Here is a 121,896-nt window from a genome sequence, read left to right on the forward strand (position 1 = left end):
ACAATTTCTCCACCACTACAGCAGTGATGTTTCCTCTACTCTCACATCAAACCGCTCCCACATCAGAGAAACCCAACGAACCCTCATCAGCGGATCCCACCAGCTCCAGGACAACACAAACTATAAGACTCTCTCCACTGCCACAGCATTGATTTTCCCTCTGCTCCCGCAGGAGCCAGCTTTTTACTAAAATCCACTGCCGCAGTAGTGGTGTTTTTACCATCTCCCGCAGGAGATCTGTTCTCCATTGCTGCAGCGGTGCCATTTTCTCTGCTCCGCAGGAGCCCTGCTTTTACTAATCCCCACTGCAATAGCAGTGATGTTTCCCCTGCTTCCGCAGAAGCCCTACTCTCCACTGCCGCAGCAGTGACTTTCCTCTTCTACCGCAGGAGCCCTGTTTCCACCGCCGCAGCGGTGTTGTTTCCTCTGCTCCCGCAGGAGCCCTGCTTTCACTAACCTCCACTGCCATCGCAGTGATGTTTTCCTCTGCTCCCGCAGGAGCCTGTTTCCACTGCCGCAGCAGTGATGTTTCCCCTGCCTCCTGCAGATGCCTGTCTCTCCACCGCCGCAGCAATGTTGTTTCCTCTGCTCCGCAGGAACACCGCTTTTACTAACCTCCACTGCCACAGCAGTGATGTTTCCTCTGCTCCCGCAGGAGCCCTGCTTTCCACAATTTTTCCTCTACTGCCGCAGCAGTGATGTTTCCCCTGCCCTCGCAGGAACCTGTTTTCACAGTGGTGCCATTTCCTCTGCTCCCGCAGGAGCCCTGCTTTCCACTAATCTCTACTACCATCGCAGTACTGTCTCCTCTGCTCCCGCAGGAGCCCTATATTTCACAATTCTCTACTGCCACAGCATTGATTTTTCCTCTGCTCCCGCAGGAGCCCTAATTTTCACAATTTCTCAACTGCCGCAGCAGTGATGTCTGTACTGCTCCCGCAGGAGCCCCACCTTTCACAATCTCCACTGCAACAGCAGTGTCACTTTCCCTGCTCCCGCAGGAGCCCTGCTTTTCACAATCTCTGCTCCCGCAGGAGCTCTGTTTTTCCCAACCGCCGCAGCGGTACTATTCCCTCTGCTCCCGCAAGAGCCATGCCTTCTCACAATCTCCACTGCCACAGCAGTGTCACTTTCCCTGCTCCCGCAGGAGCCCTCCCTTGCACAATTTCTCCACCGCCACAGCAGTGATGTTTTCCTCTGCTCTAACATCAAACCGCTCCCACATCAGAGAAACCCAACGAACCCTCATCAGCGGATCCCACCAGCTCCAAGACTGTATAAACTATTAGACTTTATCCACTGCCGCAGCAGTGTCATTTCTCTGCTCCCGCAGGAGCCCCCCCTTTTTTTTTTTTTTTTTTCCATGAACTCTACTAACCCCCACAGCCATGGAAGTGGTTTCCCTCTGCTCCCGCAGGAGCCCTCCCTTCCACAATTTCTCCACCACTACAGCAGTGATGTTTCCTCTACTCTCACATCAAACCGCTCCCACATCAGAGAAACCCAACGAACCCTCATCAGCGGATCCCACCAGCTCCAGGACAACACAAACTATAAGACTCTCTCCACTGCCACAGCATTGATTTTCCCTCTGCTCCCGCAGGAGCCAGCTTTTTACTAAAATCCACTGCCGCAGTAGTGGTGTTTTTACCATCTCCCGCAGGAGATCTGTTCTCCATTGCTGCAGCGGTGCCATTTTCTCTGCTCCGCAGGAGCCCTGCTTTTACTAATCCCCACTGCAATAGCAGTGATGTTTCCCCTGCTTCCGCAGAAGCCCTACTCTCCACTGCCGCAGCAGTGACTTTCCTCTGCTCCCGCAGGAGCCCTGTTTCCACCGCCGCAGCGGGGTTGTTTCCTCTGCTCCCGCAGGAGCCCTGCTTTCACTAACCTCCACTGCCATCGCAGTGATGTTTTCCTCTGCTCCCGCAGGAGCCATTTTCCACTGCCGCAGCAGTGATGTTTCCCCTGCCTCCTGCTGATGCCTGTCTCTCCAGCGCCGGAGGATTTGTTTTTCCTCTTCTCCGCAGGTACAACGCTTTTACTAACGTCCACTGCCACAGCAGTGATGTTTCCTCTGCTCCCGCAGGAGCCCTGCTTTCCACAATTTTTCCTCCACTGCCGCAGCAGTGATGTTTCCCCTGCCCTCGCAGGAACCTGTTTTCACAGTGGTGCCATTTCCTCTGCTCCCGCAGGAGCCCTGCTTTCCACTAATCTCTACTACCATCGCAGTACTGTCTCCTCTGCTCCCGCAGGAGCCCTATATTTCACAATTCTCTACTGCCACAGCAGTGATTTTTCCTCTGCTCCCGCAGGAGCCCTAATTTTCACAATTTCTCAACTGCCGCAGCAGTGATGTCTGTACTGCTCCCGCAGGAGCCCCACCTTTCACAATCTCCACTGCAACAGCAGTGTCACTTTCCCTGCTCCCGCAGGAGCCCTGCTTTTCACAATCTCTGCTCCCGCAGGAGCTCTGTTTTTCCCAACCGCCGCAGCGGTACTATTCCCTCTGCTCCCGCAAGAGCCATGCCTTCTCACAATCTCCACTGCCACAGCAGTGTCACTTTCCCTGCTCCCGCAGGAGCCCTGCTTTTCACAATCTCTGCTCCCGCAGGAGCTCTATTTTTCCACCGCCACAGCGGTGCTGTCTCCTTTGCTCCCACAGTTTTCCACTGCTCCCGCAGGAGCCCTGTTCTTACAATTTCCCCACTGCCGCAGCAGTGATGTCTCCTCTGCTCCCGCAGGAGCCCTGTTTCTCCACCGCCGCAGCGGTGCTGTTTTCTCTGCTCCCGCAGGAGCCCTGCTTTTCACAATTTCCAACTGTCACAGCAGTTATGTTTTCTACCATCCCGCAGGAGCCCCGTTACCTCCCACTTTACATTCAGCAATTTTTTGGGGGGACACACACAGTTCCCGGCTGCTGTCCGATGCTAGTTTGCGATCTTTTGGGGGATTGTTCTGGGTTCGGGCCTAAGGCTGAGCCCGGAACCCTCTCCCCGCCAGGAAGCGCTCCGGGCTCAGTCCATTACCGAGCTCGGAGCCCTCTCCTCGGACAGCACGCCAAATACGCATATTAATAACTCTGTTCTGAATTATTTGTAAGTGTGAACTCGTGAAATGATGTTTTTATTAACAAAGTTCGGGAGGAACACGTTCAAATAATCAACCTAATCACCTCAACTACGACCAGCTGTTGACAATCAGTAATCAGGTATCCACCTGATTGGCATCAACAGAAACCTATATAGACTGGAAACCAACTCACCCTCATTCCTTGATAGTTTCAGCATCCCTCCACCTCCCCTTCTCCGCACGATTGCCTAAGTCACCTTACTAACCAGAACAGGGGGGATTGTTCTGGGTTCGGGCCTAAGGCTGAGCCCGGAACCCTCTCCCCGCCAGGAAGCGCTCCGGGCTCAGTCCATTACCGAGCTCGGAGCCCTCTCCTCGGACAGCACGCCAAATACGCATATTAATAACTCTGTTCTGAATTATTTGTAAGTGTGAACTCGTGAAATGAAAAAAACTCAGCATAGGCCTATGTGCCTCATACAATAACATTAAATATATTTGCTGCATGGTTCTAGACAGGCCCGGCTGCAGGATGAAATGACTGAGGGGGCATGTGAAATTGTTGAGGGGGCTTAACTTTATACCATCAATGATACACTGAGATCTTGCTTTGAAAAGACATATTTTTAAATGCAGCAGTCAATAAAACACTCCATATGCAACTGCACCTCACAGGTAACCAGAAACTCACTAATGATGATAGACAGTGCTTTAAGTGGCCCAAAAGAGGTGCTGGTACTCTATTTTTTATTTTTATTTTTTGCTGACTCGACTCCTATATTGAAGGGGTTTTATATTCAGCAGTCAACAGACGACCTTGTAAAAAATAATAAATCCTTTTATAAGTTTGTGGATTTGTTTAAGCTAGAAATAGCTTCTGAACATAAATAAAATGTGCAAAAGTATTTTGAAAAAATACCATTAGAAAGAGCTATAGAACATAAATAAAATGTACAAAATGTAGATATGGGAGTCAAATTTTCAGCATTTAAATGCTAAAACTAGTTGTTCAGATAGAAAGAAAAACTTTAAAATGACACCAAGACCATGTCTATGGGTTCAAGAATAACAAAATACTGGCCATTTGAAACTCGAAAGTCATCACTTTATTTTCTCACATTGTTTTCCATTTTGCGGGTGGTAAAACTACTGTGCGCGTCATTCAGATATATTGAAATTTCGTTCACTTGTAGTTTAGCAATTAAACTAAATGTCTATTACAATTTCAAGAATGTTTTTACTCTGCACATCTCCTGAGGAAATCCGAAGTTGCGTTGAGGGGAACCAAGCTGACAGCCGCGACAGCGGAGATGTCACATACCTACAAAAGGGTATTGGAGAAAGCTTGCATCTGACCTGCAGCTATCATTCTGGCTTGTTGGAATGTCACTCAGCGAGTCCTCTGATTCTGAACTTGTTTTTTACTACTCAGAGTCTAAAACCAGGAGGGCATATTAAGTGTTCATTGTATTTTCATTTTAACCGAGCAGCTATGGTTGCGCGTTTCACACACAAACACACACCTCTCCAGACTGACAGCAGCGAAAGCGACGCATGCACTTTTAACTTGTAAACGCGGGGGTGTATGGCACTAGCGTAGCCAGGATTTACAATGTGGGTGGGCCCAGAAAAAATCAGGTGGGCATCAGGTCAGCCTAAAATGCATCTGTTATCAAAATATAACACATAACTACACCTGCTTGATTATATCACCGTTTATTAATACAACAAAAGCCTGTATGCCACCATAAGCACATTGGCACTGCGGCCACACCACACACAGGCGCGAGCACGCGCACAAACAACACCATCATCAAATCAGCATAGTACAGTAGTGAACAGTATGTAAAACAATACTTGGTCATAGTCTGGCTCAGCGACCACATAAACCACATTAAAAACAACTGTGGCTAGAAAACATAGCATGCAACTAAATACATAATGGGAAATTGTCTTACTTTTATAACAGGAGACGACGGGGCTTAGAGTTGAACACGGCAATAATCTCATTATAGTCCAACGATTCAGTCAACTTTCTTTCAAATGAAAGCAGGGACAAAGAGTTGAGTCTATGTGTTAACATTGTTGCTCTGATGCCAGTTTTGATTCGATTTACAGTCGAAAACAATCGTTCGACAGTACAGCTTGTTATGGGTGTTGTGATGAGAGTGCGCAGCAGACGGTTCATTTTAGGAAATATATCACTTGGACATGCATCGAGCACTTCCAAGAGTGATGGAAATACCCTGTCATTTAAAACTTTTCTTTGCAGCTGCTGAAAAAACACCTCACGTTCAGAATCCTCAACTGTGATTTTAAAGTGTGCAGCAGCAGGCTGTAATAAAGCCTTTTCACCGAAGGTGTTTGAATGAGGCAAGCAAGCAGCGGCAGCTCTCATTAGTCCGTACATGTTTGTCTAGTACAGTTGTGTTCAAAATTATTCAACCCCAACTGAAATTGATTGTTTTGGCCGGTTTGACATTGATTTTGATTAGTGATGCACCGATGTGAAAATTTTGGCCGATGCCGATAACCGATATGACCCTTGTCTGTTATGGCCGATACCGATATTTGCCGATGCCGATATCTCTGTATAAAAACACATTTTAATGATAATCAAATAAAGAGCTATTTTCCAAAAAAAAAATGTACTTTTGTAATTTATTCCCAGAAATGACTGATTGGGCACCTTTACCCATGTGCATAATGTCATCAATTAGCTGATTGATATGTAAGCTTATTCTTTGTAAGCTTCGGGATGCTTATTTTTTAAGTGGGTGATCAAAATTGGTTGTGTTGAACAATTTGTCCCGAACTCCCCCTCGTATCACCCGGCCCTCACTCTCATTGCATACAGCAGCAGGGGTGTCCAGACTTTTTTGTGTGGTGATCTACTTTTAAAATGATAAAGCCGACAAGATCTACATGCTAAAAAACACTTTAAATGCGTGGACTATACTGCATATATCTCTACATTAGATTTAGGGCTGTCACCATTACTCAATTTTTTTGAGAAGTTGAAAAAAATCCTGGAGTTCATGTACTGTATAAAATAGCAGAGACACGGTTTAGTAAAACAAACTAGAAAGAAAATGACAATAGTATCAGAAGCATATAAATCAGCACAATGCTGCAGCTCTCTCTCTCTCTCTCTTCCTCCCTCGTTCGCTCGGGCGCGCGTACACACACCGGGCGCGTGCATCAGCTGCATGAAGGAAAGAATGCGATTGCATCCTGGTAAATTTCGGAAGTTTACACTGCAGCGGGCAGGCATAAGATTTATAAAAACACATTTCAGAAGAAAAGCACAGCAACTCAAAAAGACTTTGTGTTTCACAATTACTCTAAGACAGTGGTGTCCAGACTTTTAGCCGACAAGTTCTACATGCTAAAAACTCTTTAAATGCGTGTACTATACTGCATATATCTCTACATTCGATTTAGGGCTGTCAACCATCAGAGCATGTGAGTGAAGCCGAGCGCTGTGACGCTCCGCTAAATATTCCGTTCTACTGTTAAAGCGCTCCACTCAGTCGCTCACCGCCCAAGCAAGCGCTCCGTTAACTTTCCGCTCACGCTCGCAAATAAACCAATTCCCGCTCAGATCGCGCTCCGATATAATTTTTTTAAGTAAGCCAAATTGTTTTCTTGGATAATTGCATTTAATTAAAGTATTAGCTGATAAATCGCAGTTATGTACAGTTGTGTGTTGGCTATTATAGTTTAACTGATACGGAGCTCCGGATATAATTACAAATTGTTTCCACGACATTCACATGTTTTACTAATTTTAAGTAATAATAAATGTAATAAGTAATTACGAAATATTATAATAATTCGTTCCTCTTATGAGAAAGATTAACAAACTATTCTGTTATATAAATATATTATTTGAAAAAACTAAAATAAATTGAAGAACAATTTCTTAACAAGAAGGTTTTTAAAGTGCAAATTTACAGTGCATCAGTAAATACAGAACACAGCTGTGTCTTAAAGAAATTAAAATTAGACAGTATTTATGAACCTGTAAATGTACAAAACGAATGCAATACAGAAGGCCATGAGTATTTATTTATGGCATTTTCAATAGTATATTGGTAGATAAATTAACGTGTATTTATATAGTATGAAAACGAATAAATCATTATTTTGGCTAAATTCATCTGGATATATCATTTTAGTCAGACTGATTTGTCATCATTTCAGAAGCTTAAATGCTATCTAAAACAACTTACATTTTATCCCGAGTGTTACTTGGTCAAAAATATTTTTAAATATAGCCGCGAGAGCAAATTATAGCACAAAAATGTTTAGCTCACACGGACCGAATGAAAAGCCGTTAATTAAGCGAACTCTCTGTAAAATAGAGGACGTGCTGAATCAGTCGAGTCGGCAGATTCTCATCAATGTTTATAATGTTCCACGCATGCTGTTGATGAAAAAAATAATATCTAAATGTCCAGGGAAGAGTCCAGTGTTCAGTCAGTTAATATTAAATGCGTTTTTGGCTGAAGCTTTCTCATCCACGGAGCGGAGAACTATAAAGATTCTTATTTTAAATGGTTTTAATGCTGGTAAGCAATCAGTTAGCCTATATTATGGCGCTTTGTATTTGTGTTGATCAGTTAGATTAAAGTAGCTATTCTCGAACTAGCAAATTACCAAAGGGCATTCTGGGATGAGCGAGCGGTGCTGAGGGTATTGAGCGAGCAGAGCGGAAATTACGGAAATGCGCTCTGATGGAAATATTACCGCACCGCTCACATGCTCTGGCGGGCAGGCATAAGATTTATAAAAACACATTTGAGAAGAAAGGCACAGCAACTCAAGACTTAAGTTACGTGTGTCACAATTACTCTTGGAGGCATTGAGCAGCATAAGGATACACAGTTAATTTATGTGCAATCTACCGGCATTGCCTTTGCGATCGCGATCGACGTATTGGACACCCCTGTCACACAGCATAGCGAGGATCTTCTTCAGACACTTTGAAGAACGACCAGGCAAACGACAATACCTGCTTCAGCACATGTGTAACTTATGCCCTTGTGCAAAAACAAACGTACTCGCCCCCACACTCACGTCTCCTACACACACACGTCAAATACACAGGAATGATTATCGGCCTGTTCACATCGGCCCTATTTTGACATCGGGCCGATGTGTAAAAAAATGACCATATCGGCCGATATTATATCGGCGGCCGATATATCGTGCACCACTAATTTTGATCATTCAGTCATCCTGCTTACAATTACATCAAAGAGGCATGTGTAGGTCAGACAAATATAACATAACATTTATAATGAAATAACCACAAATGTCTTTTCTGTGCTCACATCATTATCAGATTTATTCAACCCCCAAGTGACATTCAATCTTAGTACTTAGTACAACATCCTTTTACAGTTAAAACAGCTTTTAAACGTGAAGCATAGCTTGACACAAGTGTCTTGCAGCGATCTACGGGTATCTTCGCCCATTCATCATGGGCAAAAGCCTCCAGTTCAGTCACATTCTTAGGCTTGCGCACTGCAACTGCTTTCTTTAAGTCCCACCAGAGGTTCTCAATCGGATTTAAGTCTGGTGACTGCGATGGCCACTTCAAAATGTTCCAGCCTTTTTTCTGCAACCATGCTCTAGTGGATTTGGAGGTATGCTTGGGATCATTGTCCTGTTGAAAGGTCCAACGTCTCCCAAGCCTCAGGTTTGTGACGGACTGCAACACATTGTCATCCAATATCTCCTGGTACTGAAGAGAATTCATGGTACCTTGCACACGCTGAAGTTTCCCTGTACCTGCAGAAGCAAAACAGCCCCAAAGCATGATTGACCCCCCACCATGCTTCACAGTAGGCAAGGTGTTCTTTTCTTCATAGGCCTCCTCCAAACATAGCGTTGATCCATGGGCCCAAACAGTTCTAATTTTCCACAGAACACTATCCCAAAACTTCTGTGGTTTGTCCACATGACTTTTGGCATACTGCAGTCGACTCTTCTTATTCTTTGGAGACAGCAAGGGGGTGCGCCTGGGAGTTCTGGCATGGAGGCCTTCAGTACGCAGGGTGCGCCGTATTGTCTGAGCAGAAACTTCAGTACCCACATCTGACAAATCTTTTCTCAGTTCCTCAGCAGTCACACGGGGACTTTTTTCCACTCTACGCTTCAGATAGCGCACAGCAGTCGCAGTTAGCATCTTTTTTCTGCCACGACCAGGAAGCGTTTCAACAGTGCCCTTTGCCTTGAATTTGCGAATGATGCTTCCTATGGTGTCTCTTGGTATGTTTAACATCTTTGCAATCTTCTTATAGCCATTGCCCTTCCTGTGAAGATTAATCACCACTTCTCTTTTCTTCCTGGACCATTCTTTTGACTTTACCATGTTTGTAACCACACCAGTAAATGTTTAGAAGGAGTTGAGTTTCACAGTCATTTTAAAGCTGCCTAATTGGTGCTTATTAGGCTTTATTGCTGTTCCCTGACATCCATAGGTGTTTTCAATACCTGATTGAAAACACTTCAATGAACCTCTGTTCTTCAGAGTGGTAGTTCTTGAATAGTTGAATAATTGTGTCAATTAAGAATTCACAAAAGAAACATTTACTACTATATTACAAAACCAATTGATGTCATTTTAGTTGCATATGGTTCTTTAAGAAGTCATTGTAGGATTTAATTCTGAATACAATTACAAATGTACACTAAATTCCCTAAAACCCTTAACAGCATTGGGGGGTTGAATAATTTTGAACACAACTGTATATCATTCCACAATTGTTTCAGGTCTGAGTTGTCCTTGACAGGACGCTTTGCCCACGGTAGACTTGACCAGCGTATCACTCAACTTAGCTGGCAGCTTCCTCTTTCAGGCCCCAGTGACGTCCCAATTCATAATCTCGTGCCTTTTCATCAAATCATCCGTCAGTGCCATAACTTTATCAATGTCATTTTCTTCATTTCTGAATGTAGTGTAGCTCTTTTTAAGCCCTTTGATTAGATCAATGCAGTCTGTTACTGATACAGTGGCAGACTGCAAGCCCTTCGTGGCATAATCACTGGTTTCAAACAACTTGTTGAATGTTACAAGCAGAAAGATACATTTTTTCGTTTGCATTTGATGCAGTAGTGAGTCAGCCTCAAATTTTGTCTGACCTGAGCTTTCTGAAAATTCAGCAAGAGTCTCCAATATAGGACCAAAAAGTGTAAGCACTTTACTTACTGCACTTGACCACGAGCTCCATCGGACATCACATGACCTGTCGAGTTCTAAAGTCGTTTTCCCTGTCCGCAGCTGTTGCTGGATTTCCATAAATCTAGCATGTCTATGTGACCCCGTCATAAAACTGTGCAAGTTGTTAATGACATCGAAAAATGTTGATATGCTGGGGGACACCTTTGATGCTGTGCACAGGATGAGGTTAATAGTTCGCAGTTGATGTCCCTTTGGAAAACATAATTAAAAATCTAACAACCATCAATGTAATGATGTCTAATTATGTGAATGTTTTATTCTTTAAATATAAAAATATTTGCCTAATTAAACACGGAGTGTTTTTTTTACAAATATTTAGTTATATAGACTGCAATGTAAGCTTTTATGAAAGTGATGGCCCCTAGTGGAGTCATGTGGGATAAGGTATAGCTAAGAGCGCTCCAGACCAACCTTACGAACGTATGACTTACAGAAGTGATACGTAACTAAGAGCGTTTCGGAAAACACGTATTAGCGATAAGGTACAGCTTAAGGTACAACTTAAGAACGACATAGCGTTAAGGTAGTTTCGGAGAACGCAGCCCTGATCTATACTAATATACCTGGTATATACCAGCTAATAAATGTAGTCTTAATTTGGGTGGGCACACTGCATTTGAAATTCAATCTGCATCTAATATAGCTAAACCAAGTAAATTTGCTCGAATTAAAGTCATTTTATGATTAAGTCAAGTTTAATCATAAAAAATGTATTTTACCAGCAACAAAATTGTGGACAGTAAAAATGCTGAGTGGCTAGTAGCTTTGGAAAACAACTAGCCACTTTGGCTGGTGAGCAAAAAAGTTAATGTCAAGCCCCGCTTACTATCAAATAATATCTCATGCTCTATCATCAGTGCTTTAAGTGGGCCGGAACGCGCCGGTACTCAGTACCGCCACTTCCAAAAATAGCTCTTGAGGGTACCACCACCTTTCCGTGCGCCCAGAACGTGCTTTTAGCGTACAGGAACGCTCATTTGCACTGTTTAAAAATCAGAGGTTTAATTTAATCTTTTGGCTGCGCTGACGCTTTTCAGAGCGCCCTTCACAACGTACGCATACTAATTCGTCCCACCGAGAGCAGAGACTACATTACCCATACACCAGCCGCGTAGCTGTGGGTGGGCCTGGGTGGGCCTTGGCCTGCCCACTGGTCAGCAAGGCCCACCCACCTACGAGCTAGGTATCCTAATTAAGTAAATTATGTTGCAATTATCATACTTGATATATAAATAAATTGTATTTGTTTTTTAACACTTGTTTGCCATATTTTAATATAGAATAACTTAATTTTGTAAAAAATATTAGTGCCATATATAGCGCATTTTGAAAAGCTTATTGCCCATCCCCCACACGCACGCACCGCAAGCACATTTAACAGAGGGACACGACATTTAGCTAACATTCGGTATGTAAAACTTAAATGAAACAGAGTACTTTACTAAAGTTTGTATCCAAAATACGTCGGCCACAGGATGAAGAGAATGCAGATGTTCCAGAGACATCAATTTCGAGTAAGGATTTGATTAGCTCTTCTTTTGCCACTGCATCCATTTCTCCATTATCGGCAGCGTGCCATTCTCCAACATCTACCTCCCCTACACGTACACGCCAGTGTTCAGGTACAGTCTTGTTCAAAATAATAGCAGTACAATGTGACTAACCAGAATAATCAAGGTTTTTAGTATATTTTTTATTGCTACGTGGCAAACAAGTTACCAGTAGGTTCAGTAGATTCTCAGAAAACAAACAAGACCCAGCATTCATGATATGCACGCTCTTAAGGCTGTGCAATTGGGCAATTAGTTGAAAGGGGTGTGTTCAAAAAAATAGCAGTGTCTACCTTTGACTGTACAAACTCAAAACTATTTTGTACAAACATTTTTTTTTCTGGGATTTAGCAATCCTGTGAATCACTAAACTAATATTTAGTTGTATGACCACAGTTTTTTTAGAACTGCTTGACATCTGTGTGGCATGGAGTCAACAAACTTGTGTGGCACCTCTCAGCTGTTATTCCACTCCATGATTCTTTAACAACATTCCACAATTTATTCACATTTCTTGGTTTTGCTTCAGAAACAGCATTTTTGATATCACCCCACAAGTTCTCAATTGAATTAAGGTCTGGAGATTGGGCTGGCCACTCCATAACATTAATTTTGTTGGTTTGGAACCAAGACTTTGCCCGTTTACTAGTGTGTTTTGGGTCATTGTCTTGTTAAAACAACCATTTCAAGGGCATGTCCTCTTCAGCATAAGGCAACATGACCTCTTCAAGTACTTTAACATATGCAAACTGATCCATGATCCCTGGTATGCGATAAATAGGCCCAACACCATAGTAGGAGAAACATGCCCATATCATGATGCTTGCACCTCCATGCTTCACTGTCTTCACTGTGTACTGTGGCTTGAATTCAGAGTTTGGGGGTCGTCTCACAAACTGCCTGTGGCCCTTGGACCCAAAAAGAACAATTTTACACTCATCAGTCCACAAAATCTTCCTCCATTTCTCTTTAGGCCAGTTGATGTGCTCTTTGGCAAATTGTAACCTCTTCTGCACATGCCTTTTTTTAACAGAGGGACTTTGCGGGGGATTCTTGAAAATAGATTAGCTTCTCACAGACGTCTTCTAACTGTCACAGTAGGGCTGTGCAAATAATCGTTTTTCGATTTCAATTTCGATTTTTGCACATTTCGATTGCAAAAACAAGATAATCGAGGGAGATCGATTAGTGTGCCGCATTTCTGTTATTTCGTTTTGAGTCATTAATCCGACGCGCCATAAGCAGCTGCGCCTCGCACACAAAGTAGAAATCCTCATGTATTTGTTCAGTTTTATGCTTTTCAAGCGAGCGGAAACTATCCCTCACATTTAAAATATCAGCTGGATCGTGGCGCCGCTCTCCGTGCATAGAGCTGCGCGCTCAGTCATCTGTTTAAAACTTGTTAACACGCACCGGCCCGGCGGCGGGCCCTAGGGGGCGTTTTTACGTGTTTTTGTACTTTGTTTAACATCAAATATTCAATCAACAATCATAAACTTTGCATTATTTGAAAGTTTAAACACTCCAAATTCATGTTCTGAGCTTATTTTTGCAATCAATACACTGGTGTGGAAAAAATTTAATGAAATGCAGACGGAATGCATATAAAAAATTTTGTGGGTACTCACATGGCTTGCCATATGGTTCTGACAATTTCTGACAATTCCCAAAAACTTCAACGTACATTGCAAGGTAAGGGTCCACTCTTCAAAAAGCATCCCACGTTTTAATCCATAACAATGAAAAATAGTGAGAAATCCAGCAATATCCTCCTTTGTTTACATCCGCGCGTCCGCTAAGTATGATCGATCATGTTTATTTTCTATCAAATATCGATTTTTATCAGTGAAAATCCATCTCTTCCTGCTTCGTTAGACTGTTCAGATAAATATCCCGCCCTATTTTTCTGTTTTGTCCAATCAGAAAAGGTTTGACAACTCAAAATCTCATGCGATCAATGATTTGCCTAGATAGATGTCTTTCAGCTTGCCATAGGCTTTTGACTGGATTACACCAAAACAAAGCCAGCCAATGCATAGTGAGCAAAGCTTTGATTGACAGAGGAAGTAACCAATCATGAAACGATTACAAGGATTCAACTTACGTCAGTAAAGTGTACTTCTGCGCAAATCTACAGAAGCGCATGGAGAGAAATGCCCACGCCCCCTCCGTGCGCGTTTGTTTGGGTAGCATAGCAGCCGGCTAAGCTCTCCGGAGCCGCTGAGAAACCTCTTCAAAGGTTAGATATAACATCTCCATTGTGGATCGTGGACTACAGATGACTTTTTTGTGTTGAAAGTGTTTTGGAGAAGTTGATAAAGAGCATGATCGCGGATCAACAATGCAAGACTGGATGTAAACAAAGCGCGTCGTCGAGGAGAGATGGACCGGATTATGAGCTCAGCTGCGCTCGCTTGGATAAAGTAAGTGGATTCTTTTGTTGATTTACGTTACATTTCTTGTTTCATGTTAGCTGTTTTGATTATAAAGTAACACTGGAGATGACTAATATACGAGTTTTACATGGTTTCGTTTTTGTATGACATGTTATATAAATGCATCATATTTATAGCTATATGAATCAAATGCACAGAATATACAAACTAAAAACTAGAAAATAAGATATGTGGTGGAAAATATGAGTATTACCAGCTGAGAAATATAGGTTATTTGGCAAACATAAGACATTTGTAATTATAAATAAATATATTCATGTAATGTGTGTGTGTTTGTGTATATGTATTATGTTCATGTATATTACATCATAGTTTCTCATACAAATAGTTGTATGTCTCTAACTTTTGACTCAAACTAAAATCCTCTCTTGCTTTGTGTGTGTGTGTGTGTGTGTGTGTGTGTGTGTGTGTGTGTGTGTGTGTGTGTGTGTGTGTGTGTGTGTGTGTGTGTGTGTGTGTGTGTGTGATGTGATGTAAAACAGGACTTCAGCTGACACAGGAGGACTGGAATCTGGAGTGCATTCATGAGCGACCACATTCAAAATAGCAAGTATTTTGTTATAATGTGCAAATGTTTTTTTCTGAAATAGTTTTTTCTTTGTGCTTTGGTGGGCAGAGAAGTTCTGAATTGATATACATAATGTAATATGTAGTCCTGACTCATTTTCTTTTTATAATCATGTCATATTGTTATCATGTGTATATTTGGAGTTTCCAAGTGCACTTTTTCTGAAAGGACGCCTGGACTTTTTTGAAATAAAAGCTCACAGAAACAACATTTTTTGGAGTATCATTCTCAAATTTGAATCACAGCATGGTCAGACATTCAGTTCACCTATATGGTGTCCCCAGGTGTCTCACATGACCATTTCATACCTTTTTTGCTAAGTGAATGTTATTTAAAGAAAAACGGAAGTCATTTAATGTATATTTTACCTTGTTTTACTCTGTTTCTTTACTACTCTGAGTTGTTATGACTATTAGGCAACAATATGTCAAGTGTCTAGTTTCAAACAAGACCAGAATTATGAATATAGACCATAGGGTTTAAGAGCTGCAGATGTTTTAGTTTGGAGTTGTCGTTTTTCAGAAAATGCTCAAAAATATAAGTGCTAGCTAACAGGTTAAAGTCAGGTCACTAGGTAATAATCCTGTTTTTTGTTTGTAAAGTAATATGCATTTCAAGCGATCGTGTTTTAAATGTGAATCGCGTTCTGCTGGCACTTAAACACTACTGCTTTGACACGTGTAGCCTTCTGCAGCAACACTAAACAATGCGTTGAATGTATGCAGGGCTTGACATTAACACCAGCCAAATGCGGGTATATTTCGGCTGCGACCGTTTGTGGAGACGCGCGCGCGTTCAGCGGAGCGTTGCGGACCAAAGCGCCACCTCCCAGAGAGCGCACGAGAGGTGATGGATTTGCGAATGCACAAGAGGACGCAGTCTGAGCGCATACACACTTCGGGAAAGATATAACAATTGCATGGAAGTGATTGGAGAGATATATATTGCGTGCACATTCTCAGGGCAAGAGCAGAGAGAAATTCAGCGCATTCCTGAATGAACACGAAATCAAATGAAACCCGCCAGCTGAGAGGTTCGCGCATCATTTTAATGTAAGCTACTTTGGGCAACAATAATGCCCTCTCGACAGTTGTCATTAAAAGTCTTAAATCACTTTTAACAGAAAACATGATCAAGCATATAAAATACAATCTTTATAAACAAGTTGAAAGTAAAATTCATGTACATTTCTTGACTGCTGTTGTTAATAAATATTTAAAGTGGTTGTCGAGGGGTTTTGTGTATATCTTTTCAGTTAATCTTCTACACCCCTGCTCCACTTTTAATATATTCATTCAATGTAAATCTATTTATGCCTTACTAGACTGTTTTTATGCACCTAAATATATGATATGATCTATACTGATATACCTGGTATATACCAGCTAATGTTGTCCTAATTTGGGTGGTCAGACTGCATTTGAAATTCAATCTGCATCTAATTTAGCTAAACCAAGTAAATTTGCTCAAATTAAAGTCATTTTAGGATGCCAAAGTCAAGTTTAATCGTATAAAATTTATTTTACCAGCAACAAAATTGTGGCCTGTGAAAATGCTGAGTGGCTAGTAACTTTGGAAAACAACTAGCTACTTTGGCTGGTGAGCAAAAAAGTTAATGTCAAGCCCATGTATAAATGCATGTTTTTACAGTCATTTAAGTAATCGTGTTAAATAATCGAGATTAAGATTTTTATCAAAACAATCGGGATTATGATTTTTCCCATAATCGCGCAGCCCTATGTCACAGTACTTACAGGTAACTCCAGACTGTCTTTGATCATCCTGGAGGTGATCATTGGCTGAGCCTTTGCCATTCTGGTTATTCTTCTATCCATTTTGATGGTTGTCTTCCGTTTCCTTCCACGTCTCTCTGGTTTTGCTCTCCATTTTAAGGCATTGGAGATCATTTTAGCTGAACAGCCTATCCTTTTTTGCACCTCTTTATAGGTTTTCCCCTCTCCAATCAACTTTTTAAGTAAAGTACGCTGTTCTTCTGAACAATGTCTTGAACGACCCATTTTCCTCAGCTTTCAAATGCATGTTCAACAAGTGTTGGCTTCATCCTTAAATAGGGGCCACCTGATTCACACCTGTTCACAAAATTGATGACCTCAGTGATTGAATGCCACACTGCTATTTTTTTTAACACACCCCTTTCAACTAATTCAACTAATTGCCCAATTGCACAGCCTTAAGAGAGTGCATATCATGAATGCTGTGTCTCATTTGTTTTCTGAGAATCTACTGAACCTACTGGTAACTTGTTTGCCACGTAGCAATAAAAAATATACTAAAAACCTTGATTATTCTGGTTAGTCACATTGTACTGCTATTATTTTGAATAAGACTGTACATACAAATGTCAGGCTAATTATTTGATTAATACATAAAATATTATTCATAAAAATTTACTATAGCAGCGTTATGATTTCGGACGTTTATTGTTTCAGACTCGACTAAGCCTAAGGCGAGTACTGAGGACCTAACTGCCCCATCTGACTTATCCAGCATTGATGACCATGCTACCCAAACTCTGTTCATTTCCAGTCACCACTATAGCAAGCAAAGTTCACGTGGCTAGAGTACAGTATTTCGAAAGACGCTGTGTTTTGTAAACCATGTCGCAATTTCCCTAAAGCAGTCAGCGAGAGCCGATTTATAAAATCTGGCTTTAGAGACTGGATGCATCTTTCCCAGTGTTGTGTTAAACACGAGGCTAGCAGGGCACATACAACAGTGTTGGCCAGATCTGAAGGATACAGACAAAGTCATAAACCAGGACGGGGAAATATAATTAACCAGCTGCACAAAGATGATATCAACAGTTCGTTTGTCCAAAGGAATAGAGAACACATTAAAGTTGTAATAGACCTTGTTTTATTCTGCGCAAAACAAGACATTCCCTTGCGTGGGCATCGTGAAAACCAAGAGGCACTAAATAAAGGCAACTTCTTAGAATTACTTCAACTGATCTCCAGCTATGACCCAGAAATAAAAAGGCGACTGGACGAATTGCCTCGAAATGCAAAACTCACTAGCCCCGACATCCAAAATGAAATACTGGAAATCGCAGCATCATTAATTATATCCAAAATAAAAGGGGATTTACACAACGATGCAGATACATACTACGCAATTTTGGCAGACGAATGTAAAGACTTATCAAAAAAAGAGCTTGTGGCAGTTTGTATCCGATACATACACAAAGGCGTGTTGAAGGAAAGAGCTGTGGGGTTTGTGGAAACACAGGACATGAAGGCAGGTGCTATATCAGGAAAGATTTTGGAAGTATTGGAGCCTTTGCAACTGGATCCATCTTTGTGTGTTGGATTTGGGTTCGACGGAGCATCGGTTATGTCGGGCAGTAAAGGAGGGGTACATGTGATTTAAAAAAAAACATTTCCTCGCGCAGTATACAGTCTTGTTCAAAATAATAGCAGTACAATGTGACTAACCAGAATAATCAAGGTTTTTAGTATATTTTTTATTGCTACGTGGCAAACAAGTTACCAGTAGGTTCAGTAGATTCTCAGAAAACAAACAAGACCCAGCATTCCTGATATGCACGCTCTTAAGGCTGTGCAATTGGGCAATTATTTGAAAGGGGTGTGTTCAAAAAAATAGCAGTGTCTACCTTTGACTGTACAAACTCAAAACTATTTTGTACAAACATTTTTTTTTCTGGGATTTAGCAATCCTGTGAATCACTAAACTAGTATTTAGTTGTATGACCAAAGTTTTTTAAAACTGCTTGACATCTGTGTGGCATGGAGTCAACCAACTTGTGGCACCTCTCAGCTGTTATTCCACTCCATGATTCTTTAACAACATTCCACAATTCATTCACATTTCTTGGTTTTACAGCATTTTTGATATCACCCCACAAGTTCTCAATTGGATTAAGGTCTGGAGATTGGGCTGGCCACTCCATAACATTAATTTTGTTGGTTTGGAACCAAGACTTTGCCCGTTTACTAGTGTGTTTTGTCTTTGAAACGACCATTTCAAGGGCATGTCCTCTTCAGCATAGGGCAACATGACCTCTTCAAGTATTTTAACATATGCAAACTGATCCATGATCCCTGGTATGCGATAAATAGGCCCAACACCATATTAGGAGAAACATGCCCATATCATGATGCTTGCACCTCCATGCTTCACTGTCTTCACTGTGTACTGTGGCTTGAATTCATAGTTTGGGGGTCGTCTCACAAACTGCCTGTGGCCCTTGGACCCAAAAAGAAAAATTTTAATCTCATCAGTCCACAAAATGTTCTTCCATTTCTCTTTAGGCCAGTTGATGTGTTCTTTGGCAAATTGTAACCTCTTCTGCACATGCCTTTTTTTAACAGAGGGACTTTGCGGGGATTCTTGAAAATAGATTAGCTTCACACAGACGTCTTCTAACTCTCACAGTAATTAAAGGTAACTCCAGACTGTCTTTGATCATCCTGGAGTTGATCATTGGCTGAGCCTTTGCCATTCTGGTTATTCTTACATCCATTTTGATGGTTGTCTTCCGTTTTCTTCCACGTCTCTCTGGTTTTGCTCTCCATTTTAAGGCATTGTAGATCATTTTAGATTATCAGCATATGTTTTTTTTCAAGTATTTATAGGTTTTCCCCTCTCATATCAAATTTTTAATCAATGTTCTCTGTTATTATTAACAATTTCTTGAACGACCCATTTTCCTCAGCTTTCAAATGCATGTTCAACAAGTGTTGGCTTCATCCTTAAATAGGGGCCACCTGATTCACACCTGTTTCTTTACAAAATTGATGACCTCAGTGATTGAATGCCACACTGCTATTTTTTTGAACACACCCTTTTCAACTAATTGCCCAATTGCACAGCCTTAAGAGCGTGCATATCATGAATGCTGGGTCTTGTTTGTTTTCTGAGAATCTACTGAACCTACTGGTAACTTGTTTGCCACGTAGCAATAAAAAATATACTAAAAACCTTGATTATTCTGGTTAGTCACATTGTACTGCTATTATTTTGAACAAGACTGTATGTACATTGTAATTCCCACCGTCTTAAATGCTACAGGATTAAGAAACTATTTAAAAAATATATTTTGGGTGATGGAGTTGGTGAAACTGGCAGCTGTACAGCGAATCCTACGATTTCATTTGTGCATTTCATATCCGTTAAATCTTAGTCTACCGGCAAGTATTTTAGCTGCATAAATAAATCGGGTAAAATAAAAAATATAACACTAATTAGGATTGTTAATGTTAATTCGACTTTGCATCGAAGTTTTTTAATGTTTTATAACTTTGAGGCAACTGCATGCCATATTCTTTAAAAACATTCAAAACAAACTGCGCACTTGCTTATAGTCCCTAAGGTCAACACAATTTCCACATTAAAACTAATTAAAGCTAAAATCTATTTATTATTAGCAGTAAATACTGTCAAGAAATGTATATGATTTTTACTTTCAACTTGTTTATGCAGATTGTATTTTATATGCTTGATCATGGTTTCTGTTAAAAGTGATTTAAGACTTTTAATGACAAATGTTGAGAGTGAATTATTGTTGTCCAAAGTAGCCTACATTAAAATGATGCTCGAACCTCTTAGTGTCACAGGTCGGAGCGGACCACAGACTGTGTGCGTCTCGCTCCTTCCCAAGTTCCACCTCGAGTAGGTCCCAAAGCACCCCAATGACCAAACAACAAGAGATAAGTACTTTAAACAATAAGCTTTATTTAAATTATTTAAAAACTGTTTGGGAATAGGGAAAGGGAATCTAAAAAAAGTCTCGCTTCTCGCCCTCAGGGGGAGTACTACGGGGCCGGGGACGTTGGAGAGGAGAAGCCTCTTCTGCGGTGACCAGGGGACAACAGGGCAAGGGCCGGGCGGAGCTCCTTCGTCCACGGCCCACCTCCTGCGTATAAGGACTTTCCGTGGCGTGCCTCATTCCTCCTGAGGGCTGAATAAACAAAAGGTAAGTTCTTCGTTGGATCAACTCACACAATACCTTCCTTCGTCGTGCCTGTACCGGATGGAGTAGAGCTTCAACTCTAGCCTGTACACAAGTAAGTAGGATTTTCCCCATTAGGATTCTTCGTACAAGGTAAGGGTCGTTAATACATAAATGAAAATGAACTGGAGATAAGGTAAGTATCTTCCTTTATTTACATGTTTTTCTAGGGCTGTGGATCATTGCGTGGTAAATTAGCTTTAACTAGTGAGAAACAGTGTTGTTTTCGTAAACGATGACGATAACGAAATGATTTCGTTGACGCACCTATTTTTTATGACCCTAACGCGACGATGACTAGCTAAAAATGTCTCTAATGTGACGAAAACATGACGAGACGCTTTCGAGTTTTCGTTGACGAGACGGAACGAAAATTATTATAAGTTTGACGTTCACAATGCATGTCATTTCTGCCTATTTTGCATGAAATCTGTCTGTTTTTAGCTAAAAAGTATCAGCAATGCTGCCCCTTCCGATCCTTGTTTTGGGTCAACACAGTCTCATTTATGCTCACGCCCACCACACGGCTGCCGCCATGCCGCGCACGCGCACGCGCACCAGATTTCAAACAACAACAACAACACACTTGCGGCTGTGGCGAGTTCGAAGGGCCGTAGCGGTGACGGTGACGCCAATAAACGGAACCGACGAGATGATTTATGGACCTACTTTTAGTATAATCCATCAGACAGAAAAACGGAATGCATATTGGAAGACGACGGCAAATGTGGCCACAAACTAGGTGGGAAGAATACCACCAACCTCAAGCGGCACCTGAAGGCTCACGCTAATATTTTTTAAAGGTAACTAACAAGTCACGCTGTTAACATATCATATACATTTAATTTTACTCGACATTCGGCTTCTGACACATTTCATGGTAAGCTTAAGGTTTTACATGTATTTACTTGTCAAACCTAAGCCCATTTCCAATACTTTTTGTGGTGTATTTAAATAAGGCAAGGCACGCGTTTCTCAACTTTATAAGCGAGGTCTCAGCGTAACACACAAACTTAACATGAGGGTATATCAGGCTCATCTTTTTTTTTCATAACTTTTTGTTATGACATGTGCAGAAGGCACACCGACTAAAACAACGACAAGCCCTCAGGGACAACCTTAATGCACATGTTAATTGTATTAAATACACCACACTTTTTAACCTAAATTCATTGGTTAAAAAATACTTTTTTTAGTAAAATTGACTTAAACTTAACTAAAACCTTTTTGCGTTTTCGTCAACTAAAACTTGACTAAAACCTTTTTGTGTTTTCGTCGACTAAAACTTAACTAAAACTATAAATTTTATAAGTGACTAAAATGTGACTAAAACTAAAAGCATTTTCGTCCAAAAGACTAAGACTAAAACTAAAAGGGCTGCCAAAAACAAGGTGAGAAGGTAAGCATCTTCCTTTCTTTACAGGTTTTCTAGGGCTGTAGGTCGTTGCTTAGTAAGTTAGCTTTAGCTCGTGAGAAGGTAAGTATCTTCCTTGCTTTACATGTTTTCTAGGGCTGTGGGTCATTGCTGGGTAAGTTAGCTTTAGCTCGTGGGAAGGTAAGTATCTTCCTTGCTTTACAGGTTTTCTAGGGCTGTGGGTCGTTGCTGGGTAAGTTAGCTTTAGCTCGTGAGAAGGTAAGTATCTTCCTTGATTTACAGATTTTCTAGGGCTGTGGGTCGTTGCTGGGTAAATTAGCTTTAACTCGTGGGCGGGTAAGTATCTTCCTTTCTAGGCACGGGAGTAAGATCAGAACTGAAATCCATACATCACCGCAGTCGTCCAATGTAGCAAGAGGCGAGGGGCTTCGATGGACTCACGGCCGGGGCCGACACGTTACGTCCCGCTGAATAAACTCCAAACGGCCAGCGACTGCACGTCCTCTTCCCTAGGCAGGCGAAGATCTAGACGAAAGAGAGGAGTTATCACACATTAGCTTTCATACGTAACGTACGTAAGAACGCCCAGGTTCCCTTGGTCCCTCCTCAACTACCCCTCTGCTGCTTGGGCGGCTGATGTAGCTACCAAACTCCTCACCGTACCTCACTCAGTGTTTCCACTTAACTCCTGCTGGACACCGCTACAAAGCATAAATGAGTTGGTTGGGCACACACCGTCGTGGGGGCCCCCAATGGCATCCACAAGGGTTCAATCCCTCCTGAGGTGAGTACAAACAACAAGGACACAGCACAACACTTCAAAAGCTTTGTGTACTCACGTCAAATAAATCACTCACTCGTTGCACAGCACACACTCCAGTGGATAGGTTAATGTCCGTACTCCTCTCCTGGTGGGACTGTGCCTGAATAGCAGGGTAGAATTGTACTGGCCACGTAATACAGTGCCTCAACCGGATGGCAAAACTCTCGCTGTCCCGTATTACTCAATACACGTCCCTCGGCTCGCCCACCTACTACACACATCTAGTGGGGCCGTTTAGAAATGGATTACACTCTCCTTTAAAATGTAAGCATTCAATATTAGTTGCTCAATTGCTGTTACTCATGGTTTGGCGGGTTTCTAATCAATCTCTCTCCCTCTCCTTATTTCTCCTTCCTCAGGACGTTCCCGATATAAACCATGCCCTTGATGCAGAGTTCCCAATCCTTTGTGTAGACAACAACAACAAAAGGTGCCGATGGGTACGTTCCAAATACAAGATACTCTTACTTGACTTTGAAAGGTGTTTCTTCTCTCTTCACAGATCCCAGGCGTATCACAGCAACGTATTCCAGCACCAGAACGACTCACAGCCCAGCCGGTATCCACAGCATACATCCAACGCGATCAAACTTCACCAAGCAACTCCTACTTTCTCCGTTTATATCCCTCTCTTTAGCGTGGCTCGTCCAATCCTCATTCGCCACGTCGCTCACACAGCTGTGCCATATTATGGTGATTGCGGGGGATCCCCGGGAAACCCGGAAGTGCCGGTGTCTGTGCAAACCGGCCCGGGCGTAACCTCTTCACTCTACTTTTGGTTCCGCCCTGTCTAGTCACTCTGTGACATCCTCCCCCACCAATCGGTTCTAGTCCCTAGAACGTCCTTGGTCAGCCCATTCGCCGGAGGTCGTCCTGTTGTGACACAATCACATAGGAGGTGCTTTCCCAGCGATTACTAAGTTTACTTTTTCCCTGACGGCGGTTGTCCCGCACCAGGACCCTCTCTCCAGGAAGTAAAGGGGCCTCCCGGGCCGTGCGGTCATAAAGCCTTTTGTTCTTCTCAGCTGCTTTTTGCAGGTGCCTCGTGACCTGTTCATAGGCGAACCGTAGATGTCGGTGATGCCGATCTTCTCCCAGCGCTGGTGCTCCCATCCGTAGATCCACGGGTAATCGCACATGCCTGCCGAACATCAGAAATGTGGGGGCATACCCCGTGGTGCTGTTTACACTATTATTGTAAGCCTGAAGCAAGGCGGGTAAGGCACTCACCCAGTCCCCTTGGTGGTCATGATCCAAAGTTCCCAGGAGCCCCAGGAGGGTCTGATTAAATCTTTTGCACCCCCCGTTCCCCTGGGGGTGATAGGAGGTTGTATGGGTCTTGGTACATCCATAGAGCTGACACAATTCCTTCACCACTCGGGACTCGAAGTTTGCCCCCTGGTCGGAATGCAAAAACTCTAATCAAACAAACGGCTGGAAAATGGTCCTCCAGAGGGCCGTGGCCATCGTGTGGGCGGTCTGGTCCAGCGTCGGAATGGCCCAGGCATATTTTGTGAACAGGTCTGTTACTACTAAGATGTTCTGATAGCGATCTGCGGGTCTTCCTAAGGTCAGAAAGTCCATTGCCACAATATGCAACGGGGCCCGTGCCTTCACCGGGAACAGCAGGGCCTTCGGTTCCCATCTTGTCTTAAAGAGGGTGCAACGGGGACAAGCCTGAATGAAGGTACGGCGGCCTCCAGTCCTGGCCAGTAGAAGTAACGACGTACCAGTGAGGCCGTTTTCTCCTTTCCCTGGTGTCCCAGCTGGTCGTGATATGCTTTAAGCAAGGCCTGCACCTCTCCGGTGGGCACCACCACCTGATGGACCTCTTCTCCCGTCCCTTGTTCGGAGACCACTCTGCACACGACCCCGTCTTGTAGCTTCAGCCGGTCCCATTGCCCCAGCAACTTACGGACTCCTCCATCCTGGGTCCTCCTTTCCTCTGGCGTCTGCCCTTGGCCCCGTTCCGCACGGTCCGCACTCGCTCATCCCTTTGCTGTCGTTCTCTCCACCGGGCGGGGTCCCACCCCCAACTGGCCAGCACTGCCTCTCGGTGACTTCCCGGGGCCTCGATCACGCCCACCAAGTACCCATCCTCCGCTACCTGGGCCTCTCTCGTCGACCCCTTGACAGGGCTTTGTCCCTCGGGCAGTCAGGACAGCACATCCGCATTTACGTGTTCCTTCCGTGGATGATACTGGAGCTGATAATCATAATTGGCTAGCTGTGCCACCGACCGTTGTTCCACTGCTCCCAACTTAGCGGTTTGTAAATGGACCAGAGGGTTGTTGTCCATCACCACCTGAATCTTGGCGCCCCACAGATAATCTTTAAACTTTTCACTTAAGGCCCACTTTAGGGCCAACAGCTCCAGCTTAAACGAACTATAGTTGGCATCATTCCGCTCTGCGGGGTGGAGGCTCCGGCTGGCGTATGTGATCACCCTCTCGGCTCCATCCTGCCACTGGGCTAGCACAGCCCCCAGCCCCAGGTTACTGCCGTCTGTATATAGAATAAAGGGCAAGTTAAAATCCGCATAAGCCAGAATAGGGGCTTGTAACAATTCCATCTTTAATTGTTGGTACGCAGCCTCACATTCAGGGTCCCAGGTTATCGAGGGTGACCCCCGGCCTCGGGGTTGTCCTGTCCCTGCCAACAGCTGATTCAGAGGTTTAGCAATTTTAGAAAACCCCTTGATGAATCGTCAGTAGTAGCCCACAAACCCTAAGAAAGATCTAACATGCTTCACCGTCGCCGGGGCACTCCACTCTCGCACAGCTTCGACTTTCTCAGGGTCCACGGCCACTCCAGCGGCACTCACTACATGACCCAGGAAGTTTACTTTTCTCTGTAGTAAGTGGCACTTCTCTGGTTGCAGCTTGAGCCCATACCGTTCTACAACCTGGAAGACTTCCTCTAGATGTTAAAGATGGGTTTCAAAATCCGGTGAGTACACAATAACATCATCAAGGTATACCAAAGTCGACTCCATCAACCGCCCTCCCAGGCATCTCTGCATCAATCGTTGGAAAGTGGCGGGAGCGATACAAAGCTCGAAGGGCATCCTGTCCCACTCGAAAAGGCCGACAGGGGTGGTAAATGCGGTCTTCCCACGATCTTCTTCCTCCACTCGCACCTGCCAATATCCACTCGCCAAGTCCAGGGTTGAGTACCAAGCGGATTGGGTCAAGCTGGCTAGAGAATCCTCAATCCGTGGCAGGGGGAAGGCGTCCTTCTTCGTTACCTGGTTCAATTTTCTATAATCAATGCAGAACCGCCAGGCCCCGTTCTTTTTCTGTACAAGAATGATCGGTGCCGCCCAAGGACTGCTACTCTCCCTCACTATCCCGCGGTCCAGCAGGCCCTGCAACAACGTTCGTATCTCTGAGTACAAAGTGGGTGGGATGGGTCGATACCTTTCACGGCTGGGCCCGGCTTCCCCAGTAGGGATCTGGTGTCGTACGACATCAGTGCACCCATAGTCCTCGTCATGGGTGGTGAATACATGTTGCCAGCGAATCAGCAATTCTTCCCCACTCAACGCGGCATTCCTCAGGTGCCTAGGTATTCCCTCTCCTATTTCTCTCGGGGACATGTCTACCTGGGTTAGGGCAACTTCGACTACAGTGGGTTTAACCTGCCGAAAGCTCACTTCTCGCCCTTCCCGGACCTGGTGGGGGCCAACCCCGGTCACTCGGGCCAGTCGTTGGTGTCAATGTAACTGTACTGGATATAAACTTTAATTTCTTACTTTCACAGGGATTTTCCCTCGGCGGACCACAGCCAACCCTTGAGCCACTTCCACGTGTTGACAGTCTAGTTGGGGCTCGACTAACACCCAGCCATCAGGTCCAAAGTCTTGTCGGGGGACTCTCACCCATACCAGGGCTTCACTCCTTGCTGTGATCGACAGCGCAAACCGACAGGCCACTTGCCCTGTATCCTCGCGCTCCATCTTCACTTTAGCCGTCTGGATTCGCCGACAATCTGCGGCGACCCTCTCCCACTCTCGTTGCTCGGCCCTAGGGCCAGTCTTCGCAGGTCTAGCCCGAAATAGTTCCTCCCAACATTCGGCAATGACGTTCATCCCCAGCAAGGCCCGATGTGCTCCTAGGCAACAGTCCTGGACCACCACTATCCCCTTCTGGGGAACGAGGATCCCTCCTACCTCTATGTTGGTCACCACATAACCGATGTACTGGATGTCCAGCCCATTTGCACCATTTAGAGTCAGCTAAGATGAATCACTCTCTTCCTTACTTCTTCCCTTAAACACTTCTCGTGACAGGCTTTCGGAGAAGAGGGTGACTTGGGAGCCAGTGTCCACTAAACATGAAATATTCACACCACCAACCTTTGCCTCTATGGTGGGACTTCTTCCAATCAATGCTTCTGCCAATTCTTTCCTTCCAGGCGGGTCTCTTAAAGGGGATCCGACCACATGACCCACTGTGGCCGGTCGTCTTAAAAATCCCCCATCGAGCCTCTTCAAGGGCCACACTGTCGGCTGCAATGGCCAACCTCTCCACAACAGTTACATATAGGATGCCCCTGCTCGTCCCACTCGAAGCGTGGCCGCATCGGCTGACTCACTCCTTTCCGCAGGCCTCGTTCTCTGTCCGAATGAGCCCTCTCTCGGGGCACGGCCCACGCGGGGCCCCTGCTCGAAATTCTTCTATGAGCGTCCTAGACAACTCCTTCATCTGTTCCTGCACATCCTTCAGAACTTCGGCCTTAAAGGCTTGCTTCCAGTCTGCCTCTACAGAGGAGGCAGCACCACTCACCGCGGCACATACTGGGGGTTCCTTGGTCTCTTCCTGGTCATGTTCAAGGGCCATCGCCTCCTTCTTTAAATCCTTGAAGATGAGGTCTGGGTCCTGGCGGAACTGTACCCGTAGGCTCTGTCGCACGGGGCCCTCATGCAACCCCAGCAGAAACTGGTCTCTCAAGAGTGTCTCACCATCCTCCAGACCATGATCCGGGCATTTTTGTAGCCACGTCAGTTGCTCTCGTAGTCGTAATGCATACGCCCTGATGGGCTGCCGGGGCCCTCGTTTACACCCAAAGAACTGGGCCCTCAGGACTGCAGTAGGGGTGGTGTTGCCATACTGTTCGGACAGGAAATTGAACACGGTCTGTGCTGTGGCTCTCACGGCCTCAGGTGCAGCCTGTACCTCCCGACCCGCTTCTCCCTCTAAGGAACTGAGGACAAATTGTAACTGCTGGGCAGCGGTCAGGCCCTGAAGGCCGGCTAGGTATTCAATCTGGGCCCGCCACTCCGAGAGTTTAACTTCGGACTCGGCACCACCATACTTCTGGACCCAGGGATTCCTTAACAGCACGGGCATGATTAGGGGTGGGACTTCAGGCAACTCGTTGTCGGCCATTGGGGAACTTAGGTCGCTCCACTCGAGGTGGAAATCCTGCCGACTATGCCAAAAATCTGTCACAGGTCGGAGCGGACCACAGACTGTGTGCGTCTCGCTCCTTCCCAAGTTCCACCTCAAGGAGGTCCCAAAGCACCCCAATGACCAAACAACAAAAGATAAGTACTTTAAAACAATAAGCTTTATTTAAATTATTTAAAAACTGGTTGGGAATAGGGAAAGGGAATCTAAAAAAAGTCTCGCTTCTCGCCCTCAGGGGGAGTACTATGGGGCCGGGGACGTTGGAGTGGAGAAGCCTCCTCTGCGGGACCAGGGGACAACAGGGCAAGGGCCGGGCGGAGCTCCTTCGTCCACGGCCCACCTCCTGCGTATAAGGACTTTCCGTGGCGCGCCTCGTTCCTCCTGAGGGCAGAATAAACAAAAGGTAAGTTCTTTGTTGGATCAACTCACACAACACCTTCTGCGTGCCTGTACCGGATGGAGTAGAGCTTCAACTCTAGCCTGTAAACAAGTAGATTCTTCGGACAAGGGAAGGGTCGTTATTGGATAAATGAACTTGAACTGGCGATAAAGTAAGTATCTTCCTTTCTTTACAGGTTTTTCTAGGGCTGTGGATCGTTGCAGGGTAAATTAGCTTTAACTAGTGAGAAGGTAAGTATCTTCCTTGCTTTACAGGTTTTCTAGGGCTGTGGGTCGTTGCTGGGTAAGTTAGCTTTAGCTTGTGAGAAGGTAAGTATCTTCCTTGATTTACAGATTCTCTAGGGCTGTGGGTCGTTGCTGGGTAAATTAGCTTTAACTCGTGGGCGGGTAAGTATCTTCCTTTCTAGGCACGGGAGTAAGATCAGAACTGAAATCCATACATCACCGCAGCCGTCCAATGCAGCAAGAGGCGAGGGGCTTCGACAGACTCACGGCCGGGGCCGACACGTTACGTCCCGCTGAATAAACTCCAAACGGCCAGCAACTGCACGTCCTCTTCCCTAGGCAGGCAAAGATCTAGACAAAAGACAGGAGTTATCACACATTAGCTTTCGTACGTAACGTACGTAAGAACGCCCAGGTTCCCTTGGTCCCTCCTCAACTACCCCTCTGCTGCTTGGGCGGCTGATGTAGCTACCAAACTCCTCACCGTACCTCACTCAGTGTTTCCACTTAACTCCTGCTGGACACCGCTACAGAGCATAAATGAGTTGGTTGGGCACACACCGTCGTGGCGGCCCCCAATGGCATCCACAAGGGTTCAATCCCTCCTGAGGTGAGTACAAACAACAAGGACACAACACAACACTTCAAAAGCTTTGTGTACTCACATCAAATAAATCACTCACTCGTTGCACAGCACACACTCCAGTGGATAGGTTAAGGTCCGTACTCCTCTCCTGGTGGGACTGTGCCTGAATAGCAGGGTAGAATTGTACTGGCCACGTAATACAGTGCCTCAAGCTGATGGCAAAACTCTCGCTGTCCCGTATTACTCAATACACGTCCCTCGGCTCGCCCACCTACTACACACATCTAGTGGGGCCGTTTAGAAATGGATTACACTTTCCTTTAACATGTAAGCATTCAATATTAGTTGCTCAATTGCTGTTACTCACGGTTTGACGGGTCTCTAATCGATCTCTCTCCCTCTCCTTATTTCTCCTTCCTTAGGACGTTCCCGATATTAACAATGCCTTTGATGCAGAGTTCCCAATCCTTTGTGTAGACAACAACAACAAAAGGTGCCGATGGGTACGTTCCAAATACAAGATACTCTTACTTGACTTTGAACGGTGTTTCTTCTCTCTTCACAGATGCCAGACGTATCACAGCAATGTATTCCAGCACCAGAATGACTCACAACCCAGCCGGTATCCACAACATACATCCAACGTGATCAAACTTCACCAAGCAACTCCTACTCTCCGTTTATATCCCTCTCTTTAGCGTGGCTCGTCCAATCCTCATTCGCCACGTCGCTCACGCAGCTTTGCCATATTATGGTGATTGCGGGGGATCCCCGGGAAACCCGGAAGTGCCGGTGTCTGTGCAAACCGGCCCAGGCGGAACCTCTTCACTCTACTTTTGGTTCCGCCCTGTCTAGTCACTCCGTGACATCAGCTGGCGGGTTTCCTTTGATTTTGTGTGCATTCAGGTATGCGCTATGAATTTCTCTCCGCACGCAATTTATATCTCTTCAATCACTTCCATGCACTTGTTTTATCTTTCCCGAAGTGTTTATGCACTCAGACTGCCTCCTCTTGTGCATTTGCAAATCCATCAGCTCGTGTGTGCGCTCTGGAAGGTGGCGCTTGGTCCGCAACGCTCCGTTGATCGCGCGCGCGTCTCAACCAACGGTCTCTATTTTTTGCGCTGGGTGCAGAGTGCTCATGGGAGGTGTAGTTTCGGGTGTCGCATTGCGCATTGTTTATCATTTCGCATAACTTTTAAGAAAACTTCAATAAAAAGATTATATTCAACCTGCCAAAGTGCTAATGTGGGATTGGCTGTCTTACCCGCCACAGCCGAAATCTACCCGCATTTGGCGGGTGTTAATGGCAAGCCCTGCTAGTAAGTGTGGATTGAGAATGTTTAAAATCTCTAGCCTCAGCAGATTTGCAAAGGTTTATTTATCTTCACAAATAAATTAAAATTAGCAGGGTAACTGTGCAGTATACCACATTATATAGCCTATGTCCTATGTGATTTCCATATAGACAAGAGTATTCAACGGCAATAAACGTCTGCAATAAATATCCTTACTACATTATTTCTCAAAACTTTAAATATTCTGCATATGATTTGATTATTAGAGAATTTATATAACGGCAATGGACGTCTCATATAAATATCCACATAGGCTATAACTTAACATAACAGCATAATAAAATTAATAAACAGAAGGAAGCAGGATTGACATGTAAATTGTATTATTATTACCGGAAAAACAGCAATATTACTGAAATAAACTCTGAGGTATGCTAAATGCGCCAAACACACTGTTAACCGCAAGTTTAATAAAAGTGGATAAAACATTATTGTATTTTTGTCATATTAAGCTTTATATGACAAAAATGATATTTAAAGAAAATGTATTCTTACAGTTATTCAAAGATGCACAAATTATTCCATATAGCCTATTATTTCCTGCACGTTTGTCTCTGGCCTCGCTCTGTTATGTAATAGCTGCTTGACAGGTGCGCATCCTCGTCTTTCAAACAGGTATAATTAACCTTTATAATAATAGAGTAAACTTTATAGTTGCTTCCACTGTGTTTGTCTGATATGAATAACACGCGTCGGCAAAATATTATTATCTGAAAATGATTTTTATTTATTATTTGCAAATTATGATCTTATTTAAATAGATTTTTATTGCTGCTTCCACAGACATCAGGGTGTATTTTACAAACTATAGGCTATTGTTTTACCAGTGCTTATGTGTTTTTAAATATCTGAAATCTAAAATAAACATTATGAGGTTGAAAATACTAGTGTTAACAGCACTGAGCTCGTCCGTCTGGCTCAGCGTCAACCAACGCGAAAGACGTTTGAATCTGGCAGTAATGTCACGTCACTGAACATTCAAAATCCCAAATGGGGATAAGGTTAAATTTTTATTTAACTCAAAAGGATGAAAATTTTATTTGTAACCATAAATACAAAAATAAAACAGAGGGGGCACAAATCAGATCTGAGGGGGCAATGCCCCCTTTTGCCCCCTCGTGGCGCCGGGCCTGGTTCTAGAACAGACAAGGGCTTTCTCGCACACAGTTAGACCCGCCTTGGCCGGTGCGTCTCTGAAGGTGCCTGTTTTATCCATTGGTTTTATCATGTTGCAACATTCCGCATAAGATGGGCTTAGATTTGAAAATACATTACATCTACATTTTAGTGGTAACAGATAAGGTGAAGATGATCATCCTCTTTATTTATTATTATTAGCACTACCTCAAACTAAAGCGCAGTCTCTTCGGAGCTGTCATTTTCTTAAATGAGCCACTGCAATTTTCAAATGAGCTTCACAAACGTCTTTATCTTGTCTTTATCTCGATCACCTTGTACCTAAACCATTTTGAAACTAAGCAGCCTTTTGTCATCCGATTCGTGTGTGTGTGTATGTGTGTGTGTGTGTGTGTGTGTGTGTGTACCTGGTAATTATCACGTTGTGGGGACCAATTGTCCCCACAAGGATAGGAATACCAGTGTTTTTGTGACCTTGTGGGGACATTTTGATGTCCCCATGAGGAAACAAGCTTATAAATCAAACAAGATCATGTTTATTGAAAATCTAAGGCACAAGAAAGGCTTTTGTGATGGTTGGGGTTAGGGAATGGGGTAGGTAAGGGGAGTAGAATATACAGTTTGTATGGTATAAAATGCATTACGTCTATGGAATGTCCCCACAAAACATGGAAACCAGAATGTGTGTGTGTGTGTATTTATATTATATTGAAAAGTCAACCTTATCATGGTTTTACTACAGAGAAAGTTACATTCCTGTTGAACATCCCCACAAGGCTCATTATGTGGCTCATTATGCAACTCTTTTGTTCCTCAGCTTTCCCACCTCCACGCATACAGCCTTTCCCAGGATAAAGTGTCTTAGAAATTGTAAATCAACATATTGTTTTATGTGAACGAGTAGGCCGAATGATTTTCACATCATTTTGAAGAAAAAAACTCTTGAGAAAAGTCTTGGGAAAACATGTTTAGAATGAGTTTTGTGGACTTATATCTGTGACTTAAACATTTTGCTTTTTCAAAAACCATGCATAAACATTTTTCTCTCAAAAGTACAAACATGTACATACATGTTGATTATATAATATTGTAGCCCAGTTTGTGCTGAACACAGTGTTATGAGACTTTTTCCATTAATATGGTTTTAAGCAACTGAAAAAAGCACAAATGTCAGTGCATGTCAAAACTTCCCAGGGCCCTAAAAACCCCTTAGACCCCAGAGGGTCTGTTAAGTTTAAGACATTAAAATGTGTTTATGTATATTATAGCTCCATGCTAAATATTGTTTATTATTTCACATAACCTTTTACCGAAGCTAAAAGGGGACTTTTATTATGAAGCCCGGGCGGAAAGCCGGTTGTTGTTTTTGAGCTTGTGTTGGAGCGGATGTTATCGAGGCAAAATAAAGACAAAACGTTATAAATACTGAAGTTTATTTTTTGTCTAACATTGGTAGCAGAGGATGGCTAGCAACTATAGAGTACTGCCAACCTTTAATGAAGGAAAATCATATGAAAGTTGGAAGAATGAAGTCGCGATTTGGACCAGAGTTACAGAACTCGAAAAGAAAAAACAGGCGCTCGCTGTGGCTTTGGCGCTGTCGGGAAGAGCGAGAGAAACGGCGATGGAAATACCGGTAGACGATCTGAATGAGGACACTGGCATGAACACTTTACTTACGAAACTCGATGACTTGTTTCTCAAAGAAGAAAAGGACCAAGTTTACGAGGCGTACTCGAGCTTTGACCGGATTATCAAAGATAGCAGTGTTTCCATGACAGACTATATCATTGATTTTGAACAGCGGTACTCGCGGATGCGTAAATATAAGATGGAGCTTCCCGATGCAGTATTAGCATTCAAACTGCTGGACACTGCGTGCTTAGAAGTGAAAGATCGACAGTTGGCACTGACAGCATGTACAGATTTGAATTTTCCGTCAATGAAGTCAGCACTGAAGAGGATTTGTGGAGGAAAGTCTGCTTCTACAGTGGGGATTAATCAGGAAACAGCATATGTAACAGAACAAAGGCGACAAAGGAGCAAGCCATGGTCGCAAAATGTTCAGCAAAAGACACCACTGCCTGGCACTAACCCCCTGGAGAGGTATGGACGCAGATCAAAATGTGCTGTTTGTCAAAGCACTTTCCACTGGGCCAAAGACTGTCAACACAGAGGTGAGCAAGTCAAACTTACTGAAGATTGTGAAACAAATGATATGGAGGAGTGCAACATTACTCTGTATACAAAAGAGTCACCCACTGAAGCAGAAATATTTATGACAGAGTGTTTCGGCTCAGCAATAATAGACACTGCATGCACACGGACTGTGTGTGGACAGGAATGGATAAATAGCTACATCGCTGAACTAAGCCAAAATGAGATAAAAGACCTGAGGAAAACAGAAACTCACAGTCACAGACCCTTTAAGTTTGGTGATGGAAAAGTGGTTCAGTCCTCTGAAATAGTGAAACACTTTGTCCATGTCTGGATAAGTGTCCATGGTCCACCTCAGAAACTGTTTAGCGACAATGGGGGAGAATTTAATAATGATGAGGTTAGAGACATGGCAGAAAATTTCAATATAGAAATAAAGACAACAGCAGCATACAGCCCGTGGAGCAATGGACTTATAGAGCGACACAACCAAACACTTACAGAGATCATAATGAAAGTGAAGTCAAGTAACGGCTGTGACTGGGACACTGCATTGGACTGGGCACTTATGGCAAAGAACACCATGCAAAATGTCCATGGCTACAGTCCTCATCAGTTGGTGTTTGGACAGAATCCCAACCTGCCCTCCGTGTTAACCGACAAGCCCCAGCTTTAGAGGGCACAACGAAAAGTGAGTGGATGGCAAAACACATCTCTGCATTACATGCATCGAGGAAGGCGTTCACAGAAGCAGAATGCTCAGAAAGAATACGGAGAGCACTACGTAAACAACTGCGTCAGACAGATGAGACATATGAAAGAGGTGACAAAGTGTACTACAAAAGAGTTGAATGTCAAGAGTGGAAAGGACCAGGAGTTGTCATTGGCAAGGACGGTGCAGTGGTGTTTGTCAGACATGGAGGAACTTGCATTAGGGTACACTACCTCAGACTAAGAAAAGTAAACACAGACAGCGGAGATCAACATGTCACTAGTAATGATGCTGAAATTGACACAAACAATATGCAAAGACAGGAGATGACAGGATCTGCTGTCAACAACACAGAGGGAGCAGAAACTCTACCTGAAATACAGCAGAGTTCAATACAAACTGAGGACACAGGAGCATCAACTTTAGATCTGAATGTAGCAGCACAACACACTAGTGATGACATAGTGGCACAAAGTGATACGGAGCAGGGAACTGATGTTCGTTTAAAAACAGGGCAAGTTCTAAAATACAGAGACAGAGACAGTGGGGCCTTGCACACAGCAAAAGTACTAGGGTGTGCAGGCAAAGCCACAGGCAAATACAAAAGCTGGTACAACCTTCTGCTCATTGAACCAACTAATGTTGCAGGCAGTAAAGATTCAGTTGATGTATCATGTTTAGACGGTCTTCAAATTGAGCCCGCTGTTACTGATGTTAGTGCCACAAATGTCAGTGAGGATGTATTGGTAACAAAAGATCTATCCTTTGACCTAGCCAAACAAGAAGAGATGAAGAGCTGGAGAGATAACAGTGTGTTTGAGGAAGTTCAGGATGAGGGACAAAAGTGCATCTCTACCAGATGGGTGTGCACTCTTAAAGAAACCCTAACTGGAATAGTACAGAAAGCACGATTGGTGGCCAGAGGTTTTGAGGAGTTAAATGTGTCAGAGCTACAAAAAGATTCTCCCACATGTGCTTCTGAGTCTCTTCGACTGCTGGTTGCAGTTATTTGTCAAAAACAGTGGACACTTCATTCTATGGACATAAAATCAGCATTTCTGCAGGGAATAGAACTGTCACGTGACATCTACATCAGGCCTCCCCCTGAGGCTATCTGTGAGGGAATATTATGGAAGCTAAAAAAGTGTGTATATGGTCTGGCAGACGCTTCATTGTACTGGTACAATAAAGTAAAAGACATAGTGCTGAAAGCAGGAGGAAAAATGTCCAAGGTCGATCCAGCTGTTTTTTATTGGCTAGATCAGGACTGTATTGTAACTGGGGTGCTTGCCTGTCATGTGGATGACTTCTTATGGGGGGGTACACAAAGTTTCTCCACCACCGTAGTACCACATCTAAGATCTGTTTTTCAAGTTGGACGTGAGGAACATGATCACTTTTGTTATGTGGGAATAGATTTTGTGACTGTTGACAGAAAAGTACAAATACACCAGGAAAGCTACATTCAACACATGCAACCCATTCATATGGATCCTTCACGAGCTGTGGAACAGGACTCACCTCTCTGTGAGGAGGAAAAGGATCAGCTCAGGTCCAAAATAGGTCAAATTCTTTGGGTGGCAAGACAGAGCAGGCCAGATGTCAAATTTGATGCTAGCAATTTGACATCAAACATAAAAAATGCAACTGTGCAGACAATCCATGAAGCAAACCGAATAGTGTGCAAACTTAAGTCCAAGAAGGTAATTCTAAACTTCCAACACTTGGGCAGAGACAGTGCCCTTAAGATGATTGTGTTCAGCGACGCTTCGTTTGGAAATCTTTCAGATGGAGGCACCCAAGGAGGGCACCTGATTCTTTTAATGGGAGAGAACGGAAAATTCTCACCTCTTTCTTGGCAATCAAAGAGAGTCAAGAGGGTTGTGCGGAGCACACTTGCGGGTGAAACATTGGCAATGTCTGATGGAATTGACAATTCTATTTTTCTGTCCATACTGTTCTCAGAACTAACTACTGGTAATGCTGAACATGCTCCACCAATAATATGTGTCACTGACAATCATTCGCTTGCTGATGCAATTAAGTCCACAAAGTCAGTCTCAGAGAAAAGACTCCGCCTGGAGATAAGTAGTATCAAAGAACTTGTCCAAACACAGAGAGTTGAGCGAGTACTGTGGTACAACACAAAAGAACAACTTGCAGACTGCCTTACCAAACAGGGGGCATCAGCTTGTCAGTTACTCAAGGCACTAAGTGAAGGACAATGGAAACTGAATTAAAACAAAGTCTGTCTTTGAGTTAAACTTGAGAGCTTGTTGAAATATACTAGGTCGTATTTTTTGTTCAAGTATGTTGATGTTCAGTATGGCCTGTTAGTATGTTTGATTGAAAGTTATTTATTTCATTATAATTTTTTTTAAAGAGTGGGAGTTTGTTAAGTTTAAGACATTAAAATGTGTTTACGTATATTATAGCTCCATGCTAAATATTGTTTATTATTTTACATAACCTTTTACCGAAGCTAAAAGGGGACTTTTATTATAAAGCCCGGGCGGAAAGCCGGTTGTTGTTTTTGAGCTTGTGTTGGAGCGGATGTTATCGAGGGAAAATAAAGACAAAACGTTATAAATACTGAAGTTTATTTTTTGTCTAACAGGGTCAACAGAGACTGATTGTTTGTGCATGTTTAGTGTGCTGCACGTGCATTTATCTAATTTACCTCGGGATGAGTGATACGGCGTGGAGGCTACATTCTCTCTCGGTTTGTATGGTTGTTTTACTTGTGTTACGTCATTGTCTTTTTACTACTTTGTGCGTCTTATGTTGGCAGGTAACTGCACGTCTATGAGTCTCAGTAGTCAGCGATATGGGATGTGGAACGTAAACTCTCTGTGATGTGACTACATTGCTGCTTTGCCTGGGCTTTATTGTCCTATTTTAGGGGCTGTTTACACTTGGAATTAAGATGTGTTTTCGTCGATCGGATCACAAGTGGACGAGAGAGACACATTATGTTTACACCTGGTATTTAAATCCGTCTCTTTTGTCCACTTTCGACCGCTTCTGTGCTGAATACTATGAGGGGGTGGTCTGTGAGACGGTGGGCGAGTCTCTCTGCCTGTCATTCAAACCCGAGCGAGAGTAATTATGAGTTTATATGGACGCAAAGTAATATTATGTCGGAGTGCACTGCTTGTTTAGCAAGTAAACATGCTGCACAGTGTTTTGTAGATGAGTATGTAAGAGCTTTCTTTGAATTTTCAGCGCAATTGATGAAATAGGATCGCGCAACTTTCACACGCTTTCAAAACAAAACTACGGAGACCAGCCACTTAGTTTTATCAATGAAAGGCTAAAAATAGCGCTGTTCACCGAATTTTCACGCCAGAAGTCAAAAAAGACGTAAAACTTGTGTTTAATACCTCAGATTAGATAAATGGGCGGAGAGAAGGCGGTCGCGTGTGGCTGTTCGAACGCATTCAACCACATGTGCGTTCCGCAACTCCAAAGCGATCCGATCGAAAGTGATTTCGACCACCTCTGGATGTGGTTGAAAGTGGTCGAAAGTGGACGAGCTCAAAACGTTTTGAACACCGTTTACACCTGGCATTAACGTCATCCACTTGTGATCCGATCGACGAAAACACATGTTAATGCCAAGTGTAAACAGCCTCTTAGTTGTGTACCCATCAAACTGCGACACCATTAACACTCTGGGGTCGACTGTGGCGCGGGCGCCACAAGCTCTTTATTTTTCATTCACTCCGCAAAGAGACTTAGATAACTCTGCTGATTTTGGACATACAGATATGATTCATACATCATTTAAAATGTTAAAGTGTCTGTTTTTTTTCTGTCCACTCCCAATAAAAACAGAATGTTTTGCTTTTCGCAAAATTAAGAAAATAAACATGATGCGCGTTTTGTTCTCCCTCCCTCAGTGAAGTCCTTTCTCAAACGCGTCAGAAAAATAAACTGTAACTTAACGAATACATGACATAGAAACAAAAGATAAACGTCTACACAATGCTTGGAATGTCAGCTTTTAAATTATGTAAGTGAGTTCGAAAACACATATTGTCATTCGGTGTAAACTTTATGAGAAGGAGGAGAAGTACCGTCTATCTCTTGTTACCTGATTATCTATAATGAGATGAGATCGCCACACCCCCGGGCCATTGAAGTGAACGAGCAAATACATCCATATGCATAACTCGTGCCTCCTGCAGTCAATAGATACGTAATCCACAATCCAGTCTCTCCATTCCTTATTGTTTCATCCGAATGCACCAAACACGACATCTAAATCCTTATTTACTTGCGAGTGTTTTCTTTGTTCTTCCGTCAAACATTTCACGCGAGGGAACACACACAAACTAACACACGAGTCAGGAAACTCGACACGGTTTTTGGTATTCTTATAAAATACGTGATTGCAAACAATACAATCCTTATTTAGTTGCGTCTAAGCGCATATCTCCGCACAGCAAGTTTATTAAACACAGTATCACTCGCGTGTGCACACATACTGTTTCATGATCAACATGTGAGGTAATGGCGGCGGCTGTAAACAAACATTCGCTGCGTCCCAAACGCAGGGATTGATAAGTTTTTACACGCTTGTCCCTTTTTGAGTTTCTACTATAATGATTACAAAAACACAAATAAGAGTCCAGACAACGATAGGCAGTTTTTATTTTGAGCTGTTTACTGTACAAAAGTAAAACTCTCGTTTGCCAACCAAACACTACCCTGTGTTTATTTTTATAATGGCCAAAACAGTACCTTTACTACGATTACTATGGTTTTTAAAGATATACTTGTGAAATTAATAGAAAATATTTCTATATATACACACTAGGGTTGTGCCGATAGACGATATCATCGTCCATCGTGATGGTTGACTGACATCACGATGGAGAGTCACCATCGTGATGCCACGCCCCCTCCCCACTCCGCTGCGAGTCGACATACACTTACTCTCTTCTATATAGACTATAGTTAACCTAATATCTTTGCGTGAATTGCTCTATAAATTAAATAGAAAATATAACTATTGCATATATGCTATTTTAAATACTGTAGTTTATGCCTGAGACGTGACGTGTGTTAGTCTGTGAAAATATCCTGTCAGGCATTTGATCTTGACTAGGGATGGGCACGGATATTCGAATATTCGAATGGCAATAATAATTCGAATTTAAAAAATGCTATTCGAATGTTTGTTTGTTTTTAATGTGCCACCAAAGGGTAACAACTTATTTGATGCTTTTTCACTTCATCTATACTGTCTTTTACAGACTTAAATGTAAAATATACATGAACATTAATTTGTATGTATTTCTGATTGTTTGGCAATGCAGATTGCAGACGAATTTAAGTTTTTCCTTTTATCTCCGGGTTTGTCCGCGCCGTGCCGTATTTGGCCACTGGCTCAGTGAGGGCTCACGTGTTATTAAACGTGCTTCTCCGCCGCCCGAATCAACACATCATGAGAGATTTGTAAGCTTTCTGTTATAAAGTCTACTTTATTTTGTTAATAAGGAGACAGACATGGAGAACGAAATGAAACGGAGAACATTTATTATATGTGGTGCTCTTTTGAAAATGAACCGGATAACTGCACATGGCAGTTTAAAGCAAAGCATTATTGTATCTAGTCAGAAGAACGGGCTTTCACCGAAGCAGGTAGGATAAATACGGTTTTCTTTATTCACAAATACATGTCAAACTAAACTGAGAAGATATTTAAATGGCAACTGAGCAGTCGGTTATGTAGATGTGTTTTTTCATTTGCTCCGGGCTCTTGGTGTTTTGAGTCTGTTTAAATGATGATAGCCTACTTTGTCAAGTCCTCAAACTTTAAACTTCGCAAGTGCTCAAACTTCGCTTAGATTTGGGGTTAGTGTATAATATTTGGTATAATATAATGTATGTAAGATCAAACAGTAATGAATTAATACTAACGACCGACTTGAAACTAAGGATTTGACTAGACTTCGCTCCGCATTAAGTTTTAACGCATTTTTTTCTGTAGGATATTTTTTATGAAGAATTTAAAATATATATAAATAAAATATATTTTTTTACAATGTTTTCAACTTAAAAATACATACATATATATATATATATACACATACAGAATATAAGTTTAGCTTGTTGTGGATATTTCCTAATTAAGCCTTCTGTGAAATTATGACTAAATGAAAAATACAAAACACGCATGTCTTAATTAACATAATATAAATAAACGAATATTCGTTCTTTAAGAGCTTAAATATTCGAAAAATTAAATATTAAAAGTAATAGTAAATTACTGGTAATAGTAAGTTACTGGAAAATGCCCATCCCTAATCTTGACATTGCTAGAATCTTGTCTTTTTACATGTTGTACATTTATCTTAAAATAATTAATTTTGTACAAGAAAACAGCCCATATTAATCATTTATTAGTAGCCTATTGTAGTGTCTCGGGAGATCGTGCTCATTGTTACATTGAGGCTATAGCTACTGCACTGAAGCAGCAGATTAGGATATAAACCCAGAATTCAGCGAACGTCAAGAACAAGAAAACACTCCGACCGAAACGCGGGATTTACATACACAGACCATGTTTAAATTTCGATGTGTCTGGCCCTGTTCACTTTGTCTAGTTTTAATAAGCTGCGGATTGAAGTGCTGGCTGCTCCCCGCGGTGCTGAAGACCCGCTCTCTGACGGAGTACTGGTGGCACATATGCACAGATATTTACGTGCAAAATTTGGAAAGCGCAGAGGAGTCGTTGGGTAAGTAAAATAACGAAATTATAGCTTTTAAATAGAAAAAAATATTTATGTAAAGAGATTAAAAAGTGCTTAAAAGTGCACAACTCTTCTTCAGTGGATTAAAGCTACTTTTTCCCCTTATGTGCAACCTATAGTAGTTGGGATAGTAAAATAACAAAATAATAGATTTTAAGTACAGAATAGTATTTATGTAAAATATATATTAAAATAAAAAGTGCACAAGTCTTCTTAAGTGGAAGTAATAAAGTAAAATAACGAATAATAATTATATAATAACGAATAATAACGAAAAATTAAAATACCCCCCTCCCACCTAACGATATCATCGTCCATCGCGATGGTTTACGTAACCATCGTCAACTGCCAATTTATGGGGACATCGCCCAACCCTAATACACACATTATATGTATAATTTTTTTGTTATAAATTCCCAAGTAAACCTTATCATGGTTTTACTACAGAGAAAGTTACATTCCTGTTGAACATCCCCACAAGTTAATTACACAACATAAATCACAATATAAGTCAAACTAAACAGAAACAATAACTGAGCACTGATACAAATGAAAAAGAAACTAAATGGTCCCTGTTCAAAGGAGGCAGGAAACCTACTGCACAAATGGTCAGTACCTTTACGTGTGCTGTAAGTCAAACGCAACCGGCAGACTCGCTAGCACAAACCCCTGAGGTCAAAATGACAGTAAACTCACCTTTGGTATCACTTACAAAGTCATCAAATCCACTCTAATACACATGCGGAAATGATAGTTTATCAATGAAATAGACAAAAACCTTACAGGGTAATATATATAATAGTTAAAGCTCCAGTGTGTACTTTTTTTAGTTATTTCTTAGCAAAAACCCATGTTTTCTTCCAAAAGTATGTGCTCATTCATGTGTAATTACTTCCACCCCACTAATCAAAGTATTCTCGTAAGTGTAGAATCTGCTATTTAAAATACATACCGCCGTAGCGCTCTCTGGCTGAATCCATGTTGTGCCTCCATCTTTGAAATACATTCGCCGACGAGGGACATTCCTGAAATTCAAGCTCCGCCTTTCGCGCTTTCAGAGTACACTCAAGCTGGCCGCGAGCTGAAGCCTACGGAGGTTGCATGTGTAGGCGGTATACGTCATCAAGACAGTCTTATTTCAGAATATTAACAATTATAAAGCTGACATTTATTCTTAGTTAATTGTAAATTGATGTAATATGCTTATGACTTGCGAATGTAATGCTCAGTTAATTTAAATAAACCAGGCTTGATGACGTATGCAGCCCGGATATGCGACCTGCGTTAGACTGAATCCTTCGGCCGCACGCCGTGATAAACCTGCGATCTGCTTTGAAAGCCTGTTGAAGAACTATTCTCGAGGACATTAAAACAAGTCGCCAAGGAAGCGAAACAGGGATTTTAAACGACAACGCGACAGGAAAAACATCAAGACCAAAGTCAATATTGGAGTTAGTTTTCCAAGATGGGGCTCAATCAATGGACACTGAAGTTACTTTCTATCTTCACCACAGGTAATTCAGCATATTCGTTTACATCTATACAGTTTATGTTGTAAACTTGAAGTTTTATAGTTCCTTGGCTAACTATAGCATGGGTATGCGTAACACTTGTTAGTGTAAACATGCATGTGGTTTAATGTCTTGGAACAGCCACACGCCGTCTCTCCGCCCATTTATGTAATCTGAGGTACTGAGATAAATGTTTTTCATCTTTTCTGACCTCTAACACAAACACACGGTGTACAGCGCTATTTTTAGCCTTTCATTGATAAAAGCGTCTGATCTGCGCGTCTTTCGTTTCATTTTACAAGCGTGTGAAAGTTGAGCGATCTTATTTCACCAATATCAGAGAAAGCTCTTACATATACACGGACATGTAACGTTTACTTAAACATAAGCATTGGACTCTGACATATTAGTTCGCGTCCATTTAAACCCGTCATTACTCCAGCTCATGAGTAAATGACAGAGGGACTCGTCCACAGACCATCTCCTCAGTAATCTGAAGAGAAACGGTCGAAAATGGACAAAAAGAGACGGATTTAAACACCAAGTGTAAAAGTAATGTGTCTCTCTCGTCCACTTGTGATCTGATTGACGAAAACGCATCTAAATACCAAGTTTAACAGCCCCTGTGATATTTTTCCTCGCGTCGATGAAAAAAGAAGTGTCTAAGCTACGTTTATGGTTGCTTTTTGTATGTGATTTTAAGCGGACATATCATGACAATCAGACTTTTTCCATGTTAAACATAAATCTGTGTGCTTTGATGGATCACACGCAAATGACATTGCAAATTGTTCATTTTTTTCATTGCTTTTGCTTTGTAGCTACTGGAAGCCATGTTAACCTTGGCATGACACGGCCGGGCCACCGTACGAGTTAAAACGCGTTCCGAATGGGGGGGGCTAGAAAGTAATATTCAGTTGGTTGTCATATAGACTTTCACGGCTTGATGGGAGTAGATCCTACACAGTGGAGCTTTAAGCCTAATACACATGCAGCAATGATAATGTACAAAGGCAATGGGCAAAGACTAGGGCCCTATAATTTCCGCTATCACGGAATCGCGGACGGAATCGCGGAATTGCCTAATTAACACGGAATCTAGTATAAACGCGGAATTTCGCGGAATTTGACATATTTTGAATAAAATTATGTTTTTGTGTGGGAGACGAACGTATGTCTGTGGGAAATGCAGACCGGGGGAAGTAAATCTGGGCGACACGCCCCCTCCCGTCGTTTCAGACCTCCGCCAAAACACTGAAACCATGGCGAAGCGGCTCTCCACGACTCTGATTTCGTCAGCGAAAAAATGAAGAAATTCGACGCTAAGCACTTAGTTCCGAGCAGGTCTCACATGACTTTTATGTGACCGGAGAACTGTTAGTTTGGAAGTTTAGTCAACACTCTGTTCACGGTGAGCGCAAAGATACATGCACTCTCTCATCCATGTCTGTCTCACTGTACCTCTCACGGTCATGCGCTCACGCATCTGTCCGAAGTGCGAACACAAATCCTCATGTATTTGTTCAGTTTTATGCATTTCAAGCGAGCTGAGGCAAACTAACGATCCCTCGCATTTAAAATATAATCATCTGCATCATGGCGCCGCTCTCTGTCTCTCTTTCGCTCGCACGTGCAAAGAGCTGCGTGCTCATGCTGTCCTAAGTCAGATCACTATCCTGTGTATGTTTGTAAAGTTATATGCATTTCAAGCGATTGTGTATAAAATATGGATCGCGTTCCGCTGGATTGATGTGTTTAAGGCACTTCTGAAGGCACCACTGCTTTAACACCTTGTTGTAGCCTCCTGCAACAACACTAAAAAAAACAATGCATTGAATTGAGTTGTGTGTGCGCGCGGGTGTGTATGTGCTTGTGTAAATGCATCTTTTATAGTCATTAAGTAATCCTGTTATCCAGTTTTTCCCCCAAAACATTTACATTTTACTCTTTAACATTAAAAGGCACACTCTTTTTATGACTAAAATAAAAGTAAAGGGTAAAAAATATAATTGCCAAAAATTAAAACGGATAAAACGGACTTTGCAAAAATTAAAACGGAGAAAACGGAATTTGGGAAAAAATAAAACGGAATTTGGGAAAAAATAAAACAGATTTTATAGGGCCCTAAAAGACCTCACAAAGAATAATAGTTAAGCCCAGACCAATACACAGACAGGCATTGAAAGTTTACAGAGGAACTGGCCAATGACTTCACAGATTATAATAGTTAGGCCCAGACTAATACGCTTGCAGCAAAGGAGGTTTACAGAGGAACTGGGCAATGATCTCACAGATTAAAATAGTTATGCCCAGACTAATACACTTGCAGCAATGGAGGTTTACAGAAAGTTTACATTCCACGTCCCATAACTCTGACTACTGAGACTCATAGACGTGCAGTTACCTGCCAACATAAGATGCACAAATAATACAAAGACAATGACGTAACACAAGTAAAACAACCATACATACCGAGAGAGACCGTAGCCTTCACGCTGTATCACTCATCCCGAGGTAAATTAGATAAATGCACGTGCAGCACACTAAACATGCACAAACAATCAGTCTCTGTTAACATCAAAGGTTTCCGACGTCACCATAAACAATTCCACCTGCTGCAGCGGCGAACGCAGCAACACACAGCTGTCAGAAGCCATCGGAAAATCTGCTCATTCAAAAAGAGTGCTTTCATGGAGAGGGTGATAAATTAATGACGCTTCCCAAGCTCTACACCACTAGGACTTTTATGCCTTGTAAACCAGGCTCTGATTGGTTCACAGATTTAACTGAAACCAACCAATGAGCACTTGTGCTTTATGCCACTTCACTACATGTAGTTTGTCTTTTTTTCCTTTCGGCCCTTCTGCATATCTGTCTCAGGGATCGAGTAGTATTATTTACCCAGGACTCAGAAATGGATTTCAGGTGTTTTATTCTCAGTGGTGCTATATCATCTAAAATAGTATTGCAGGTAAAATCAAAATTATAAAGTAGTTCGTCCGGCTTCAATTCTGATAAAACAAATCCAGGATAATTAAAATGCTCCTCAAAAGCTTCAGCAAAGGCAGTGGAGGTAGCCTCAGTGATTCTATGTGTCTCCATCCCTGTTTTACAAAGATTTATCATGTTAAGTGCTAGAGGCATATTAAATGTGATGGGTTTATGATCAGAGAAACTATGATCGCATATCTCAATTTCACTCAGCAATATCCCATGGGACAGAATAAGATCGAGGGTGTGCCCCTTTATATGTGTAGGTCCAGTAACCAGTTGCACTAAGTCAAAATCTTCTGTGAAGTTTATAAAGTCTTTGATGAATGAATTTTGGGGGCAGCATATATGAATATTAAAATCCCCCAAAATTAAAAATCTCTCAAAGTCTGACATAAAATCTCCTAAAAAGTTAGCAAAATCACTCGGAAAGTCTTTATGTGGCTTTGGGGGACAGCAACACCAATAGGAGAATTTGAATTTGAAACCAAAAGCCGCGGAACTCGGGTCCCCGACGGACACGCTGTGCTGAATTTCGGGGCCCGATGGCCTCCTGAACCCTAGCCCTACCGTCGACGGCCTACTGTATACTGGTATAAGTTGGGCGCATCCGGGGGTTCTGTGCGAATGTCATTTTATTTCCAAGAGGCCAAAAATCAAACATAGGAATGACAGATAGGGCCAAAACTTTGAGCATCTGTTTGGGGGGCCCTTGTGGGTTGGGTGTGGCGAGTTTCGAGGCCCTGCGATGATATAAACAGCTTTCCTTCTGCCATGTAATGTTATGGTAGGGACATGCTGCTGCACAGGAAGCACCAGCTGCGACTTAATTGACTTCTTACAAGTTTGCTTCTTGTGTTTTTCGTTATTCGTTCTTACATCTCCGCACCACATGGTCTTCGTAGCACCATGTGCTCATGGAATGTTTTTTTTTTGCACAAGACGCACAAAGATTCCTTTGACCCCCGAGATATAGAGTTTCCGTCTGTCACATAATAAGTTACGGTTGAGACTTCCTGGTTTGCATGAAGGGCGCCAAGAGCCACGGAACTCTGTGACCCAACCCGGGGGCTCCAGCTGATGCGCTGTGCTGAATTTCAGGGCCTGGGGCCGAGGGCCTCCCTAGCTCTACCATTGACGACCTATCGTATAAGTTGGGTGCGTCTGGGGGTTTCATTCAGCACCCAAATGACCGAGGGGCCCTGAACTTTGCATCCTGGTTCGTCGGGGGTCCCCGCCCGTCATATCTGAGTGCCGGCTCCCTGGGAGCTAGGTAAAAATTTTTGACTGGTACAAAGAATTCTCTCATGCGGGGTTGCTCACTAGCACCCTTTTGAATAGCACATTTTCTCAAATTTGTATTTTTGCCTAAGAGGCAAAAAGTCATACTTAGGAACGACGCGGAAGGACGAAACTTTAGGGGTCCGTTCAGATGGCCCCTCAGGTGCCACCGACCTGAATTTCGAGGCTCCCTTCAACCTCTGTGTAACGCAGCGTCCAATAATGACCTAAGAAAATAGGCTGCTGCTGTCTTTTGGGGCTGATCGAGTGCTTACCCGGGCCACAGAACTTTCAATATTACTTTAACATACAGACATGTTGAATAACTTGCCTTTCCAGATTAAATGTCTGTTCTTCGGCTTGGATTTTGTGAAATAATTTTCTTAATAAACGCAACGTATAGTCCACTGTGACTTATATATGTTATTTTGTATTAATGATGCATTTTTGAATGATGCAGCTTATACTCCGGTGCGGCTTATAGTCCGGAAAGTACGGTTATCAAAATTTTCGTTACTATAACATGACTTGCCTTGAGACTGGGTTGAAAGGTCTGCACCAAGGGGGGAAACAAACTTAAGTTCGATAAAATTGAACCAAACAAGGCATAAAACCCACTCACATACTTAAAGTATCTATTTAGCTAAGAACCATTTGCACCAGTGGTCTCAAACTCCCGGCCTCCCCCTCTCTGCGGCCCGCATCGTCTTTCAACAATATAAGATAATCTGGCCCGCAGAAAGATTTTTATTCACATTGTTTCAAATTCGTTTGATTTTTGATTTAAACATTTAAGGGTTCGTTCACATGTCACGTCTAACAACACATGTTAAAATGAGTCAAGGCGTTTCTTATTTTCCAAAGTGCTCGGGAGTGGAGATTGCGCTCCGTGGCATTGCATCGCGTCACCCATTGCTATGCAGCCATAAACCGTGTGCTCCGTGATGCGAGGATAACGGAATACGTGATCGAATTTTAATTCTTTATCTGAACCTCGCATCAATCATATCATCGTCACCATGCAATTATTTAAGCTGGTCGGGACTTTGTAGTGTTTGTCCAGAGAAGATTTGTTACTTCCGGGTGGATATCAGCTGTTACTCAGAGAAGAGGTGCTGTGGGTTTTAGCTTCTAATGGAGACATCACATTGGGAGGCAGAGCGGTAGATGTAATGCAACACATATTAAATATAAAGATAAAGAAAAGGGCCATCAAGACCCCAGGTTAAGAAAAGAGGAAAGATGAGGAGAAATATAGGCCTACAGAGGATAAAAGTATGCATACTGCTATATATAATGAAGTATTTATTGTTATGTAGCTTGCTATGCAATTACACATAGAGCAGTATCATTATTTTCTTCTGTGCAACTAGCTTATGTAACATTCAAAAGTTTTAGGATCACTTTCACTTATTAATATTTTTCCACATTTAACGGCAAATTCATTAAAACTGTCAAATAAGGAAGATGAAACACTCAATACTATGACTGAAAACAGTCCAAAATAAATAAAAACAAACACTTATTGGTGGTAAATTTTTTAAATAGTTTATAAATGTATACAGGAACTAAATTTGTTAGTTTAGTGCAGGGTCTCACAGTGAAAAATGAGGAATGAAAAAAATGAGAGGCAGAGATCACAGGGATAACAGCTTTTATTGAGAGTAAATAACAAAGGCAGTCTGTTGTTAGAGCACACAGTACTGGGTAAAAACTGAAAGACTTGACTCCCGTTCTGGGAAAAAACAATCAGAAGCTCCCTGGAAGCTGGTTTGAAGCACAAGACTGGACAAGACAAGACAAGATGGTGAGTAGTTCTCTGACTAGACATGTTTGTAGCTGTAGAATACACAGGAGACATTAGCAATGCAATAATCCGACAAAGAGACTGCCAGAACAGCCACCAGATAAACGCTAAGGGCAGAGTGGAAACAGGTGTCAAAGCAAATCAGCGTGAGCATGACAAACAGGTGAGAGAGAGGGAGAGAGAGAATAATTCTCTAACAAGCAATGAGGGGTGTGTCTCAGTGTGTGTGTGTGTGTGTGTTTGTGTGTGTGTGTGTGTGTGTGTGTGTGTGTGTGTGTGTACCTGGTAATTATCACGTTGTGGGGACCAATTGTCCCCACAAAGATAGAAATACCAGTATTTTTGTGACCTTGTGGGGACATATTGATGTCCCCATGAGGAAACAAGCTTATAAATCAAACAGAAGGATGTTTCTTGAAAATGTGAAGTAGGAGAGGGGTTTCTGTGATGGTTGGGTTAGGGAATGGGGTAGGTTAGGGGAATAGAATATACAGTTTGTACAATATAAAATGCATTACGTCTATGGAATGTCCCCACAAAACATGGAAACCAGAATGTGTGTGTGTGTGTGTGTGTGTGTGTGTGTGTGAGAGAAACAGAAAAAAACAGACTCATAACAGTACCCAGGCGGCTACCTTACTAAAGCCTTGAATAAAGCGCTGGTAGAAATTTGCAAATCCCAGAAATCTCTGAAGCGTGACTCGAGACTCAGGAACCAACCAATTTAGAACCGCCTGGACCTTGTCAGGATCCATTCGAATCCCCTCCGCAGAAACGACCGAACCGAGAAAGTAACCGATCGAGCATAAAAGACACACTTCTCAACCTTAACAAAAAGGCGATTCTCTAGTAAGCGCTGCAAGACCCAGGGAACGTGTTGTACGTGTACCTGAGGAGACGGTGAGAAATTAGAATGTCATTTATATACACAAATACAAAGATGTTCAGCATGTGTCTCAAGACATCGTTAACTTAAGCCTGAAAGATAGAGGGGGCGTTGACTAGCCCGAACGGTAAACCCGTTATTCAAAGTGCGGTCTTCCACTCGTCCCCCTTCTTAATGCGCACTAGGTGGTAGGCGTTTCTCAAGTCCAATTTAGTAAAGATCTTTGCGCCCTGTATGATCCCAAAAGCAGACGACATAAGAGGCAAAGGATAGCGATTCTTAACTGTTATGTAGTTCAGCCCCCTGACAATCGATACACGGACGCAAAGACCCGTCCTTCTTCTTGACGAAAAAGAAACCAGCACCGGCAGGAGACGAAGAGGAAACAATAACCCCCGCGTCAAGAGACTCTGTGAGATATTTCTCCAGAGCCTCTCGCTCGGGCACAGAGAGTAAAGTCTGCCGCGGGGGCGTGGTGTTGGGGAGGAGCTCAATAGGGCAATCGTAGGGACAGTACAGCGGTAGAGAAACCGCCCGGGAACGGCTGAAGACCGATCGCAAATCATGGTACTCCTCCGGGACACCAGACAAATCACCTGACTCATCCTGGAAAAAAGAAACAAAGGGAACGGGAGACACAGCAAATACCAAACAATTAGTATGACAAGACAATTTCCATGAATGAACAGCCCCCTTGACCCAGTCTATCTGAGGATTATGAAGAGCAAGCCAGGGATGTCCTAACACAATGGGGGTATAGTGAGATTGAAAAACTAAAAAGATGATGATTACCGGAAACAGTAAGACTAACCGGACAGGTGGCGCCGCAAACTGTAAGCTCTCTGCCATCCAGGGCAAAAACAGATGCAGCATCCGCCAAATCGACCAATGAGATCTTGTGCTGGTGGGCCCACCCCTCATTGATGAAATTGCCCTCGGCTCCCGAGTCAATGAGAGCAAGGCCAGAGGCGGAGTGCCCAACCCAGTGGAGAAAAGCAGAGATCATGGTTCGGGACCAGGGGGAGAGGAGATGACAGACATGCTCACCAGTACTCCTCCGTCTGCTGGCGAGCCTTGGCTTTTAAACTGCAGTTAGAGGCGAAATTGCCAGCGGTACCACAGTAGAGACAGACGCGGTTGATGATACAGTGCTCCGGAGAGATGCGCACGCTACCCAACTGCATGGGCTCAGCGTCAGCCGGGTGACGGGCAGGGGCAGCAGTCGAAAGGGAGTCATAAGCAGTGGAGGAAGTGCGAGCTCGTCTTCTCTGCTCGAAGCACCTGTCCAGACGATCAGCGGGTCGAGCTCTGCAGGTGTGCCTCGGACATAAATCTCCTCCCTCAGCTCCAAACTCAGACCCTCCAGGAAGTGAGCGACCAGGCAGAATCGTTCCACCCACCAGTAGAGGTGAGAGTACGAAACTCTTTCGCAAATTCGGCCACGGATCTCTTTCCCTGTCGAAGAGTGGCGAGGAGACAAGAAGCTTCAGTGGGCGACAGTGGCTCAGTGGTTCATGTAGGTTGTCTACAAACCGGAAGGTTGGTGGTTCAATCCCCGGCTCCACCGGACCAAGTGTCGAGGTGTCCTTGAGCAAGACACCTAACCCCAGCTGCTCCCGACGAGCTGGATGGCGCCTTGCATGGCTGACACCGCTGTCGGTGTATGAATGTGTGCGTGAATGGGTGAATGTGAGGCAAACTTGTAAAGCGCTTTGGATGGCCATAGGTCTGTTAAAAGCGCTATATAAATGCAGTCCATTTACCATTTACCAAGCTTCACTGCCAAAAACTGATCTATCCAAGACCTTGGTCATCTCCTCCTTAAAAAGACTGTACTTGCTGCAGCATGCGGTGTTCACCTCCCACACAGACGTTCCCTATTCGCGTGTTCAACCCGTAAGAAGGGAGAGAACAAATGGACGCGAGCCCAATCCTCCGCATACGTCTGGGTCTGAAGAGAAAAGACAACCTCACATTGGATGAGAAAAGCTCTGCACTCAATGGGCTCACCGGCATAACAAGAGGAGTTGTTGACCCTTGGCACGGCCGCATCCTGATGGAGGTGGAGTAAATGGGCAGACAGATCGGCCACCTAGGCAGAAAGACTCCCTACAGCCTGATGTATCTCGACTGCTGATAGGACAGACTTCTCCTCTGCCGGATCCATATCCTGGTCGGATTATTCTGTCACAGTGAAAAATATGGAATCCAAGAGGCAGAGATCACAGGGATAACAGCTTTTAATGAGAGTTAATAACAAAGGCAGTCTGTCGTTAGAGCACACAGTACTGGGTAAAAACTGAAAGGCTTGACTCCCGTTCTGGGAAAAACCAAACAGAAGCTGGCTTGAAGCACAGAGGAAGATAACTCAGGAAAGCAGGGTAACCCTCAGCATCAAATGCAGCGGGACATGACAATTACAGTTAGGAGGCAAGACTGGACAGGACAAGACAAAACAAGATGGTGAATACTTCTCTGACTAGACACGTTTGTAGCTGTAGAATACACAGGAGACATTAGCAATGTAATAATCCGACAAAGAGACTGCCAGAACAGCCACCAGATAAACGCTAAGGGCAGAGTGGAAACAGGTGTCAAACCAAATCAGCGCAACCGCAGATTGCAATGACAAACAGGTGAGAGGGGAGAGAGAGGGAGATTAATTCTCTAACAAGCAATGAGGGGTGTGTGTGTGTGTGTGTGTGTGTGTGTGTGTGTGTGTGTGTGTGTGTGTGTGTGTGTGTGTGTCTGTGCTTGTGAGAGAGAGTGAGACAGAGAAAACCAGACTCATGACACATGGTCTTAATAGGCTTAAAGGTTAAAATAATAACTTACTTTGTATATTTAAAACATAAAACCCACTACTTATATATTTTTAAGTGTTATTATACATTAAATAATAGAATTTAAAGACTTTTTGAACATCAAAATAGCTCTGTGGCCCTCCGATGAAGTGTCAGTCTCAGAAATGGCCCCAAGCCAATTTGAGTTTGAGACCCCTGCTTTGCACCCTTTTTCATGAATAAAATGTACATTTGCTTTTATTTCATCATCATCCTTGTATCCTTGAGGTTTAGTTAAAACACTGTTATTTTGATGCTAGACGAGCATCCTTCTTTAAATATTTTTAGAAACCGTTTGGAGTCTTATTTGAAAGAATCATGTTCTTGTTTTACTTAAGATTTATATATTTTATTAATAAGAATTGTAGTTCTGAGTGCTGGACAAGACTTTTTTATATTGTTTGTCTTGAAATATTTTTTTGTGTGAAACTTTTTGGCCACGACTCCTGGTATAATTAAATGATTGCTGGTAAAATAAAGGATAAATTAAAAAAAAAAATCTGCTAGTTGTTGACATGTTTCAAAATGTTGCTACACATAACAAGTCTGTGATTAAAAATAAGGTTGGATTTTAACACATAAAAAACACAGGATGATGAAATTTACTTTTATGCCTGCAAAACACTCTTTGATAAGGTAAGACATTTAAACAATTTAAATTTAATCAATTTAAAGTTTAAAATTAAAATAAGATATTTTCTTTACATTGGGGGTAATTTGCCCACTCTCAATTAGTGAGTCCCATGTCAGTTTTTGGCAGTTCCTGACAATTATCTGTGCTGCCTGCACATTCCCATGAACAGTCGTTTACATGAAACTTCTGTGGCAATTTATAGTGCTATTAACTGATAAAAATCACACTTTTCATGCAGTGTAGATGATTACATAGGTGTTTAAAAATGGTTAAATATGATAGTTGCTAAAATAATTGGTTACATGGGTGAAAAAAAGGTTACTTGATGATTACAAATCAGATGATTACATTTAGGATAGACAGTAACACAGAACATTGATATGACTTTATATTTTATCCAGCCAGTCGAGAAAATGTATGCAAGACATCATGTTTTGGTCCAGTGTGTAGTCGCCAGAGTTTCAACTATTTTTCTAATCTCGTGTTTCTCATCTTTTGAAATCAACGCCAGACAGACCTCTGATACATATGTACACATACACATGATCTCATCTCTATATTTAGACACAACATCCAAAACTTGTCACGATACGTAGGAGAGAACCCAAGTGCAAGACACAGATGTACAAAAAATTGGAATTGTGACACAAAAACAGAAATCAACAACCCACGAGGGGGCAAAACAACATGACCAGGAATACAGAATATGATGGACTACACTAAACTGGGTATCACTAAACAATAAACTGACAGAACAAAATACACAGGATTAACCTAGACTAGACTAACAAAGTACTTACACGGATGTAACGAAGCATAGTAAAACACATGGAACAACAATGAACAGGCACTGACTAACAAACACAAGGACTAATAAATAGGGGAGAAATAATGAAGACAACAGGTGACATGAATAAACCAATGAGGGTGAAAAGGGAGCGAGGTAAAAGTGACAAGACACCGGGAACATGTGGTCTAGTAAAACCAATACTCAGACCACGTGATCCCACACAGAACATGGGAATGTCATCATTCTGCCACAAGACTAGATTAAACACAGGATTAACTGGCAGAACCATGACAAAACTTTTCTCAGGCTGGCACAGACACTTGGTCATTAATGCAGAAGCTACTCATATTGTCCCATGAATTTGACAGTCCTCTCACGGCAGACATTTTTTCCTTGAAATTTGAAAGACAAATGCTAGATTGTCTTATGCATCAAGTTCGCCAGTTGCCTTTTGTAATACCTTTTAAACATAGAGGGTATGATGATTCGCAGTCTGCAGAAGTTCCCCATCTTGTGTTGGTTACACTTTATCCACATTTGTTTTTCAGAAATCAACGATGTCAAAAATAAGGGTGGCGCTTTTGTCACCCTGCAGGTTTTCTGAGATTTCTTCTAGTTTTGAGATGATGCTCGATTCATCTTTTAACTTGTGGAAAATGGCTCCTGCAGCTCCTTGTTTTGCTCGAGGATCAGCCTTTAACCTGCTGCATTGTAGAGCATAGTTGAAGGATGGGTTGAAACAGCTTGCCTATAAACTCTCCAAAGTGTAAGTCAAAAACGTATGTTGTACTGTACTGTACTGTACTGTAAGGTGTAGGGCTCTATCTTACACCAGGCGCAATGCAGCGCAATGCAGCGCAATGCGCGACGCAAGTGTCATTTGCTATTTTCCACCCTGTGCAATTATAATTTTCACATTTAGCGCCGCGTTGTTTAAATAGCAAATGCATTTGCGCCCCCTTTTGCGCCCATGGGCATTCTGGTCTGAAAACGAGGTGTGTTCAGGCGCATTGTTGGCGCGTTGCTGTTTTGAGGCAACTAAAATAGACTACGCCATTGACCAACAAAAACCTGGTCTAAAGTTAATTACGCAATATATTTTTTTGTTATTTAAAGAGCGCATTAGTAATATGCGCCTAAACGGGAAGACAACGCGGGTTTGCTTAACACATACATGAATGCGCAGGAGCACAAAAATGCTTTTAAATATGAAAGATTATTATTGAGTCTCTTGGACATAAATGAGGACTAATTATGAGACGTTAGAAGGCGCAAAGAGCTGCTTCACCTGCAGCCTGGTAAGTAAATATATGCTTTGCTTTAAACAAATGCATCTGTTTTTAAATGTTTTTTTAAATGCTACCACACTGATTTATTGTATTTGATGACTCTGTACCTGTGGATATGGTAAGATGAGAAACATTTTTAAGTAATGCTTAAAAAATCTTGTGACACTGTCCAAGTGCTGAAAGGAGAGCCGTTTGTAAATTCTATATCTCCTGTTTGTTACAAATAAAGTTTTTTTAGAGTAAAAACCTTTTCTTACATACTTGTAAATAATTTTTTGATGATATTGGATAGCCATACATGTAAAGCATCTAAAGCCTGCTTTTTACTTCCATGACTAAAAGAAAACGGGTTTTAAAGGTTTTAATAAAAAAATATATAAATTTCAATACAAGTGAAAAACAACACAATTATTTAACATTAATCTTAAACTGGGGATCTTCTTCCTCCGCTTAGTTTTTCAGTTTACAAAGTCCGTCATCTAAATAGGGATTAGACATAGCGCCAGCGCAACAGGCTTTTAAAGGGGATGAGAGCTGAGACTCTCATTGGTTTATTGCACGTTACGCCCGAAATACTCCCATTTCTCATTAAAAAAATTGTACCAATCCTTTTCGACCATGCGCTCGGCGCACAAACCATTTTTCCCGTCGTTAAATTAGCAAAAGTGGATTCGGACACGCCCATTTAGACATTGTGCTGTGCGCTTTAGACAATGCGTTTAGATCGTTGAAATAGGGCCTGTAGCGTCCGAGTACCACTTATAATATATAAGCTGTTTGTCTTTCGGGGCCAATTGAGTGCTTAACGGGGCGGAGGGGAGGCGGAGTCGGGGCTAAAGATCGAAAGACATGTACAGCTTATATTTTTAAGTGGCAGATGGGAAATGGTCAGAAACAATTATAATGTTCTCATGACAGCCAATTTCAAAACCAACCACATAACAGTTTAATGTAATGTTAACCCATTAAGCTAGGTAGTTTCTTAATTAATCTGCTATGTCATGTTTATGACAGATTTATGACAAGTTATGTTGTCTTGGTAATTTAAAATTGTCCTGACAAGTTATGATGTATTGGTTTATGCCAAGTTGTCATAGCAAAGATATCTCAAACAATGTCATCATTGCATTAAAAATGACGTAATTGAGTGAATGCCACTTAATGGCAGTTAAGCGTTCATAAAATCGTTCATAACGTTCATTTTATCAATGAAATCCTAAAGACCGTGCTGAACACAGTGGGTTCATGCTACAAGTCAAGTCTGATGAAAAAACATTGTGCCTGGTAGGCTACATCACATTTGACCAATAGGCAGAGAGTAGGCGGTTTTATTAAATGCATTTTCAACTACCTCTGGATGTGGTCAAAAGTGAACAAGCTCAAAATGTTTACCCCGTTTACCTATGTCTTTGTTACCTGGCAAAACACACAGTAATACCAGCCTCTATGATCGGTACCTGTGAAGTGGAGATCCCTCACGTCCTTCACCGCTGCAAGCGCCAGCACTGGCACACACACACACACACACACACACACGTACATACAGCCACACACACACATACCCTTACTTACCCGTAGATGCCGCTCTTGGAGTTGCGAGTGCCCCGCATTTTCTGGTAGCATTAGGTTATACTCATCCACCATTCGTACTTCCCTTTTGTCATTCATACTGGATAAATCACACACACCCAATCGTCTCTTAGTCTTATTTTATTGTGAATTATTGTTTTGTTTGTTGGTGTAATCGGGTTGCTGGCAGCTATACGGGCGAACCCGAGCTGTGGAATGGCGATCGCTTATGACTAGGGTTGCCACCTGTCCCGGTTTTACCGGATTGTCCTTTTTAATAACCTGTCCCGGGAAATTTATCAACTCTCCCGGGACACTGAATGTCCCGGTTTTCGAAAAGCTATGTTAACCCCCAGGGGTCCAAAAACGCGGGGACGCGTTTTGACGTGTTTTCTCCTTATCATAGCAGAATCAACTTAAAATACTCCATCATTAATAATCAAACACTTACGTGTTTGACATCATTTGAAACTCTGAAGGTTCCTCTTTAATTAGTGTACATTCACAATAACAAGAGATCTTTGTGTTTTTGTCAAATAAAGAAAATAAACAGGGTGCTCATTCAGACATTTCTGTCTCCGCCAGCTGTCTCTCAAATCACGTTACAAAAATTAGTTGAAACTCCGCGAATACTTGTCACACAAACATAATACACATATCCAAAGAAAGCCTGAAATGTCTACTTTTAAACAAGCTAATTATTATCAAAAACAAATATTTCCTGTTTATATAATCTGCATTGAAGTAAAGAGAGTACCGTTTTTCCTGGCTGAGCTCATTATCTCTAATGCGGTCACGCCCACACGCTGTTGACATGGTAATGAAGAGAAGAGCTGTTCAAACCAGCAAAGCGTAATGTTTGATAAGATTTAAAGACTTTAGCGCATGTTTGGATTATAAACTTTATACACACACGTGAGGAATATCTTCATTTATGTCTGGACATTGAGGAAGAGAAGCGTTTATCTTTAACGTTACCTAAGAAGAAGAACAATGGAAGGCGCAATGGAGGCGGATATATTCCTGAAGAAACTGTAAGTCATTTGTCTTCATTTATATTTACTATCATGTAATATGTTATGGCTTGTGCAGTTCAGCCTACATAAGCCACCTCAGCAGACTACACGCTTCGGATTGAAAAACGTTCGCATTGTTTACAAACGAGTAACTTACGCGTGATCACGTAATGGCGGATTTCATTGTTTGCTGTACAGTGTTAGACACAGTTATTCACTTTCGTATCCTTCATGGCAACTTTGAGTAATGCTGCACTGCTGTGTCTTTTAAGTGTGTGCTGTAAGATTCCATGTTTACATGCTTATTTACAAACGAGTACGCGTGATCACGTAATGGCGGATTTCATTGTTACATGCTGTACAGTAGACACTTTCGTATCCTTCATGGCAACTTTGAGTAATGCTGCACTGGGGGATCTGCTGTAATATGATATTGTTTACATGCAACGCATTCCATACATTGTGCTTTACACGCGACACAGTTTTATTATGAGCTCCGCGTTGTTTACACGGAGACTCGCCTTTTTTTTTATTATAAATTTACCTTGGCCAGTCTACCTAGGTGTGTGAAAGACATCAATCACATGACCAAATGGTTGCGCAGTGGTAGTGCGTTAGGCCGCCACGTGGTAGACCCGGGTTTGAGACCCGCCTAGGCCAAGTTTTTTTATACAGTATATTGAGTATATTGAGTTTAGGCGACCACCGTTACAAGTGCTATCATTTACCCATCAGTTATGTATGTAAGGGTATTTCTGTGGACAATTTATGCTAACAGCTGTTCATAACTCTCTTACAGGTCTGCATCCCTCTCATCAGTAAACTATGAAGTGGAAAAACATATTCACACTCTTTGGACATAAAGTTCAAATCATTATGCAGCTCATTATGCGAGCCTTTGTTTGCTAGCTGTCAATCAATCCTTCTCGCATACGGCCCCTCTAAACAAAAAGTGTCTTACAATTTCTAAATCAATATACTGGTTTATGTGAATGAGTAGGCAGGATGATTTTCACATCATTTTAAAGAAAAAACTCTAGACTACTAGATTCTGTTTAGGAAAGTCTTGTTAAAACATGTTTAGTATGGGTTTTGTGGACTTATATCAGTGACTTAAAATTTTAGCTTTTTTAAAAACCACGCATAAACCTTTTTCTCTCAAAAATACAAACATGTACATACATGTAGCTCATATAATATTTTAGCCCAGTTTGTGCTGAACACAGTGGTATGAGACACTTACCATTATTATGTTATAAAGCAACTGAAAAAAGACCAAATGTAAGAGCATGTCAGAACCTCTGACAGTGTCCCAAAATGGTCGGACCCCAGAGGGTTAATATGAAATTTAGCGCGCGCACGGCAGAGAGGGAGACCTTGCGTCTGTGTGTGTGTTTGCCTCATTTAGTGCATGTAAGACAGAGAGCATCCTAATTGGCCTGTTTCAGGACATCAACCAATCAATTGTCAGTGTGGGCGGGCTTTTATCTCTTCTCCCGAAACAAATTAATCATTGTATCTAGAAGCAGGAGTGCCATGGCAGAGGGAGAGTGCCCCAAAAATAAAAATAAAATATAAGACACATTTTATGCCAGACTACACGAAAGTGTATCCCTGAGTTAAAATCTTGCATGGTGTAGAGTTTGTAACAGTGACTTCAGCTTTTCCCATGGCGGGTTAAATGATTGTAAAATACATGTTGAGGTGAGTTCAACAAGTTTAATTTTTATGTGCATATTTGCTAGTTGCTATTTAGACCTGTTTAAAGTTGCAATGGAATATAAATAAAAAAAAGTTTACATAAATAGTATAAGCAACTTTAATAAATTGTAAACCTGATTTACATATTTTAACATAATGAACAAATAATTGGGTAACACTTTACAATAAGGTTCATTAGTTAACACATGAACTAATAATAAACTGCACTTATAGCATAAAGCAATTTTTTATCTTTGTTAATGTTAATAATACATTTATTTAAATCTTGTTAACATTAGTTAATGCACTGTGAACTAACATGAATAAACCATGAACAGCTGTATTTTTATTTACTAACGTTATCAAAGATTAACAAATACAGTAACAAATGTACTGCTGACGGTTAGTTCATGTTAGTTAATACATTAACTAATGTTAACAAATAAGAATTGAAAAAAAAGAGAATCGTAAAGTGTTGCCAATAATTGCATAGGCCTCATGTCCAGGTTTTTTATCAGACATGGGTGGCAACCCTACTTATGACGTCATCGGTCAGCGCCGTGCCGGCGCAATGAACCAGAACCCGTTGAAACCATTTGTGGTTTTTTTGTGTAGGGGAACCCATAAAATGAGATCTGTAAAAGATAACAATAATTTTTAAATTATTTTGTTATTTGTTTTTAATATGTTATTATTCTGTTGATATTATGTTATTATTAAATGATCATAAAGGGGATGATTAAGGAAATGTAATACCTACCTGGGCAATAATGAAAGGGGCAGAGCCTGGCCTTTATAAGCCAGCCTCCAGTTTAGGGCTTGTTTACCAAGTTGAGCGAGCAAAAACCTGGTGCCTTGAGCAAAAACCTACCTGTATATTGTGGATACTGAGAGTGAGTGTAAATATATTTGTACAGTGATTTGCGTTTTTACATTTGTTTCTTTTTTTGTTTCATCGTTGTTTTGGTACTTTGGGTTATTTCTTTTGTTCACTGTATGTATGTATATATATATATATATATATATATATATATATATATATATATATATATATATATATATATATATATACTCACTGCTGGATTACTTTGGTGTACATGTAAATAAACACCACTTTACTCTGAAGAGTAGCCTACTTACAGGTTGAGCCATCATTTACTATCATTTTTTTAATTATTACACGTCCAATTTATCTCAGTACCAAACACTGAGAATGTAAAAAAAATCAGGTTTGTATGATTTGTATCTTAGTAATTGTTAGTTGTGTTAGCAGGTACAATTATAAAACTTTCTCCCCCAAAAAAATCTGGAAAATGTCACTTGCATCAGATGCCATTACAGTAACAACAGCATATTAGGGAATCCTGGATATAGAACTTGCCTACAGTAAAACAGTATTAAGAGAAGCAAACTTAGAAGTTTATAACATATACAACCTATTTGTGAAATTATTTACTGCAAATTCAAGAATAAAAATCAGTCTGTTTTGACAGAGTATTGTTTTCTGGTTTGGATCAAGGCCATCATAACTCTTTTTTAGGACATATGATGAATGTTTTATATATTTTATGAAGACAAATTTCTGATCGTCTTGTCACTGAACTGGTATGCACTATTGCCAAGGAACACACAAAGCAATAAAATGTACCCATGAATGCCCTGTAAGCTTGATTAAATAAAAACAGGCAAAATGAATAAATGTTAATATCAAAGAGTCAAACGTTACCCTAATTTAAGTGCATATTATTTAAATGTTTGTTAGCATAAAATATAATTTATATCTAGTCATTAATTTATGTTTGTTCAGTTTGCACACCCACTAATTAAATCTAATATTGTTTAAATTACCATAGTAATATTAAGGTGTACCATTATATTAAGGCGTACCTGTCCAAAAGGTGTAGTCTGTTGTTTAAAGAACATTTTTTATAAACGCACATTTCATACGTATCAGTTTACTTTACAATATTAAACAGGAAATGACACATCAAATATCATATTTTAGGATGCTTATTTCATGTACACAGAAAACTGGATGGAACATGTTTAAACAATCAAAAGCTTGCCACAGATGTTTGCTGTCTTATCAAGAAAGATCTACAACTACAATGAACTCAGGGATATCAAACACTGCATAACCCATCATGTTAAGTTTACTCAACTGAAGAAACCAATTGCATTACATTCTATACCTTTAAAAACTAAGTTGCTGTTATTAATTGTATTTTTAACATCCACTTGTACATCTACACATTTAATAAACCCCCAGAATCTGTTAACTAAACTCAGCTAGTTTCTTTAATAATGTTTGATACAGATCACTTAAATGTGTGATGTTTATAATCCTCAAAATAGGATGAGCAAGTATGAAGAGACTGATCTCCGTCTCTTTGTACTAGCGAAATCTCCAACAAATCAACATGAAACCTTTTTTGCTGAAAAACATAAAACAGCACTTACACTCTAAAATGCTGGGTTATTTTCAACCCATGAAAAAGGAACAAACCCAACCAATGAGGTTGTAATTTAACCCAGTGGTTCTCAAACTGGGGGCCATGAGATGGTGCCAGAGGGGGCATCAGTTTTATGGCATTTTATAAAATACATTAATTTATCATAAATTCTATGTAATTAAACCTCAGAAAAAGAATTCCTTCTGGAATCCATGATATCCTTTACCAAGTAAGCTGGAGCTCCATCAACATCCAGTGGTGGGGGGTCCCTCTTCTCAGTGGTAGAACCAGGAGCGGGGTGAGCAGGTTTAAACAGTGATGTATGAAAGGAAGGAGAAATGTGATAATGAGCAGGCAACTCCAACCTGTATGTTACTGGATTTATTTGTTGCAATATACGAAAGGGGCCTACATAACGTGGACTGAGTTTTCTACTGGGTAGCCGCAACCATAGATCTCTGGGGGATACCCATACTTTTTTCCCAGTTGATAGTTGGGGTGGGGACCCTCCTGCGATCGGCTTTAATCTTCTGGGCTCTGATTGCTCTCTGTAACCTCACATGGGCGCTATCCCACACCCTCTTACTTCTTCTGACCCAATCGTCCACTACAGGAACTTCAGATGGTTCACCGGACCAAGGGAACATGGGAGGTTGGTATTCTAGAACACACTTGAAGGGGATGAGACCTGTAGATGAGTGAGTTAATGAGTTTCTGGCATATTCTGCCCAAGGAAGAAATTCAACCCAACGTTCTTGTTCCTGGCTACAGTATGATCTCAGGTAGCGTCCTAATTCCTGGTTAACTCTCTCCACTTGACCTTTAGCTTGGGGGTGATAGCCTGATGTTAAGCTTACATTTATGTCCAACTGTTTGCAAAAAGCTCGCCATACTCGAGGCGTGAATTGTGGACCTCTGTCTGAGACTATATCTTCTGATATACCATAAGTTCGAAATACATGATGAAACAATGCTTGTGCATTCTCCAAAGCTGTGGTAGTCCCTTTAATGGTACAAACTGACATGCTTTAGAAAATCGGTCACAAATTACAAGAATCGTAGTATACCCCTCAGAACTGGGAAGATCCGTGACAAAATCCACCACCAGATGTGGAACCAGGGTCGCTGAGGGATGGGTAGAGGTTCCAGGAGACCAGCTGGAAGTTTTGTGTTTTTTTTAGAAATGTCATTAGAAAAACTTGGCCACCAAAATGAGTTACGCACCAGATCCTCTGAGTTCTCTGAGTACCAGGGTGTCCAGAACTCAGGGGTGTGTGTATCCACTGCATGATGCGTTGGCGAAGGGCTTCAGGAACATATTGACGTGTTGGGGAGCATTCTGGTGGTGCTGGTTCATTTTGTTGTTCTCTTTTAATCTCTTCCATGCCGTCCCACCGGATCAGTGCCACAATCACTGATGATGGTAAAATTTGCCCTTGACAGTTAACATTTTCCTCAGATTCATATCTTTGGCCTGTAGTGGTGACACCGCCACTGGATTCTGGTCAGGCGTAGTATTCTGTAATGGAGACTGACTTGGAGAAGTAGTAGAATCCATATGCAGAGATTTATAAGACAACAACAGTACAGACAAGGGCAAGGCAGTGAATCGTGGTGCAAGATACAGGCAGTGGTTCGGTAAACAAACAGGAAATGCGTATAGGAAACAAGTCCAAAACACAATTTAAGAATACAAGGTCAGAAACAGGCTGTAAATCATGCATGTGGCAAACAATGAAGGGAATAAGAAAACGCTTGGAGACAGTGGTGAGCTGGCAATGTTGGTCTCAATATATAGAGCTTTTAACAGACCTATGGCCATCCAAAGCGCTTTACAATTTTTGCCTCACATTCACTCATTCACTCACTCATTCATACACCGACAACTGTGTCAGCCATGCAAGGCGCCATCCAGCTCGTCGGGAGCAGCTGGGGTTAGGTGTCTTGCTCATGGACACCCCAACACTTGGTCAGGTTAAACAGGATATTGAACCACCAACCTTCCGATTTGTAGACAACCTACATGAACAACTGAGCCACTGCCGGAAGTAGAGAGAGAAAGAGCATAGTCAATACGCGGCTGATGGCGCCCTGAGTGTTGTATGAATGGATGGCAGGTGTTACAAACTGATTCTGCTAACATTATATTTAATATAATTTTGTGCTGTTGCTTTATAGTATTTGTTTGGATTATGGATCAGTTCAATCTCCAAATACGATCTTGCCAGATGTGTCCACTTTGCCACAGGTTTCATCAAAAAACAATTCTAATCTTCTGTAACTTACATCTCATTGAATATGATTTGTTGGCATTTTAAGTATGATTTTCTGTCGATAAAAAACAAGACTGATCATGCTTGCTAAGAAATAGCAACAGCATGTTTAGGATGCTATATTTGGGTGGCCTGTGAAAAAATTATGTCTTGTTGATTAAGAGTCACATCCTTGTTTAAACAAATAACAAATGTATTGTTTGACAGAATGTGTTACTCATAGTTTAAATAGATTGTTTAATCTCAAACACCAACAAAGAGTAAATATTTATTGTGTTCCCAAGATCTACTTGACCCTAGGCAAAATTTAAGTACCACCCTCTGATCACAAAGTAAAAGTCACTGGAAACAGGTGAGCTGGAGCAGAACGGATCTCTATGGGGTCAGTGAAGATGTTCCAGATGAAGATGCTGGAATGGGCTATAGTGCTACTCGGCCTGCAGTCTGCATATGCAGGTGAGTAGACTACAATAACGGATTTCAACTAAATTAATAAATAGCTCAACTGTTCTAAAAAATACTGTAAATTTATCTCTGTGTCAAGGATATTTGAAAAATGTTGGGCACACAGGGTCAGAAGAATTGGATGTTTTTTTGGCAACAACGGGTAACTATTAGGGGTGTGCAGTAGACCTGTTTGAGTCGCGACTCACTCGGATCTTTAACCCGGATCTTTAAATTAACTCATGAGTCGCGAGTCTCTAGTGTCATTTACCTGGATCAGTTGAGTCCTTCTACAATTCAATGTAAAACCATAAACAGCACCACACACACAAACCTCTTTCAACATTATTGATGAGACTTCGCTCGCACTACAGATCCACTCGTAACCGGCTGATCTGTGCGAGAACTGACCCGAGATTCTCACTCAGAGCGGGAAACATTGCAAACTTGAGAGACCCGCGGATCCGCGTGAGCCGCGAATTGCCCCGAGATTCTCACTCAGAGCCGGAGCCGCGAACTGACCCGAGATTCTCACTCAGAGCCGGAAACATTGCAAACTCGAGAGATCTGCAAATCTGCTCTGACTCGAGAATCTTTCAACTCGTAACCGGCTGATCCGTAACTGGCTGTTCAGCGCGAACTGTCTCTCCGCCTCTGGGGGCTGCATAAGCAGGACACAGGTTTTTTTCTATATTATTATGCTATTATTATTAGGCCTATTTTTTTAAATGGTCGACCATACACACCAAACCTAAAACCTACAAGCATGTTATCTCAGAAGTGAAAGGCTTTTGTTGTGGATTTGCTTTTGAGGAGACTTCAGTCGCTCTATAGATCCACTAACAGGCTCCGCCTGATCCACGCGAATCAGCCGGTTAGTGGATCTGTAGAGCGAGTCCCATGGTCTGCTAGTCTGCAATGTTTCCGGCTCTGAGAATCTCGAGTCGCGTGGATCAGCCGGTTACAAGTGGGTCTGTACTGAGTTTCCTTGGCGATTTAGCAATACTGACTCAAGTGATTCAAGTGACTCACACAACCCGGATCACTTTAGTGAGTGACTCACAATAACCCGGATCCTTAAAAAGAGTCGAGTTTGCCAGGCCTAGTGTGCAGCGGAGTCAGTATCTGTATTTGAAACAATCAAAACATAATTTGTATTTGTATTCAAATCGAACTGAAAGTGTGTTGGTCTTAAACCAGAAGTTTGTCAAATTACATAAAAATGGCATTTTAAACGCATTCTTACTTTTTATTATAATTATAACTTAAATAACTAAATATCTTTTAAAATTCTATTAAAAACAATAATACAAAATGATAATAGGAAAGACAAATAACTTGATTCTTGTTACTAATAAGCATGGAAAACAAACTTCTCATTTTCAAAGCCCCATACAGCTTGTGCCTATGTGCTATGCATCACTGTATTGTAGTGTGAAAATAACAAACTTGAAAGCGCGGACAAAACTGTACATCACCTTTAAACGTGTATTGGGTCTGTCAGCACAGTTCCGTATGTGACCCATGCCTTCTAAATGAGGTTTTCATAAAAAATAAGTAGCCTACATTAATACCTTGTTTAGCGATCCCAATACTATAGTATTTAAACATCTAAAATTATCTTTATTGTATGTTTTCTGAGAGGTGCACCGTCCTAAATGATTAATCTAATACTACAAATATGCGTCTCCATCCACATTTTGGTTTCGGTTGAAAACATGCAGGAATTTGAAAATAAAATACAGGACTTGCTTGATGTTTAACCCTCTGGGGTCCGACCATTTTAGGAGACTGGCAGAGGTTCTGACATGCTCTTGCATATAGGCTGAATCCCAAACCGCCTACTTCCATACTATAAAGTATGTAAAAAGCGCTACTTTGCATACTATATAGTATGGAAGTAGGCGGTTTGGGATTCAGCTTTGGTCTTTTTTCAGTTGCTTTAAAACATAATAATGGCAAGTGTCTCATAACACTGTGTTCACCACAAACTGGGCTACACTATTATATGAGCTAGATGTACATGTTTGTATTTTTGAGAAAAATGTTTATGCGTAGTTTTTGAAAAAGCAAAATTTTTAAGTCACTGATATAAGTCCACAAAACCCATAATAAACATGTTTTAACAAAACTTTTCTAAACATAATCTAGTAGTCTATAGTTTTTTCTTTAAAATGATGTGGAAAAACATTTTGCTTACTCATTCACATAAAACAATATATTGGTTTAGAAATTGTAAGACACTTTTTGTTTAGAGGGGCCGTACGCGAGAAGGATTGATTGACAGCTGAGCAACAAAAGACTCGCATAATGACCTGCATAATGAGCCTTTATGCAGGAATGTGAGAGGAAACTACAGTAAAGAATGTTCGGACAAATGTATACATGTTTGTTTGAGGTTTATTAAGAAGTTAACAATATAATCGAAATAGAAATGAAATCAGTAGGACATTTTCAGTTTATTTGGAAACAAACCCTATTCAAAAAAATAACTTGTATTAACTGATACACAACACAGCTGCTCATGTGGCTCATGTTACCATATAACTTTATGTCCAAAGAGTGTGAATATGTTTTTTCACTTCATAGTTTTGTACTGAGGAGAGGGATGCAGACCTGTAAGAGAGTTATAAACAGCTGTTAGCATAAATTGTCCACAGAAATAAGCTTACATACATAACTGATGGGTAAATATCACTGATAGCACTACATTCAGATAAACTATCATGTACATAAACGAAATTCAGAACATCTCAGATAAACATCTGCAGTGATTCGTTTTATAAAAAGCTGTTTTCAGATTGATCGTCTAGCTTCTGTTTATAACGCGTTTCTGTAAGCACGTATGAACGTATGAAAACACATCCCATATGGCGACCATGTGCGCGAGTACTCGCGTCTCCGCGTAAACAATGCGGCCCTCATAAAAAAACGGTGACGCGTGTAAAGCGCAATGTATGGAATTTCAGGTTCGTTCTACGGAAGTCGTGTTGGTCGACCGCATATGTCATCAAGGTTTAATATTTCGGGTTTAATTTCAGAAAACCAACGGTTACATTTCAAGGAATAATGAAACTACAATGATTGTATGTCTTAAAAGAAATAAATCTTAATTTTCTAATGTATTTTAACTGAAATGTGAGAACCTCGATGACGTATCCGGTCAAGCAACGCGACTTCCGGAGAACGCACCCAAAAACATGTTCTGGACGTGTCCGGCGGAACTGGCACGAATGGCCACCCTATTGACAATTTCTTTTGTATTATATTTTCAGTCCTTCCCAATGTGCAAAATCTGGTGAAAACATCAGGTATTAAAAATAGAAAATAGATTTTCAAATAACGGAAATAGCCTGTTTCAGTTTTTACAGTTATTAGAAAACTACATTGTGCATATTTGTTTACAAAAAGTGTCTACTACAAACAAACATTAATAAATGCTCTCTCTTGAATTGGCAGAAACTAATCTGGATCACCAATCCACCATCTGTAGCACATGGGGAAATTTTCACTTCAGGACCTTTGATGGTCATTTCTTTCAAATGGCTGACACATGTAACCACATTCTGGCTGTGATGTGTGATGTACCTGTCTCAGATTTTAACATCCAAATGCAAAGAAAGATGGTGAATGGCTCGATTACTTTCACCTCAGTCACATTAGAGCTGGAGGGGACGTCCATCAAATTTAGTCAAGGCAACATCTTCATGGACGACAAAGTGTGAGTTTTTCTTTTAAAGGTGTTAATAAAAATGTTCCTTTACTGTTTTGTGCCTTTTGTGTTTAGACAATTTTTGTTAATATTTCGGTAAACCAATCATTACACTATGACCATTAATGCCTTGAGCAATGACTTTGCAAATCAATGTGACCTGGCCAACAAATGCCATAGACAAAGTACATTGTCGATCAATGTATGTCGATTACAAAAATTCTTACCAGGGTACCTGAAAACTGCTTAAAGGGAGACTCCACTTTTTTGAAAATATGCTCATTTTCCAGCTCCCCTAGAGTTAAACATTTGATTTTTACAGTTTTGGAATCCATTCAGCTGATCTCCTGGTCTGGCACTACCACTTTTGTAGCATAGCTTAGCACAATCCATAGAATCTTATTAGATCATTATCATCACGCTCAATAAAAACCAAAGAGTTTCGATATTTTTCCTATTTAAAACTTGACTCTTCTGTAGTTACACCATCTACTAAGACTGACGAAAAAATTAAAAGTTGCGATTTTCTAGACAGATATGGCTAGGACTATATTCTCATTCTGGCGTAATAATCAAAGACTTTGCTGCCTTAACATGGCTGCAGGAGGCGCAATGATATTTCATAGTGCCCAAAAAATAGTTCCCTCCTATTAAAAGATACTAAGGTAAGAAGCGAATATGACAATTTCACAATAAAATCATAAAAAAAAAAAACATAATTTCCCCATAGACTAAAAAGTCATACATACCACATAATATTACAATAGGTACCCTGTAGTAATAAAATACTTAGAGTATAAATAATGTATAATTTTCCATATTTTAACGCTCTTATTACCCTAAACATAACATTGTTTCCTTATACCTACAAGTACATACTGTAGAGGTACCCTGTTGTTACAAAAAGGTACGCTGTAAATTCGGTTTAATTACGAGGTACATTGCAATTCATAAAATAAAGTTTTACCAAAGGTTTTTTAAAGGTATAGCGGAAGATTTTCCCGAATTATTTAAAAGAACCGCCCCTTGATATTTTTTTAAAAAAATGCACACGCAACACTTTCCCTCCTCCCAAGAGGGAACGCCTGTTAAACGCGTGCACGAGACAGAGAGAGAGAGAGCATGCAGGAGGCCGGAGCTCAGTTCTTCTCTTCGCTCTGTTTACAAGTTTCTGTCGGCATGTTTACCGTGTCTGTGCGGTTCGTGACTCGTGCCAGGGCTAGCATCGCTAATCATAGCTTACATCAACTTTTACTAGCAGTGATTTTAAATGGATTTCTCCAAATAGCATGACAAAATGTACCTTTCCAGTAGAAACTTCGCGTGGGAAGCCCAACCTGTCCTTTTAGCTCACGCCAGCGTGTGACATAGTCTCCCATAAACATTCTGGTCTTGTTTCTTTCTTTATAGTCCTTTCTCTTCTTGTCATACAATTCGTAGACACTTTTTCTCTTGCGTCCCTCAGACATTTTGAAAAAAAAAACACAGCGAGAACGCGAGCTTCAATGAATGGTTGAAACCGTAGCACAACACACATACACGTAAAAGTGCGCATGTGCAGCAAGCGAACCTAGAGGCGAGCACGTACGATGATTATACGTCAACATATAATCAGAATGATTGACATCTGGGATCACCAATAGTCCTGATGATCCACCCGTAAAACGTAAATCTTCCGCTATACCTTTAAGATATTGTAGTGCAACATTCATATAACCCAGAGCTATATAGTCTAGTACATCAGTTTTCAAACCTGTCCTGGAGGACCACTAGTACTGCACAATTTGCATGTCTCCTTCATTAGACACACCTGGTTTAAATCTTCAGCTCATTAGAAGAGACTGCAAAACCTGGGCCGTCTTTCGATATGCTTTTTTGTCTGTACTTGTATTCTTGTGGACTTTTGAAACGTCATCAGTCGCGGACCAAGTACTGTTCCACATAAAAGTTTGCATCAAGCCCAAGTTCACATAAAATCCCCAGATGTGTTGTTGTTCCGCCCATTTTATCGAGGATGCATCAGAGGAGACTTGTGTGGACTTATGACAGCGAAGTTTCCCAGAATGCATTTCGCGTCAGGAGTTCGTTCTTCCGAGTCTGAACTTGCAAGTTCGAACTACGAAGGACACAAGTCCGAGTTTAGCTTACTTGGTTTTGAGAAACGGCTCTGAACTGGGTGTGTAAGGGAGTTTAGGGAAACATGCAAAATGTGCAGTACTAGTGGTCCTCCAGGACAGGTTTGAAAACCCCTGGTCTAGTATAATAGGGCTGCAGATACCAAAAGTCATCTAATTTAAAGAAGATAATGTACTTTTTTTACAAATTAAAGACTAATTTAAATTAATGGTTTACCCATAAATGAAAACAACTCTGAATCAAAACCTTGTCAAAAATGTCCGCCTTTAAAAGAGAAGTGGAGACAGCAAGCAGAGAGAGATTTGGCAGCCAGGCAAGAACACATGTAGCGAACTTTGTACACATTCATTTTATACAGTAATGTTAGCATGATGTAGTAGATGATACTCTTTAGCTATTATTTGAAGTAAGGAAATTTGCTTGTTTAGTAAATAACTGTGCGCTGTCAGAAAAAAATGGCTGTCAATGGGGCAAATACAAGTCATATACATCTAACCATAGATATGTATAAAGGCTATATGTCTCGCCCATGCTGCTGGCCAATTGAGTGGAACATCCGCATGTGGCGGCCATCCTACCACAGGGCGTTCGCTCACTCGTGGCAATGTGTTTAATAATACATGTACTTTTAATTGACCATAACTTGCTCAATTTTCTACAGATTTTCAAACGGTTTGATTTGTTATAAACATCAGCGATGTACCTATGACACTGCATACTTAATGAACAATTATTTTGAATCATGTTAAAGAATCCAGAATTATAGCCAAATTAATAACTTTTGTAAGAAACCAAACCGTTTGAAAATTGATAGAACATTTAGCAGGTTTTGGGCATTTAAAAGTAACTGCACACAACGCTACGAGTGAGCGAGCTGTCTGATGTAAGATGACCTCCAGGTGATGACGTTGAAGACTCCGCCGTAACACATCTAGCCTTTACAAATATCTATGCATCTATCTACAAAGCTTGTAGAAAATGTTTTGCCTAAAAATAAAACAACACCTGAAATACTAAAATACCTAAAAACATTTTCCTAATGAATTAATATAAAGGGTTAATCCTGATTTTTTTTAAAAAACGATTTAAAATTATATACTAATATGTTTGGCAAAAAACAACATATACTGTGCATAATTCACATGACAGTTTGTTATAAATATTATTTCGAATGTTACATGTTGTTTTTTTTATTCATTACACTGCATTTGTTTCTATTTATCACAGAAATAATGTCATGTATGGTTGCATTTATTTTATTTATCTCTATATAAATAAATTATTATTTTTGCAGGGTATCTATTCCCATGAGTCAGAATGGAATTAAAATCGAGGGAAGCTCATCGAGTGTTACGATCTCAAAATATGGAGTGACTGTTATTTGGGAGGAAGAAGATCACTCTATGGTGGTATGTTACATTACAAATCTTGCTTTCTGAGGTTCAAGTAATATGTCATGCATGTTTTATCTAAGGTATAATAACACCCATAAACACACCCTTTTATCCTCTTGTTTGCTCTCAGTAATTAATCCAATTATGCTAACATCAAGCAGGATATTGGTTTTAGACAGCATTAAATCAAATATTGAAGAAAGTGAAATGATTACAAATGCAAAATTTAGCTTCAAAAGCTTAATCTGAAATCTGTCCTAGCATACTAGAACATTTATATTGGGAATACATTGTTATATTATCGCTTGAAAAAATGCAAGGTTATTTTCAACCCACCGATGGGGCAAAAATGGACGAGTCCTGCCCGAGGGGTTGTTATTTAACCTATTGTGTGCTAAGTTGTTTCAACACAAAATGCTGGATTGTTTTAAAACTGGGGTGCCCCAGAAGGTTTATTACATTATATTTGGGGGATATATATTTGGGGGATATCATAAAGATTGAAAACCTCTAGTTTTAACCATTGTTGGGTCAAAATAAACATTAATTTAACCCAATGGCTGGGCTCGTGTGTTTTTGATCCAATGTTGGGTTGAAATAACTCAGCATTTGTAAGAGGGCATTTTAGTTAATATTAAACAAAATTTTAGCCATAAATAAGATAAATAAACATAAATAATTTCTCCAGATTGAACTTGCTGAGAAGTACAGAGGTCGGACATGTGGACTCTGTGGAAACTTCAATGGCAAAACGACTGATGACGTGATTTTAAAAGGTAAATCTTTTTTTTTACTTGTTTTAAATACAGTAAATCTTTTTTTAAAGCTTTTATTCATTGAGCAAACACTTTTATCCAAAAGTTAGATAAAGACAAAAGCCATTTTCATATGTAAACTTTACAAATAGATCACCTGTATGATTAGCATGACGTGTTATTCCTCTCAAATCCAGAAACATGGAAGGTGTCCAAATCAGCTGAACCCTGTGAGAAAATCCCACTTCCCCCCAGTGATCAGTGTAAAAAACAGGTACAATGACAAATGTAAAAGTATTGAAGTATTGAAGAACTGCTACCTTTGCCTGGGGTGTCTAATACGAATTTTATCCCACAGGTTGGCATTTGTAAGCAGTATCTGAAGAGTTCAGGATTTGATGATTGTCGCCGTCTGATGGACCTGAGTTCATTTGAGAAAGTTTGCGCAGACGACCTTTGTCACTGTCCTGGAAACCAGGAGTGTGTCTGCAATACGCTTACAGAAATATCACGACAGTGCACGCATGCTGGTGGCAGGCCAGGAAAGTGGAGAACAGATCAACACTGTCGTGAGTATGATTACTACATTATACAGAGAGGCAATGACCACATAGATTGTGTCTGATATATTATTTATGTGTTGTTCTGTGGAGCAGCAAAGACATGTCCACTAAACATGGTATACATGGAGTGTGGTGGCCCATGCAAAAACACCTGCTCGGCCCCAAATGGAGCCCTGCTGTGTACAGATAACTGTGTAGATGGCTGTTTCTGCCCTGAGGGTAAGGCCTTGTTTCAAACAATAATGTTTTCTCGCTCTTCAATTAAACCTTTGTGAAGGAGGTTCAAAATAGGCAGACATTAATCCTAATCCTACTTATAACTGTTTAATTCTCCCATTATTTTTACAGGCACTGTGGAAGACAACATTGGAAACAGTGGTTGCGTTCCTTTAAACAAATGCCCATGTATGCACGACGGCAAAATATACCAGACTGGAGAGTCATACGAGCAAGCGTGTAAAAAATGGTAAGTCACACACATGCATCAGTCAATACAAATCTAACAGATTTTATTGTGATAACATTGCTGCTGTACCGTAACAGTGAGTGTGAGGCTGGACGCTGGAGTTGCAAGGATCTGGAATGTCCTGGAATCTGTTCTGTTGTGGGAGGCTCTCACATCACCACCTATGATGGAAAAACTTTCAGCTTTAATGGCAACTGTGAATACATCCTCACAAAGGTCAGTGACTGTCAATACAACAAATGCACTTTAACAAGTACCCAAATAAATCAATGAAATCACAAATTATTTTTTTCAGCACTCGAATGACAGCAGTATCACTGTTGTTGGAAATCTGAAGTGTGTTCCGAGCCGAACTGACATGTGTTTGAATTCTGTTACTCTGATCATATCAGAGACCATAGTGACCACTGTAAGTGTTTAAATGTCTCATTTAATAATTTCAGCATGTGATATTTTCATAATTGTCAAATACTAAACTAACTAAAAATTATTCTTATAGCTTATAGGTCCAGCCAAATGTGGCTGTGTTCAGAATGACCACTTACTGCATATTTCACAGTAAAACCCTACAGAATGTTGCCTACACTGCAAAAAATTATTTTCAAGAAAAAAATTCTTAGTATTTTTGTCTTGATTTCAGTAAAAATATCTCCCCAACAATGGTGTTAAATAACACTAAAAGCTTGTAATCATAGGGGTACCATTTTTAGTTCTATATAGCAACAATATAGCACCTATGAAGAACTATACGGGGTGATATTGCACTAATATAGCACCAATCATGGTTATACAGAGCATGATATGGTTTTACACAGGTGCTACATTGGTGCTATATAGCATTTAAAATTGTTCCCCTATGATTACAAGCCAGTGAACCACTTTTAATACTATTTAACATCGTTGATTTTTAGTATGTGCCGCACCACGCATTTTTGCAGAAGTGCTCTTAGTGCCTAAAGTTGAAAAGAGTCAACTGTGCAGAAAAGGCGTGCCTTACGTTGTGGTTATAGTTGCTTGGAATCGCTGGAGACTACACTCACTCACATTTCAAGTACTGACTAATAACCTTTTCATTGCGATTAAAGTGAAATTACCAAACCTAATCATAAAAGCCTAATAAAAGCACAGTCACACTTGGAGTGTTTTGCATCTGAACTATTCATTTTTAAAAGTTGCATGCATTATAAGTATCAGGAAATAATCAAAAGTGACCTAATTCTGTCCAACTGCATCATAGGATGCTGTTTTCTGTGCAACATGCTCTCTAGAGGTTTTAGTAAATGTAGTATGCCAGATGGGTATTCTTTGCAAAAAGACCTTCGTATACATACTGCATATTGGAAAATGCTATTAAATTAGTCTTGTTTCTCAATTGTGATCAAACTTTTCTTTACCCATAAAACAGGTAATTTTTTCATCCAGTGGGACTGTCACGCTAAATGGATTCCGTCCAGATATGTTTCCAATAATCACAGGTGTGAAATCAAGTATGAGAAAATGTCCTTTATCTGAAATATACATGATTAGGTATATCATCTATTTTGTTTCTTACACAATTTCTGTGACAGAGGAAGTGGTCATCTTCCAGCCCTCATCATCCTTCATTATCGCTGAAATAAAGAATTTTCGTCTAGAGATCCAACTGTCTCCAATCATGCAGTTGTATATTGTAGCCAGCCCCTCAGAGAAAGGCAAAATGAGTGGTGAGTTTTGGCATTTGGGGCTTATTGACCTACAATACATCACAGTTTTACAATAATGACTCCACGCCCTTACAAAAAGGACAGATGAATGAATGATTACATTATTTGTGCACTATGTTTTATTCAGGTCTGTGTGGGAACTATAACGGTGTCCAGAAAGATGACTTTAAAACAAATTCAGGCGTTATAGAGGGAACACCAACATCCTTTGTCAACTTTTGGAAAAAAAACCCATATGTTTGTCGAGATGTTAAAAACACATTTGACAACCCCTGCAGTCTGAAAGTGGAAACAGGTCATAAATTCATTCAAATTTGTACCTCCCATTCTCATTTTTGGGGGGAATAGACCGTGTGAACTTCATGAAAGTGTGTCAAGTATCTTTTTCTTATTTATGTAGAAAAACTTGCAAAAGACTGGTGTTCCCGTCTAACGGATCCAAATGGAACCTTCTCCTCATGTCATTCAGAAATATTTCCAGACATTTACTATCAAGTAAGTCTTTACCTCACAGAACACTCTTTCCTCTTTTAATTTACTGTACATGGTCATATAATTAACACGATTGCGATCATCTTCTGCAGAACTGCGTTTATGACACCTGTAAGTGTGCTGATATTGGGAAGTGTATGTGTGCTTCCCTCTCCGCCTATGCCCATGCATGTGCCGAAAGAGGGATCATCCTCCACGGATGGCTGGATTCATACCCCTGTGGTGAGGATTTGATTTAATTTCATTTGGTTTCTATTTTCTTAAGATTGCTCTGTTTTAAAAGCGCTTCTCTGCCTTTCATTGTACAGACAAAGTGTCCGAGTGTTCAGAAAATATGGAGTACTCCTACAATGTGACCAGTTGTAGCAAAACCTGTCGTTCTAACTCTAAGACCGACTACATCTGCAAAATGTCTACACCTGTGGATGGCTGTGTTTGTTCAGAAGGGGCTTACCTAAACGATGAAGGCCAGTGTGTGAATGCTGACCAGTGTCCTTGTTACTATAACAACCTGGTCATAGAGCCATCAGGATTAATAAACATTGATGGTGCCAACTGGTAAAGAAAATATTTCAATATATTGTTAAAGTCTGTGTAATGCACTATTAAATATACGTTCTGAGTTTATCACAGGAAACATTGACGAAGGGCAACCTTTCGATCTCTTTGATGAAGCCAACAGAGAAGTGATTTAAACTCCAATTTATTGACAAACCTCTACAGACTGGCTCCAAAAGGGAGTAAATTCCCATATTTCCCCATGTTAAAATGACATACTTTACATCAGGAAATAATATGTTTGCCGCCTGGTACAAAATTATGATTTTGTTGACTTTAGGACGTGGAACCTTGAGTAACGGGTGAACTGCCACTGCTGTCACTATCATCGAGCTAGTCAGGCATAGTTTCAGCAACCAGCCACTCCAGATTCACCCACGTCCCGCCTCTTTACCCATTTTTGCCTCTTTACCCATCTGCGAGTGATGCGCAGTGACATGATATTAAAATGGTGACGGCAACCCCCGCCAACTATTGGCTTCAAAAAAGCTCTTCACAAACCTATGGTTGACATCACAGATATTAACCACCCAGCCAAATTTGAATGATACATGGCAAGTAAATGAAGCAAGTTTTCAAAATCCTGGAAAAATAAGCAGGGTTCTCTGCTCCAAAACGCTGGGGCCTGTCTGCTGTCAGCACTGAAACCATGGCCACTTCCAGGAAAGATGCTGTTTTTTTCAACCAAGGTTGCCAGTTTTCACAGCAAAATTGCTACTCAAAATTGCGCTGTAGGGGGGAGTTTTCCATTAAAAATCACATTCTGGGGGTGTAATTGGCAGGAACCATCTACTAAAACTCTCATTCCTGGGAGGCTAAATATCACATTACTGGGGTCGCTTCAACCTGTGGGCTGTATTAAAGTAGCTCAATTCTTATCAACCCTGCTCTTAACTGCTCTTAATCCATTAATTAATGTTTTTTTTAGGAAATTAAAATAAGGATGCCAAACTGTTTTGTAAATTATCGCAATCAGGTAGTATTCATTTATGTGACGAAAGGCATAGCTAGCTAGAAAACTGTAGTTTGTAGTAACTAAGGGTAATTGATATGGACGGTTTCATCAGATGCACGTGCGTTGGCACCGTTACGCACCTGAACCGAAGTGAACTTCCGGTCTGTTTTTACACCCCAAATGAAAAAAAGGTGGGACACTGTAGAAATTGTGAGTAAAAAAGGAATGGAATAATTTACAAATCTCATACATTTATATGTTATTCACAATAGAATATAGATAACATATCAAATATTGAAAGTGAGACATTTTGAAATGTTTAAAACTGGGGCCCCCCTGGCACCATCTCGCGGCCCTGGGGACCCCGGCCCCCAGTTTTGTAAATTATTCCATTCCTTTCTCACTAATTTCTACAGTGTCCCAACTTTTTCTGATTTGCGGTTGTATTTATTGGTCTGGCCACACGCTAAACTGATCTCTAAAACAAATACCTTGTCGAAAATAAAAATGTTTGGTTTGCTAAAGACAAAGGGAGACGACAAGCGTGGATCACAGCTTTGCAAAGAGGTTTGGCAGCCAGGCAAGAATTCAAGGACCTGTAGCTAACATTGTATACATTCATTTTGCATAGTAATGTAAGCTGAGGGTAATAGTTTAAACACGCTATATATTGTATATATGAACTAAGTTAATTAATTTCAATTATTATCAGAAATAAACTACTGTAAAAGGAGGCATTGTTGTTATTGATTCTATGTTGAAGTTTAACGGAAGTTGCGTTTTGTCCACAAAAAAGTTTGTTTACGTTATTTCTACTGGGGCCATTCATTCAGTGCATCATCGAACCATGATTTCAGGCCCACCCAAAAAATCCGAAACAGTGTAACTTCACATTTCAGTACTACATGGTTCACACGTTGTCTTTGTCACGCAATACATTTCTAACATTTGTAATGTGTTTCGAAATAATTCTCTGAATTGACTTTAACACACTTTTACACAGACTTTAACACATGCATAATTAACAAAAACAATGAAATAACTTCTGGTTGTGGATTTTCATGACTTTGTCATATTCCAGCAACTGCACTCTCGGCAAATTACACTGCGACAGTCCAGAAGGTGAGCTCAAATCACAACCTCTAAAACACAACTGGACAAAATCAATAATAAGATATTACTGAAACAACACTACTTTAGCATAGTGTGTACAAGTTATACAAACCTCATCCATGTGCCTGTTTTGTTTTTAGACTGTGTGGCTCCAATGGTCTACGTCAAATGTTTGAATAGCGAAAAGGGAAAAACGGGAGCAGAGTGTCAAATGACATGCCAGAACCAAGATCCAAATAACTGTGTGAGTTAAAATGAAAAGATTTGTTGGTAGATGAATGGGATTGTAGTTTGGTGGATGGATTGATGAAAATGAAGGATGGACTGATGATTTGATGTAATGGTAGTTTAGTGTATATATTTAGAAGAAACATTTTACCTTTCTGTTTTTGACTGCAGGTCAGTACAGGTTGTGTATCAGGTTGTATGTGCCCAGATAACCTGCTAGCCGATGGTCAAGGTGGCTGTGTAGAAAAGGAAAACTGTCCCTGTTTTCACAATGGATTTACTTATTCACATGGGGATGAGATTAACGACGAATGCAACACCTGGTAAGCCATTCGTCCATTGTATCAAAGATTATAATGTACTGTAAACACTCTGTGTAGAAGTAATATGACAAACATGAACAGAATGCAAAGATTTGCCATGTGTTTGCTAAAAACCTGCAAGGTTTGCAAACTTTACATTTTCACATTTAATCTTTTTTTAGCAAATGCACAAAAGGGATGTGGAGTTGTACTGATAAAGATTGTTACGGCACCTGTACCATCTATGGAGAAGGACATTATAAGACTTTTGATGGAAGAAAATATTTTTTCCACGGAGGCTGTGAATACATCTTAGCACAAGTATGTTTTAACAGCTCTTTCCAATTTCATGATGATTAAACAAATAATTGACTAGTTCCAATTGTCATCCTTTTTGGTAACACTTTGGGGCGGTTTCCCGGACCAGGATTAGCTTAATCCAGGACTTTGCATTATTTTAATTAGGAAATATAACTAGTTTTAAACAACATGCCTTACTAAAAACTTTACCTGTGTGCATTTTGAGGTAAAAGAAAGGGCCCTGATGTATTTTAAGATATGTAAGTAAAAGTTGTTTTCAGTTTGGAGAGCTCTTAACAGTGTTTAAGTCTAGGACTAGTCTAATCCCTGTCCGGGAAACCGCCCCTTTATTTCGATAGTCCATTTTAGAAATTTTACTTATTATAAGTAACTTTGCAACTACTTATTAACTACCAATCTTTACGGTAATAGTAGACTGTCTGCTTAACTCGCTCCTTGCCAGCATTCCATTTGTTCAAAAGTTGCATTTTTGATTTTCACAAAAGTTTCACAAAATGCCTTTCAGGAAAATTTTCTTGTAAACATATAACCATACAAATATATCAAATGAAAGAACTGACCCTCTGCTTTCAAACAAACAATAAACAAACAAACAAAATGGGAAAAATGTTCATCCTATCTGTATTTTTCTCTGCTTATAAACTCTTAAAGGGGGGGTTTAATGGTATTTTAAGCATTCTGACTTATTAACACAGTTGTAGAGTTGTTTCCTCATGCTAAACGTAGGCAAAGTGTCAAAAATGCAGTTGGGCGTGTTTCAGAGTATTTCTGTGCCGAATGCACTTCGCCAGGGTTCGTACAAGTTTCGGCTAATTTTTTTCGATTACGGTTCTAACTGATGTTCAGGGGTTTTCGATACGTATCACTTCTTTATATGGGCTTCCGCCGGAAAACTTCCCCCGGAAAACCCCGCCCAGCCGTCAGTCAGCGGGAGACGCTAGAGCTTGCTAACAGCTTATCACGCCACTCAGCTTTGTTTAATTTCAAAAGTCAACAATGGCACAACAAGAAGTGTGTTTTTGGATGTAAGGAGAAGACATCCAGCCTCATAGAAACAATGGATATAGTTTATTATCCGGATTAGCAGCGGAGTTTTGCGTGTGTGTTTGATGCGGTGGATTTTCAGAACCGGGTCATGACGAGTTACACGTGGTAAGTAAGACTTCTGTCTTATGTTGGAAATAGGCGCGTGTATATTATATAAATGACACGAACATGTAGTGAATCATACGTTATAAGTGTTGTATAGTGTTGCATGACTCGTACTCGCTCCTCCCGTGTTATAACTCCTCCTTCTTCATTTTTTCGTACGTTATCGGAAAGATTCGTTAAAGCTAATATTTCTTTTATAAATCTGATTAAACTAAAGACTCTTCAGAGATATAAAGGATGTCATACTACTCTATAGGTACTACAGATTGATATCAGAAATGCAGAAACAGCGTGTGTTACGTGAGCTTTAAATATGGGTAATTTTCTTTAAAAATATTTTTTTTGCAAAAAGCTGAAATAATTGTATTCTCGTGATGGAATTTTGTTAGAGATCAGATTAACAACAATTATCAAAACATACACAGAGTTTAAAATTACTAAATAACGCTTTGGCTTCAGTTTTTTCATAAATTGGGTAAGTGCATCTAGTGGATAATCAAGGTATTGCAGATTAACATAAAAATTCAGCAGGAACACATTTTTATGGAAATGTTTTCTCATAATTGACATGATAGCTCATCAATGGCAGGGAAACTTTATTATGATGATCCCTCAACAGATGTTCAACTGTCTATAACTATCTTTGCAGGTGCATGTCAACTTATTCCACTAACCCTAACCTTTTCCCTCACCCTTACAGTCTACTAATACTCTAATGACAATTAGTTGACATGCAGTTTTTTATGTAAACAAAACCAAGATGTACTCAGAAAAAAGTTAGACTACTCTTTTATGGCACATTCACAGTGATTTTTGTAATTTCTCAAATTTGGCAGCCACTGGTCACATTCATTTACTGTACAGAAAGATTTTAACAAAAGTATGCAAACAACATTCTGTGAAAATACTTGCTGAACTATTTCTTGGGAAAATGTCGACAGCAATTATATTAATCCAAATATCCGAATCTTACCTGATACATAATTTCTCTGTGAAATCTCACCAGGATTACTGCAACATGGGGGAGAGTCAATACTCATTACGCATTGTTACAGAGAACATTCCCTGTGGCTCCACCGACTCCATTTGCTCCAAATCTATCAATCTTTTCTTTGGGGTAAGGCTACTTTGTTGTTTCAAGTCAACACAAATGCAACATACAAAAAGAGCATTTCACCATTTCTGATAATATTCACTCTCACCATTTTTGATAATACTAGCAACAAGCTAAGTTAATTGTGTCGTGGACAATTTTATGCAACTTGCTATTCAAATCCTTTAGAGATACAAGGTGGTTTTATCTGAAGTGGATGGAGTAAAAGTTATTGAAACCAATGGAACCGACTACCAATATCAAATAAATTCTGTGGGGATTTACACTGTAATTGAGATCAAAAAGCTTTTAAACTTGATTTGGGATGGCAAAACAACCCTGATGCTCCAACTCTATCCCAGCTTAAAGGTATGTATAACATACGAAGGTATGCATAAAACTATACATTTTACATGTTCACCCAATCACATAAACGACTGTATGATCTCTATTACAGGGCAAAATGTGTGGACTGTGTGGAAACTTTGATGGTAATGCAAATAACGACTTTGTAAAGCATGATGGAGAAGAGGTCACTGATGCGGTGGTGTTTGGAAGTAGCTGGAAAGTGAAACCAGGCTGCCCAGAAGTGGAAAGTTTGATAGACCCTTGTGAGAAAAACCCTCACCGGAGTTCCTGGGCTATCAAGCAATGCAGCATCATTACAAGCAATGTCTTTAAAGACTGCCATGCACGTGTATGTAAATATATCAAAACCTTTTGAACTTATTTGTTTTATATAAATCATTTATTCATTGAATTAGTACCTAAAATAGAAGAGAATAATCTACTCTGTACTGTTATAAAGTTGTACATTTTCTTGTCTATAGGTGGACCCTGCCCCATACTATGATGCCTGTGTGAGGGACACCTGTGCATGTGATTCTGGGGGAGACTGTGATTGTTTCTGTACAGCAGTGGCTGCTTATGCGGCTGAATGTCGAAAGAAAGAGGCTTGCATTGCATGGCGGACTCCACACATTTGTCGTAAGTGTTATGGGAATGCTGTGGCTACTTATTACACAGGGGTATGTCTCAGAAAATGGAAAGCTCTTGGTGAAATCAATCCTTGAAACTAAAAATCTTATATGAAATTTGTGTAGTATCTGATAGATAATGAGTTAACACAAACATTAAGATATAATATGTGCCTTTGAAATACAAGCATACATTTATAATTCCATGTTTAAGTAGAAAACGTCTCGTTCACCTATGCACCCCTCGTTCCCTGAAGGAAGGGAACGGAGACGTCACGTTGTGACCAACGAACTGGGAACTCGCTTAGAGAGACCAATATACTTCGAGTAACTACTAAAATGCCAATGAACTTGGCATGCAGGTATTTGCATAATGCTGGCACCGCCCCGCCAGGTGCCTATATAAGCAGCAGCAGCAGAATACCAAAATTAGCTTTATTCACTGAGAAAGCCGAGCATCAGTGCCCGGTCATAATCAGCAGTGGAACAGCAACTGTGGCGTCGTGACGTGACGTCTTCATTCCCTTCCTTCAAGGAACGAGGGTTACATACGTAACCGAGACGTATCCTTTCAGTCGGTCACTACGGCGTCATGTCTTGACCGACGAACTGGGAATTCCTACCAAAGCGCCACTGGAGCTGACCCTTCCAGTTTCTGCATAAAGCCCTCTGAATCCACTAAGGAGACGGACAATTAGGTTTTAAGGCAGAAGGCCGGTCACTACCTGTTCCTTTACCACAATAGTGACAGCGACCTACATGAGCGGAGTAGGAACGCTGCGGAAGCCACCCCCGGGCAGGGTTAACGGTGGTAAATAATCAACTGTGGTTTATATAATAAACAGTAATAAAATGTGGAGCAGGGCGGGCTCTGCTAGAGGGAAAATGTGGGCTGGTAGGATTAACCCCACGGAAAATACAAAGGAACCCGTCGTAGGGGACGCAATGTGGGGGCCGGAGCCTAACAGTTAGGTTCACAAGGATGCAGCAAGTGAGAGGCTGGCAGCCGATGCTCCGCAACATCAGCTGCCAAGGCAGAGGAGAAGGGGCAAATAAAAGCCTTCCATACTGGTACTACGGTGTAGCGACAGTAGGAGGCTGTAAGCCGACATGCGAGCCGGTGCTCAGTGTTCCCCCAGATGAGGAGAGAACACGAGAGTAGACCGTCTCGATATGAACACTGTAAAATCTAATGAATGTATTAGGTGTCGCCAACCAGCGAGGAACCACGAGCAAGTGCCCAAGATGAGGCAACACTTGTAGTGGAGTGTGCTCTCAAATTAAATGGACATGGGGTAGGGCTGCACGATGTGAGGAAAAGTTGCGATGTGTGGTGACATTGTTTAATGTTGGGATAACAATGTGAGTTGCAATGAATATTTTATATTTTTTCATGTTTTAGGGGCCATTCACAAAAAAACGCTATACACGTAGGTTATTGTCACATGACCTGCACGCTGCGCTTGTGTCATTCTGAAAAGTTAAAATGTTTTTGAAAAGCCTGGGAAAAACGAGCGCGTCTCACCACGTGCAAGTCGCGACCGCGGCGCATCCAGAGCGCACATACTGTGCGCCTACATTTGAAATAATAAACTTGAGCACGCAATAGATGCAATATGTGAATCACCGCTTTCACAGTACCTGTGTTTGCGGCGTCATTTCTCTATAATCCAAAATAATTCCAAGATATAGCTTAAGTGCTGTTCCTTTTCACCACAAGGTCTTGGTGTGACAACACATTTTCCTCACTCTTCTCTCCTTCCTCCGCCATCGTTTTTGCTAACAGGCAATGCGTGACACCTCACAAATCAATCTGAGCGTAGCTGACTTGGGAGTTCCCCTGATTGGCCTAATAGCATGAACGCGCAAACAATGTCTTCAGGACTAAACGTGATAGGTCAAACGTTTATTACATGTGTTTACCGTTTTCCCTTCATTCATCGCGTCAAAGCTGTCTGTTGTGATGTGTTCATCGCGTGAGTTCATATCGCGATGACAATGAAAATTCGATGTATCGTTCAGCCCTAACATGGGGTGGGTGCCCTGCAGTTTATAAGCAAGGGCAATAGTGTCTACAATCCAATGAGACATCCTCTGCTTGGTGACAGCTTTCCCTCTCTTCTGACCACCGTAACAGACAAAGAGCTGATCTGAGGTCCTGAAACTTTGAGTTCTGTCGACATACAACCACAATGCGTTTACGGGAAATAACAAAGTCATGGTTGGGTCTGCCTCCTCTGCAAGCTCACCACCTGATCTCTGAAAGGAGTGGTGGGAACTTTGGGCACATAGCCTGGCCGGTGTCTCATTTTTACACTAGAGACAGCAGGTCCAAACTGAAGGCACGACTCGTCGACTGAAAATGCATGGAGGTCCACTACCCCCTTAACCAAAGCCAGCACGTGCAGGGTCAGAGTTTTCATAGTGAGAAACTTCGGATTCACAGACTATAGCGGCTCAAAAGGGGCAGTCTGCAGGGCTTTCAGCACCATGGACAGGTCCCAGGGAGGAATAGGGGGAGGGCGCGAAGGATTCAGCCTTCGGCCTCCTCTTTAAAACCTAATAACCAAATCGTGCTGATCCACTGATCTACAGTTTATTGGGGTATGATGAGCGGATATCACAGCAATATCAACTTTAATGGTGGAGGGTGACAGCCTACCGTCCAACGGATACTGAAGATACAAAAGCACCACACTGACGGGGGATTCTCAGGGGTTCTCTCTTTAGAGGAACACCAGTCGACAAACAGGTTCCATTTGAGCATGTTAGCGTGTCTCGTATACGGCACTCTCGCTGCAGCAATAGTGTTAGATACCGCTTGCAGTAAATCACTTAAAACCTCTGCGCATCGAGGGCCAAACGTAGAGATTCCACAGGTCGGGGCGCGGGTGCCATAACGTGCCCTCTCCTTTAGAAAGAAGGTCCTTCCTCAGGGGAATCTGCCAGGGAGGGGCTGTCGCGAGGAGCATGAGTTTGGGAAACTAGTTCCTGGTGGGCCAATAAGGAGCAACCAGTTTCTCTCCGTCCTCCCTGACTTTGCACTTTGTGAGTCTATGCGATAAGGCTCACTGGGGGGAATATTTGCGCACACCACGCGGCCAGCTGTGTTCAAGCGCATCCACGGCGAGGTTGCCGTCGGTTAGTGAATAAAACAGGCGACAATGGGTTATGTCTGGAGAGGCATTAGTGTTAATTTTGTCACCTATTTTTAATTTAGTCTTAGTCTTAGTCTTGTGCATATCCTTTTTTGTTAGTCTAGTTTTAGTCGACTAAAAGTCTCATAATTTTAGTCTAGTTTTAGTCAAAAGACAACTCAAGGTATCTTAGTCACGTTTAAGTCAACTAAAAGTCTCGTCATTTTAGTCTAGTTTTAGTCAACTAAAAGTCTTGTTATTTTAGTCTAATTTTAGTCAAAAGAAGACTTAATATATCTTAGTCAAGTTTTAGTTAAAACATTTTTGTCTTTTTAGAAATACATTATTTCTGAGATTATTTCTGATAACCATTTAAGTCAAATAGTGTTACACACATCTCAAATATTGGTTAAATGTCATAATCACCTGACAAAATACACTTGTTGAATGATATTTGTTGAATGCAACTTTGTTAATGGTGGTGACGTATCTCTATCGCGTGTAAATTGCGTCACCATTCATTCAGTGATGGCTGATAGGAAAGCACCCAGACAGCGATCAATTACTAATAATAAGCTTTTGTTCTCAGAATATACTGTACATTCAAAATACTTGAATAATGTTAGGTACATCAACAATGTTGGTAAATAGCGAATGTGGATCAGAAAGACAAGCCGCCTAAGTTACTGAAGACAGCAGGTGCACGATAATACGACACAAAAACATCAGCACAAGGCTTTAAAACACTGGACTTATTAGCTGTTTGTGAAATATTAATCATAATGTGTGTGAGCTCATAATACTCTTACTGACCTGATCGCGTATGCCTTTTCCATATTAGAATCGCGCTGCGCAATAATTGAAAAACCAATATGGATTGACGATTATGTAATACAAAGTTGAATGGAAACAACAGAGAAATATCAATATTTCTCATATGGAATATGTTTATGGACTAAAACTGCAAATGGATGTTATACTGTGAACGCTTAGCATGGAGATTTCAGCAGTGCGAGCTTGTCTGGAGTTATGACAGAAGCGCAGTTTCATAATAAGAGCACGCAGTCTTTTTATGAATGAATTCACATTTAAATATGACCTCATTGCTTAAAATGTAGTAGAGACGATTGTAGACGAAAATGAAGAGGGATTTTATCTTAGTTTTTATTTTATGCAAAACATTTTAGTCTCGTCTTTTTCGTCAACAAAAATGCATGTTAATTTAGTCTTAGTCAGCGTTTTTGAACATTGGTGCAGTCTCGTCATCGTTTCGTCTTAGTCATGGAAAAAAAGGTCTGCCGAGATGTGGTCTGAGGAAGGGGAGCTGGGGCGACCGCCGCAGGGCGCCCACGGCAAGGTGCAGGCTGAGGAGCTGGCGCTGAAGAACCAGGGGCAGCTCTCTTCTGCCGGGGCATGATCTTAGAGATCGGCTCAGTCACAACTCTGCGGTCTCCATTGGGACCTCAACCGGCTGAGGATGAGGAGGCTGAGAGGATGAATCCCCAACCAGTTCAGCACAGTAATGCGAAGATCGTCCTTAGAGAGCTTCGCAACCGCACCGTGGCGGCGTTCAGCACTGTCAGGGCGCAGGCGTCATTTCCGTAGAAACAACAGCTAACTCCGCAAATCCAAGAGGGTCATGCTCTTGCAGTGAGAACAAGAACCCCCCCCACGAACGCTGTCTCCGCATGCTCGATGCCCAAACACGAAAGACAGCGCTCGTGACCGTCCTTAGGACCCATGTACAACCCCAAAACAGAAAAAGTTGGGACACAGTAGAAATTGTGAGTAAAAAAGGAATGGAATAATTTACAAATCTCATAAGCTTATATTTTATTCCCAGTAGAATATATAAAACAAATCAAATGTTGAAAGTAAGATATTTTGAAGTGTCATGCCAAGTGTTGGCACATTTTGGATCTCATGGGAGCTGCACATTCCGGGGGAGGTTGGGACGGGTAGCAGTGAGAGGACAGAAAATTTTGATGTATATATAAGGAACAGTTGAAAGACCAATTTGCAACTTATTAGGTCAATTGGCAACATGATTGGGTATAAAAAGAGCCTCTCAGAGTGGCAGTGTCTCTCAGAGGTCAAGATGGGCAGAGAATCACCAATTCCCCCAATGCTGCAGCGAAAAATAGTTTTCTGAGTTTCTCAGAGAAAAATTGCAATGAGATTGAAGTTATCATCATCTACAGTGCATAATACCATTCAAAGATTCAGAGAATCTGGAACAATCTCTGTGCGTAAGGGTCAAGACCGGAAAACCATACCAGATGCCCGTGATCTTCGGGCCCTAAGACAGCACTGCATCACATACAAGAATGCTACTGTAATGGAAATAATAACATGGGCTCAGGAATACTTCCAGAAAACATTGTCAGTGAACACAATCCACCTTGTCATTCGCTGTTGCCAGCTAAAACTCTATAGGTCAAAAAAGAAGCCATATCTAAATATGATCCAGAAGCACAGGCGTTTTCCCTGGGCAAGGGTCATTTAAAATGGACTTTGGTAAAGTGGAAAACTGTTCTGTGGTCCAACGAATCAAAATTTGAAGTTCTTTTTAGAAAACTGGGACGCCATTTCATCCGGACTAAAGAGGATAAGGACAACCCAAGTTGTTATTAGCGCTCATTTCAGAAACTTGCATCTCTGATGGTTTGGGGTTGCATGAGTGCGTGTGGCATGGGCAGCTTACACATCTGGAAAGGCACCATCAATGCTGAAAGGTTTATCCAAGTTCTAGATACATATGATCCCATTCAGACGTCGTCTCTTTCAGGTAACTCATAAGACCTTGCATTTTCCAACATGACAATGCCAGACCACATACTGCATCAATTATAACATCAAGACTGTGTAGAAGAAGGATCTGAGAACTGAAATGGCCAGCCTGCAGTCCAGATCTTTCACCCAAAGAAAAGATTTGGTGCATCATAAAGCGGAAGATGCGACAAAGAAGACCTAAGACAGTTGAGCAACTAGAAGTCTCTATTAGACAAGAATAGGACAAGATTCCTATTCCTAAACATTGGTCCTCCTCCAGCCGTTCCTTATATGCACATTTAACTTTTCTGGCCTCTTATTGCTACCTGTCCCAACAATTTTTGGAATGTGTAACTCTCATGAAATCCAAAATGAGCCAATATTTGGCATGACATTTCAAAATATCTTACTTTCAACATTTGATATGTTATCTTTATTCTACTGTGAATAAAATATAAGTTTATGAGATTTGTAAATTATTCCATTCCTTTTTTACTCACAATTTCTACTTTGTCCCAACTTTTTCTGTTTTGGGGTTGTACTTTCCACCCTCACATGGACGAAAAACCATCCTGAAAGGGACGCTGATCTTCAGATAAACGAGAGAGTGGCTGTCTTTAACAAGACACAAAGCTCTCCGTATCACTCTTTCAGGTAAAATCACTCTTATAGGTGCTCAGTTAATGATTGATACGCACAGGGAGAGGCAACGCACACACTGGAACTCAAAATAATAAAAAAGAGCAGTGGAAACTGTGAGCGTCCGCTTTGGTACTGCTTGTCCAACCAACTTCAGCAACCGTTCCCAGAAGAGCAGAGTAAGTAGCTTCTCAGTAGAAGATACTGCTGGCGTTCGAAGCGAAAAAGCTAATTTTGGTTTTCTGCACCCGCTGCTTATATACGCACCTGGCGGGGCGGCGCCAGCATTATGCAAATACCTGCATGCCAAGTTCATTGGCATTTTAGTAGTTACCCGAAGTAGATTGAGCTCTCTAAGCAAGTTCCCAGTTTGTTGGTCACAACGTGACGTCGTAGTGACCGACTGAAAGGGAACCTCCTATACATCCTATATATGGTATATTACCTAATCTTCTGTATATGATCTAGTAATCTAGTCTAGAACATTTTATGTTGACTGCTATTGAAGTTGTAACTACAATATCTGAACTGGTTTGCAGCTTTATTCTGTGACTACTACAATGACCTAGTTGGAGACTGTGAGTGGCACTACAGAACCTGTGGTTCAGCTTGCATGAAAACATGCAAAAACCCAGAAGGGACCTGTTCCAATCAAATTCCTCTCCTAGAAGGTATGACACTATTTAAACATCTAAAAATTAATTGACCAGTGGGCTGTTACAAAATTTCAAGTAATACATTTTCTGTTTAATCCTTCTACTCATTTTTTACTTACATAGGGTGTTTTCCTCAGTGCCCTTCTGACAGGCCATTTTTTAAGGAAGAAACCCAAAAATGCGTCACAGAGATAGATTGTCATACATGTGTATATGATGGGAAGGAGTTCACGATTGGAGAAGAAGTGTACCACACCACAGATGGAAACGGCTTGTGTTTCAAAGCTGTGTGTGGATCAAATGCAACAATAATTAGATATATGGAAAATTGCATCACAACAGCTACACCTTTTACTTTCCAAAGTAAAAAAACAACAGCAACATCAACGACCACACAACCATCAACAACAACACAACCAGCAACAGCTACTGAAACAACTGGTATGTCCACATCTACTGGACCATCAACAACTCAACAAGAAAAAGCTACTCATACCACTGTTGTGTCCACAACTACAGGACCATCAGCAACACAACCAACAACAGCTACACAAACCACTGGTATCTCCGCATCTACAGGACAGTCAACAGGAACAGCACAATCAACCACACAATCATTAACAGAGCAAACGACACAACAATCAACAGCTACTCAAACGACGACAACTACAGGACCATCAACAACACAACCAACAACAGCTACACGAACCACTGGTGTGTCCACAACTGCAGGAACATCAACAGGAACAGCACAATCAACAACACAACCAATACAAGTGGAAACAACACAAGTATCAACAGCTACTCATGCCACTGGTGTGTCCACAACTACAGGACCATCTACAACACAACCAACAACAGCTACACAAACCACTGGTGTGTCCACAACTGCAGGACCATCAACAGGAACAGCACAATCAACAACACAACCAATAAAAGTGGAAACAACACAAGTATCAACAGCTACTCATGCCACTGGTGTGTCCACAACTAAAGGACCATCAACATCACAACCAACAACAGCTACACAAACGACTGGTGTGTCCACAACTGCAGGATCATCAACAGGAACAGCACAATCAACAACACAACCAATAAAAGTGGAAACAACACAAGTATCAACAGCTACTCATGCCACTGGTGTGTCCACAACTACAGGACCATCAACAACACAACCAACAACAGCTACACAAACGACTGGTGTGTCCACAACTACAGGACCATCAACAGGAACAGCACAATCAACAACACAACCAATAAAAGTGGAAACAACACAAGTATCAACAGCTACTCATGCCACTGGTGTGTCCACAACTGCAGGACCATCAACACCACAACCAACAACAGCTACACAAACCACTGGTGTGTCCACAACTGCAGGACCATCAACAGGAACAGCACAATCAACAACACAACCAATAAAAGTGGAAACAACACAAGTATCAACAGCTACTCATGCCACTGGTGTGTCCACAACTACAGGACCATCAACAACACAACCAACTACAGCTACACAAACCACTGGTGTGTCCACAACTGCAAGACCATCAACAGGAACAGCACAATCAACACCATTAGCAGGAACAACACAATCAACAACACAAACAATAAAAGTGGAAACAACACAAGTATCAACTGCTACTCATGCCACTGGTGTGTCCACAACTACAGGACCATCAACAGGAACAGCACAATCAACAACACAACCAATAAAAGTCGAAACAACACAAGTATCAACAGCTACTCATGCCACTGGTGTGTCAACAACTACAGGACCATCAACAGGAACAGCACAATCAACAACACAACCAATAAAAGTCGAAACAACACAAGTATCAACAGCTACTCATGCCACTGGTGTGTCCACAACTACAGGACCATCAACAACACAACCAACAACAGCTACACAAGGCACTGGTGTGTCCACAACTGCAGGATCATCAACAACACAACCAACAACAACTACACAAACCACTGGTGTGTCCACAACTGCTGGACCATCAACAGGAACAGCACAATCAACAACAACATTAACAGGCACATCACAATCAACAACACAACCAATAAAAGTCGAAACAACACAAGTATCAACAGCTACTCATGCCACTGGTGTGTCCACAACTGCAGGACCATCAACAACACAACCAACATCAGCTACACATGCCACTGGTGTGTCCACAACTGCAGGACCATCAACAACACAACCAACAACAGCTACACAAACCACTGGTGTGTCCACAACTGCAGGACAATCAACAGGAACAGCACAATCAACAACAACATTAACAGGCACATCACAATCAACAACACAACCAATAAAAGTCGAAACATCACAAGTATCAACAGCTACTCATGCCACTGGTGTGTCCACAACTGCAGGACCATCAACAACACAACCAACAACAGCTACACAAGCCACTGGTGTGTCCACAACTGCAGGAACAACACAATCAACAACACAACCAATAAAAGTGGAAACAACACAAGTATCAACAGCTACTCATGCCACTGGTGTGTCCACAACTGCAGGACCATCAACAACACAACCAACAACAGCTACACAAACCACTGGTGTGTCCACAACTGCAGGACCATCAACAGGAACAGCACAATCAACAACACCATTAGCAGGAACAACACAATCAACAACACAAACAATAAAAGTGGAAACAACACAAGTATCAACAGCTACTCATGCCACTGGTGTGTCAACAACTACAGGACCATCAACAGGAACAGCACAATCAACAACACAACCAATAAAAGTGGAAACAACACAAGTATCAACAGCTACTCATGCCACTGGTGTGTCAACAACTACAGGACCATCAACAGGAACAGCACAATCAACAACACAACCAATAAAAGTCGAAACAACACAAGTATCAACAGCTACTCATGCCACTGGTGTGTCCACAACTACAGGACCATCAACAACACAACCAACAACAGCTACACAAACCACTGGTGTGTCCACAACTGGAGGACCATCAACAACACAACCAACAACAGCTACACAAACCACCGGTGTGTCCACAACTGCAGGACCATCAACAGGAACAGCACAATCAACAACACAACCAATAAAAGTGGAAACAACACAAGTATCAACAGCTACTCATGCCACTGGTGTGTCCACAACTGCAGGACCATCAACAACACAACCAACATCAGCTACACATGCCACTGGTGTGTCCACAACTGCAGGACCATCAACAACACAACCAACAACAGCTACACAAACCACTGGTGTGTCCACAACTTCTGGACCATCAACAGGAACAGCACAATCAACAACAACATTAACAGGCACATCACAATCAACAACACAACCAATAAAAGTCGAAACAACACAAGTATCAACAGCTACTCATGCCACTGGTGTGTCCACAACTGCAGGACCATCAACAACACAACCAACAACAGCTACACAAGCCACTGGTGTGTCCACAACTGCAGGACCATCAACAACACAACCAACAACAGCTACACAAACCACTGGTGTGTCCACAACTGCAGGACCATCAACAACACAACCAACAACAGCTACACAAACCACTGGTGTGTCCACAACTGCAGGACCAGGAACAGCACAATCAACAACACAACCAATAAAAGTGGAAACAACACAAGTATCAACAGCTACTCATGCCACTGGTGTGTCCACAACTACAGGACCATCTACAACACAACCAACAACAGCTACACAAACCACTGGTGTGTCCACAACTGCAGGACCAGGAACAGCACAATCAACAACACAACCAATAAAAGTGGAAACAACACAAGTATCAACAGCTACTCATGCCACTGGTGTGTCAACAACTACAGGACCATCTACAACACAACCAACAACAGCTACACAAACCACTGGTGTGTCCACAACTGCAGGACCATCAACAGGAACAGCACAATCAACAACACAACCAATAAAAGTGGAAACAACACAAGTATCAACAGCTACTCATGCCACTGGTGTGTCCACAACTACAGGACCATCAACAACACAACCAACAACAGCTACACAAACGACTGGTGTGTCCACAACTGCAGGACCATCAACAGGAACAGCACAATCAACAACACAACCAATAAAAGTGGAAACAACACAAGTATCAACAGCTACTCATGCCACTGGTGTGTCCACAACTACAGGACAATCTACAACACAACCAACAACAGCTACACAAACCACTGGTGTGTCCACAACTGGAGGACCATCAACAACACAACCAACAACAGCTACACAAACCACCGGTGTGTCCACAACTGCAGGACCATCAACAGGAACAGCACAATCAACAACACAACCAATAAAAGTGGAAACAACACAAGTATCAACAGCTACTCATCCCACTGGGGTGTCCACAACTGCAGGACCATCAACAACACAACCAACAACAGCTACACAAACCTCTGGTGTGTCCACAACTGCAGGACCATCAACAGGAACAGCACAATCAACAACACAACCAATAAAAGTGGAAACAACACAAGTATCAACAGCTACTCATGCCACTGGTGTGTCCACAACTGCAGGATCATCAACACCACAACCAACAACAGCTACACAAACCACTGGTGTGTCCACAACTGCAGGACCATCAACAGGAACAGCACAATCAACAACACAACCAATAAAAGTGGAAACAACACAAGTATCAACAGCTACTCATGCCACTGGTGTGTCCACAACTACAGGACCATCTACAACACAACCAACAACAGCTACACAAACCACTGGTGTGTCCACAACTGCAGGACCATCAACAACACAACCAACAACAGCTACACAAACCACTGGTGTGTCCACAACTGCAGGAACAGGAACAGCACAATCAACAACACCATTAGCAGGAACAGCACAATCAACAACACAACCAATAAAAGTGGAAACAACACAAGTATCAACAGCTACTCATGCCACTGGTGTGTCCACAACTGCAGGACCATATACAACACAACCAAAAACAGCTACACAAACCACTGGTGTGTCCACAACTGCAGGACCATCAACAGGTATAGCACAATCAACAACAACATTAACAGGCACATCACAATCAACAACACAACCAATAAAAGTCGAAACAACACAAGTATCAACAGCTACTCATGCCACTGGTGTGTCCACAACTGCAGGACCATCAACAACACAACCAACAACAGCTACAAAAGCCACTGGTGTGTCCACAACTTCAGGACCATCAACAACACAACCAACAACAACTACACAAACCACTGGTGTGTCCACAACTGCAGGACCATCAACAGGAACCGCACAATCAACAACACAACCAATAAAAGTGGAAACAACACAAGTATCAACAGCTACTCATGCCACGGGTGTGTCCACAACTGCAGGACCATCAACAACACAACCAACAACAGCTACACAAACCACCGGTGTGTCCACAACTGCAGGACCATCAACAGGAACAGCACAATCAACAACACAACCAATAAAAGTGGAAACAACACAAGTATCAACAGCTACTCATGCCACTGGTGTGTCCACAACTACAGGACCATCTACAACACAACCAACAACAGCTACACAAACCACTGGTGTGTCCACAACTGCAGGACCATCAACAACACAACCAACAACAGCTACACAAACCACTGGTGTGTCCACAACTGCAGGACCATCAACAGGAACAGCACAATCAACAACACAACCAATAAAAGTGGAAACAACACAAGTATCAACAGCTACTCATGCCACTGGTGTGTCCACAACTGCAGGACCATCTACAACACAACCAACAACAGCTACACAAACCACTGGTGTGTCCACCACTGCAGGACCATCAACAACACAACCAACAACAGCGACACAAACCACTGGTGTGTCCACCACTGCAGGACCATCAACAGGAATAGCACAGTCAACAACACAACCAATAAAAGGGGAAACAACACAAGTATCAACAGCTACTCATGCCACTGGTGTGTCCACAACTGCAGGACCATCATCAACACAACCAACTACAGCTACACAAACAACTGGTGTGTCCACAACTGCAGGACCATCAACAGGAACAGCACAATCAACAACACAACCAATAAAAGGGGAAACAACACAAGTATCAACAGCTACTCATGCCACTGGTGTGTCCACAACTGCAGGACCATCAACAACACAACCAACAACAGCTACACAAAGTACTGGTGTGTCCACAACTGCAGGACCATCAACAGGAACAGCACAATCAACAACACAACCAATAAAAGGGGAAACAACACAAGCATCAACAGCTACTCATGCCACTGGTGTGTCCACAACTGCAGGACCATCAACAACACAACCAACAACAGCTACACAAACCACTGGTGTGTCCACAACTGCAGGACCATCAACAGGAACAGCACAATCAACAACACAACCAATAAAAGGGGAAACAACACAAGTATCAACAGCTACTCATGCCACTGGTGTTTCCACAACTGCAGGACCATCAACAACACAACCAACAACAGCTACACAAAGCACTGGTATGTCCACAACTGCAGGACCATCAACAACAAAACCAACAACAGCTACACAAACCACTGGTGTGTCCACAACTGCAGGACCATCAACAGGAACAGCACAATCAACAACACAACCAATAAAAGGGGAAACAACACAAGTATCAACAGCTACTCATGCCACTGGTGTGTCCACAACTGCAGGACCATCATCAACACAACCAACTACAGCTACACAAACAACTGGTGTGTCCACAACTGCAGGACCATCAACAGGAACAGCACAATCAACAACACAACCAATAAAAGGGGAAACAACACAAGCATCAACAGCTACTCATGCCACTGGTGTTTCCACAACTACAGGACCATCAACAACACAACCAACAACAGCTACACAAAGCACTGGTGTGTCCACAACTGCAGGACCATCAACAGGAACAGCACAATCAACAACACAACCAATAAAAGGGGAAACAACACAAGTATCAACAGCTACTCATGCCACTGGTGTGTCCACAACTGCAGGACCATCATCAACACAACCAACTACAGCTACACAAACAACTGGTGTGTCCACAACTGCAGGACCATCAACAGGAACAGCACAATCAACAACACAACCAATAAAAGGGGAAACAACACAAGTATCAACAGCTACTCATGCCACTGGTGTGTCCACAACTGCAGGACCATCATCAACACAACCAACTACAGCTACACAAACAACTGGTGTGTCCACAACTGCAGGACCATCAACAGGAACAGCACAATCAACAACACAACCAATAAAAGGGGAAACAACACAAGCATCAACAGCTACTCGTGCCACTGGTGTTTCCACAACTACAGGACCATCAACAACACAACCAACAACAGCTACACAAACCACTGGTGTGTCCACAACTGCAGGACCATCAACAGGAACAGCACAATCAACAACACAACCAATAAAAGGGGAAACAACACAAGCATCAACAGCTACTCATGCCACTGGTGTTTCCACAACTGCAGGACCATCAACAACACAACCAACAACAGCTACACAAAGCACTGGTGTGTCCACAACTGCAGGACCATCAACAGGAACAGCACAATCAACAACACAACCAATAAAAGGGGAAACAACACAAGCATCAACAGCTACTCATGCCACTGGTGTTTCCACAACTACAGGACCATCAACAACACAACCAACTACAGCTACACAAACCACTGGTGTGTCCACAACTGCAAGACCATCAACAGGAACAGCACAATCAACACCATTAGCAGGAACAACACAATCAACAACACAAACAATAAAAGTGGAAACAACACAAGTATCAACTGCTACTCATGCCACTGGTGTGTCAACAACTACAGGACCATCTACAACACAACCAACAACAGCTACACAAACCACTGGTGTGTCCACAACTGCAGGACCATCAACAGGAACAGCACAATCAACAACACAACCAATAAAAGTGGAAACAACACAAGTATCAACAGCTACTCATGCCACTAGTGTGTCCACAAATGCAGGACCATCAACAACACAACCAACAACAGCTACACAAACCACTGGTGTGTCCACAACTGCAGGACCATCAACAGGAACAGCACAATCAACAACACAACCAATAAAAGTGGAAACAACACAAGTATCAACAGCTACTCATGCCACTGGTGTGTCCACAACTGCAGGACCATCAACAACACAACCAACAACAGCTACACAAACCACTGGTGTGTCCACAACTGCAGGACCATCAACAGGAACAGCACAATCAACAACACAACCAATAAAAGTGGAAACAACACAAGTATCAACTGTTACTCATGCCACGGGGGTGTCCACAACTGCAGGACCATCAACAACACAACCAACAACAGCTACACAAACCACCGGTGTGTCCACGACTGCAGGACCATCAACAGGAACAGCACAATCAACAACACAACCAATAAAAGTGGAAACAACACAAGTATCAACAGCTACTCATGCCACTGGTGTGTCCACAACTGCAGGACCATCAACAACACAACCAACAACAGCTACACAAACCACTGGTGTGTCCACAACTGCAGGACCATCAACAGGAACAGCACAATCAACAACACAACCAATAAAAGTGGAAACAACACAAGTATCAACAGCTACTCATGCCACTGGTGTGTCCACAACTACAGGACCATCTACAACACAACCAACAACAGCTACACAAACCACTGGTGTGTCCACAACTGCAGGACCATCAACAGGAACAGCACAACCAACAACACAACCAATAAAAGTGGAAACAACACAAATATCAACAGCTACTCATGCCACTGGTGTGTCCACAACTACAGGACCATCTACAACACAACCAACAACAGCTACACAAACCACTGGTGTGTCCACAACTGCAGGACCATCGACAGGAACAGCACAATCAACAACACAACCAATAAAAGTGGAAACAACACAAGTATCAACAGCTACTCATGCCACTGGTGTGTCCACAACTACAGGACCAGCAACAACACAACCAACAACAGCTACACAAACCACTGGTGTGTCCACAACTGCAGGAACATCAACAGGAACAGCACAATCAACAACACAACCAATAAAAGTGGAAACAACACAAGTATCAACAGCTACTCATGCCACAGGTGTGTCCACAACTACAGGACCATCAACAACACAACCAACTACAGCTACACAAACCACTGGTGTGTCCACAACTGCAAGACCATCAACAGGAACAGCACAATCAACACCATTAGCAGGAACAACACAATCAACAACACAAACAATAAAAGTGGAAACAACACAAGTATCAACTGCTACTCATGCCACTGGTGTGTCCACAACTACAGGACCATCAACAACACAACCAACAACAGCTACACAAACCACTGGTGTGTCCACAACTGCAGGACCATCAACAGGAACAGCACAATCAACAACACAACCAATAAAAGTGGAAACAACACAAGTATCAACAGCTACTCATGCCACAGGTGTGTCCACAACTACAGGACCATCAACAACACAACCAACTACAGCTACACAAACCACTGGTGTGTCCACAACTGCAAGACCATCAACAGGAACAGCACAATCAACACCATTAGCAGGAACAACACAATCAACAACACAAACAATAAAAGTGGAAACAACACAAGTATCAACAGCTACTCATGCCACTGGTGTGTCAACAACTACAGGACCATCAACAGCACAACCAACAACAGCTACACAAACCACTGGTGTGTCCACAACTGCAGGACCATCAACAGGAACAGCACAATCAACAACACAACCAATAAAAGTGGAAACAACACAAGTATCAACAGCTACTCATGCCACTGGTGTGTCCACAACTACAGGACCATCAACAACACAACCAACAACAGCTACACAAACCACTGGTGTGTCCACAACTGCAGGACCATCAACAGGAACAGCACAATCAACAACACAACCAATAAAAGTGGAAACAACACAAGTATCAACAGCTACTCATGCCACTGGTGTGTCCACAACTGCAGGACCATCTACAACACAACCAACAACAGCTACACAAACCACTGGTTTGTCCACAACTGCAGGACCATCAACAGGTACAGCACAATCAACAACACAACCAATAAAAGAGGAAACAACACAAGTATCAATAGCTACTCATGCCACTGGTGTGTCCACAACTGCAGGACCATCAACAACACAACCAACAACAGCTACACAAACCACTGGTGTGTCCACAACTGCAGGACCACCAACAGGAACAGCACAATCAACAACACAACCAATAAAAGTGGAAACAACACAAGTATCAACAGATACTCATGCCACTGGTGTGTCCACAATTACAGGACCATCAACATCACAACCAACAACAGCTACACAAACCACTGGTGTGTCCACAACTGCAGGACCATCAACAGGAACAGCACAATCAACAACACAACCAATAAAAGTGGAAACAACACAAGTATCAACAGCTACTCATGCCACTGGTGTGTCCACAACTGCAGGGCCATCAACAACACAACCAACAACAGCTACTCATGCCACTGCTGTGTCCACAACTGCAGGGCCATTAACAACACAACCAACAACAGCTACACAAACCACTGGTGTGTCCTCAACTGCAGGACCATCAACAGGAACAGCACAATCAACGACACAACCAATAAAAGAGGAAACAACACAAGTATCAACAGCTACTCATGCCACTGGTGTGTCCACAACTGCAGGGCCATCAACAACACAACCAACAACAGCTACACAAACCACTGGTTTGTCCACAACTGCAGGACCATCAACAGGAACAGCACAATCAACAACACAACAAATAAAAGAGAAAACAACACAAGTATCAACAGCTACACATGCCACTGCTGTGTCCACAACTGCAGGGCCATCAACAACACAACCAACAACAGCTACACAAACCACTGGTGTGTCCACAACTGCAGGGCCATCAACAACACAACCAACAACAGCTACACAAACCACCGGTGTGTTCACATCTACAGGACCATCAACAGGAACAGCACAATCAACAACACAACCAATAAAAGTGGAAACAACACAAGTATCAACAGCTACTCATGCCACTGGTGTGTCCACAACTGCAGGGCCATCAACAACACAACCAACAACAGCTACTCATGCCACTGCTGTGTCCACAACTGCAGGGCCATTAACAACACAACCAACAACAGCTACACAAACCACTGGTGTGTCCTCCACTGCAGGACCATCAACAGGAACAGCACAATCAACGACACAACCATTAAAAGAGGAAACAACACAAGTATCAACAGCTACTCATGCCACTGGTGTGTCCACAACTGCAGGGCCATCAACAACACAACCAACAACAGCTACACAAACCACTGGTTTGTCCACAACTGCAGGACCATCAACAGGAACAGCACAATCAACAACACAACAAATAAAAGAGAAAACAACACAAGTATCAACAGCTACACATGCCACTGCTGTGTCCACAACTGCAGGGCCATCAACAACACAACCAACAACAGCTACACAAACCACTGGTGTGTCCACAACTGCAGGGCCATCAACAACACAACCAACAACAGCTACACAAACGACTGGTGTGCCCACAACTGCAGGACCATCAACAACACAACCAACAACAGCTACACAAACCACTGGTGTGTTCACATCTACAGGACAATCAACAACACAACTATTAACAGAGGAAACAACACAAGAATCAACAGCTACATATACCACCGGTGTGTCCACAACAACAGGACCACCAAAAACAACACAACCAACAACAGCTACACAAACCACTGGTGTGTCCACAACTATAGGACCATCAACAACAAAACTATTAACAGAGGAAACAACACAAGAATCAACAACTACTCATATCACTGGTGTGTACACAACTACAGGACCATCAACAACACAACTATTAACAGAGGAGACAACAGAAGAATCAACAGCTACTTATACCACTGGTGTAACCACAACTACAGGACCATCAACAACAGAACTATTAACAGAGGAAACAACACAAGAATCAACAACTACTCATATCACTGGTGTGTACACAACTACAGGACCATCAACAACACAACTATTAACAGAGGAGACAACAGAAGAATCAACAGCTACTTATACCACTGGTGTGTCCACAACTACAGGACCATCAACAACAGAACTATTAACAGAGGAGACAACAGAAGAATCAACAGCTACTTATACCACTGGTGTGTCCACAACTGCAGGACCACCAACAACAGAACTATTAACAGAGGAGACAACAGAACTATTAACAGAGGAGACAACACAAGAATCAACAGCTACTTATACCACTGGTATGTCCACAACTACAGGACCATCATCAACAGAACTATTAACAGAGGAGACAACAGAACTATTAACAGAGGAGACAACACAAGAATCAACAGCTACTTATACCACTGGTGTGTCCACAACTGCAGGACCACCAACAACAGAACTATTAACAGAGGAGACAACAGAACTATTAACAGAGGAGACAACACAAGAATCAACAGCTACTTATACCACTGGTATGTCCACAACTACAGGACCATCATCAACAGAACTATTAACAGAGGAGACAACAGAACTATTAACAGAGGAGACAACACAAGAATCAACAGCCACTTATACCACTGGTGTGTCCACAACTACAGGACCATCAACAACAGAACTATTAACAGAGGAGACAACAGAACTATTAACAGAGGAGACAACACAAGAATCAACAGCTACTTATACCACTGGTATGTCCACAACTACAGGACCATCATCAACAGAACTATTAACAGAGGAGACAACAGAACTATTTACAGAGGAGACAACAGAACTATTAACAGAGGAGACAACACAAGAATCAACAGCTACTTATACCACTGGTATGTCCACAACTACAGGACCATCATCAACAGAACTATTAACAGAGGAGACAACAGAACTATTTACAGAGGAGACAACAGAACTATTAACAGAGGAGACAACACAAGAATCAACAGCTACTTATACCACTGGTATGTCCACAACTACAGGACCATCATCAACAGAACTATTAACAGAGGAGACAACAGAACTATTTACAGAGGAGACAACAGAACTATTAACAGAGGAGACAACACAAGAATCAACAGCTACTTATACCACTGGTATGTCCACAACTACAGGACCATCATCAACAGAACTATTAACAGAGGAGACAACAGAACTATTTACAGAGGAGACAACAGAACTATTAACAGAGGAGACAACACAAGAATCAACAGCTACTTATACCACTGGTATGTCCACAACTACAGGACCATCATCAACAGAACTATTAACAGAGGAGACAACAGAACTATTAACAGAGGAGACAACAGAAGAATCAACAGCTACTTATACCACTGGTGTGTCCACAACTGCAGGATCATCAACAACTGAACTATTAACAGCTACACAAACCACGGGTGTGTCCACAACTGCACGACCATCAACAACACAACCAACAACAGCTACACAAGCCACAGGTGTGTCCACAATTGCAGGGCCTTCAACAACACATCCAACAACAGCTACACAAACCACTGGTTTGTCCACAACTGCAGGAGCATCTACAGGAACAGCACAATCAACAACACCACCATTAAAAGAGGAAACAACACAAATATCAACAGCTGCTCATACAACTGGTGTGTCCAGAACAACAGGACCATCAACAACACAGCCAACAACAGCTACACAAACCACTGGTGTGTCCACAACTGCAGGGCCATCAACAACACAACCAACAACAGCTACACAAACCACTTTTGTGTCCACAACTGCAGGACCATCAACAGGAACAGCACAATCAACAACACAACCATTAACAGAGGAAACAACACAACCAACAACACAACCATTAACAGCTACACAAACCACTGGTGTGTCCACATCTACAGGACCATCAACAGGAACAACACAACCAACTACACAATTAACAAAAGAAACTGCTACTTCCACCATTACTGCTACAACATCAAATCCATTATCTACTACAGTGACAGAAACATCAACAAAGTTTACAGTCTTAACAAAATCAACTGAACAAATATCTCATACCACTTTACCCCAAGAACAAATTACAACAAGTTGTTACTGCACATTCGCAAATGAAACATTCCCTCCAGGTAAACACACATTCATATAAATTTCTCTTTTATGTGCTTTTTCTATGAGTGTTGTCATACTGTCAGTTTAAATCAGATTTTTGTGCATAACTGATTTGAATGACTGCCTGTCCAAACTGTGTGTCACAGCGTTCACGTCCAACTTGAGTGTGCTGCAGCGATATTTCACTTAATGTGCAACTTTGTTTTTTGCTAATTTAAAAAATAATTTGATCCGTCAAAAACTGTAATATGATCGGAATCGTGAGTTTTGTGATCCATTTCAAAACTACTGCAAACTGATCGGTGTGTGTCATCAAAATAGCGTGAAAGCAATATGCTTTCGAGTCACCCTCACGGTACTTTGATGTCACACAACGCTCTTTCTTCGCAGTGCCACATGAATTCAAACACTTCACGTTGACTTACAATATGACAAGGTGTAGCTAAGGTTCAGGACTACTGCATCTACTTAAGCAGCGGCAGGGACATAGGAGCCTGGCATACAAGGTTTTATTCCTTTCTGCCTTCTCCACTCGCACATCGACAACAACCTTGCTTCTGACACAACCACGTCTGACTTGCTCACATTTAACGTGATGTGAGATAGTGTAAACGCTATGCCAAATCAGAATCAAAAATGCCTTACTAATGTTTTACCATTAATAATGGCAATCATTATGTCAACTTTAACTCTGTGCTATCTATCATATATAACCAGGGTCTATGATATACAACCAAACTGATAAAGCAGACTGGTGCTACACTGCTTACTGCAACTCAAGTTGTTTTGTTGAAGTAACAAAGAACCCGTGTTATAAAACCACTACAGTTCCTGTTTCAACAGTTACAAATGATTGTAATGATGTCAACCGAAAGGTAATCTAAAAAATAAAACAATCAGAATTTGATATGTACAATTTCCATTGGTGTATTAAAAATCAAGTTCATTTAAAATGGGGCAAACAATATTATTTGAATTATTTGTAACAGAATGGAGAATCATGGACTGAAGAATGTATAACAAAAACATGCACAGAAGGGACGGTGACCTCCACCCCTGTGCAGTGTGACACAAATGACGCCGTGGTACCTACATGTGCTAATGGACTTACACCTGAGAAAGTCTATTACAACAATGGCTGCTGCTCTAAATATGAATGCCAATGTAAGTTTGCCTTTTTTTTATATAGAAATGATAACGTTTCTTACCATACAAATAGTAACCACTGTCTTTAGCAATATATTTTATTTAACTTGTTTTTCTGAAACAACAGGTAAATGCAGTGGCTGGGGTGACCCTCACTACAAAACATTTGACGGAACATATTATGCTTTCCAAGGAAACTGTTCCTACGTGTTGGTCAAAGAAATTGTTCCTAAATATGATATCAATGTCCATGTTAAAAACTATTACTGTAACACTGCAAAAAATTTTGCTTGCCCCGAGTATGTGATTGTGAACTACAAATCCTATAATATCAAGATAACAAGCTACAGCGAGGATATTCAGGTAAGTTCCAGGACTAATACAGACAAGTCTGTTCAAACATACTTGTTAAGCAAAGTTACTAAAAGGAATAGCTCACCTAGTAAAGAAAATTTGGTCATTATCTACACATTTTACTCCAAAAACTCTGTAACAATGTGATATTTACACACTTAAGGGATACGCTGCACTATTTTTGGCTGTACCAGATGAAAGATTACCATCATAAAACAATTGTGGCGATTTCTGTGATCATGGCCCTTAAAGCAACGCTAAAGACTTATGGCTCTTTGCTCCCCCTACAGGTTAGAAGCGTAATTGTTCATTACCACTGTCGTAAATACTGCAGCATAGCTGGCTCCGATTGGATTGTAGGTCTGCCGTAAAGCAAGTTTTTGTAGTTTTCACTCGAACTATAGGACCACTACCCGACGGTTGGAAACTTCTTTAGTGCGGTTTTGGCCGATAGAGGGCTGCAAAGCGAATGTGAAAGTGCCATTCACCCTGTTTTGAGTGGATGAACCACTGAAACTTTTTTGGAAATGTTATTTTAAGGTAAAAAAAAAAACTCTTTGGCGTTGCTTTAATTGGTGGTCCTATGTCGTACAGTGAGAGAGGTTCAAAGACGGCCGTTTATCCTGTCTTGTGACCAAAGATTTCTGAAAGTGTCAGAAATTTAGCATGATCAAAGCACAGTGTGTTTGCTGCTACAAACTGCGTACCGGTATTTGTTTACCATTACTGCATGCTGATAACGCGCTAACACAGGGGTGGGCATTCCTGGTCCTGGAGGGCCACTGTCCTGCAAAGTTTAGCTTGAACCCTAATCAAACACATCTGAATGTAATTTCCAAATCATACTGAAGCCTTTGATTGGGATTTCCAGGTGTGTTTGATTAGGGTTGGAGCTAAACTTTGCAGGACAGTGACCCTCCAGGATTAGGAATGCCCACCCCTGCGCTAACATGTGTCGCAGCCGCTAAAGCCTTTGATTCAATAGGTGTCATCATCGAATAGCCTACATGCTTGTCGTATCCAAGTTTAAATTATACATGTTGCACAGTGTAATAAAATAATGAACTTATAGGACTGCAAAAATCCTGCAGTGTATCCTGAGCACACAAAACACACATCCGTATGCTATGTAGTGATGTGAGTTTAAAAGAACATTTCAATATAAAATATATATATTTATTATTACTCATAAAGACATTATTACCCACAGGTCTATGTCAATAATGATGTAAAGATCCCAACATACAGTAATGAAGACTTCTCCATCACCACGTCTGGAATGGCTGTGACTTTGAGCATCCCTGAAATTAAAGCAGAAATTTTAGTTAATCATCATGGTTTTGAGGTCAAACTTCCATTCTCTGAATTCAGTGGTAATACAGAAGGACAGTGTGGTGAGTATATATTAGATCTCTTATGTCACAATCATTATAAGGGGACAAAAATGTTTTTTTTTAACGATTTATCTGTGCATAAGACTACGACAGGGTTTCATTCCATGTTGCCTGTGCCACAATATTATGCTGCTCTGCAATATAATTAACATTTTTTGCAGAATTGGGCGTAAATTGATAAAAAAAATTTCTTGTTTCTGCTTCACAACTTATATCTTTGAAAAAACATTGATGATGCAGTTTTGGACTCGCTGGCGGGTCTGACTTGTTAATATTAAATTTTCAATGATATTGCTAATTCAAGGGGTCTGTGACAACAACCCTACAAATGACTGCAGACGTCCTGATGGACAAACGGATGAATCATGTGGGAATATGGCACAACTGTGGGCAGACAGCCCAGAATGTCAAACATCTCCACAACCACCATCTAAAGGCTCCAGCTGCAATGCACAAAACTGTGAACTCATCAAAAGCGAGTAAGCCACAGACAACCACACAATCACTCATTTCACATTTTTAAAACCTAACCACAATTCACATCTATTTTTTAAAACCTACTTCACATCTATTCATTTCCACTGTTTTGTATTTAATACAGTTTGTTCAAGAGTTGCCATGCAGTGGTGCCCTATCAAAGCTACTATGACGCATGTAAATATGACATATGCAACAAGAAAAGTGAATCTATGGCCTGTACCAGTCTGGAGGCTTATGCACGAACGTGTGGTGAGGCATCTATCTGTATTGACTGGAGAAACTCAACTGAACCTAAAGGACTCTGTGGTAAGAAAACAGGAAGAACCAAATGTGTTACTTTGTTTTTTCAAAAAGCCTATGTCCATTCAAACAAATAATTTTTTGACGAATGAACCTAATTAATTCCAAATCATGCATATTAGCATATTAAATATACCTACAAATCAAGGAATGGTCAGTGCATTACCACAAACACCCATTAGTAAACCCTTACGACAATTGGTTTTACTCCAGCTTTAATAGCTTTTTCTATCATAATCATTCATTTCTGTTGATTTCTATAATAGACTACAAGTGTGCCGATCACAAAGTCTACAAGGCATGTGGACCAAAGGTGGAAAAAACCTGCAGTACAAGGTAATCTTTCTATTCAAAAATAAGTCCTAAATTCTCAGAAATAAAGGTTCAAGGATGTACCTAAAAGTTAAATAAGTACACTTTTGTACCTAAAGGTTCATATTGGTGTACACATTAGAGGTACATACTGCTACCAAAATGGTAGCCTACATATTAGGACCTTTATAAAAGGTACTTTACAGTGACAACTTTTGTAGCTTTCTTTTGGAGAGTTTAAATACATGGTTACATTGTAGTCCTGCAATGCTCCTTAATGTACTGTATTCAACACATTTTAAACATCTTTCTTTTTATTACCTAAAACAAGATACAACGAAATGTTTGTGCACAATGAATGCCAAGATCCAAAGTATATGGAAGGCTGTTTCTGTCCAGATAACACATATCTACTTAGTTCAACGTCAGATCAATGTACAGCTAACTGCGGTAAGAAATGTTATTGTATTTACTCACCCTGTTTGTAAGATGAATGCATCTTGAAGTAATATTTTTTGTTGATGTGTTTTAAATCCATGCTTGTAGATTGCATTGGCCCAGATGGATTATCTAGACAGGTATGATTTACATGATATTTCCTCCTGAGATTGTGCTTAAAGCAGAGTATAACAATTACATGAAATAAACGGCTAGTGTTTTCAATAATTTTTTAGTGCATAAACATTTGATCAGGCTTATAATCATTCATAAAAATAACTTTACACATTAACATTACAATAACTAACTCTCATATCCTGTAGCCTGGGGATTCATGGACCGTCAATTGTACAACATATAGGTGTTCCAGGGAGAGCTTTGGTGTTGTGCAAGAGCCTGTTAAGTGTCCAAAAACAAAGCCCTGTGGTGAACAATACAAAACAACTATAACAAACTGCTGTCCAACATGTGGTGAGTTATCATTACAAGACAACGAATACAGTGGTTTCCCAAATTGCACCAGATTGAAGAATTAGACTAAGCAGACAAAAATAAAACAAACATGAACTTAAAATTGAATGCACAGCCTTGCAAAGCATAGTTCATTTGACTCATACACATCCGCTGACATTCAACAGATGCACATTGCGACAATTTGCAGTTCCTCTCATGGCCATACTACATACTCTTACATGAACAATGTACATGGAGTTTCAAGCAGTAGCGGAGTGGCAATCGGGAGAGTCTGGACTTTTCCCGGTGGGCTGGTAGAGTTTTGAGGCCGCAAGGGCCGGTCTGATAATCGTTATACATTGCGAGTTATATAGCAACCCCATCTGGTGGCCTGATGTGCGGCCGCTTCCTACCTCCCGCTGGTCAAACTGTGCAGCCTCTCTGCTCAACACAGTATATAAAAGTGTGTTCGGCAGGTCCAACCATGTCTAGGTTTTTTTAAAATATAGGGAGATCAGTGAATGGCTCCTCCCCAAATGGCATAGCCTGTCAGAATTTGATGTAAAAATCCAACGAACGCCTGTTTATTGCAGAACGTATGCGGTCATATCCGTCACGCTGACAGACTATTCGATAGACTAATAAGTGTGGATTAAGGATGTTTCAAATCTCTAGCCTGGAGGTCAGGACATGAATGGATCAAATCAGCAGACTTGCAAAGGTTTATTTATCTCCACATAGGCTATATCATAAATAAAAATTAGAAGGGTAACTTTGAGGTATCACATTATATATATCCTAATATGTGTTTCCATATTATAGAAAAGAGTTTTCAACAGCAATACGGCAATAGATATCCTCACTATTATTTTTTCAAAACTTTGACAAAAAATATTTTCAAAGGAACTGTATTCTTACAGTTATTCAAAGATGCACACATTATTCCGATGATTTGAATGTAAGAGTATTCATATAACAGCAATGAAAGTCTCATATAGCAATAAATATCCACATATAACTTAACATAACACCATAATGAAATGAATAAACAGACAAGGAAGCAGGATTGACATGTAAATTGTATAATTATTACGGAAAAAACAACAGTATTACTGAAATAAACTCTGAGGTAAATGCGTTAAACACGCTGTTAACCGTACTAACAAGTCTAAATAAGCAATAACAGTGGAAAAAACATTATCATTATTAAACTGTATGACAAAAATTATATTTAAAGGAAATATTCTTACAGTTATTCAAAGATGCACAAATTATTCCATATAGGCCTATTATTTCCTGTTTAAGAGCACCTTCGTCTCTGGCCTTGCTCTGTTATGTAATAGATTGACAGGTGCGCATCCCCGTCTTTCAAACAGGTATCATTTTGTATAGTTACTCATTTAGGAAAATTAGCCATGATTTAATGATTTTATTATTATTTTGAAAAGTTTTCTTGCAGAATGATTACTATTTGTATTACCCTTGTTTTAATACAAATCTGAGACCTTAGTTTTTTTTTTTTTTTTTTTTTTTTTGACCACGGAGGGCCGGTGGTCTATAAAATTTCCCAGTAGATTTTTTGGTCCCACTCCGCCCCTGGTTTCAAAAATCCTGAAGACAAAAATCGAGTCACGCACATTGTACAAGGACCCTTGCGCATAGGAATAAAAAATGGACTATACTTTGGCCTTCATTGCTAAACTTTAAGCTGTGCAGGGGGAAAAAAGCGCTCTTTTTATCTAAATAGTCATGACAATTTTTTAAAAATGCACCATAAAAGTCAACAATCATTTTTAAAAAGCTTTTTTCAATTTTTTCCACTTTTTTCAATTCAGAATGCAATATGGAGCTGTGTCTTATGACGAAATGTGACATTGGATACGAGTTAGCAAGAACTAAATCTGAGGACGGCTGCTGCCCGCCCTGTGGTAAGTTTTATATTTATTTACTAGAACTTTTTATACACATTTTTCTCTAAGCAATTGTACACACAGCACCTTAACAGTGTTTATTATTTTTGTAAGAGCATATTTTCTATATATATTTTATTAAACAATCACTAATTCATTATTTTTTTTCTGATCAGTGCCCAAAAATGTCTGTGTTTACAATGACAATGAGTACAAGGTGAGTACAAGAACGTTACATCATAACACCAAAAAATGCATTACTAACACAACATACTTACACACAAATAAAGCATTTCTAATTTTGCAGTGATGGGTTCACTTTACCAATTCTGTCCTTTTCTCTAGCCTGGTGTTAAAATCCCAACAGATTCATGCAACGATTGCACATGTGGAATGGAAAAGAACCCAAAGACTAACCTACATATTATGCAATGTTCTCCAATAAAATGTGAACCCTGTGGAGAGGTAATATCATCCTTTTGATCAGGTTGTATAATATTTGTAAGTCTAACCATACTTTAGCTACATACTAATAGTGAAGTTTTAATTAATGTTAAGGTTTGAGTAGTATGTAAGAGTTACAGATCCATGATATTTACAAGAATATATCCATGGATTTACAAGAATCAAGTTGACAGTGGTCTATTGAACATATAAATTTATCTTTGCACCCCAAAGGGCTTTGAAGAGGTAAAGGTTGAAGGAGAGTGTTGTGTAAAATGTAAGCCAACAGGATGTTTGTATAAAAACGCAAACAACATCTCACAAATTCTCAAGGTGCGTCTTTCTTCAAACTTCTATTTCACCAATCCAAAAAAAAAATGTCATTGGTTTTTCAGTACTTATCTGCCCTATCTGATTTTATTAGGTTGGAGAAATACACAGTTCTAAATGCGAGGGGGTGGTCTGCCGTGAGGTTGATGGAGAGTATTTGATTGAAAAGTCAATAATGAAATGCCCGGCCTTTAATCCAGCTGATTGTGTGCCGGTAAGTACACTATCTGTAGCATTAGCATGTAGGTCAAACATGATATTTTGTATATTTTGTGCGATGTATGACTGTGTACCACGAATGCATGAGAAATGCTGTATGGCTCTGATGTAATAAGGATTTGTTTTCATACAGGGGACTGAGAGAATGGATGCAAATGGATGCTGCAAAACCTGTAAGATATATTCTCTGACCAATAACATGGGCAACATTTTTTATAATCATGTCAAGTTTATAGCAGACTATGAAATATTCAATAGACAAGATGTGTTTGGACATTTAAAAATGCACAAATGCCATTGCTTTAAATAAGATATCAGATAAATCAAATAATTAATCAAATATGATTTATTCTAGCCATGTCAATAGGGCCAACGCTTATCTCTCGCTTATCTTATTCAGGTGATCGTAAAAACTGTGCAGTCGTAAGAACTACAGAGAGAGTGAGCGCAAACAACTGCATATCCATCGATCCTATAGAAATTACATCCTGCAGTGGCCAATGTGGTACCAAGTCAATGTAAGAGAGCATGATTTGTTATCTTTTAATAAGCTGTACACTTCCGGTCACAACCCAACCAAAACTGGGAGTCACTTATAAACTCATTTACACTTTTTTGGGCACAGGTATTCAATGGAGCAACACTCAATAATACACGTCTGTTCTTGTTGCCGGGAGACGAAAACTAGCATGAAAGAAGTGAAGCTGAAGTGTCCAAATAACAAAGAGATCTCGCACCAGTACATCTACGTTGAGAGCTGTGAATGCACTTCAACCAAGTGTGGGGAATGAAGAGCGGATAACAGATTATTTTGCTATCTGTCAGACCTTGCTTTAATTATTTCAGATTTGAAAATGATTTGAATATATTTTCTAAGTATAGCTTAAACTATACTCTTTTACTCTTTTAACATATCTTAATTTACTTATTTTTCTTTCTACACTTTTGATTCTTCTGTAATGTTTAATGAAATTATATATTATTAATTTTAATGAAGCTGAATATTAAACACAATAAAGTAAGCAGCAATTTGACTGGCTTCTTCCTCATTCTTCTCAATGCAGCTCAGTCATTTCTGGTAACAGCATATTTAAATGCAGAAATCATTGTGCATTATTTCTATTTTAGGACGGTCATTTGATTAACCAATGGGGTCTGACCATTTTGGGACCCTTGAAGAGGTACCATCTAAGTAACATGTTTGTATTTTTAAGTAAATTATGTTTTTGCATGGTTAGTAAAAAAAGTTGCTTAAATAAAGCCAAGGAACACATACTACTTTGTTCACAAACAAAAAAGTACTGGATCTTGTAAAGATGTAAAAAACAGTTCACTCATTCACAATAAACACTATATTGATTTCACTTTTCTAAGACACTTTTTGTTGTGTAAAGCCACGTCTTTATCCAAGCAATCCTAAGAAACTGATACACAACAGAGCTCTGCTATGAACTGTTACGTAAACTTCATGTGGCTCATGTTATAATATAACTTTAATGTTCAAAAAGTGTGAATATGTCTTTCAACCTCATGGTTTTGTGCTGTGTGCAGTGTAGTACTGTAACACCTGAGAGGGATGCAGACCTGCAAGCAAGTTTGAACAGCTTTGAACAGCTGTTAGCATAAATTGTATAGAGAAGTAACACATTACCGTACATACATAACTGATGGGTAAATATCTCTGATAGCACTAAAATCAGATAAACTATTATGTACATAAACTAAATCCAGAACATCTGAGATGAACATGTGCAGTGATTAGTTATATAAAAAGCAGTTTTCAGATTACCATTTTCAGATGCCGATCAACTGATTGTCTAGCTTCTGTTTTTAACAATGTTTTAATATGTGTGTTTCTGTAAGCGCATATAAACTGTTTAAAAACATGTCGCGTATCCCTGCTGAAAAATCCAGCATAAACCAGCATGAATTTCATGCTGGTCCAGGCTGGTTTTTACTGGTTTGTGCTGGTATAGTGCTGGTCAGCGCTGGTATAGTGCTGGTATAGCTGGGTGGCCAGCATAGTCATGGTGTTCTCAAGCAAAACGGAGCTGGTGTAGCTGGTTCACCAGTATGATTTTGCTGGATTGAGCTTAGGGGGAACAAGCTTTATTTTTGCTTGTGTATGTCTGTATGTAACACATTAATATAAGATTAAAACATAATATATTGGATTATATTTAATTATAAGTGTGTTATTTTTTTTCCGCTCCGTCTTTTTGAAATAACAAAGCTCAAAAAGCTTTGAATAACAAACAATACAAAAATAACACTGGTAAAACATGAAGCTGACTTTTTTCTAAATAATATACATCAGTAATATATTATTACAATTTTTATCTTGAATTTCTCATTAACATACCATTCACAGTTGTCAATTATGTACTTACTGTGCAATACAACCAGTTTCCGTTTTACTGCACATACATACATCATACAATATTTTACACATAAATATGTCATAATGTTTCAAAAAACCTGTACACAAATCATTAGCTTGTGCAAAACAAAAACAATTAAAGATTCAAAATCAGAGAAAAATGCTAAATAAAAGACTAGTCCCTTTCATACACATTTGGGAACTCACATATGAAAGTATGATCAGTGGTGTGCAAAATCAAGCATTTCTGCTCTAAGCTGTCCACTGAAATCAGACATACTGGTGCAAAATCATTTCCTGCTTGTTTGATATGTGGAACAAAAGCTATGCCCTGTGAAAGTGGGAAAGATGGCTGTGAATGAATCTTTCTGAAAATCAAAGCGATTTCTCTGTTGCCATTAGAGGTAAATGAAATAATGTGGAGGATTTCTCCATTACATCCATCATTTAATTTACCATAGCAATCTTTCCTTCTTTTACTTAGGCTGTAGCTACTGCTAGTATACAGTAGACCCTTATGCACCATTCTTCTGTGTACAACAACTTCATCGGGTACATGCCTCTCGGCAGAAAGAAATGCAACTCTTATTGCATCAGTTACATCCTGCACCCTGCCACCATCCAGAACAGTTGTGTCTTGCCATGTTGAGAATTTTTTCACTTTGGGGTGTTCTGTCAGTTCTAAACAGAACTTCTGAACATGCTCACTGATGGTATAGTTTGCTGTAAAGTGTGGTATAGCACTGTGTGATAGAAATCTGTTAACAATCTGTAGAGCTACACATTTGGTTCCGTGGACTAGTTTTAACAGCTCACCATTTGCATTTTCAAATACAAATGCCGAGTGTGCCCACAATGGACCCCACAATTTTACAGACTTAGCAAGATGTGTAAGGAGATGCACATTAAATGTCATTGATGCTTCCCCATAGAGCAACTGAAATCGTACCACAAATTCTAAAAGCATCTCATCTGCTAGGTTGACATCTTGAAAGGAGACCTGCTCTTTAAGAAGAAGAAATACAGCAGACACCAAAAGGCTAAGGTGCTTTATGTAGCATGTTTGGAGCAGTCCGTTTAAGACAGGGAGGCTGTAGAACAGAAGCCATGCTCGCCATTCTGAGGCTTTCCAAAACTTCAGATCTGTTAGGGGCCTGGGTAGTCGTGTAATGAGATGTGGTGGTTTTATGTTCCTTAATCTGTTTTCTATGACTCTCATAATGTTGGGGCTTCCAATGTAGTATGGTTGGTCACTATTATTCAAAAGAAGCTCTGTGAGCTGTCTAATGACACCAAGTAAGACTGCATGCATGTAGTCTGGAACAAAGCCCCAAACTATATCAAAGTATGGCATGTTTATAAGAGGAGAGGGACCCTTTACTCCTCTTACACTACTGTTGTTAGCTAATGCAAGCTCCATATCAGACAACATTCCTTCAGCATCTCTGTCTGCATATTCAGTTGTTGTTATTGTATACTTCACCTGGCGGTCTACTAGGGTACCAGGATGCAGACAAAATCCACAACCAAAGTATCCATTCAATTGTGTGGTGTTCTGTATGGCTGGTCTGGCTTTTGAATCTACACAACAACATAGCCCCACAATTTTACTAGTTATGCATTCTCTGTTTTTTCTCCATGTTACACCTTTGTACACAAGATCTTTGGCCTGATTAACAAATGGTTTAAGAAAAATGTGCATAACTGGTTCCCGTGCACCAAACCAAAGCCCTGCCAACATCACATTCTGGAACCGAATTTTGGGAGGCAGCTCGTTCAAGTGGAGTTGTATAGGCCATATTGAAAATTTGGAGGATTTGTACAGGGGTGAGCCATCAGAATTGAAATTAAATGAGAAATTGTTTGGATCTGACAGAAGTTCACCAGCTTTTGAAAGTTGTGCATACATGTAACCATCATATATGTCAGAGATAATGTGTTCATTTTTTGACCTTTCATATCTGTAGGCAATGTTGTTTGAAATTTCAGGATTTTGTAGTAGTGCCTGGATTTGAGGTGCAATTGGTACATTGATGAAAAAACTACCGCTGTTCAGGGTACTGATTTCCAAGGGATCACTACACTGGAGGCACTGTGTAATATTTTTTTCTTCAATATTTTGTTGAGTACCAATGTATGATCTACATGACTTACAATAAAAGTGAAATTCAAGCATTTCTGAATTATTTTTAAATGCTTTGTTGAACAGATATTTAGATACAGGTACCACCTCTTTGCCAAAAAGTGTATTTATAAGTTTTAACAAATGGTGTAGTTGAGTCCCAGATATGTTATGTCTAGCCGCATATGTCATTATCATCAAAACTGCCTCTGCTTTTGTGGTAGTACCTACAGATGTAAGTATGGAGTCCATTTCTGGGTCAGGGTCATCAGGGACAGTCTGTCGAAATGCCTCAGCGTCAACTTCACTTTCTGTGTCACTTGCAAAAGTGGAAACACTATCGTAGTTGTCATCAGAGTCATCTGTTTCATGATCTAATGTTAAAGTAGTCTAAAAAAAAACATTATTAAAACAACATTCAAAACATGTTGTTGTGATAGTCTGATGTTGCATTACATAATTGTCTGGTGATAGACTGTAAACTCACCACATCTGCAATACTGGAACCTTGAATGTTGTAGTGATGCACAGTGTAATCATCATAAATGGGTACGGTCTGTAATAGCATGTTAACATGTATTACAGAACCATTTGAAAATGTACAGATAACTTCATAATGATCCTCTTAAAGGAAACAGCATAAATGTTAAAAAAGCTTACTTCTGTTTTTGAGTATAGCCAAAAAATATAAACAATATAGTTAAACAACCAACTGAGCAAATCATAATATACGTATAATGTAAAATCTTAAATGTAATTACATACAGTAGAGCATCCACCGCTTGTTCTGCGTTTTGGAAGGGGTACTTCATCTGTGCTTTCTGGCTCGAGATACAATTTATATTTTTTGGGGGCCATGATTCTAAAAAAAATTGTATTATAGTTAGGCTATATGAGGCGATAGTTAAAATGAATTATCCGATGATGGTTTAGTAAAGCTTATGGGTTCTATCCCAGCATAGATAAAAAAAAGTTTTTTTTTTTGTAGTAAAATTATGTCAAACTGAATTGATAATCTCTTTGTAAAAAATATGTAAAGATTACTCAATTAAAATACTTTAGTATGATTCAATTAAATTAATGGAATTTTACACACACACACACATATATACATATATATACATATATGTATATATGTGTGTGTGTAAAATTCCATTAATTTAATCTTTACATATCTGTATATATATATATATATATATATATATATATATATATATATATATATATATATATATATATATATATATATATATATATATATATATATATATATATATATATATATATGAAGCAGCTAAGTCTATACTTAAAGCAGCTGAGGGTTGCTGGACGGTGTATTTGTACGCGCTCACTTGGCTTAAGTTAAATGTCATTAAATCAATGTCCACTCACCATTTGAATGCTCAGAGTATTCATTTTATTTAATGTGTTGCATTGTTGTAACAGCATGGCCTTGTGATACGGTCAAAAAACTGTGTGTTCACCTTCCTCCAGCAACACTTGTCACCTGAAGGAAGGTTCCTACCTATATTCACTGAATATAGAACAGTGACACCTAGTGGACACCTTAACAAGACAAATGGCTCTTACAATATATATATCTGTATATATATATATATATATATATATATATATATATATATATATATATATATATATATATATATATATATATATATATATATATATATATATATATTCTCCAGTGTAATCCAACAGGAGTTTGGAGTCAAACAATGTTAAAATGCCTTTGTCTTAATTAAGATGTAGTTCAGTTTTATTTTTCAGTAAAACGGTAATGTGAAGACATATTACCATAGACAGTAGGATATACCCAGCATCGGCGTTGCTATGCAACCTTTAGAGCAACTATGTTCACGAAGAGTAAATGTAGTTCCAGCACTTTCCCAAAATAAATCTCGCAATGTTTTCGACTACATTATATCCCTTACAGTGTTTATCGAAATTAGTACAAGTGCACGTGTTCCAAATTATCTTGTTTTCGCCACCGTAATTACGATTTTGATTTGGGGTAAATAAAAAGTTTCAGCTTCTACACGACGAATCTGCCGATCGCTGCGAATGAGAATGTTTGCATACGTGAGGTACCTGGATGACGGCTGCACGGCAGTTGTTTCAACATGCGAAATTAAGGACTTTAACTTTAACAAGTTTGACCAAACACAGATTTATTGGGTACGATGGAAGCAAGACTTCTTCAGGGCACAAATACTGATGCTTAAAGGTATGTCAGCAGTAGCTGTTTTATAGTAACTCGTTCACTGCACAATGTAAACAAATGAGTGCTATATAGTTTTGCTTCCTATTTTGTTTCTATAATTTTTAGAGAATAAAGAAGACATAGAGGAGGAGTTGTCTAAGGGCAAACGACTCCGGGTAGCACCTCTTAAAACATGGTCGTCTCCACCACATACTACGTCTTCCTCGCTAAAAGAGAAAGCGGAAGCCAAGACCAAAAATGTATGTTGTAAAGGTTATATTGTGTAACGTTAGTTGTGCGCGTGTGTATATATTGTCCAGTAAATATTTTACACAAACCTATGTGTATATATGTAATAATTTCTGTATATTATAATACAATATTAGTGTGATACATTTATTTATTGGACAGTGACAATAAACGATAAACACAGTCTCATATTTAAATGATAATATATTAATATTAAATATATATTAAAACTAAATATATCAGTAGTATGTATGTATGGAGAAATGTTTTCTATTAAAACTTCTCCCGTCTATTTAGAAACGCATGAACTGCTCTGTCTGGTTTTATTAATGATACAATGCTCAAAAAGTATGCTGAATTGATTGTGCTGTTCTCTGTTTCTTATAAAACAGACAAACCAGAAAACTGCCTCAGATGAAGGAAAAAAACAATCGCTTCTCAATATATTACATGAGCGCAAAGCCCAAAAACGACAGGCTCCACTCTGTCCAACAGCACAAACTAAAAAGCCTAAGGAGCAGACCCCATCATCACATCTGGCAACAGATGAAGAAGATGCCGTTGGTGCAGATGTTGTTCCCCGCAAATTATTCGAAGAGTCACAAAAGCAACTCCAGTTTTACCAGGAAAAGCTGAAGGATGTTACTCTCCAACTTAAGAAAAACCGGTAACACTTTACAATAACAGTACATGAATAATCATGTAGTAATACATAAATTAATAATTACTTTAATATGAAGTAATGATAAGTTAAGCCATGTACTAATCAATAACTAACCATAACTATGTCATGAGTCATATGAATTCATGCATGAATTACAGCCACCTTAACTACGCATTAATACATGTTTGTTAGTTTATGCATTAATTAACACTTTGGGTAACCGAAATCAAACATGCTCTAAAACAGTGGTTCCCAACGGTTCGCAGGATCTGATGCTTTGTTTGAGGTCAAATAAAGATGCATAAAATGTTCCACTTATAATTTTAGAAACAAAAGATATTTTTCTAATTCATGTGCTCACAATACCAAGATAGCAGGTAGTTAAAATATTTTAATTGTTCTCTATTTTGTGTGCTTGTCAATGTAGATTGCAAAATCAAAAGGAAGGTGGATGTAAACGTTACGGCCTACAACAGGCTGTTAGCTCGTTGCACTTGTGGTCTGCTGCTTTTGGCGCTGTCAAAATATTTTAGTTAAAATCATTCTGACTATTCATCAGAAATGACAAACATGTTAACCAAAGTCACAATGCCAAATGTATAGTGTTCATATAAAGACCATCAAACCGTCAATCATACCAGTTTATTTGTGAAAGCTATTAAAATGTTATCTCGATGTTATTTTAATTATTGTTTAATTAATTTTTTGCATTGTATCAGGATCAGCGTTCAGCCAGGGGCGGATCTACGAGTGGATTGACAGCTTGCCCATCCAATCAGATTCATGGAAATACATTATGTTTTTTCATTCAAACCGTAATTCTTCAACCATTTGAACTATCAAAAAATAAGAATTGCTCCTAAAGAAAACAAATTGCGCTTTTTGGCAATATATGGTTTATTACGGTAATGTCTTGCTTTCATCTAGAGCGGAAGAGGCGGGTTTGAAGAGAGCGCGGTAGGTTAGATTGCATTGCACTGAGTAGCAGATTCGTGTGAACGTGTGGATCACTGCGGTAAAGAAAAGACTTCTAAATTAAAACGGTGTACACCAGCAACACTAAAGTAAACTCGCTCTTGGTGGCTCGGGACTTGACGGCCCGACTGGACTGTTTAAGTTGATTTTCAATAAAGCAGTGTTGAATTTTTTGCTTCTGGGTCCTCTATGTTTCAGAACCAGTGCTTAGGTAAGCCACGGGCGTTTAGCTAAATAAATGCTCAATGCTTAAATAGTTCATCGTAAATCGTTGTAATATGCTTATGACTTGCGAATGTTACTGTATGCTTATTTAATTGAAATAAACCAAGCTTAATGACGTATGCAGCCTGCATATCCTACCTCTGGAGGATGCAGCCTTCTGTTTGAGAGACGGCCGATTGTAATACAGTTATATTAAATAACGTAATTCCATCTTAAAATGTACAAAACTGATGGAAAAAATTAACGCAAGTTAAAAAAAGTATGCGAATTCTTCTGGCCCGCAGATGTATAGATGCCCACCCATCAAAAACACTTTCTGCCTCCGCCACTGGGTAACTTATATTTTTATTTGTTAATGTATGATAAAGTCATGACTTTACTAAGGGGGCACCTCATTTCTAACTCATCGTTAACTACTCATAAACTAACATAAATTCATGATTTATTAATGTATGATTAGGTCATGACTTTACTTGAGGGGGCACAGCATTACTAACTCATCGTTAATTACTCATAAACTAACAAAAATTCATGATTTGTTAATGTATGATTGGGTCATGACTTTACTTGAAGGGGCACATCATTATTAACTCGTTGTTAACTACTCATAAACTAACATAAATTCATGATTTGTTATGGTATGATTAGGTCATGACTTTACTTGAAAGGGCACATCATTATTAACTCATCGTTAACTACTCATAAACTAACATAA

General features: G+C 40.8%; 2 protein-coding genes and 1 long non-coding RNA gene across 5 annotated transcripts; 2 read left to right on the forward strand and 1 right to left on the reverse strand.

The window, feature by feature from the left end:
• The first annotated feature begins 13,266 nt into the window (after positions 1-13,266).
• On the forward strand, positions 13,267-15,105 carry LOC129418077 (uncharacterized). The gene is made up of 2 exons (XR_012370015.1): positions 13,267-14,294; positions 14,810-15,105. It is a non-coding gene; the product is annotated as an uncharacterized lncRNA (long non-coding RNA).
• Positions 15,106-65,193: 50,088 nt separating this feature from the next.
• Positions 65,194-113,376, forward strand: LOC129434075 (uncharacterized). Of its 2 annotated transcripts, none has more exons than XM_055192921.2 (44): positions 65,194-65,331; positions 68,779-69,040; positions 72,462-72,576; positions 73,250-73,337; positions 73,508-73,590; positions 73,675-73,885; positions 73,973-74,098; positions 74,228-74,345; positions 74,423-74,561; positions 74,641-74,754; positions 75,751-75,820; positions 75,914-76,048; positions 76,176-76,343; positions 76,449-76,543; positions 76,633-76,762; positions 76,849-77,098; positions 79,135-79,175; positions 79,307-79,410; positions 79,566-79,717; positions 79,879-80,017; positions 82,176-82,286; positions 82,452-82,631; positions 82,720-82,959; positions 83,093-83,249; positions 90,327-90,458; positions 90,567-104,582; positions 105,283-105,440; positions 105,555-105,729; positions 105,839-106,074; positions 107,276-107,459; positions 107,764-107,938; positions 108,061-108,245; positions 108,506-108,575; positions 108,883-109,001; positions 109,098-109,129; positions 109,313-109,460; positions 111,278-111,370; positions 111,529-111,569; positions 111,698-111,817; positions 112,031-112,129; positions 112,221-112,340; positions 112,479-112,518; positions 112,746-112,863; positions 112,971-113,376. In XM_055192921.2, the coding sequence occupies exons 1-44, from the start codon at positions 65,253-65,255 to the stop codon at positions 113,134-113,136; spliced, it is 19,734 nt and encodes a 6,577-aa protein (XP_055048896.2). In that variant the 5' UTR covers positions 65,194-65,252; the 3' UTR covers positions 113,137-113,376. The 2 variants fall into 2 exon arrangements, with proteins under 2 accessions (XP_055048896.2, XP_055048897.2); XM_055192922.2 differs by having other exon boundaries at positions 73,514-73,590.
• Positions 113,377-113,714: 338 nt separating this feature from the next.
• Positions 113,715-118,815, reverse strand: LOC141364305 (uncharacterized). 2 transcript variants are annotated; one of them, XM_073868530.1, is made up of 3 exons: positions 118,663-118,815; positions 117,335-117,403; positions 113,715-117,237 (listed from the first exon to the last, which is right to left on the reverse strand). In XM_073868530.1, the coding sequence occupies exons 1-3, from the start codon at positions 118,663-118,665 to the stop codon at positions 114,901-114,903; spliced, it is 2,409 nt and encodes an 802-aa protein (XP_073724631.1). In that variant the 5' UTR covers positions 118,666-118,815; the 3' UTR covers positions 113,715-114,900. The 2 variants fall into 2 exon arrangements, with proteins under 2 accessions (XP_073724631.1, XP_073724630.1); XM_073868529.1 differs by lacking the exon at positions 118,663-118,815 and adding an exon at positions 117,613-117,847.
• Between the last annotated feature and the right edge of the window lie 3,081 nt (positions 118,816-121,896).

The sequence above is a fragment of the Misgurnus anguillicaudatus genome, chromosome 6, assembly GCF_027580225.2.
Source record: "Misgurnus anguillicaudatus chromosome 6, ASM2758022v2, whole genome shotgun sequence".
NCBI classification, from domain to species: Eukaryota; Metazoa; Chordata; class Actinopteri; order Cypriniformes; family Cobitidae; genus Misgurnus; species Misgurnus anguillicaudatus.

Excerpts from the sequence above, each read along its gene's own strand:
- LOC129434075 (XM_055192921.2), top strand. The coding sequence starts at position 65,253 with ATGGGGTCAGTGAAGATGTTCCAGATGAAGATGCTGGAATGGGCTATA. Across the intron at positions 82,287-82,451 it reads CTATCAATCTTTTCTTTGGG|AGATACAAGGTGGTTTTATC; the intron begins GTAAGGCTACTT and ends CAAATCCTTTAG. Across the intron at positions 111,570-111,697 it reads ACAATGACAATGAGTACAAG|CCTGGTGTTAAAATCCCAAC; the intron begins GTGAGTACAAGA and ends CCTTTTCTCTAG.
- LOC141364305 (XM_073868529.1), bottom strand. The coding sequence starts at position 117,705 with ATGGCCCCCAAAAAATATAAATTGTATCTCGAGCCAGAAAGCACAGAT. Across the intron at positions 117,404-117,612 it reads CAAGCGGTGGATGCTCTACT|ACCGTACCCATTTATGATGA; the intron begins GTATGTAATTAC and ends ATGCTATTACAG. Across the intron at positions 117,238-117,334 it reads GTTCCAGTATTGCAGATGTG|ACTACTTTAACATTAGATCA; the intron begins GTGAGTTTACAG and ends GTTTTTTTTTAG.